The sequence below is a fragment of the Pogoniulus pusillus genome, chromosome 6 (assembly GCF_015220805.1).
Source record: "Pogoniulus pusillus isolate bPogPus1 chromosome 6, bPogPus1.pri, whole genome shotgun sequence".
NCBI lineage: Eukaryota > Metazoa > Chordata > Aves > Piciformes > Lybiidae > Pogoniulus > Pogoniulus pusillus.
Window position 1 is genome coordinate 29,183,675 of NC_087269.1, and position 121,896 is coordinate 29,305,570.

At 52.1% G+C, this 121,896-nt stretch overlaps 2 long non-coding RNA genes across 3 annotated transcripts; both read left to right on the top strand.

Annotated features, from left to right (window-relative positions):
• Positions 1 to 60,689: 60,689 nt before the first annotated feature.
• On the top strand, positions 60,690 to 82,073 carry LOC135176524 (uncharacterized). Of its 2 annotated transcripts, none has more exons than XR_010302694.1 (3): positions 60,690 to 60,756; positions 61,098 to 61,192; positions 81,311 to 82,073. It is a non-coding gene; the product is annotated as an uncharacterized LOC135176524 (long non-coding RNA). The 2 variants fall into 2 exon arrangements; XR_010302695.1 differs by lacking the exon at positions 81,311 to 82,073 and adding an exon at positions 68,629 to 68,774.
• A 6,996-nt stretch (positions 82,074 to 89,069) lies between these two features.
• Positions 89,070 to 112,654, top strand: LOC135176525 (uncharacterized). The gene is made up of 5 exons (XR_010302696.1): positions 89,070 to 89,130; positions 98,176 to 98,241; positions 106,047 to 106,169; positions 110,360 to 110,407; positions 111,199 to 112,654. It is a non-coding gene; the product is annotated as an uncharacterized LOC135176525 (long non-coding RNA).
• Positions 112,655 to 121,896: the final 9,242 nt, after the last annotated feature.

Below are 121,896 nucleotides of genomic sequence, written 5' to 3' on the forward strand. Positions count from 1 at the left end.
GACAACAACTTCCTCCTAACAGCCAGCCTAGACCTCCCCTGGCACAACTTGAGACTGTGTCCCCATCTTGCATTCCCCACCAGAGCTCTGTGTATAGGACACCCTTCCTTTTTGTGAACCCCTTGAAGGCCTTATTCCCTTCCCAGCCCATGCTGGATGGCCCTTAAATAAAACACAAGTCAAAGTTGTTTCTATCTGAACTTCCAAAGGTTTTGGTGTGCTTACTTTATATGCAGACCCAGTCCTGTTCAATATCAAGCTAGGAGCAGGTGTGGAGCTGTTGGAGGGTAGGAGAGCCCTGCAGAGGGACCTGGCCAGGCTGGATGGGTGGGCAGAGGCCAATGGGATGAGACTGAACAAGGCCAAGTGCAGGGTTCTGCACTTTGGCCACAACAACCCCAAGCAGCACTACAGGCTGGGGACAGAGTGGCTGAGAGCAGCCAGGCAGAGAGGGAGCTGGGGGTGCTGGTAGAGAGTAGCTGAAGATGAGGCAGCAGTGTGGCCAGGTGGGCAGGAGAGCCAATGGCATCCTGGGCTGGCTCAGGAAGAGTGTGGCCAGCAGGACAAGGGAGGTTCTTGTGCCCACCCCTGTGCTCAGCACTGCTCAGGCCACAGCTTGAGTGCTGTGTCCAGTTCTGGGCTCCTCAATTCAAGAGAGATGTTGAGGTGCTGGAAGGTGTCCAGAGAAGGGCAAGAAGGTGGTGAGGGGCCTGGAGCACAGCCCTGTGAGGAGAGGCTGAGGGAGCTGGGGGTGTTTGGCCTGTACAAGAGGAGGCTCAGGGCTGACCTCATTGCTGCCTACAACTGCCTGAAGGGAGGCTGTAGCCAGGTGGGGTTGGTCTCTTCTGCCAGGCAAGCAGCAAGAGAAGAAGGGGACAGAGTCTGAAGTTGTGTCAAGGGAGGTCTAGGCTGGAAGTTAGGAGGAAGTTGTTGTCAGAGAGAGTGATTGGCATTGGAATGGGCTGCCCAGGGAGGTGGTGGAGTCGCTGTGCCTGGAAGTGTTGAAGCCAAGCCTGGCTGAGGCACTTAGTGCCATGGTCTGGTTGATTGTCTAGGGCTGGGTGCCAGGTTGGACTGGGTGAGCTTGGAGGTCTCTCCCAACCTGGTTACTTCTGTGATTCTATAATTCACCAGTGTAATTCATATGTTGAGGCAGCTGCTCCTGCCTCACTCCCACTGAAGTTGTTCCTGTCTCTATTGCCATATATCTGAGTTCTGCTACCTTCCAGGCCAGTGACATTTTGGGAGGGAAGCTCTTTGGGAAGCAGTGTCAATAGTCTGGGGAGGTTTTCTGTTCTTGTTATCATTGTTTTTCCCCTTTTTGTCCTTCCAGCAGCTTGCCCTTCATCTGCTGGCAACCTGATGTTGTGCTGACAGACAATCTGACCTGACACCAGAGAGGTCAAAGAAATTGAAACAAAACCAAAACAAACAACAAACCCAAAGCTTGACATTAAAACTTAGCAGAAGGAGATGAGGAGAAAGAGGAGTGGCTTGAGAGGTGAGCATCTGCCAGCAAGCAGAGGGGATGGGGAAATAAAAGCAGCATGGGATGGAGATGGGGCAAAAATCTCATGCAAAGCCAAGGTGAAAAGTACAACACAAAGTATTGTAGGGAAGCAGGAGGACTTTATGAGGGATTGAGGGAAGTTCTCATCCATGTAGACCCATCTTTGGTATGCCACCAGTGCAGTGGTCCCCAAATTCCCCCAGGACTCTGGGGAAGACACCACTTGCACCTGAAAAATGAGTCCTGTTCTACCTGTCTTGTCATTACAAATAGAGGAGAGTCAGGAGTCAAGGGGAACATCAGCTCCCATCCAGGGAAGATGGGCAAAGCATGGAGGAGAACAGCAGCAAAGGTGAGGGGACAACCCATCTCCCTGCCTCCTTAGCTGTAATTAACCCCAGTGCTAATGAAGTGAGACCAGAGAGCTACCTTCACATGATGGAGAGCTCACAAGGAGCCGTGCTGCCTAATGAGGACATTAGAGGCTGATCTCTGCCTTGTCATCCTCCTATTGTTTTAATACTGGGCTAATTTCACTTTAATGTAGATTAATTGGCACCTTTCTGCCTACAAACTCCTTGCTCAGTCAAAAATCTTGTTTTTTATTTAAAGAAAAAAAAATGTGCTTTTCCAACCCCAACAAAATAATTTCCTTGGCTTTCCTATGAGGAGCAGATGAGGGAACTGGGAATTCTTGGTCTGGAAAAGGGGAGGCTGAGGAGAGGACCTCATTGATCATCTAGTTCCAACCCCCCTGCCATGCCCAGGGACACCCTACCCTAGAGCAGGCTGCACACAGCCTCAGCCAGCCTGGCCTGAAACACCTCCAGCCATGGGGCCTCAACCACCTCCCTGGGCAACCCATTCCAGTCTCTCATCACTCTCATAATGAACAACTTCCTTCTCACCTCCATTCTCAATCTCCCCACCTCCAGCTTTGCTCCATTCCCCCTAGTCCTGGCACTCCCTGAGAAACTAAAATGTCCCTCCCCAGCTCTTTTTGGAGGCCTCCTTCAGATCCTGGAAGGCCACAAGAAGGTCACCTGGGAGCCTCCTCTTCTGCAGACTCAACAGCCCCAACTCTTTCAGTCTGTCCTCACAGCAGAGCTGCTCCAGCCCTCTCAGCATCCTCCTGGCCCTGCTCTGGACACACTCCAGCATCTCCACATCCCTCTTGCAATGGGGGCTCCAGAACTGGATGCAGTACTGCAGGTGGGGTCTCAGCAGAGCAGAGTAGAGGGGGAGAATCACCTCCCTGGCCCTGCTGGCCACACTTCTGCTGCCGCAGCCCAGGCTCTGCTTGGCTTTCTGGGCTGCAAGTGCACACTGCTGGCTCCTGTTGAGCTTCTGGTCCAGCAGCACCCCCAAGTCCCTCTCCTCAGGGCTGCTCTGCAGCCACTCCCTGCCCAGCCTGCATTTGTGCTTGGCATTGCCTCCACCCAGATGCAGGACCTTGCCCTTGGTCTTGTTGAAGCTCCTGAGGTTGGCTTGTGCCCACCTCTGCAGCCTGTGCAGGTCCCTCTGGATGGATCCCTGCCCTCCAGCCTGTCTGCTGCACCACACAGCTTGGTGTGGTCAGCAGACGTGCTGAGGCTGCACTCAATGCCTCTGTCCATGTGCACTAATCATCTCCCCAGAACAAAAAAAGGAAGGAAAAAGCAAGATTCTTTTACACCTGACTAATTCTGCTGCTGTTCTTCAGTGCAGCTTTCACACCACTTCCCAAACCTGCCAGCACACCCTTGAACCTGCTTAGAAAAGGTTAGGATGCTAATTAAGAAAAGCTATTTTCCTTCCCCCTGCCCCAAAGCTGAGGGAGAAATGTAGACAGGTCCAGCAGCTGGGCCTGGATCTATTATTACTCCTTTTATTTTGTGTGTGTGTGTTTGTTTGTTTCCCCCTCTTTGTGTGTTATGAAATGCCTGTCCCACTTTTTTCCCCCAGGGGAACGTGCTGCTTCTGCAGGTCCTCCGTGCCAGTGTGACTGTGGGCCAAGAGGTTAATTTGTAGCCCTGTGATGCAGCAGCTTTCCCCTTGCACAAATATTGATCTAAGGCTGTTCAAATATCCATCCCTGGCTGCGGCAGCAGCGCTGTGATATTGCTGCTGGAGATGGGCAAGGACATCGGAGGGGAATGGGGGAAGAGAGGAGAGAGGGGTAGGAGCTGCAGGTTGAACATCCATGTTCTTCCCTTCCCCACCCTCTTACCCTCCACTTCTCAACTGCAATGTCTTTTATTGACATTTCTCTCAGTGGGCAGGGCCATCTCTCAAAGAAGAGGAGAGCAGCAACTCTGTTCCACCCCAGGCGTTCATTAGATGATAGCATTTCACCGCTGGAGTTGTCGGAGCTGCCTAGGTGGTGTTGAGGAGAAGGTTAAATATAGCTCTTGAGTCCTGGGCAAATAAATCTCCCTCTGCCAGTTCAAACCACAGCAAAGGGAGACCATCTGCTCAGAAGAAGGCCAATCAGAAGGCAAAAGGGCTGGCTCCTTCACCAAAGGAGAGCAAGTACAGAATAGACTCATAGAATCAGCCAGGTTGGAAGAGACCTCCAAGCTCAGCCAACCCAACCTAGCACCCAGCCCTGGCCAATCAACCAGACCATGGCACTAAGTGCCTCAGCCAGGCTTTGCTTCAACACCTCCAGGCACGGCGACTCCACCACCTCCCTGGGCAGCCCATTCCAATGCCAATCACTCTCTCTGACAACAACTTCCTCCTAACATCCAGCCTGTACATTCCCCAGCACAACTTGAGACTGTAGGGCTGGCTCCTTCACCTGGGGAGCACGAGTGGGGCTGGTCCCATAGAATCATAGAATTGGTTTGGTTGGAAAAGACTTCCAAGTTCATTGACACCAACCATAGACCTAACACTACCGTGGCCGTTAAACCATGTCCCAAAGTGGTTGGATGAGGCCTTGAGTGACCTGTTCTAGTGGGAGAGGCCCCTGCCCATGGCAGGGGGTTGGAGCTGGGTGAGCTTTGAGGTCCCTTCCAGCCTAAACCATTCTATGAAGTGGCACATCTGTATGTTTTTTGAATGTCTCCAGGGATGATGACTCCACCATCTCCCCTACATCCTACACCTGAGTCACAAAAACACCATGAAGACTTCAGGCTTGGGGCAGGATGACTGGAAACTGCCCAGCAGAGAAGGACCTGGGGATGTTGGATGACAGCTGCCTGAACATGAACCAGGGTGAGAGCCAGCAGCATCGTGGCCTAGATCAGCAGTAATGTGGCCAGCAGGACCAGAGAAGTGATTGTCCTCCTGTACTCAGCACAGGTAAGACTACACCTCAAATACTGGGTTCAGTTTTGGGCTCATCACTACAGGAAGGACATTGATGTGCTGGAGCAGGTCCAGAGATGGGCAAGAATGTTGGTGAGGGTCTGGAGAACAGGGCTGGTGAGGAGCAGCTGAGGGAACTGGGGGTGTTTAGCCTGGATAAGCAGAAGGGAAAGCTTGCTCTCTACAACTCTGAGAAGAGATTGAAGGAAGGTAGGTCTTGGTCTCTTCTCCCTAGCATCAAGTGATAGAATGAGAGGAAATGGCCTCAGGTTGTGCCAGGGAAGGTTTAGGGTGGACATGAGGAAGAATTTCTTTCCTGCAGGAGTGTTCAGGCACTGGAACAGGCTGCCACTTGGCCTCGTTGAACTTCATCCCAGTAGTCCAGCCTGTCCTGATCCCTCTGCAAAGCCGTTCTACCTTCAAGCAGATATCACCACTTCCACCCAGACTGGTGTCATCTGCAACCTGCCTGATGTCCTCATCTGCCTTATCCTTCAGCAGGACAGCCTCAGAGGACAAAGGTGTCAACCCCCCCCTCTAAGTAGTTCTGAAGACACTCAGCTTTAGGCAGCACTCCCTTCTCTCTGCCCGGTGGGCTGCACCTCGCTCCCTGCCAAAGCTCTCCAGGATTCCTTCTCCATGAATAATGAGAAACCTTTCTAAATTAGCTGATTAGTCAGCTCCCCTAATTAGCTAATTACCCTGTTCTGCTTTCACTTGTGCTTTCCCACCCTTCTCCCAACCTCAGGTTGAAGGGATAAGCGCTCACATGGCTGTGCTGAGATCTTATCCTGCTCGGAAGGCTTTTAAACTTGCATGATGTAGCTGTGTCAGGCTGACAGGCAGCTGACCTTACACAACTCCTCTCTTTTGTGTGGAGTGAGGTACCTGCCTCCAGTGCCAGGGACCAGCGAGTCTCCAGTGCCAGCTTATGCAACTGTCCCCTCCTCCATCCCCACTGTCAGCATCTGTACCCGTTAAACTCCAGCCCTGCTCCGCACTCCCCCTGACAGCTCACAAATCCAGCGAGTTTTCCCCAAAGCTGGAGGAGAGAGGATGTGTTGTTTCTCCAGCCATGTCTTGGAACTACTGAGGTGTGAAGGCAGAAGGCTCTGGGTACCACGAGTGTCCCTGCTGACTGCAGGGGGGTTGCACTAGGTGGCTTTTAAAGGTCTGTTCCAACCCAAACCGCTCTGTGACTCTGTGATAACAGTTGTGCTAATCAGAGCAGGCATGCCCCAGGCACCTGAGGGTGCTGGTAGATAGTGGCTGAAGATGAGGCAGCAGTGTGCCCAGGTGGGCAGGAGAGCCAATGGCATCCTGGGCTGGCTCAGGAAGAGTGTGGCCAGTAGGACAAGGGAGGTTCTTCTGCCCCTGTGCTCAGCACTGCTCAGGCCACAGCTTGAGTGCTGTGTCCAGTTCTGGGCTGCTCAATTCAAGAGAGATGTTGAGGTGCTGGAAGGTGTCCAGAGAAGGGCAATGAAGGTGGTGATGGGCCTGGAGCACAGCCCTGTGAGGAGAGGCTGAGGGAGTTGGGGGTGTTTGGCCTGGAGAAGAGGAGGCTCAAGGATTGTAGACAGCTCATTGCTGCCTGAAGGGAGGCAGTAGCCAGGTGAGGGATGATCTCTTCTGCCAGGCAAGCAGCAAGAGAAGAAGGGGACAGAGTCTCGAGTTGTGGCAGGGAGGTCTAGGCTGGATGTTAGGAGGAAGTTGTTGTCAGAGAGAGTGATTGGCATTGGAATGGGCTGCCCAGGGAGGTGATGGAGTCACCATCCCTGGAGGTGTTGAAGCAAAGCCTGTCTGAGGCACTTAGTGCCATGGTCTGGTTGATTGTCTAGGGCTGGGTGCTAGGTTGGACTGAATGAGCTTGGATGCCTCTTCCAACCTGCTTGATTCTGTGATTCTATGACACAAGATTACAGAATTCCAGCTTGATGGTTGTTGGGGGGGACCTCTGGAGATGATCAGTCCCATGTCTCTGATAAAGTTCAGGTTGCCCAGGATCTCATCCAGATGGGCTTGGAATTTCTCCAGAGGAGATTCCACAACCTCTCTGGGCAGCCTGCTGAGGGGTCCAGTACCCTCACAGCAAAGTTTTTCCTCCTGCCCAGATGGAACCTCCTGGGTTCCAGTTTGTGCCTGTTGCTCTTTGTGGTGTCACTGGGCACCACCAAAAAGAATCTGGCCTCATGCTCTTGCCTTCTGCTGAGCATTCATCAGCTCTCCTCTCAGCCTGCTCTTCTCCAGGCTCAACAGCCCCAGGGCTCTCAGCCTTTCCTCCTCACAGAGATGCTCCAGCATCTTTGTAGCATCCATTTGCCTCTCTCCAGCACTTCCCTGCCTCTTGCACTGGGGAGCCTGGAGCTGTATGCTGTGCTCCAGAAGTGGCCTGCCTAGGGTAGATCCTGTGTCTGGTGCAGGCAGCAGCGGGTTGCTGTGTAAGATCAGAGTGAGCAGTAGTGGCAGTGCTCCAGGATGCTTCCCCAGCCTCTGGTGGCTTTCAGAGCAAGGACCTCCTCACCCACAGTTGGTGTGTTTGTACATAACAGCCTCAGCAGACAAGCTCTCAGCAGCAAGAAACAGGGTTTTTGCTGAACTCTTATGAGCTTTTAGCAGCCACAGAGCCTCTCTTGGAGAGTCCCATGGCACAGAGATACACTGGGTATAAAAATAGCTCATTCTGTTTGTTCTGAACTTGAGTTCCCTCTGATGCCCCCAATCCTTGCTCCAGGAAAGGTGGGAACAGCTCCTCTTGTGATTCTCGGATCTCTGTCGTATCCCTTTCAAAGGCTGAGCAGCCCTTACCTAGCTAATGTTCCTCTTCATTCCTTTGATCAGCTGCCTGCCTGCCTGCCTCTGAAGCTGTGACTCTGGGTCGGCAATAATTAGCCCCTAAGCCTCAGATTTGCCATTGGAATGGGCTGCCCAGGGAGGTGGTGGAGTTGCCATCCCAGGAGATGTTGAAGCAAAGCCTGGCTGAGGCACTTAGTGCCATGGTCTGGTTGATTGAGCAGGGCTGGGTGCTAGGTTGGAGTGACTGAGCTTGGAGGTCTCTTCCAACCTGGTTGATTCTATGATTCCAAGGTGCTGTTTCTGGTTTAGTTGCATATGAGACCCTCATTTGATGTTTTAAGGCTACTCAGGCATTATCAGCTGTGGGTGACTTATGGAGGTGAGTTAAACAGTGAAGTTGCTCCTGCTGGAAGGACCTAATGTTGTATTTGAGAGCTGCTTAGGTTGACTTCACTGTTTTGCTGCTGTCACATCATCCTTGCAAAGGGCTCAGCAAGTGACTGAGAGATGATCCCATCAGTACTCAGAGGCAAGAATCCCCCCCCACACCCCTTCCTCCTGCCTTTCCCATTTACAGATAGAAATGAGGTCCGTGGTAGGGACCCTTAAGCTGGTTAGACACTTGAGACTTGGAAGTCCTTAAGCACATTAGCAGCTGGAGGTCCATTATTATTCATTGAATCTCTCCGGGGCCGATTGGAATCCTCCTTTTAATTGTCTCCATTCCACTCTGTCCTTTTATCAGAGGGGGGAGAGAAACAAGAAAGGGTGAGAGACATGGCATTCAGGTTATCTCATTACCCATCCCAGCCCTGGAAGGGGGACGAGGGCTTGAAGCTGCTCTTCCCCTGCAGTCAAAGGAGGGAGGGTCGCCCACTTTACATATTAATGGCATAAAAGGCAGCCCTCCCCTCCTCCCCCTGCCCCTATCTCCCTTAGCAAGCTGCAGTTAATAATTCACATTTCATTAACACGTCTGTGTGGCCTTACCCTGTTTCCCTTCTGTTGATGAAGAGATAGGAGGAAGGCTTAGAGGAGGGGGAATTGGGGCAGAACAAGCCGAAACAGCTGCTGAGATCAGTCGGGCTGAACTCTGAAAATAACAAGCTTTCAGAGTTAGGGGATGTCTCAGCAGCCAGACAGTGGAGAGCAAATGAGATTTAATAAGGCCAAGTGCAGGGTTCTACACTTTGGTCACAACAACCCCAAGCAGCACTACAGGCTGGGGACAGAGTGGCTGAGAGCAGCCAGGCAGAGAGGGAGCTGGGGGTGCTGGTAGAGAGGAGCTGAAGATGAGGCAGCAGTGTGCCCAGGTGGGCAGGAGAGCCAATGGCATCCTGGGCTGGCTCAGGAAGAGTGTGGCCAGCAGGACAAGGGAGGTTCTTCTGCCCACCCCTGTGCTCAGCACTGCTCAGGCCACAGCTTGAGTGCTGTGTCCAGTTCTGGGCTCCTCAATTCAAGAGAGATGTTGAGGTGCTGGAAGGTGTCCAGAGAAGGGCAAGGAAGGTGGTGAGGGGCCTGGAGCACAGCCCTGTGAGGAGAGGCTGAGGGAGCTGGGGGTGTGCAGCCTGCAGAAGAGGAGGCTCAGGGCAGAGCTCATTGCTGTCTCCAAGTCCCTGCAGGGAGGCTGTAGCCAGGTGGGGTTGGTCTCTTCTGCCAGGCAAGCAGCAACAGAACAAGGGGATACAGTCCAAAGTTGTGTCAGGGGAGGTCTAGGCTGGATGTTAGGAGGAAGTTGTTGTCAGAGAGAGTGATTGGCATTGGAATTGGTGGAGTCACCGTGCCTGGAGGTGTTGAAGCAAAGCCTGGCTGAGGCACTTAGTGCCATGGTCTGGTTGATTGTCTAGGGCTGGGTGCAAGGTTGGAGTGGCTGAGCTTGGAGGTCTCTTCCAACCTGCTTGATTCTGTGATTCTACGAAATGGACTGGGCCATAGCTCCTCAGTGGCTTGTGAGGAAGCAGAGAAGATCCTGCAGATGGAACCACAGCAGGTAAAAGCCTGATAAAGTCATCTTGTTGGCCAAGTAGGTTGTCTAAGGTAGGAATCATAGAATGGTCTGGGTTGAAAGAGACCTCCAAAGATCGTCATAGAATCAACCAGGGCAACTAAGCCACCTCCCTGGGCAGCCCATTCCAATGCCAATCACTCTCTCTGACAACAACTTCCTCCTAACAGCCAGCCTAGACCTCCCCTGCCACATCTTCAGACTCTGTCCTCTTGTTCTCTTGCTGCTTGCCTGGCAGAAGAGACCAACCCCACCTGGCTACAGCCTCCCTTCAGGTAGTTGTAGGCATCAATGAGGTCATCCCTGAGCCTCCTCTTCTGCAGGCTGCACACCCCCAGCTCCCTCAGCCTCTCCTCACAGGGCTGTGCTCCAGGACCCTCACCAGCTTCCGTGCCCTTCTCTGCCATCTAATGTAGTCTCCCTCTGCACTGAGCAGGGGCATCCTCAGTTAGATCAGGTCACTTATAGCCCTCTTAGTACTCACTGTGGACCTCAACCACCTCTTTGCCCAACCTGTTGCAGTGTTCCACCATCTCCTAGTGCAGAATTTGTTCCTAACATCCAATCTAAATCTCTTCTCATTTCAAACCATTGCTCCTCCTCCTGTTACTGCAGACCTTTGGAAACAGTCCCTCTAGAGGTCCCCCTCAGGTACTGGATGACCTCAAAGTTGTCTTCCAACCTCACCAATTCTATGATTTGTGGCCCATCCACCCACGAGCAGTTCTCTGCCTGGCTGTATCAATGTGCTGTAGAGGTGAGGGAGCTGGATAGATGGGGACACCAAAACCCATCTGACCAGCTGTTAGGAGCAAAGTCTGCTAGCTCAGCATGCAGCCCCACTGGAGAGCAGGAGTGCTCCACACTTGTAGGTCAAATATTGAAGTGGCACAGTTGTGAGGCACCAAACCATGGCAGGAGCAATTCTGAGGGGGGTTAAGCAAAGCATCTCCTCGGAGGAGTTGGCTGTGTGAGTCCTTCCTGCCAGCTCAAAGCATCTTACATCAGGAACTGTGTCTCTTGGGCTTGGTTTTCCACACACTGAAACATTAATCAACTTTTGAACCATGTACCCTATGAAATATTCATCTTTTCTTCTCATGAAAAAAAACAAACCAGAACCCTCAGCTATCTTCAAAGCTGTCTCGTGGTGTTCCATGCTCTGATCCAGGCCAGGAGCTGGGGGACAGGCTCTGCTCACTTGCTCCCTGGGGTAGGACAAGGAGCAATGGGTGTCAGTTGCAGCACAGGAGCTTCCACCTCAACACAAGAGAGAACTTCTTTACTGTGAGGGTCCCAGAGCACTGGAACAGGCTCCCCAGAGAGGTCGTGGAGTCTTCTTCCCTGGAGGCTTTCAAGGCTTGTCTGGATGTGTTCCTCTGTGATTAGGTTGGAAGGGACCATTAAGATCATCTGATTGAAACTCTCCTGGCAGCAACACCTTCCACTAGACCAGGTCACTCAAAGGCTCATCTAACCTAGCCTTAGACACCTGAAGATTAGGAAGAAGTTCTCTACAGTGAGAGTGGTAAGACCTTGAAAGATGGAGGTCATGGATGCCTCCTGCCTGGAGGTGTTCAAGGCTAGGTTAGATGAGGCTTTGAGTGACTTGACCTAGTGGTAATGGATTGAAGCTTGAGAAGAGCAGATTTAGACTGGAGATTAGGAAGAAGTTCTCTACAGTGAGAGTGGTGAGACACTGGAACAGGTTGCACAGGGAGGTTGTGGATGCCTCCTGCCTCTTGGAGGTAACCTAGTTGATTCTATGATTCTGTGAACATGAAGAAGAACTTCTTGACTGTAAGGGTCACAGAGCAGTGGAACAGGCTGCCCAGAGAGGCTGTGGAGTCTCCTCTGGAGACTTTCAAGCCCTGTTTGGATGCATTCCTGTGTGATCTGCAATAGATTCTATGGTCCTGCTCTGGCAGAGGGGTTGGACTCAATGATCTCTTGGGGTCCCTTCCAACCCCTAACATCCTGTGAGCCTTGAGGAATTGCGTGTCATTTCCACCAAACTTCATCCAGTGATTGCTGGAGAGTGAGTGAGCTCAAATTCATTTGCAGAGTGGCTTCACAAGAGGTGTCTTGGTTGGAGAGGCAAATGGGGTTTGGCTTTGGACCCAACGAATGTTTTGTGCTCCTTTCTTTTCACAGGCTCACAGGATGTTAGGGGTCAGAAGGGAGCCAAGGAGACCATTGAGTCCAATCCCTCTGCCAGAGCAGGACAATACAATCTAACACAGGGCACACAGGAACACATCCAGACAGGCCTGGAAAGTCTCCAGGAAAGGAGACTCCACAACCTCTTTGGGAAGCCTGTTCCAGTGCCCTGTGACTCTTACAGTAAAGATGTGGAGATGGAACCTCCTGTGCTGCAGATTACACTCATTGCTCCTTGTCCTATCCTAGGCAGCAAGAGAGCAGAGCCTGTCCCCCCTCTCCTGGCCAGCCCTCAGGTGTTTATAAGCAGTTATCAAATCCCCTCTCAGTCTTCTCTTTTCCAGACTAAACAGCCCCAGGTCCCTCAGCCTCTCCTCATCAGGCAATGCCCCCCAGTCCCATCATCCTCCCTGTAGCCCTCCACTGGACCCTCTCCAGCAGATCCCTGTCCCTCTTCAACTGGGGAGCCCAAAACTGAACACAGTATTCAAGTTGGGGGTCACAGCAAGGGAGAGTTCCTCCTATATTTCCAAGGATGAGAGAAAAGGCTCTGTGTGTGTGTGTGTGTGGATATTAGTTAATGCTATCTTGGAACCTAATTTCATGGATGTCATTTTGGAAGCTAATTTCATGGGTAGCCAATTCGTGCTGTGCTCCAGTGGCAGGTGATTTCTTTATTAAAATATTTGGAGAGAAAGCAGCTTAGATCAACCATCCATGAAAAGGGGTGGTGGGGTTGTGTGGAGTTCTTCCTGCTGGCCCTTCAAACACTGGTGGAAAAGCCTTCCCCAGTGGGTTGCTTTTCAGGAAAGCCAAGAGCTGTGAAAATGCATAGATGGAGAGAGTGGTTTAGGTTGAAAGAGATCTTAAAGACCATCTAGTTCCAACCTCCTTGTCACGGGCAAGGGACAGCTTCCACTGGGCCAGGTCACTCAAGGTTGCATCCAACCTGGCCCTGAACACTTCTAGGGAGGAAGCATCCACAACCTCCACTGGGCAACCTGTTCCAGTGTCTCATCACCCTCACTGCAGAGAATTTCTTTCTAATCTCCAGTCTAAATCTGCCTTCCTCAGGCTTCAACCTGTTCCCTCTCATCCTACCACTACAAGCCCTTGTTAAAAGTCATAGAATCAAGCAGGTTGGAAGAGACCTCCAAGATCATCCAGTCCAACCTAGCACCCAGCCCTATCCAATCAACCAGACCATGGCACTAAGTGCCTCAGCCAGTCTTTTCTTGAAGACCCCCAGGGACGGTGCCTCCACCACCTCCCTGGGCAGCCCATTCCAATGCCAATCACTCTCTCTGTGAAGAACTTCTTCCTAATATCCAGCCTATACCTACCCTGGCACAACTTGAGACTGTGTCCCCTTGTTCTATTGCTGGTTGCCTGGCAGAAGAGGCCACCCCCCACCTGGCTACAATGCCCCTTCAGGTAGTTGTAGACAGTAATAAGATCACCCCTGAGCCTCCTCTTCTCCAGGCTAAACAGGCCCAGCTCCCTCAACCTCTCCTCATAGGATTTGTGCTCCAGGCCCCTCACCAGCTTTGTTGCCCTTCTCTGGACACCTTCCAGCACCTCAACATCTTTCTTGAATTGAGAGGCCCAGAACTGGACACAGCACTCAAGGTGTGGCCTGAGCAGTGCTGAGTACAGGGGCAGAAGAACCTCCCTTGTCCTACTGGCCACACTCTTCCTGAGCCAGCCCAGGATGCCATTGGCTCTCCTGCCTACCTGGGCACACTGCTGCCTTATCTTCAGCTCCTCTCTACCAGCACCCCCAGGTTGGACTGGGTGATCTTGGAGGTCTCTTCCAACCTGGTTGATTCTACTATTCTGAGTGCTGCCATTCAGGCATTTCCTTCCCCTGTGAGTGGTCCAGCCCTGGCTAGTTGGAGGGATGATCTTTCACAGGGGCAGGTGAGTATCTCCGAAGTGAGGATCCTCCTCTGAAACTTACTACACTGTGAGTGCTTGAGAAAACAAAAAGCCCAAATAAGTAGCTTAAAAAAAAAAAGAGAGAGACAAAAACATAGTAAAAAAAGAGCAGAAATATCAGATACAAATTGTACCTTCCATTAGCAGACCTTAAGGCACTTTCAGGACCATTGAATGAATGAAATCTCTTCCTTGCCCTATCTGGGGTAAACAAATCCATCCTGTCCTTCAGCTTGATCTTGCAGTAATGTCATAATCCCACCTTTATTACATCATTGTTGTCATGGAAATAACTGTGATTTCATAAAGTCTCTGTAATGACTTTACCACAAGATCCATTAGGATGGGAAGATGGATTGGGAAGGCCTGAAAAAATGCTTTCTTTAAGCAAATGCATACTGGGTAATTAGCAAATGCAGCACAGGGAAGGAAGGGAAATCTGATGGGTGTGCTACTTTGAAGCAAGTGGCTGTCAATGGCTCCATGGCCAAGTGGAGGCCAGGGACAAGCAGAGGCCCTCAGGGATCAGTCCTGGCACCTGTCGTGGTCAAAATCTTTGTGGGTGCCATGGACAGAGGCATTGAGTGCAGCCTCAGCAAGTTTGCTGACCACACCAAGCTGTGTGCTGCAGCAGCCAGGCTGGAGGGCAGGGATCCATCCAGAGGGACCTGCAGAGGTGGGCACAAGCCAACCTCATGAGCTTCAACAAGATCAAGGGCAAGGTCCTGCAGCTGGGTGGAGGCAATGCCAAGCACAAATGCAGGCTGGGCAGGGAGTGGCTGGAGAGCAGCCCTGAGGAGAGGGACTTGGAGGTGCTGCTGGACCAGAAGCTGAACAGGAGCCAGCAGTGTGCACTTGCAGCCCAGAAAGCCAAGCAGAGCCTGGGCTGCAGCAGGAGAAGTGTGGCCAGCAGGGCCAGGGAGGTGATTCTCCCCCTCTACTCTGCTCTGCTGAGACCCCACCTGGAGGACTGCATCCAGTTCTGGAGCCCCCATTGCAAGAGGGATGTGGAGATGCTGGAGTGTGTCCAGAGAAGGGCAAGGAGGATGCTCAGAGGGCTGGAGCAGCTCTGCTGTGAGGACAGAGTGAAAGAGTTGGGGCTGTTGAGTGTGGAGAAGAGGAGGCTCCCAGGGGACCTTCTTGTGGCCTTCCAGGATCTGAAGGAGGCCTCCAAAAAGCTGAGGAGAGACTTTTTAGGCTGTGCCAGGACTAGGGGAATGGAGCAAAGCTGGAGGTGGGGAGATTGAGAGTGGCTGTGAGGAGGAAGTTGTTGATCCTGAGAGTGGTGAGAGGCTGGAATGGGTTTCCCAGGGAGGTGGCTGAGGCCCCATGGCTGGAGGTGTTTAAGGCCAGGCTGGCTGAGGCTGTGTGCAGCCTGCTCTAGGGTAGGGTGTCCCTGGGCATGGCAGGGGGGTTGGAACTGGCTGATCCTTGTGGTCCCTTCCAACTCAGACTGGTTCTATGATTCTAACAGTAATGGTGAAATTGTGAGGTCTAGGTGAGTGGTTGGACTTGCCAGAGGTCTCTTCCAGCTATTACAGTTCAATAACTCTATAACTCTATGGGGAGCCTTCAATAGGGAAGCCCTTCTAGCCTAAGGAAGCATTTGATGCCAACATGTTGGGCATCTGGAGGAAGGAAATGATGAAAGTGAACCTTGAGTGAGCAGGAGCTGTCAGGACTCAGGCTGTAAAGTGGCAAAGAAATGGCTTTGGCTTGCCAAGGTGTTGGTCACAGAAGGCTACTTTTGCTCCCTAAAAGTGTTTGGAGATGTGGTGGGACATGGAGCTGCTTGAGAGTCCATTGCAGATCACAAAGATGTGATGAAGGGAATGGATCATCTTTCTTATGAGGAGAGCCTGAGGGAGCTGGGGCTGTGCTGCTTGGAGAGGAGGAGGCTGAGAGGAGATCAATGGTTATAAAGATGTGCAGGGTGAGTGCCAGGAGGCTGGAGCCAGGCTCTGCTGGGTGATGCCTGATGGCAGGACAAGGGGCACTGGGTGGAAGCTGAGCCATAGGAAGTTCCATGCAAGCATGAGGAGGAATTTTTCCCTGTGAGAGTGACAGGGCACTGGAACAGGCTGCCCAGGGGAGGTTGTGGAGTCTCTGGAGATATTCAAGACCTGCCTGGATGCATTCCTGTGTGATCTGGTATAGGAGATCCTGCTCTGGCAGGGGGCTTGGACTGGATGAGCTTTTGAGGTCCCTTCCAGCCCCTGACATTCTGTGACCCTGTGTGCAAATGCAAGCATGTGGCTTCTCCCTTTTCCCTGCAAGAAGGCCCAGGCAGGTGGTTAAAGGCTTGATGTGACAGTGGATTTCTGCTCTGCCCTGTGTGATCCCTCCTCTCTTGTCCCAGTGCCCCTGTGCCACAGCTGGCAACACCACGTGCTGCCAGCTCCCTGGAGAAGCTGACAGCTCAGGCAGCAGGGAGGCCCAGGGCACAGGAGCTCAGAAAGGAGGTGTGGGAACACCACGTATGGGAAATGGGCAGGCACCAGGCAGAAATGCTCTGTTGGCTCAGTGCTGCAACATCTTTGTGAGGGCAGTTTGGGCTGCTGTTCCCTTCAGAGCTTCAGCACCTCTCCAGCTTTGTCTCTGCCAGCTATGGCTGGCCTGGGAGTAGAGATATGTTAAGTACTCCTGAGCTAATTGAAGTGGTCATGTCCTAGCCAGCAGCATTTCCCCACATTAGCCAAATTTGATCTAAAACTAATCTCCTGGTCAAGGCAAATCTCTCCCCTGCAATCTTCTTACTGTATTTACATATTGAAATCCACAGACAGTTCCTGAATTGTGAGACTTGTGGGGATGTTAGCAGAAAGATGTTGGCAGAGAGAGTGATTGGCCTTGGAATGGGCTGCCCAGGGAAGTGGAGGAGTTGCTATGCCTGGAGGTGTTGGGGCAATGCCTGCCTGAGGCACTTAGTGCCATGGTCTAGTTTTAGATTCATAGAATCACAGAAGGAAGAAGGTTGAAAGAGGCATCCAAGCTCATTCTGTCCAACCTAGCACCCAGCCCTGTCCAATCAACCAGACCATGGCACTAAGTGCCTCAGCCAGGCTTTGCTTCAACACCTCCTCCAGGAATTGTGACTCCACCACCTCCCTGGGCAGCCCATTCCAATGCCAATCACTCTCTCTGACAACAATTTCCTCCTAACAGCCAGCCTAGACCTCCCCTGACACAACTTCAGACTCTGTCCCCTTCTTCTCTTGCTGCTTGCCTGGCAGAAGACACCAACCCCACCTGGCTACAGCCTCCCTGCAGGGAGTTGCAGGCAGCAATAAGGTCAGCCCTGAGCCTACTCTTCTCCAGGCCAAACCCCCCCAGCTCCCTCAGCCTCTCCTCACAGGGCTGTGCTCCAGGCCCCTCACCAGCTTCCTTGCCCTTCTTTGGACACCTTCCAGCACCTCAACATCTCTCTTGACTTGAGGAGCCCAGAACTGGACACAGCACTCAAGCTGTGGTCTGAGCAGTGCTGAGTAGAGGAGCAGAAGAATCTCCCTTGTCCTGCTGGCCACACTCTTCCTGAGCCAGCCCAGGATGCCATTGGCTCTCCTGCCCACCTGGGCACACTGCTGCCTCATCTTCAGCTCCTCTCTACCAGCACCCCCAGCTCCCTCTCTGCCTGGCTGCTCTCCAGACACTCTGTCCCCAGCCTGTAGAGCTGCTGATTGGACAGGACTGAGTGATTGGTTGGAATGGGTGGGCTGGGAGGTCTCTTCCAACCTGGTTGATTCTATGATTCTCTGATGGCTTGTGAAGGCTCTGGCAATGCTGGCTGGAAAGGGTACAAGGCACTAATGATGCCTTCATACCTCAAATCCTTGTCCTCTCTCAAGGGTTCCTAAGAGCTGGGTAGCTGAAGCCCAGCTCAGGTACTTAAAGTAGTCTTGAGCTGATGATCTGACAGTTCCAGATCTTCTAGATCTGACAGTTTCAGGCTGCCCAGGGAAGTGAAGGTGGCACTATCCCTGGAGCTATTTAAAAGATGTGAAGTTGAGGCACTTAAGTTTCCAGGCAGTTCAAGCCCAAAATATCAGAGCTAAGATGGTCTGAAGTGTGGGGCAGAGTAGAATACATTGGCCAAGAGCAGAGAGGCAGAGGGAGGTCCCTGAGGCAGAAGCAGCAAGGCAGAGGCAGCTCCCTGAGGCAGAGGCAGGCAGAAGCAGCACAACTGCTTGCAGCTTGGCTCCATTTACTTTACTTGCCCAAAGGCTCCTTTGGCCACAGAGATTCACCAATCAGAATGGCATTTGCCAAACTGAGCCTATGAGGTGACCCCAGGGCTTGCTCACCCTTATTTGGGCAAGACACCAACAAGTACCTAAACACCTGTGGGTACCTGTTTATCACTTTGGGAGGGGACATAATGGCCCAAGCCTTTGTTTTCCTCCCAGCCTTACTTCCCCCATCAGCAGAAGGGTGGGGCAAGCCAGGACATCTAATAGGCCTATTAGCCTCCCAGGACAGGATGCAAAACAAAGGATCAGGCCCAGCCAGCATGGGTTTAGGAAGGGCAGGTCCTGTCTTACCAACCTGAGCTCCTTTTATGATCAGGTTCCCTGCCTGGTGAGTGTGGGGCAGGCTGAGGCTGTAGTTTACCTGGACTTCAGCAAAGCCTTTGACACTGTCTGCCACAAGCAGCTCCTGGCCAAGCTGGCAGCTCATGGCTTGGACAGATTCACTCTGATATGGATCAAGAACTGGCTGGAGAGCTGGGCCCAGAGAGTGGTGGTGAATGGTGTCACATGCAGTTGGCAGCTGTCACTAGTGGTGTGCCCCAGGGATCAGTGCTGGGCACAGTCCTGTTCAATATCTTAACTGATGATCTGGAGCAGGGGATTGAGTCCAGCATCAGTAAGTTTGCAGATGACACCAAGCTAGGAGCAGGTGTGGAGCTGTTGGAGGGTAGGAGAGCCCTGCAGAGGGACCTTGCCAGGCTGGATGGGTGGGCAGAGGCCAATGGGATGAGATTGAACAAGGCCAAGTGCAGGGTTCTGAGCTTTGGCCACAACAACCCCAAGCAGTGCTACAGGCTGGGGCCAGAGTGGCTGAGAGCAGCCAGGCAGAGAGGGAGCTGGGGGTGCTGGTAGAGAGGAGCTGAAGATGAGGCAGCAGTGTGCCCAGGTGGGCAGGAGAGCCAATGGCATCCTGGGCTGGCTCAGGAAGAATGTGGCCAGCAGGACAAGGGAGGTTCTTCTGCCCCTGTGCTCAGCACTGCTCAGGCCACAGCTTGAGTGCTGTGTCCAGTTCTGGGCTGCTCAATTCAAGAGAGATGTTGAGGTGCTGGAAGGTGTCCAGAGAAGGGAAACAAAGCTGGTGAGGGGCCTGGAGCACAAACCCTATAAAGGAGAGCCTGAGGGAGCTGGGGGTGTGCAGCCTGCAGAAGAGGAGGCTCAGGGCTGACCTCATTGCTGTCTACAGCTCCCTGAAGGGAGGCTGTAACCAGGTGGGGTTGGTCTCTTCTGCCAGGCAAGCAGCAAGAGAAGAAGGGGACAGAGTCTGAAGTTGTGTCAGGGGAGGTGTAGGCTGGATGTTAGGAGGAAGTTGTTGTCAGAGAGAGTGATTGGCATTGGAATGGGCTGCCCAGGGAGGTGGTGGAGTCACTGTGCCTGGAGGTGTTGAAGCAAAGCCTGGCTGAGGCACTTAGTGCCATGGTCTGGTTGATTGTCTAGGACTGGGTGCTAGGTTGGAGTGGCTGAGCTTGGAGGTCTCTCCCAACTTGCTTGATTCTATGATTCTCTGATCTACTTTTAGCAGACTGCTGAGGTTAGTTTGGGGCTGTGGAGCTTTAGCACAGGTCATCTGGGTTTCTAAGAACCTTAACCAGCTGCAGAGGTCTAGAGAAGCAGGTTGAGTGGGGTTTGGGTGGGGAAGTTTGGAAACATGGTGCCAGCAAAGGAAGTAACTTGTGTTTGGGTTTCTTCAGCGTGAATAAATTGTTCAGGGCTTTGAAAAAGAAAGTGAAAAATCAACTGTGTGCAGAAGCTGAACTGTTCATTTTTGGGTAAAACTAAGCACTCTCACTCGGCTCAAAATGAATTGGTTGACCTCCAAAGCATTGTTTTTGGGGGGTGTCATTTTTCAGGTGGAGCAGGGAACCAGGAGACCTATTACTCATCCTGCCCTGCTAATGAGGTCCTGTGGTCTGAAGGATAGGTTCTATATGGACACCTCACTCCTTTTTTGCTGCATGGTCCAAGCTCTGTGAATGTCAGTGGAGGGGAAAGAAATGCTTTCACTGAGTTGGACCAAACCTCTCAATGCCATGCTTTGTTGGGGGCCTGGCTGAAGGACATGGAGGATGAGTGCTATGAATAGAGTCCTACTTTGCTAAACAATGACAGCTTTGAACTTCCCTGAAGTATATTCTTAGGCAGATCTTCAATAACACCAATTTATTCAGATAGGAGGGACTCACCATCCCTGGAGGTGTGGAGATAGCACTTTGGAACATGGTTTAGTGGGCATGGTGCTGTTAGGCACTTGATGATTCTATGATCTTAGAGACCATCTTCACATTACTGATTCTATGATTCTTACTCAGGCTGACTACTTTAGTTAATGAATCATAGAATCAAGCAGGTTGGAAGAGACCTCCAAGCTCAGCCAGCCCAACCTAGCACACAGCCCTGGCCAATCAACCAGACCATGGCACTAAGTGCCTCAGCCAGGCTCTGCTTCAACACCTCCAGGCAGAGCAACTCCACCACCTCCCTGGGCAGCCCATTCCAATGCCAATCACTCTCTCTGACAACAACTTCCTCCTAACATCCAGCTTAGACCTTCCCTGGCACAACTTGAGACTCTGTCCCCTTGTTCTGCCAGGCAACCAGCAACAGATGAGTCCAACCCCACCTGGCTACTGCCTCCCTACAGGTACTTGTAGACAGCAATGAGGTCTGCCCTGAGCCTCCTCTTCTGCAGGCCAAACAACCCCAGCTCCCTCAGCCTCTCCTCACAGGGCTGTGCTCCAGGACCCTCACCACCTTCCTTGCACTTCTCTGGACACCTTCCAGCACCTCAACATCTCTCCTGAATTGAGGAGCCCAGAACTGGACACAGCACTCAAGCTGTGGCCTGAGCAGTGCTGAGTCCAGGGGCAGAAGAACCTCCCTTGTCCTGCTGGCCACACTCTTCCTGAGCCAGCCCAGGATGCCATTGGCTCTCCTGCCCACCTGGGCACACTGCTGCCTCATCTTCAGCTCCTCTCTACCAGCACCCCCAGCTCCCTCTCTGCCTGGCTGCTCTCAGCCACTCTGTTCCCAGCCTGTAGTGCTGCTTGGGGTTGTTGTGGCCAAAGTGCAGAACCCTGCACTTGGCCTTGTTCAATCTCATCCCATTGTCTTTGCCCACCCATCCAGCCTGTCCAGGTCCCTCTGCAGGGCTCTCCTAACCTCCAACAGCTCCACACCTGCTCCTAGCTTGCTGTCATCTGCAAACTTACTGATGCTGGACTCAATCCCCTCCTCCAGATCATCAGTTAAGATATTGAACAGGACTGTGCCCTGTGATTCTGTGATGCAGGGCTGTGAATTCTGCCTGTTTATTGCCAGGAAGTTTTCATTTTTGGCTGAGGTCTGCAAGGAATGGTCCTTTTTTTCAGAGGAAGTGCTGTCTCATGTAATAGCTGAGTAGCAGCAGGACAAGTCATAGCTTTTCTTCTTGGGTGCCCAAGAAGAAATCCTTCCACTGTGAGAACCATCCCTGCACCATCAAGTGCTCCTGTTTACAGACTTGCTCATCTTATTAGAAATCAGCCTTTTGGCACATCAAGAGGGGTTGAAATGTAGCTCCCTGCCAGGGCTTGGGGCTTGAAGAATGTTTGAAACTGTCTTATGCTCTTCAACTTACCCCACCCTGCTCACTTCAGAGCAGCTAAGAGATGAATACCCTCTCTGCCACCCGCCGATGAGTTGCAGGCATGTCTCTTACAGACAGGCCAGCTCCAAAGGAGGAGCAGAACATGCCTGTGGTGCTGTGTTTCTGTGAGAGCTTCACAGGGCTGGGGGTGTTCAGTAATGCTTTTGCTGGTGAGAGAGGAAACCAGGTGAAACTTCTTCACAGTTCCCAGGCTGTCATCTGCTTTCTGCCCCTGCTTAAATGGACCTGATCCATGCAACTTGCAAATCAGCCCTTAGAAAGAACTAAATTACTCTCTGTAAAGGGAGAGATAAGAGGTCCAAGAGTTGCTATCTCTTTTCTGTAGGTGCTTGGTCATCGTCATGATGGTACTGGTAGATAGTAGCTGAACATGAGCCAGCAGTGTGCTCAGGTGGCCAAGAGAGCCAATGGCATCCTGGCCAATGGGATGAGATTGAACAAGGCCAAGTGCAGGGATCTACACTTTGGCCACAACAACCCCAAGCAGCACTACAGGCTGGGGACAGAGTGGCTGAGAGCAGCCAGGCAGAGAGGGAGCTGGGGGTGCTGGTAGAGAGGAGCTGAAGATGAGGCAGCAGTGTGCCCAGGTGGGCAGCAGAGCCAATGGCATCCTGGGCTGGCTCAGGAAGAGTGTGGCCAGCAGGACAAGGGAGGTTCTTCTGCCCCTGTACTCAGCACTGCTCAGGCCACAGCTTGAGTGCTGTGTCCAGTTCTGGGCTCCTCAATTCAAGAGAGATGTTGAGGTGCTGGAAGGTGTCCAGAGAAGGGCAAGGAAGGTGGTGAGGGGCCTGGAGCACAAACCCTATAAAGGAGAGGCTGAGGGAGCTGGGGGTGTGCAGCCTGCAGAAGAGGAGCCTCAGGGATGACCTCATTGCTGTCTACAAGTCCCTGAGGGGAGGCTGTAGCCAGGTGGGGTTGGTCTCTTGTGCCAGGCAAGCAGCAAGAGAAGAAGGGGACAGAGTCTGAAGTTGTGTCAGGGGAGGTCTAGGCTGGCTGTTAGGAGAAAGTTGTTGTCAGAGAGAGTGATTGGCATTGGAATGGGCTGCCCAGGGAGGTGGTGGAGTTGCCATGACTGGAGGTGTTGAAGCCAAGCCTGGCTGAGGCACTTAGTGCCATGGTCTGGTTGATTGGCCAGGGCTGGGTGCTAGGTTGGGCTGGCTGAGCTTGGAGGTCTCTTCCAACCTGCTTGATCCTATGTTTCTATGTCCCTGCAGATGTTCAAGCAATGTGTGGGCATGGAATCGTTGAATGGTTTAGTTTGGAAGGGACTTCAAAGATCATCCAGTTCCAATCCCCCCTGCCATAGGCAGGGACACCTCCCACTAGAACAGATCACTCAAGGCCTCATCTAGGCCTTGAACACCTCCAGGGAGGGAGCATCCAGAACCTCCCTGGGCAACCTGTGCCGGTGTCTCACCATCCTCACTGCCAAGAACTTCTTCCTATCACCCAGTTTTAATCTCCCCTCTTCTAGTTTACACCCACTACCTCTCATCCTGTCATTACAAGACCTTGTCAATAGTTCCTCCCCAGCCTTCCTGTAGGACTACTTCTGATACTGCAATGCTACTCTAAGGTCTCCTCAAAGTCTTCTCTTCTCCAGGCTGCAGGGCCCCAGCTCTCATAGCCTGTCCTCATAGCAGAGCTGCTGCAGCCCTCTGAGCATCTTTGTGGTCCTCCTCTGGACTGGCTTCAACAGTTCCATGTCCTTCTTGTGTTGGGGGCTCCAGAACTGCACACAGTGCTCCAGGTGGGGTCTGATGAGAGCAGAGCAAAGAGGGGAATCCCCTCCCTTGCCCTGCTGGCAACTCTTGCTGCATCCCAGGACATGGCAGTTCAGGCTGTGGTTAACAGCCATGGTGGTGCTGCATCAGTGGTTGGACTCTTTGTTCTTAGAGGTCTTTCCCCACCAATTGCATGTCTCTATGTATCAGCCTTTTAGGATGATGGGGCTGATTTGCATGATGCTGTACTTCTGTTTTCCCTATTCCTTGGTTTTCCAAGGAGCCTTTCAGCAGTGTTCTAAGCAGATGCAATCAACCCCTGTCTTGCCCTGTGCAGTGACTGCAAGTGGAAGGAGCAGATTGTGGACGTTTCAAGCGCAGATCCCAGCCTGTGCAGCAAATATGCCAGCCAGCCTCCTGGATCTGAAGAGCTGCTGCTGACCTAAACCTCAGGCCAGGCTGTAGAACCAGCTGAGCCTTGTTCCTACAGCACTGCAGGCTGGAAAATCAAAGCTGATCTCCAGGGGGAATGCAGGCTGCCTCCAGAGAGTCGAGAGGAGCACGGCTAGCCAGTAGACCTGATTAGCCCAGCCTCCCATCCTGCCATCACCAGCAGGCAAGAGCGTGGGTTCCCTGCAGCCTTTTAACCCACCCCACTCCTGCCACTCCAGCCTGGCTCTAATCATGCCCTCAGCACTGGAGCAGCCACTTGAGAAACACCCACTTTGATTTATACCAGCACAAAGGCAAGGGGAAAGTGATGGCCTTGGGTTTAACTCTGCCACTTCTCTGGGTCTGAAAAGCTGGAGAGCTTTCTCCATAGCTGCTCCAGCTGGAATTTAGAGGTGTTTAGAGTGCAATCCTTTCGTTCCTTCTTTGCCCATTTTAATTCCATCAGTGAGTGGTAGCAAGCAGGTCCCTAAATCAGAGAATCACAGTATTGTGGGGGTTCAAAGGGACCTCTAGAAATCATCTAGTTCAACCCTCCTGCTAAAGCAGGGTCACCCACAGCAAGCTGCCAAGGATCACACTATCCAGCTGGGTTTGAAATCTCTCCAGAGAATGAGAGTCCACAACCTCTCTGGGCAGCCTGCTCCAGGGCTCCTCACATCAAACAAGTTTCTCCTCCTGTTCAGATGGAACCTCCTGGGTGCCAGTTTGTGCCTGTTGCCTCTTGTTCTGTTGCTGACCACACTGAAGAGTCTGGCCCCATCCTCTTGTCTTCCAGCCTCTCCCACCTTTAGGTATTGATCAGCACTAATCAGATGCCCTCTCAGGCTGCTCTTCTCCAGGCTAAACAGCCCCAACACCTCAACATCTCTCTTGAATTGAGGAGCCCAGAACTGGACACAGCACTCAAGCTGTGGCCTGAGCAGTGCTGAGCACAGGGGCAGAAGAACCTCCCTTGTCCTGCTGGCCACACTCTTCCTGAGCCAGGCCAGGATGCCATTGGCTCTCCTGCCCACCTGGGCACACTGCTGCCTCATCTTCAGCTACTCTCTACCAGCACCCCCAAGTTGGACTGGATGATCTTGCAGGTCTCTTCCAACCTGTTTGATTCTATGATTTGGCCTTTTTCCTCACAGAGATGCTCCAGGCTCCTCAGCATCTTCAGAGCTCTCTACTGGACTCTCTCCAGTATTTCATTGTCTCTCTTGAACTGGGGAGCCCAGAACTGGACCAAATACTCCAAATGTGGTCTCAGTAGGACATAGTCAAGAGGCAGGAAAATCTCCCTAGACCTACTGGCTACACTCTTCTGAAAGCACAGCAGGAGGCTGTCAGCCTTCTGGGCCATCAGGGCACATTGCTGGCTCATTGCTGTCCAGCAGCACTTCCAGGCTGCCTCCTCAATTGCCCTGGTGCCAATAACTCATTCTTCAGCAGCAGCATTGCTTTGCCACTGCAATGGAAAGGGGAAGGCAGGTTGTATTCCTAGCATAGGTTTTCCCTATGTCTGGCTGCTCCTTGGGGTCTGAGAAGGACTGAACAAAGCAAGTCTGTTGCCACCAGGTCTGGATCCACCCCAGGGAGTTCACAGCCCCGTGGGGAATCCATCAAACTCCCCAAATCAGCAGGCTGGTCCTGGCATCCAGAGCGCTGTGAAATGGATACACAGGCAGTGCTCTGTGTGGAGGAGGAGCAGGAAGGCTTCAGCCTAACTTGCAGGAAGGGAAGGGTAGCTTGGCAGTGCCTTTCTGCCCCTGTACTTAGGAGAGTGAGATAATAATTGGGAGCAAAGCTTAGGTTAATCTCCTCTGAGAAGATGCTGTTCAGCAGCTTTATTAAAAGAAGGGATGGGAGGGCTGCAGCAGCTCAGGTTGGTTCCCAGCTTCATTTTTTGGGGGCTTGCAAAATAATCCTCCCCTTTGCTGGCTGAAGTGCTGTGTGAAGTAGTCTCAGCTGGTGAAGATGGAGAAGTTGGTGCCTTTCAGACCAGCCTCCTAATTGGGCAAGTGGCATTAGACACCTTTGGAAAGAAGCCTCCTAGGTGTGAAAGCACCTTTTTTCCCTCTGTGGGCTGAAAAGGCCAGCGTGGCATTTGCAGAGCCCTGCTGAACATCACCAGTGTGAAATTTCCCTCTGTTCCCTGTCTAAACCCAGCTCCCTGCCAAGCTGTCTCCAAGCATCCTGGCTTTCCTTCCACCTGCAAGCCATGACAGACCCAGCTTCTTCTCTCTCACAGCTGCCTGATTACTGCACCACTGAACCCAGCGGTGGCTTTTCCACTGGCTTGAGCCATATGACCCAACCTCATGTGATGCAGGATGCTTTACTGGGTCACTGTTCACCCCAGAGGGGAAAGAAATGCCAGTGGCTTCCAAGTCAGGTTGGTTTATTGAAACAGAAGTTGAAGGGAATAAATCAGAAGGAGAAGAAAGGCCAGAGTGGGGGGAGGGAGAAATCTCCTTTCCCTAGGTCTGGGAGCTAGATCCTAGAATCATAGAATCAGTCAGGGTTGGAAGGCACCACAAGGATCATCTAGTTGCAACCCCCCTGCCATGGGTAGGGACACCCTACCCTAGATCAGGCTAGCCAGAGTACAGGGTGTCCCTGCCCATGGCAGGGGGGTTGGAACTAGATGATCCTTGTGGTGCCTTCCAACTCTGACTGATTCTAGATCAGGCTGCCCACAGCCTCAGCCAGCCTGGCCTCAAACACCTCCCTGGGCAACCCAGTCCAGCCTCTCACCACTCTCAGGATCAACAACAAAAGGTGGGGGAGGGAGAAGAGGATGGGGCCAGACTCTTTCAAGTGCTTTCCAGGAACAGGACAAGGGGCAGTGAGCACAAACTGGCACAGAGGCCTTTCCACATAAATGTAAGGAGCAATTTCTTTGCTGTGAGCCCTGGAAAAGGATGCCCATAGAGGTTGTGGAGTCTCCTTCTCTGCAGAGATTCCAAACCCACCTGGACATTGTGATTCTGGGTAAGCTGCTGTGGGTGACCCTGCTTTAGCATAGGGTTTGGACTAGATGATCACCAGAGGTCCCTTCCAGCCCCCATCCTTCTGTGATTCTCTGATTCTTAGGCGTTGAGGAATGACTCAGGATGTCCCTGGGACCTCTGGGAGGAATTGTAGGGCCACAACTCCAAGCTGCTGCTGTCTGACCCTCCATATCTACGAGTGCCTGTCAGGGCTTCATGACTAATGTATTTCTATTCCATACTTCATAGTAAGCAAAGAAAGACTCCAGCTGTCTCCAGTGACCTTTTTATCACCTCAGGATGAGTTCATCTAAAAGCACTGCACCTGAGGTGGCCAACACCCAGCCCAGATCTTGGAGACAATTTGTTCCATGTGTTTTATGTGAGCTGCATGGTTTGTTTTATAGGAGCTCACCTCTCACAGGAAGGAAAAAAAAACAGCTCTCCATCTTTTGTGATTGTAAAGCCTGTCTGGAGTGTGACTGCTGCAGCAACAGCTCTCCTGAGTCAGCTCACAGAGAAAGTAGCCATGGTTAGGGAATCATAGAATCAGTCAGGGTTGGAAGGGACCACAAGGATCAGCCAGTTCCAACCCCCTGCCATGGGCAGGGACACCCTACCCTAGAGCAGGCTGCACACAGCCTCAGCCAGCCTGGCCTTAAACACCTCCAGCCATGGGGCCTCAAACACCTCCCTGGGAAACCCATTCCAGCCTCTCACCACTCTCATGATCAACAACTTCCTCCTCACCTCCACTCTCAATCTCCCCACCTCCAGTTTGCTCCATTCCCCCTAGTCCTGGCACTCCCTCACAGCCTAAAAAGTCCCTCCTCAGCTTTTTTGGAGGCCTCCTTCAGATCCTGGAAGGCCACAAGAAGGTCACCTGGGAGCCTCCTCTTCTGCAGACTCAACAGCCCCAACTCTTTCAGTCTGTCCTCACAGCAGAGCTGCTCCAGCCCTCTGAGCATCCTCCTGGCCCTTCTCTGGACACACTCCAGCATCTCCACATCACTCTTGCAATGGGGGCTCCAGAACTGGATGCAGGACTCCAGGTGGGGTCTCAGCAGAGCACAGTAGAGGGGGAGAATCACCTCCCTGGCCCTGCTGGCCACACTTCTGCTGCTGCAGCCCAGGCTCTGCTTGGCTTTCTGGGCTGCAAGTGCACACTGCTGGCTCCTGTTGAGCTTCTGGTCCAGCAGCACCCCCAAGTCCCTCTCCTCAGGGCTGCTCTCCAGCCACTCCCTGCTCAGCCTGCACTTGTGCTTGGCATTGCCTCCACCCAGCTGCAGGACCTTGCCCTTGGTCTTGTTGAAGCTCCTGAGGTTGGCTTGTGCCCACCTCTGCAGCCTGTCCAGGTCCCTCTGGATGGATCCCTGCCCTCCTGCCTGTCTGCTGCACCACACAGCTTGGTGTGGTCAGCAAACTTGCTGAGGCTGCACTCAGTGCCTCTGTCCATGGCACCCACAAAGGTGTTGACCAAGACTGGTGCCAGGACTGATCTCTGAGGGCCTCTGCTTGTCCCTGGCCTCCACTTGGCTATGCAGCCATTGACAGCCACTCTCTGTGTGTGGGTCTCAGTCCTGTCCCTTTTAAGCTCATCTTGATAGGAGGTGAGGCTTGCACTGTGTGAAGGTGCACTCAGTGCCACTGTCCCTATCACCATCATAAATGGTTCATTTAAAGCATCCCAGGTTGGTACTCGGAGACCGTGCGTGAGGGCAGAGCCTGGAGGGAGGCAGGCTGCCTGCATTAACGGTGCTGGGGGATGAGTTTTGTCTTCTGCACAGCTAGAGAGTGGTTTTGGCTGTATCAGTTATGTGTGCTACAGAAGGCACAGAGGAGAGAGGGGTCGGTCCATGCAGGATGAAGGCTTCTGCTTCAGCAGCACTGTTTTCCAGTGTGGATGATGATAATGGCTAAATTTCCTTGCAGGTTTTCAGAGGAGACCCTGTAGGTCTACAAAGCTGAGGCAGACCAAGTTGTGATCCCTTATCAGACACCCAGAAGGCAAAGGCTCAGATCTGCCTCCTTAGAAATGCCCAGGATGAGTCAAAACAAGAGACTGGTGGCAGTTTGCTCCAGATAAGTGGCTTAAGAGCCTCCAACTTTTGTTCTCATTGTTACAGCAGGGAAGTGCAGCTCTACTTCCTGAGCTGCTGGGAGGCATGAAGAACAGGAGTAAAAAGGAGATAAGCAGGAGCATGATGCTCTAGAAGCCAAATAAGCATCTAAACTTCTATCTCTTGTTGACATTTTATGAGCATGCAGAGAGATAAGGGCATGGGAGGTCCTGCAGTGGCCTTGTGCTTTGTTTAAAAGGGACAAAGAAGGAAAGGGAGAAAAAAAAGAAGGAAAAAAAAGGGGGTTGGTGGAATCCCAAATTCACTGAAAGAATCAACTCTGAACGGTTTTGGTGCTTGCTTCCAAAGAGCAATGGGTGTAAGTAGCAGCACAAGAGGTTCCACCTCAACACAAGGGGGAACTTCTTTACTGTAAGGGTCACAGAGCACTGGAACAGGCTGCCCAGAGAGGTTGTGGGATCTTCTTCCATGGAGCCTTTCAAGGCCTGTCTGGATGTGTTCCTGTGTGCTCTGTGCTAGCTTATGTTGTCTTGCTCTGGCAAGGGATTTGGAATTGATGATCTCCTTAGATCCTTTCCAAAACCTAACATCCTGTGATCTTGTGATGTCAGGAGAAAGTTGTTGGCAGAGAGAGTGATTGGCATTGGAATGGGCTGCCCAGGGAGGTGGTGGAGTCACTGTCCCTGGAGGTGTTGAAGCAAAGCCTGGCTGAGGCACTTAGTGCCATGGTCTGGTTGATTGTCCAGGGCTGGGTGCTAGGTTGGACTGGATGAGCTTGGAGGTCTGAGTCTGTCCAAGCCATGAGCTGCCAGCTTTGCCAGGAGCTTGTTCTGGCAGAGAAGCATCAGACAGAGCAGCTTCCTGCTCAGCTGAGAGCCAGGTTGAAATCAGTTTTCCCAGGAAATGTCTCTTGATCTATCTTATGGTTTAATATTTGTCCTCTATGAAGCATCTTCCTTTCATGCTAAATGCTCACCTATTACATGCATGGTTTGTTTTCAGAGTCCTAGAGGAGGCTGGAGGCTTGGTCTGTCTGTAGCAAAGAGGAATTCATCTTTACAAGCAAAGAAGCTCCCAGCTTTAAGTGATTTTCCACCCAAGACCTTGGGAGCTGAGTTTTCCCTGTGCCTGCTGGAGGAGTTGAATAGAGGCTCTGCACACAGGTTTGTCTCAGATGAAGGCTAACAAGTTCAAGGCTAGGAAACTATTTTGTAAGGGCAATGTGTTGCTTTTTTTTTCACTTGCTGGGAAAAGCATTTATCTCTGGATGTACAGAAGTGATCTCTTGCTGTCACAATGAGTATTTGCATCCAGTTCTGGAGTGCTTGTTCCAAGAGGGATGTGGAGATGCTGGTCCAGAGCAGGGCCAGGAGGATGCTCAGAGGGCTGGAGCAGCTCTGCTGTGAGGACAGACTGAAAGAGTGGGGGCTGTTGAGTCTGCAGAAGAGGAGGCTCCCAGGTGACCTCATTGTGGCCTTCCAGCATCTGAAGGGGGCCTCTAAAGAATCTGGGGAGGGACTTTTTAGGCTGTGAGGGAGTGCCAGGACTAGGGGGAATGGAGCAAAGCTGGAGGTGGGGAGATTGAGCCTGGCTGTGAGGAGGAAGTTGTTGAGCATGAGAGTGGTGAGAGGCTGGAATGGGTTGCCCAGGGAGGTGGTTGAGGCCCCATGGCTGGAGGTGTTTAAGGCCAGGCTGGATGAGGCTGTGGGCAGCCTGCTCTAGGGTAGGGTGTCCCTGGGCATGGCAGGGGGGTTGGAACTGGCTGATCCTTGTGGTCCCTTCCAACCCTGACTGATTCTGTGAGTTCATGGTTTGGGAATCTTACTGCCCACTGTCAGTATTTTTCTCCATGTTTGAACAGCTTGACTGCTTTCTACTCTGAAGCTTGGATTGTTACAAGCATTTGTCAATGTTTTTGAGGTCCTGGTAAAAGAAGATACAAGCCTCTCTACCCTAAAACCTACCTGCAGGATCAAAGAATGATAGGGGTTGGAAGTGACCTCTGGAGATCCTCCAGTCCAACCTCAGTGCAAAAGTAGAGGCACCCACAGCAGCTTGCCCGGGGGTACAACATCCAGGTGGGTTTGGAATCTCTCCAGAGAAGGAGACTCCACAACCTCTTTGGACAGCTTGCTTCAGGGTCTTCACATCGTATTGGATAGGGCTGGGTGCCAAGTTGGCACTTAGTGCCATAGTCTAGTTGATTGGATAGGAATTGGGTGCTAGGTTGGCAGTTAGTGCCATAATCTAGTTGATTGGATAGGGTTGGGTGCCAGTTTGGCACTTAGTGCCATAGTCTAGTTGATTGGATAGGGCTGGGTGCCAGGTTGGCACTTAGTGCCATAAACTAGTTGATTGGATAGGGCTGGATGCCAGGTTGACACTTAGTGTCATAGTCTGGTTGATTGGATAGGGCTGGGTGCCAGGTTGGCACTTAGTGTCATAGTCTGGTTGATTGGATAGGGCTGGGTGCCGGGTTGGCACTTAGTGTCATATCCTAGATGATTGGATAGGGATTGGGTGCTAGGTTGGCACTTACTGCCATAATCTAGTTGATTGGATAGAGATTGGGTGCTAGGTTGGCATTTAGTGCCATAGCCTAGTTGATTGGATAAGGATTGAGTGCTAGGTTGGCACGTAGTGCCATAATCTCGTTGATTGGATAGGGAATTGGTGCCAGGTTGGCACTTAGTGCCAGAATCTAGTTGATTGGATAGAGATTTGGTGCCAGTTTGGCCCTTAGTACCATAATCTAATTGATTGGATAGGGCTGGGTGCTAGGTTGGTACTTAGTGGCATAATCTAGTTGATTGGATAGGGCTGGGTGCCAGTTTGGCACTTAGTGCTATAGCCTAGCTGATTGGATAGGGATTGGGTGCTAGGTTGGCACTTAATGTCATAGTCTAGGTTTGGGTGCTAGGATGGACTGGCTGAGCTTGGAGGTCTCCTCCAGCCTGCTTGATTCTATGTGTAAATCCAGCCTGGCTCTGCACATGTCTTGTTCTTTTCAGCTGTTGTGCTGGTTTGAGGCTAACTGGAATATTTTAATGAGAAAGAATTAGATTCTGGGCTGTGGGAAGGCAACAATGGTGATGTCCACTTCACTCACAGGGTTGCTGAGATGGATACACAGACATAGATAAGACAGAGTGTGTGTGAGAGTTTTCATCTATTGGAGTGCTTTTCTTCCTGGGCTTTGGCTGTGTAACCCAACTAATTGAGTCTGGAGAGGAGAAGGTTCCAAGGTGACCTTCTTGTGGCCTTTCAGAATCTTAAGGGGGCTACAAGAAAGCTGGGAAGGGAGTTTTTAGGATGTCAGGTAGTGATAGGACTGGAGGGGATGGAACAAAGCTAGAAATAGGTAGATTCAGGCTGGATGTTAGGAAGAAGTTCTTCACCATGAGGGTGGTGAGAGCCTGCAATGGGTTGCCCAGGCAGGTTGGACTCAATGGTCTCCTTGGGTCCCTTCCACCCCCTAACATCCTGTGATCCTGTGACATCCCTGAACAGAGCCTGCCTCTGTCCTCCTGTCACTGCCCTTCACATCTTTATGAACATGCATGAGGTCATCCCTTCGGCTCCTCCAAGCTAAAGAGCCCCAGCTCCTTCAGCCAATCATAGAATCAAGCAGGTTGGAAGAGACCTCCAAGCTCATCCAGTCCAACCTAGCACCCAGCCCTGTCCAATCAACATAGAATCAACCAGGTTGGAAGACACCTCCAAGATCGTCCAGCCTAGCACCCAGCCCTGTCCAATCAAGCAGACCATGGCACTAAGTGCCTCAGCCAGGCTTTGCTTCAACATCTCCAGGGATGGAGGCTCCACCACTTCTCTCATAAGATGTTCCACTGCCTTCAGCATCTTCGTGCCTCTGCTGACCTCTTTCAAGCAGTTCCCTGAAGTCCTTCTTGACCCGAGAGGCCCAGAACTGTACACAATATTCCAGATGCAGCCTGACCAGGGCAGCACAGAGGAGAAGAAGAACCTCTCTTGACCTGCTAACCACTGAGGTGGGCAGTGCAGAGAGACAAGTGGTCCTGCCTGGACCCTACTGCTTGAGGCAGCAGGCTCAGGAGGGTTTGTAGGAGGGAGAGTTGGTGGCGGTGCCGCCGCAGCGCTGGGTGCGCAGCAGGCAGCAGGCAGGCAGCAGGCAGTGGTTCCTCATTGTGTTCAGGCCTCCTGCCGGGAGCAGTGCCGAGGCTCAAACGCTCAGTGAAGTGAAGCAGGAATGTTGTTGCTCTCAAAAACAACTGGGCCACACTGACTGCTGTTGACGTGCCTCCTGTAACGGCTGATGGAGCCCTCCCCACCCAGGGGTGAAGAGGAGGGGAAGGGGAGAGGTGGAGGAAGTAGGAAAGCAAGTTCGATGTTGGAAGAGGATGAAGAAGAAGGGGGCTTGACTCACAACTTCAGCAGGAGGAGCTGCCTGCTGAGAGGAGCTATTTGAAAACAGCATCTCACACAGAACAAGCTCCATCAGGGAAATGCCTTTTGCTGGCATTGATGCTTTCGTTGCTGAATTGGCTTCTTTGGGTACCAACAGCTGCTGAAAACAGAAGGGAGGAAATGGAGTTAGCTGGAAAACATCAGTCCCTTTTCCCATGCTTCCCAGATTTCTGTTGACAAGAATCTGGCCATGAAGCACTGGGGAAACTGGAAAGCCTGGAGAAAGTTCTTCTTCCCAGAAAGGGTTGTCAAGCCCTGGAATGATAGGCAGCCCTGGGAAGTGGTGGAGTCACCATCCCCGGAGGGACTTCAAAGCTGAGTAGATGTGGTGCTGAGGGACATGTTTTAGTGGTGATCTGGCAGTGCTGGCTGAGTGGTTGGACTCGATGATCATAGAATCAAGCAGGTTGGAAGAGACCTCCAAGCTCATCCAGCCCAACCTAGCACCCAGCCCTGGACAATCAACCAGACCATGGCACTAAGTGCCTCAGCCAGGCTTTGCTTCAACACCTCCAGGCACAGCCACTCCACCACCTCCCTGGGCAGCCCATTCCAATGCCAATCACTCTCTCTGACAACAACTTCCTCCTAACATCCAGCCTAGACCTCCCCTGACAGAACTTGAGACTGTGTGCCCTTCTTCTCTTGCTGGGTGCCTGGCAGAAGAGACCAACCCCACCTGGCTACAGCCTCCCTTCAGGTACTTGTAGACAGCAATGAGGTCAGCCCTGAGCCTTGTCTTCTGCAGGCTGCACACCCCCAGCTCCCTCAGCCTCTCCTCACAGGGCTGTGCTCCAGGCCCCTCACCAGCTTTGTTTCCCTTCTCTGGACACCTTCCAGCACCTCAACATCTCTATTGAATTGAAATGGCCTCAGGTTGCACCCAGGCAAGTTTAGGTTGGGTGTTAGGAAGGATTTGTTTCCTGAAAGAGTGGTCAGGCATTGGAACAGGCTGCCCAGGGAGGTGGTGGAGCCCCCACTCATGGGAGTATTTAAGAGCCATGCAGATGTTGTGCTGAGGGCTATGCTTTAGTCAAGGACATGTCAGTGTTAGACTGATGGTTGGCCTCCATGGTCTTAAAGGTCTTTTCCCATCTAAGCAATTCTGTGCCTCTGTGCAAAGTCCTGAGCAGCTGTACCCTTTCCAAGAAGGAAAAGTCCCACCTCAGCCATCTGCAACCACACATGGGCACGTGTGCCCTTGTGCCCAGGAGGGCCAATGCAGCTATGGGTGTGCTCGTTTGAGCCTAGCTGGTCTCTAAAAACCCAAACAATTCTATGACTCTTAAGTTCCCAGGAGGAAAAGAAACAGGCACAAGATCATGGTAGGAAACTCTTCTCACCCTGAGGGAATCAATTCAGCATCCAAGTGGCCCAAGCACCACCTACCCCTGTGCAAAACAGGCTTGACCATGATGGTCTCACAGGAAAAGGCAGGGCAGGTTGCTTTCCCTCGGCGCTCGTTTGGGGCTTACAAGATAAATGTTGGATTTGAATGACAAGACTGTGGGCAGCCAGTGCAGAAAATCAATTAAACTACCAAGCAGCTTAGAAACAGGAGCTTTAATTACTCCACAGACAGGTCTTTAAAGGGGAGAGGAGCACAAGACCTCCTTTGCTCTTGTGTTTTTCATCCCGCGGATCTCAGGGTGTCATTCCAGCACCCAGAGATGGTGGCCAGATCTCCTTTGAGCTGAGTCAAGTATGGACAGAGGGCTTGCATCCTTGTTTTGTGGTGTGGGAACTTTAGAACATCAGCAGTGCAGGGTCTCCACAGTGTGAGTTGTGGGGGGGGTCTGGTGATGGCCAGGCTTTAACAGCTGGGTTGCAGCATAGGATGGAGGTACATGGCAGGCAGCGTGGCAGGGTGGCTGATGTCTGCTTTCATCTGGAGGACTTTCATCTGGAGCAAAGGTGGCTCTCAGCAGGGCCTGCAGTTCAGCAAGCACTTTATTTAGCACCAGATGTAGTAGAGCTGGACAATGCTTGGACTTGATCATCTTAAAGGGCTTTTCTAACCCAAATGACTCTATGGTTTATCAGTGGTCTGCGAGTCTGGGGGACAAGAGATCATAAAATGATGGAATAGGTTCAGTTGGAAGGGACTTTAAAGATCATGCAGTTCCACCCCCACCCTGCCCTGGGCAGGGACACCTTCCCCTAGACCAGGTTGCTCAAGCCCTCATCTAACCTGCCCTTAAACACTTCCAGGGAGGAGGCATCCACAGTTTCCCTGGGCAACCTGGGTGTCTCACCACCCTCCTCATAGCCACTCCAAATCTCCCTTCTTCCAGCTTAAAGCAATTCCCTGTTGCTCTGTCTCTACAAGCTCTTGTAAAAAGCCTCCCCCCAGCTCTCTTCTAGGCCACTTCAGGTCCTGGAAGATGTCCTTGTGCATGTAGACTTGCTGAGAAAGTGCTGGGCTTTAGAAGGAGGAGTCGGAGGACAGAAGTCATCCTTTCCTCTGCGAACAGGCAGGTTGCTGAGCCTGTTTCTCCTGTCTGCCTGTTTATTTGCTTTCTGCTGACTTAGTGCAACGCAGCCAGCACAGGCCTACAGCAATGGCAGGAACCACAGGGATTCCAGAGGATCCTCAGCAGCAGCCCCTGGCCCGGGGTGCCCCATCTCTCCCCTCTTCAAAGCCGCCCGCCGCTGCGCGCTCTGCTCTTACACAACCCAACCCGGCATGCTAATAACACCCCGAGCGTGGAAAGCCTGGAGAACAAAACAAAGCCTTGATGAAACTCTTGTGGGCTTTCCAGATGCCTGTCCACATCAATGTCCTGCTGGGAGGTACAGAGAGTGAAATAAGGCTCAGTGGGAGCCAGCCAGGGACCGGGATACGCTTCCCTGCTCTTTTCCCAGCCTGGTGGAAGAGCGGTGGGACACAAGGTTGCTCTGCAGGGTGTGCTGCTGGCTGCCAGGAGAATATAAAGGAGCCTGGGTTTATGTTTTATGTAACTTTTGGGAGTGGGGGCTGGGGGGGGGGGGGGGGGGGAGAAGAAAAGACAAACCTTACTTTGTGCCTGGCATCAAGAGTTCGGCTGCACAGACTCAGAGCTCTTCTTTCTGACTGCCTGCAATGAGCAATTCTGAGTCTTCCTAGGGGTTGCTGCTGCTCAACTGTTGTTCCTCGACCCAAAAAAAAGGAGACAGGAGGGTTTGGGATTTAAATTGCTCACCTAGAGGTAAATAACAGTAATCATCAAAAGGGAATCTGCCTGGGAAGAGCAGAGGAGGCTTCTGCCTGCTGGCAGGGAGGAGGAGGCTTTTAAAAGCACTCTCCCTTGACAGAGAAATGAGTTATTGCCATCCCTGAGCAGCCTGGATGAGGAAGAGCTAGAGGTCTGCCCCATGCAAGGGAAGAGTTACTTGGGATGGGGAGGATATGTCTGGCAAAAAAAGGGGCTCACGCTCCTGAAAGCTGCCATGCTCGTGGCCCAGTTTGAGGCAACACTGATGGCAAACAGCTTGCTGTGTGTGCACTCTGGTTAATGATGTCTTAGGCAGTGGGCTCTAGCAGGTGGTGGAGTTGGAAGGGATACATGCTGTTGTCTGCTGTCAGCTCTTGATGTTCTTCAGAGCTCTGCAGCATCTGGTGGTGTTTCCTGCTCTCAGCTGCATGGCCTTGTGATCTTCTCTGCTTTTGCCTTTCCCTTCTGAAGTAAGTTTCCAGGCTTTAGCCTGCCAAAAACATCTTGAAGGCAAAGAGTCAACCTTACCCAGGAACAGGAGGGAAGAGCAGTGAGAATCTATCACTGCAAATGCCTCCTTCCTGGCAAGGAAGGACTGGATGACCCTTCTGGGTCGTTGGTGGGGAACTTGTGCAGCCTTGGGATAAAAGATAGGGGGCAAAGTCCCCTCTTGAGTCTCTTTAGGATTGGGTCAGGGATTTGGGGTGTGTAATAAAATAGGAGGCTCAGGGGAGACCTTGCTCTCTACAGCTACCTGAAAGAAGGTTGTAGGCAGGTTGAGATTGGTCTCTTTTCCCAGGTAACAAATGAGAGGACAAGAGGAAATGGACTAAAGCTGTACCAGGTTTAAGCTGGAGGTGAGGAAGGACGTGGACAATAGGAGAATGTTGTCAAGCCCTGTACCATGCTGCCCCAAGTGGAGTCCTCATCCCTTCAGGATTTCAAAGCTGTGTAGATATGGTGCTGAGGGACCTGGCATGGACTTAATGATCTTGAAGATTTCTTCCACCAAGACAATTCTACCATTCCATGAATGCTCTGAGTGACCTTATGCTCCTGACCAATGTGTCCACCTCTCTTGCAGCTGAGACCTTGGGTGTTCCCTGGGCACTGAGCAACCATGTGTTGTACAGTCTCAAGTTGTGGCAGGAGAGGTCTAGGCTGGATGTTAGGAGGAAGTTGTTGTCAGAGAGAGTGATTGACATTGGAATGGGCTGCCCAGGGAGGTGGTGGAGTCGCTGTGCCTGGAGGTGTTGAAGCAAAGCCTGGATGAGGCATTTAGTGCCGTGGTCTAGTTGATTGTCCAGGGCTGGGTGCTAGGTTGGACTGGCTGAGCTTGGAGGTCTCTTCTAACCTGCTTGATTCTATGTAGAGTCTCACCCAGGGTCAATCTGCTCTGGGCTGCCACAGGGTCTGGTTGTTCGTCACGAGTTCTGCTCTCGGCATCTGATGCTGCCCCATTTCAGCCTGTGTTGCATAAACCTCAGCTAACAAAGCTTGCCCCGTGCTGGAGCCAAGAGATGACATTGCAGAAACAGTCTAGGTCAAAATAAATAGCTTTCTGGCATTCTGAGATTATCTAAACCCTTCCTTTTCCCAGGGTGAAAGGCAACAAAGGCTCTTGGTTGCTCAGGAAAGAGCCTGGAATACCATTTCACTGAGCCATGAGAGCTTATTAGGGGCAAGGGTAAACAAAGAGATTTGGGGTTAATTTACTCAGGAGGGGGAGGAGGGAAGAAGATGATGCTGGAGTTTTAAAGCCTGCCACTTCTTGTGTCAGTAGTAGCAGGCTGCTGGTTTGGGCTGTGGCAGGCAGCTCATCGACTGGCAGCCCTCAGTGGTTTCTCAAGCAGTACACTGATGTTGCATGGACTCTCATCCAGCTCAGCAGCTGCCCACTGGATGGCCACTCCAGTGCTCTGCTGCTTCTGTATTCTTATGCTTGCCCTCCCATCATGTTGTCCTCTGCTCCTGCCGACACAGATGCCTACACACCTTCCAAGTCCACCAGTGGACCCCTCCTCCTGGGTAAAAACGGCTGTTGGCAGCTGGCAGAAGCTGCTGGAAGCTGTTAGTACCTCTGATCAGACAGAATCACACAGCATGGGAGGGATTTGGAAGGGACCTCTAGGGCTTCTTCACTCCAACCCCCTCCCTGCTAAAGCAGGGTCACTCACAGCCAGTTGCCCAGGATCACAATGTACAGATGGGTTTGTCTTCAGAGAAGGAGGCTCCAAAGACTCTCTGGACAGCCTGCTCCAAGGCTTCAGCACCTTCACACTGGAGAAGTTTTCCTCCTGTTCAGATGGAATCTCCTGGGTTTCAGTTTGTGCCTGTTGCCCCTTGTCCTGTCATGGGGCACCACTGAAAAGAGTGACTGCATCCTCTTGCCCTCCTACCCTTTAGCTGTTCATAGAATCAACCAGGTTGGAAGAGACCTCCAAGATCATCTAGCCCAACCTAGCACCCAGCCCTGGACAATCAACCAGACCATGGCACTAAGTGCCTCAGCCAGGCTTTGCTTCAACACCTCCAGGCACAGCAACTCCACCACCTCCCTGGGCAGCCCATTCCAATGCCAATCACTCTCTCTGACAACAACTTCCTCCTAACAGCCAGCCTAGACCTCCCTGCCACAACTTGAGACTCTGTCCCCTTCTTCTCTTGCTGCTTGCCTGGCAGAAGAGACCAACCCCACCTGGCTACAGCCTCCCTTCAGGCAGTTGTAGGCAGCAATGAGGTCAGCCCTGAGCCTCCTCTTCTCCATTGTCCAGGTCCTCTCTCAGGCTGCTCTCCTCCAGACTAAACAGCCCCAGCCCTCCCAGCCTTTCCTCCTCACAGAGGTGTTCCAGGCCCCACAGCATCTTTGTAGGCTCTGCTGGACTCTCCAGCAGTCCCCTGTCTCTTTTGAACAGGGCAGCCCAGAACCAGACCCAGTACTCCAGATGTGGTCTCATTAGGGCAGAGTAGAAGGGGAGGAGAACCTCTCTTGCTCTTTTTGTTGTACTTTGGGAGACCTTTTGCCTTCCTGGCCACAAAAGCACATTGCTGGCTCACAGTTCTCATCATTCATCAGCACTCCCTGGTCCTTCTCCACAGAGCTCCACTGATGTTGGGACTGGTCTTGGCTCCCAGTACTGACCCCATTCTTAGCTCCTCTCCTGATACAGAAGCTGCTTGCTGAGGAACAACACAGAACACACAAAAGAAGCAACTAGCAAGCCTAAATGTGGGCTTAAAATGAAAGGCTATTTGTTTTGCTTAGTAAGTGGGTTCAGTGACCATGTGTTGAAGTCCTTTTGCTATGGGAATGTCTCCTGTGGGTTAGGTTGGCATGGCAGAGAAGTCTCTTCCAGAGCAGCTTGCTGAGCCTTCACAGCTGGGGAGTTCCTTTGTTTCATACCTCTCTCTGCTGGAGACAGGTGACTGTGAAGCTTCCCAGTCCTTGTTCTAGCACAGGTTTGGACATGAGAGGGACAGATGGAGAGAAAATCAATTTTACTTCTTTCTTTTTTGGTTCTATTTTGAATCTTGTGGGTTTGAAAACCTTAATGGGTCTGAAACTGGCCATAGTGGAAGCCTTGTGGCATGTGGTTCCACACGGAGAGCCATGGCATGAAAGCAGAACTCCTTGCTCTGAGCTTCCAAACTGCACTGAATGAAATCCTCCTTTCCCTGTTCATTTTCCTTTTCCCCTTTCTCCTTCTCTCTTTCTCCTTTTTCCTCCTTCCTTTTTCTCCTTTCACTTTCCCCCTTTCCACTTTCCCCCTTTCCCCTTTCCCCCTTTCCCCTTTCCTTTCTCCTTCTCCCTTTCCCCTTTCCTTTCTCCTTCTTTCTTTCTCCTTTCCTTTCTCCTCTCTTTTCTTCTTTATCCTTTCTCCTTTTTCCTCTTTCCTCTTTCCTTTTTCTCTTTTCCCTTTCCGCTTTCCCCCTTTACCTTTCCCCTTTTCCCCCTTTCTCCTTTCCTTTCTCCTCTTTCCTTTTTTTCCTTTCCCTTTCCTTTCTCCTTCTCCCTTTACCCTTTCCTTTCTCCTCTCCTTTCTCATTTCTCCTCTTTTCTTTTTCTCCTTTCCCTTTCCTTTTTCTCCTTTCCCTTTAATTTTTCTCCCTTCCCCCTCTCCTTTCCCCCTCTCCTTTCCCCCTCTCCTTTCCCCCTCTCCTTTCCCCCTCTCCTTTCCCCCTCTCCTTTCCCCCTCTCCTTTCCCCCTCTCCTTTCCCCCTCTCCTTTCCCCCTCTCCTTTCCCCCCTCTCCTTTCCCCCTCTCCTTTCCCCCTCTCCTTTCCCCCTCTCCTTTCCCCCTCTCCTTTCCCCCTCTCCTTTCCCCCTCTCCTTTCCCCCTCTCCTTTCCCCCTCTCCTTTCCCCCTCTCCTTTCCCCCTCTCCTTTCCCCCTTTCCTTTCCCCTTCCCTCTTTCCTTTCTCCTTTTTCATTTCTCCTTTCTCCTCTCTCCTCTTTCCTTTTTCCTCTTCCCTTTTTCTCCTTTCCCTTTCCTGTCCCCCTTTCCTTTTCCCCTCCTCTCCCTCCCTGAACTCACTGTAGTGAGTGCTTTGCTCCTGCTTGGGCAATGAAGGAGACAGGTCTGTAGCTGAAAGATAAATCTTAGGTCTCTTAGCAAAGTCAGCTCCTGCTGGGCTGCTGGCAAGAGCAGCTTGGAGGGTGTTCTTGTTGGCTGGAGCTGGAGCTTTGGCTTCCCTCTGGGAGGAAACCTGCGACTTTGAGAGGAAAAGATGGTTCTTGTCTGATGCAAAGTGGAGAGCACTTTGATTTATCCATGGAGATATCTCCTTTCAGCAAAGACAAATCCAAACCCTTTCATTTTCTTCCTTTACCTCCCCCAATTTGCTCTAACCCCTGTGGCTTCAGTGTTTTCTGGCTGCCTGTAGGACTCCTCAGAAGGAAAGACCATGCTCCCTACCTCGTGGTTCAGCCTCCTGAATACCCATCCACCTTGCTTTAAGAGCAAGCTGCCTCTTCTATGGCAGAGCTGTAAGCCTGCATGGCAGAAGCATCGTGGGCCAAGAGTCTGGGTTGCCTGGGCCCTTGCCAGGTGAGTTGGCAAGGAGCTGCACATCACTCTTTTAAATCCTCCATGGGCTTTGATGGATGTTCACTGCTCAAAACATTTCTGGTTCTGCTTAATTGTCAAGTTTTGATGTACAGCCACTTGGGCAGAAGGTTTCCACCTCCCTCCAGGGAATTCCCAAGGCTGGCAGAAGCTGTAGGAGGTGTTTGGGAACTATCTCTTGAATTTTTTGGGTCCTGAATGTTGTGTTTGGAGCAAGTACTTCTATGTGGGCTGAGTCTCAAAAGAATCAGCACCTGCTTAAGCAGAGCCAATGGCAGCCTGGCCTGGATCAGGAACATTGTGGCCAGTAGGACAAGGGAGTCCAGCAGCAGTGAGTTTGCAGATGACACCCAGCTAGGAGCAGGTGTGGAGCTGTGGAAGGGTAGGAGAGCCCTGCAGAGGGACCTTGCCAGGCTGGATGGGTGGACAGAGGCCAATGGGATGAGACTGAACAAGGCCAAGTGCAGGGTTCTACACTTTGGCCACCACAACCCCAAGCAGCACTACAGGCTGGGGCCAGAGTGGCTGAGAGCAGCCAGGCAGAAAGGGAGCTGGGGGTGCTGGTAGACAGTAGCTGAAGCTGAGGCAGCAGTGTGCCCAGGTGGGCAGGAGAGCCAATGGCATCCTGGGCTGGCTCAGGAAGAGTGTGGCCAGCAGGACAAAGGAGGTTCTTCTGCCCACCCCTGTGCTCAGCACTGGTCAGGCCACAGCTTGAGTGCTGTGTCCAGTTCTGGGCTCCTCAATTCAAGAGAGATGTTGAGGTGCTGGAAGGTGTCCAGAGAAGGGCAAGGAAGCTGGTGAGGGTCCTGGAGCACAGCCCTGTGAGGAGAGGCTGAGGGAGCTGGGGGTGTGCAGCCTGCAGAAGAGGAGGCTCAGGGCTGACCTCATTGCTGTCTGCAACTCCCTGCAGGGAGGCTGTAGCCAGGTGGGGGTTGGTCTCTTCTGCCAGGCAAGCAGCAACAGAAGAAGGGGACAGAGTCTGAAGTTGTGCCAAGGGAGGTCTAGGCTGGATGTTAGGAGGAAGTTGTTGTCAGAGAGAGTGATTGGCATTGGAATGGGCTGCCCAGGGAGGTGCTGGAGTTGCTGTGCCTGGAGGTGTTGAAGCCAAGCCTGGCTGAGGCACTTAGTGCCATGGTCTGGTTGATTGGATAGGGCTGGGTGCTAGGTTGAGCTAGATGATCTTGGAGGTCTCTTCCAATCTGTTTCCTTCAGCATCTTTGTGGCTCTGTGCTGGATTCTTTCAGGCAGTTCCCCAAAGTCCTTCTTGACCTGAAGGGCCCAGAACTATACAGAATATTCCAGATATGGCTTCACCAGGGCAGAGTAGAGGGTGAGGAGCTCCTCTCTTTACCTAGGAACCACTCCTCTTTGCCTGTTAGTGCACTAAATCCTACTCCTGCTGGGGGACTGAAGCTGAAAGTCACCTCTCTGGGTAGATTTGGAGCTTCCAGAGAGAATTCCAGTTCTCATCCAAAACTAATAGAGAGAAAATTTCCCTAGGACATGCCAGCATGGGCCAGAGAGCATTAAAGTGGAACTTCACACCAATTAATGGCCCTGTAATTACAACCTGTCCCCTCCCACTTGCTGCTGACTTCCCTATCTAATTTTCTCTTAATTTCTTCTTAATAGACAGGCAGCAAAGATTAGTTAGATCCATTCCTTGGCCAGCCCCAAGCTACAGCAAACTGATACAGGGGATTGGTGATGCTCCTCAGCTCTGCAAGGGATGGAGAAGCTTAAAGAAAGTGGGGGAAAAAAGAAGTGGAGGCTGGGCAGGAAAGGCAGTGGTGAGTAGAGCTGCTTGCTGGCTTGCAACAGCACCATGGCTTTTCATGTCTCTTCTCAGTCACAGAATGGTGGGGACTGCAGTGGGCTGCTGGTGATCCTCTAGGCCAAGTTCAGGGTCACCCACAGCAGGTTACCCAGGATCTCAGTGTCCAGATGGCATTGCAATCTCTCCAGAGAAGGAGACTTCATGACCTCTCTGGGCAGCCTGCTCCAGGCCTCCAGCACCCTCACACCAAAGATTCTCATGTTCTGAAGGAACCTTCTGGGTGCCAGTTTGTGCCCATTGCCACTGAAAAGAGTCTGGACACATCCTCTTGCCCCCTGCCCTTTAGCTATTGACCAGCATTGATCAGATCCCCTCTCGGGCTGCTCTTCTTCCAGGCTCAACAGCCCCAGGGGTCTCAGCCTTTCCTCCTCACAGAGATGCTGCAGACCCCTCAGCAGCTTTGTAGCCTTTAGAATCATAGAATCAGTCAGGGTTGGAAGGGACCACAGGGATAAGCCAGTTCCAACCTCCTGCCAGGACCAGGGACACCCTACCCTAGAGCAGCCTGGCCTTAAACACCTCCAGCCATGGGGCCTCAACCACCTCCCTGGGCAACCCATTCCAGCCTCTCACCACTCTCATGATCAACAACTTCCTCCTCACCTCCAGCCTCAATCTCCCCACCTCCAGCTTTGCTCCATTCCCCCTAGTCCTGGCACTCCCTCACAGCCTCAAAAGTCCCTCCCCAGCTTTTTGGAGGCCCCTTCAGATGCTGGAAGGCCACAAGAAGGTCACCTGGGAGCCTCCTCTTCTGCAGACTCAGCATCCCCAACTCTTTCAGTCTGTCCTCACAGCAGAGCTGCTCCAGCCCTCTCAGCATCCTCCTGGCCCTTCTCTGGACACACTCCAGCATCTCCACATCCCTCTTGCAATGGGGGCTCCAGAACTGGATGCAGTACTCCAGGTGGGGTCTCAGCAGAGCAGAGTAGAGGGGGAGAATCACCTCCCTGGCCCTGCTGGCCACACTTCTGCTGCTGCAGCCCAGGCTCTGCTTGGCTTTCTGGGCTGCAAGTGCACACTGCTGGCTCCTGTTGAGCTTCTCATCCAGCAGCACCCCCAAGTCCCTCTCCTCAGGGCTGCTCTCCAGCCACTCCCTGCCCAGCCTGCATTTGTGCTTGGCATTGCCTCCACCCAGCTGCAGGACCTTGCCCTTGGTCTTGTTGAAGCTCCTGAGGTTGTCTTGTGCCCACCTCTGCAGCCTGTGCAGGTCCCTCTGGAAGGATCCCTGCCCTCCAGCCTGTCTGCTGCAGCACACAGCTTGGTGTGGTCAGAAAACTTGCTGAGGCTGCACTCAATGCCTCTGTCCATGGCACCCATGAGGATTTTGACCAAGACTGGTGCCAGGACTGATCCCTGAGGGCCTCTGCTCATCCCTGGCCTCCACTTGGCCATGGAGCCATTGACAGCCACTCTTTGGGTGTGACCATGCAAGCCAGTTCTTTATCCATCTTATGATCCACCTATCAAACCCATGTACCACCAGCTTGGAGACCAGGATGTGGTGCAGGACAGTGTCAGAGGCCAGGCCAGGACTCTCTCCACTCTTGTCTTTTTGCAGGGACTGGAACTGCAGAGCCCAGCGTTGGGCCCACTACTCCAGATGTGTTCTCACAAGGGCAGAGTAGAAGGGAAGGAGAACCTCCCTTGTCCTGCTGTCTGCACTCTTCTCAGTGCACCCTGCAGACGATGGCCTCCTCCTCCCTTGCAGAGGGCAGAGCTTTTCTCTGCCAGTCCTGATGCCACTTTCTGCTCCACCAATGTCAAGGAAGGAAAAACAAAAAGAAGCTTCCAGAATTGGAGAGGATTTGGGGAGCATTAAATGAAAGCAGTGCACTGGGTCTGTTTTGTTTCCTGGGTGTGAGGATCCCATCAGCTTTCCTCTCTGCCTGCTGCCTGATAACAGCAGTGGCCACTGGCTAGGCTCAGCTGCTGGTGTGATGTGCGAAAGAGAGGGAAAGCAAGAAAAAGGAGCAGCTTGCTGTAGCTTGCTCCACAGAATTTCAGGTGTCTCTCTTGCTTCCTTGCCTCCCAGGTAATTAATCATGCAGAAGGAAAAGCCTCAGTGTCTGCTGGAGTCATGGTACCTTGAAGTGGCTGGAGGTGGGAGCCGCTTGGGATGCGTTCCCAGCAAGCTTGCCTGGATTTCCCCATGGGTCCTGCACCCAGAGGAGGTGACAGTGCTCAGTTGGAGACCTGGAGCAAGGCTGTGGAGGTGTGTGGATGAGCAAGGGAAGCTGAGAGTTGCCATCCTTGCAGGTGTTTAAAAGAGGTGTGGATGTGGTGCTGGGGGCTATGGTGTAGTGGTGAAGGTTGGACTGGCTGATGCTGGTGGTCCTTTCCAACTGCAGTGGTTCCTAGTGGTGAGATGTTGTGCTGAGGGCTTTGGTTTGGTCAAGCACTTGTCAGTGTGAAACTAATGATTGGGCTGGATGAGCTTGAAGGGCTTTGCTGATCTGAGAGATTGATTCTGTGGTTCTGAGAGCACCTTTTGGGAAGATCCCCTGGGGATGGGTGAGAATAAGGCTTTGTAGCGGTCTCTGTTTGGTTTGTCATGCACTTAGACCCTTGAAGAGGGACCTGGTCAGGCTTGAGAGGCAGGGCCTCTGTCAGCCTTGTCAGGTTCAACAAAGAGAAGTGCAAGGTCCTTCACCTCAGCTGGGGAAATCCTCAGCTGGGGGATGAAGGGCTGGAGAGCAACCCTGAGAAGGACTTTGGGGATGCTGATGGGTGCAAAGCTGGATGTCAGCTGGCACTGTGCACTCCCAGCCCCAGGCCAGCTCTGTCCTGGGCTGAGCCCCAGCAGCGTGGGCAGCAGGGGGAGGGAGAGGATTCTGCCTCTCTGCTCTGCTGTGACACCACCTGCAGTGCCACACCTCTGGCGTGCTCAGCATGGACCTATTGCAGCAGAGCCAGAGGAGGCCACAGCAATGGTGTGAGGGCTGGAAGCCCTCTGCTGGGAGGCCAGGCTGGGAGAGTTGGGGTTGTTCAGTCTTGTGAAGAAGAACACTCCAGGGAGAGCTTCTGGTGGCCTTGCAGTACTTAAAGGAGCCAATCTGAAAGCTGGGGACAGACTTTTGATCAGGATCTGTTCTGACAGGACAAGGGGTGATGGTTTCACCTAAAAGCAGTGCTACAGGCTGGGGACAGAGTGGCTGGAGAGCAGCCAGGCAGAGAGGGACCTGGAGGTGCTAGTAGGTAGTAGCTGAACAGGAGCCAGCAGTGTGCCCAGGTGGGCAGGAGAGCCAATGACATCCTGGGCTGGCTCAGGAAGAGTGTGGCCACCAGGACAAAGGTAGGTTCTTCTGCCCCTGTACTCAGCACTGCTCAGGCCACAGCTTGAGTGCTGTGTCCAGTTCTGGGCTCCTCAATTCAAGAGAGATGTTGAGGTGCTGGAAGGTGTTCAGAGAACGGCACTGAAGCTGGTGAGGGGCCTGGAGCACAGCCCTGTGAGGAGAGGCTGAGGGAGCTGGGGGTGTTTGGCCTGCAGAAGAGGAGGCTCAGGGCTGACCTCATTGCTGTCTGCAACTCCCTGAAGGGAGGCTGTAGCCAGGTGGGGTTGGTCTCTTCTGCCAGGCAAGCAGCAACAGAACAAGGGGACACAGTCTCAAGTTGTGTCAGGGGAGGTCTAGGCTGGATGTTAGGAGGAAGTTGTTGGCAGAGAGAGTGATTGGCATTGGAATGGGCTGCCCAGGGAGGTGGTGGAGTTGCTGTGCCTGGAGGTGTTGAAGCAAATCCTGGCTGAGGCACTTAGTGCCATGGTCTGGTTGATTGGCCAGGGCTGGGTGCTAGGTTGGTCTGGCTGAGCTTGGAGGTCTCTTCCAACATGGTTGATTCGATGATTCTATGAAAAAAGGGAGATTTAGACTAGGTGGAAGGAAGACATTTTTTGCACAGAAGGTGGTGAGACCCTGGCTCAAGTTGCCCAGGTAGGTGGTAGATGCCTCATCCCTGGAACCTGTCCCAGGTGAAGTGGTTTAGGGTTCTGAAAACCCTGCTGTAGTTGCAGCTGTCCCTGCTTGACTGCATGGGGGTTGGACTTCATGATTTCTATAGGTCCCTTCCAAGCCAAACCATTCAGTGATTTTATGACTCTAAGGAGCAGATCCAAATCCCAAAATGAGTTTGGTGCAACCTCTCCTCCTGCCTCCCACCTTGCAGGGTGAACACTCACAGGGTTTGCAAACAAACCATCCCCCCAGAAGCTTCTTCTTGGCCACACCATCCTTTGCAGAGCCTCTCTCTGATGCTCTTATGAGGTAATTAGATAACTGCAGCCAACAAATAGGTGCATTTAATAAGTATGCTAATTGGTATTGACCAGCCTGTGGCAGGCACTTTGTCATGTGCCAATTAGGAGTGCCTAAGGACTGCTTGAGATAGGAGACACCAGGGATTAGACCTCAGGGTGGGGAGCTAAGGAGATACTGGTTGCAAACCTGGCTGTGCTAGCACATTCTGCCTGGGCAGGACACTGCAGGAGGGCAGAGACAGAGGAGAGTGTCCAAGGTTCTCTTTATCAGATTCAGAAGCAAGCAGGGACTTGCTTGTGATAACTTAGGTTGATTGGTATCAGCCACACAGTGTTTTGATTCATATTCCCAGAGGCATAGGTGGTGGGATGAAGTTGTGGCAGGGCAGGTCTAGGCTGGATGTTAGGAGAAAGTTGTTGGCAGAGAGAGTGATTGGCATTGGAATGGGCTGCCCAGGGAGGTGGTGGAGTCACCGTGCCTGGAGGTGTTGAAGCAAAGCCTGGCTGAGGCACTTAGTGCCATGGTCTGGTTGATTGGACAGGGCTGGGTGCTAGGTTAGACTGGCTGAGCTTGCAAGTCTCTTCCAACCTGCTTGCTTCTATGTGCTGGGAAGCTGTAGGGCTGGGTTGGACTGGATGATCTTGGAGGTCTCTTCCAACCCGCTTGATTCTATGATTCTCTGTTAATTGGCCAGGGCTGGTGCTAGGTTGGACTGGATGAGCTTGGAGGTCACTTCCAAACTGGTTGATACTATGTCTATTTCTGTTTCTATGTAAACAGTAGAATTCTTGGGATGAAACAGTTGGAGTGGTTGGGATTCTTGGGATGAAACAGTCTGCTTTTGCCTGGGTGCCTAAGCCAAGGCTAGGATTAACCAAATGGGATCATGTCTGCAGAGGAGAGTTTGAGTCCAGCTCATGTGTGCTGGCAGAGCTTGTACTGCACACAGAAGAGGGGCATAAATGGTTAGGCACAGCTGCTTTTTGGGATGGCACTAAGTGTCTCATCCAGGCTTTGCTTCAACACCTCCAGGCACAGTGACTCCACCACCTCCCTGGGCAGCCCATTCCAATGCCAATCACTCTCTCTGACAACAACTTCCTCCTCACATCCAGCATAGACCTCCCCTGGCACAACTTGAGACTCTGTCCCCTTGTTCTGTTGCTGCTTGCCTGGCAGAAGAGACCAACCCCACCTGGCTACAGTCTCCCTTCAGGTAGCTGCAGACAGCAATGAGGTCATCCCTGAGCCTCCTCTTCTTCAGGCTGCACACTCCCAGCTCCCTCAGCCTCTCCTCACAGGGCTGTGCTCCAGGCCCCTCACCACCTTCCTTGCCCTCCCTTGTCCTACTGGCCACACTCTTCCTGAGCCAGGCCAGGATTCCATTGGCTCTCCTGCCCACCTGGGCACACTGCTGCCTCAGCTTCAGCTACTCTCTACCAGCACCCCCAGCTCCCTCTCTGCCTGGCTGCTCTCCAGCCACTCTGTCCCCAGCCTGTAATGCTGCTTGGGGCTGTTTCACCCAGTCTATTCCCAAAGTGAGTGTTAGGTTTCCCTTCTCCTTCAACAGGGTCATTCCTTCATCAGACACACCAAAAAAAGCTGTGCTCTGCCTATTTTTTTGACCCCATTATGGTCCCAGGTAACCTGCTCTCTCCTCTAGGTATGAATTGCAGAGGGTGGACAACCAGGCAAGGCAGCCAAACCCCCACCTTTCCCACTTGCAGCAACAGGCACCAACTGGATGTTGTGCCTGGGGCTCTCTCTGACCCCTGGGGGCTGGCAGCTAACGTTTCAGACCAAACCAGTAGCGTGGTAGAGCATTCATCCACCCAAAATGAAAGGCCTGTATCTCAGCTGGCTTCCTTCCATGCAAGCTCCTGTGATGCTTGTGGTGATGCTGGTGTTGCCCAAGCCTGCTGCATGGCTGGAGCTGCTTCCTGTGGTGCCTGTCTACATGAGGCTATGAGGTGTTATCACCCCAACATGAGTCCTGCTGCCACACAAGCTGCTTCCCACTGTGGGCCTTGCAGCAGCCTCCTCAGAGTGGCCTCAGATGCTCTCGTTTGCCTGGATTGGTTTACTTCTTGCCACCATGAATGAATGCTGTTTGGGTAGGAAGGACAAGTCCCCTGAGACTGACTGCGTGCTGGAGACCATTACTGCATTGGTGTCTGAAAGCTTCAGCACACAAAAACCCCTCCCTGCTGTCAGCCTGGCACAATTAATTAACTGGCACCATTCAGAAGCTGCACTCCAGTGTGTCTCTATTGTGTGATGAGGGTGGCACTGGCACATCTTCACTTGGCATGAGATGGGCTTGGCTTAGAACCATGGCTACTGCTAGGACCCTCTAGGCTACACCTGCCCTGTGGGGACAGGCTGAGACAGTTGGGGCTGTTCAGCTTGGAGAAAAGGAGGCTCCAGGGAAACCTTAAAGTGTCCTTCCAGTGCTGGAAGCTAGCAAGGGACTTTTTACAAGGGGTTGTAGTGATAGGATGAGAGGGAATGGATTGAAGCTTGAGGAGGACAGATTTAGACTGGAGACTAGGAAAGAATTCTTTACAGTGAGGATGGTGAGACACTGGAAGAGGCTGCCCAGGGAGGTTGTGGATGTCTCCTCTCTGGAGGGGTGGAATGCCAGGTTGGATAAATCATAGAATCAACCAGGCTGGAAGAGACCTCCAAGATCATCCAGTCCAAGCTAGCACCCAGCCCTATCCAGTCAGACAGACCATAAAGCCTTGAGAGACCTGGTCTAGTGGAAGGTGTCCCAGCCCACAGCAGGGGAGGGTTGGAACTACACGATTTTCAAGGTCCCTTGAACCTAATCCATTCTATCAGTCTTGATATGCTTAACTATGCTTGACTAACCTGACAGCATCCTATGATGCCATAACTGAATGGGTAGATTCAGGGAGAGCAGTGGATGTAGTCTACCTTGACCTTAGCAAGGCCTTTGACACTGTCTCCCATGACATCCTAGTGAGCAAGCTCAGGAAGTGTGGGATGGAAGAGCAGGCAGTGAGGTGGATTAGGAACTGGTTACAAGACAGAGTTCAGAGAGTGGTGATCAATGGAGCCAGGTCCAGATGGAGAGCTGTAACCAGTGGAGTTCCCCAGGGATCAGTGCTGGGGTCAGTCCTGTTCAGCATCTTCATCACTGACATTGATGAGGGGACAGAGTCTGCTCAGCAGGTTTGCTGCTGACACCAAGCTGGGAGGCTTGGCTGATACAGCTGCAGGCTGTGAGGCCATCCAGAGAGACCTGGACAGACTGAGAGCTGGGCACAGAGGAACCAGATGGAGTTCAACAAGGACAAGTGCAGAGTCCTGCATCTGGGGAGGAATAATGAACTGCAGCAGTAGAGGCTGGGAGGTGATCTGCTGGAGAGCAGCCCTGTGGAGAGGGACCTGGGGGTCCTGGTGGATAACATCCATGGCACAGCAATGTGCCCTTGTGGCCAAGAAGGCCAATGGGATCCTGGGGTGTATGAGGAAGAGTGTGTCCAGCAGAGCAAGGGAGGTTCTCCTTCCCCTCTACTCTGCCCTGCTGAGACCTCATCTTGAATACTGCCTTCAGTTTTGGACTCCCCAGTTGAAGAGGGGCAGAGATCTGCTGGAGAGGGTCCAGTGGAGAGCTACAAGGATGATGAGGGGACTGGAGGGCACTGCCTGATGAAGAGAGGCTGAGGGACCTGGGGCTGCTTAGTCTGGAGAAGAGAAGACTTAGAGGGGATTTGATAACTGTTTATAAACACCTGAGGGCTGGCCAGGATGGGAGGGACAGGCTCTGCTCACTGCTCCCTGGGATAGGACAAGGAGCAGTGGGTGTCAGTTGCAGCACAGGAGGATCTGCCTCAACACAAGGGGGAATTTCTTTACTGTGAGGGTCCCAGAGCACTGGCACAGGCTCCCCAGAGAGGTTGTGGAGTCTCCTTCTCTGGAGACTTTCCAGGCCTGGCTGGATGAGTTCCTCTGTTCTTCTAAAAACACCAAGGTGGGATCTACTGCTCCTACCTTCTGCTGCCTGATGGCCCCTGGTGCTGTGAGCCTAGCTGAAAAGAAAACAAATCAGAATCGTGTGCTGGTCCCTCTTGACCTGGCCCAAATTGAGCTTCTGCATCCTTTTTATATGAGCAGAAGAGAGCAACCTCTGCTTTTTTGTCAGGCTGTGCTGGTGTCTCATCACAGGTAGCTGTTCCTGGAGCAGAAGAGCAAGGCAGAAGGAGCTGTTTGAGTTTTATTTGCTATCAGGAGCACATTTCTCAGTAATACAGTGACCTAATCTCACTCTTATTGATTGGGAGCTATATATATAGAGAGGCACACACACAGAGAGGGGGAAAGACATGCACTGCTGAAAACACAAAATCCTCAACTCCAGGAAGGGCAAAAAGTGTTTCCTCCAGCTTTGCTTCCAAGCCCAAGGTAAATAAGGAGCACTCATACAGCTTGACCCAGTTTGTGGTGAGTCTACAGAATGGGTCCCCAGTCCCAGCCCTGGCAGTGCTGCAGGAGTGATAAAAATCATAGAATCATTAAGATCATCAGGTCCCAACTCTCAACCCAACAGCACCATGGCCATTAAGCCATGTCCCAGAGTGCCATGTCTACCTCCAGGAATGGTGACTCCACCACCTTCCCTGGGCAGCCTCTTCCAATGCCTGACCACTCTTGCAGGGAAGAAATGGTTCCTGATACTGTGCTAGTTTGAGCCTAGCTGAGATATTTTGGTGGCATGAATTAGATGGTAGGCTGTGAAAAAGTGATGGCTGCTGCACTCATAGGCTTGCTGAGATGGACACAAACATAGAACACAAACACAGATAACAGAGTTTGCTCTCTGGCTTTTGGGCTGTGTGCACTTCACTCCCTAACTGCACAGGCTCACAGGATGTCAGGGGTTGGAAAGGACCCAAGGGGATCATCAAGTCCAACCCCCCTGCCAGAGCAGGACCACACAATCTAGCACAGATCACACAGGAACACATCCAGCCAGGCCTGGAAAGTCTCCAGAGAAGGAGACTCCACAACCTCTCTGGGGAGCCTGTTCCAGTGCTCTGTGACCCTTACAGTAAAGAAGTTCCCCCTTGTGTTGAGGCAGAACCTCCTGTGCTGCAGCTTACACCCATTGCTCCTTGTCCTATCCCAGGGAGCAGTGAGCAGAGCCTGTCCCCCCTCTCCTGGCCAGCCCTCAGGTGTTTATAAACAGTTATCAAATCCCCTCTCAGTCTTCTCTTTTCCAGACTAAGCAGCCCCAGGTCCCTCAGCCTCTCCTCATCAGGCAGTGCCCCCCAGTGTTCTCATCACCCTCGTGGCCCTCCACTGGACCCTCTCCAGCAGATCCCTGTCCCTCTTAAACTGAGGAGTCCAAAACTGAAGGCAGTATTCAAGATGAGGTCTCAGCAGGGCAGAGTAGAGGGGGAGGAGAACCTCCCTTGCTCTGCTGGACACACTCTTCCTAATACGCCCCAGGATGCCATTGGCCTTCTTGGCCACAAGGGCACATTGCTGTGCCATGGATGTTATCCACCAGGACCCCCAGGTCCCTCTCCACAGGGCTGCTCTCCAGCAGATCACCTCCCAGCCTGTACTGCTACCTAAATCACAGTATCACAGTATCACCAAGGTTGGAAGAGACCTCACAGATCATCAAGTCCAACCCTTTACCACAGAGCTCAAGGCTAGACCATGGCACCAAGTGCCACGTCCAACCTTTCCTTGAACAGCCCCAGGGACGGCGACTCCACCACCTCCCCGGGCAGCCCATTCCAGTGTCCAATGACTCTCTCAGTGAAGAACTTTCTCCTCACCTCCAGCCTAAATCTCCCCTGGCGCAGCCTGAGGCTGTGTCCTCTCGTTCTGGTGCTGGCCACCTGAGAGAAGAGAGCAACCTCCTCCTGGCCACAACCACCCCTCAGGTAGTTGTAGACAGCAATAAGGTCACCCCTGAGCCTCCTCTTCTCCAGGCTAACCAACCCCAGCTCCCTCAGCCTCTCCTCGTAGGGCTGTGCTCAAGGCCTCTCCCCAGCCTCGTCGCCCTTCTCTGGACACACTCAAGCATCTCAATGTCCCTCCTAAACTGGGGGGTCCAGAACTGAACACAAATAATCTGTCTGCATCCTAACCTCCCTGGCTGATCCTCAAAAATCACTTTGAATGTAAGCCAAACTCAGGGGGAAGGTAGAGGAGTGGGAAGAAGGTAGAAGCGTGGTTGGGAGCCCCTCCTGGGGCCTGTGAGGGCTGCTGTGTTTCTGTATTGCTTTTTGACTTGTATATTTCTGTCTATAGCTGTATATAGATTGTAAATCATAGAATCCCAGAATCAACCAGATTGGAAGAGACCTCCAAGCTCAGCCAGCCCAACCTAGCACCCAGCCCTGCCCAATCAACCAGACCATGGCACTAAGTGCCTCAGCCAGGCTTGGCTTCAACACCTCCAGGCACAGCCACTCCACCACCTCCCTGGGCAGCCCATTCCAATGCCAATCACTCTCTCTGACAACAACTTCCTTCTAACATCCAGCCTAGACCTCCCCCAGCACAACTTCAGACTCTGTCCCCTTGTTCTGTTGCTGCTTGCCTGGCAGAAGAGACCAACCCCACCTGGCTACAGCCTCCCTGCAGGTACTTGTAGGCAGCAATGAGGTCTGCCCTGAGCCTCCTCTTCTGCAGGCTGCACACCCCCAGCTCCCTCAGCCTCTCCTCACAGGGCTGTGCTCCAGGCCCCTCTCCAACTTCATTGCCCTTCTCTGGACACCTTCCAGTGATACCTGCTTGCATCTTGTTCTAAGCTGTAAATATAAAGCTTCACTCTTTAATTTCCAGCTTGGCTGAGTCCAGTCTGGGTGATTTTCTTAAGTGTGGGGGGTGGGTAACACCCAAACCATCAGAGGTATGTAAGTAGCTGCTTCTTGGAGCTATCCAAGCACCCCAGAGCATCTCTTGCTGTCATTACTGCTTCCCTCCATGGAATACACAAAGCAGGAGGAGAAAAGCCCCAGCAAATTAGGCAGAGCTGCTTATCTGCCAGGTCAGTGCTCTCTCAGATAAAGGGACAAACAGAGTTTGCCTTCTGGTCGAGGTGACACTTTGGCACAAAAGAAGAGCAGGGAGAAGTTAATTAAACTCTGAGGAAGCCATTTATTAGGAAAGTAAGACATGGCTTTTCTTCAATACTGGGGAAAGGTTCATTAGAGAGGGAAACCATTTTTTAGCACTTAATCAGCTATTTTCTATCACCTGGCTTTGAGGGATGGCTAAAGGAGCATCCATGGCTCATTTTAATGTGCAGTTTTGCAAGGTGTCTATGGCCAGACTCAGAATCACGCAGGGGTAGGGGTTAGAAGAGACCTCTGGAGATCATCTGGTCTAGCCCCTTGCTAAGGCAGGGTCACCCAGAGCAGATTTCTCTGGGTCACAGGGTCCAGGTGGGTTTGGAATCTCTCCAGAGAAGTGTCCGGTTCTGGGCACCTCAATTCAAGAGAGATGAGGAGGTGCTGGAAGGTGTCCAGAGAAGGGCAAGGAAGGTGGTGAGGGGCCTGGAGCACAGCCCTGTGAGGAGAGGCTGAGGGAGCTGGGGGTGTGCAGCCTGCAGCAGAGGAGGCTCAGGGCTGACCTCATTGCTGCCTACAACTACCTGAAGGGAGGCTGTAGCCAGGTGGGGTTGGTCTCTTCTGCCAGGCAAGCAGCAAGAGAAGAAGGGGATACAGTCTGAAGTTGTGGCAGGGGAGGTCTAGGCTGGCTGTTAGGAGGAAGTTGTTGTCAGAGAGAGTGATTGGCATTGGAATGGGCTGCCCAGGGAGGTGGTGGAGTCACTGTGCCTGGAGGTGTTGAAGCCAAGCCTGGCTGAGGCACTTAGTGCCACGGTCTGGTTGATTGTAGAGGGCTGGGTGCTAGGTTGGACTGGATAGTCTTAGAGGCCTGGGCGCAGCACTCCAGGTGTGGTCTGAGCAGTGCTGAGCACAGGGGCAGAAGAATCTCCCTTATCCTGCTGGCCACACTCTTCCTGAGCCAGCCCAGGATGCCATTGGCTCTCCTGCCCACCTGGGCACACTGCTGCCTCATCTTCAGCTCCTCTCTACCAGCACCCCCAGCTCCCTCTCTGCCTGGCTGCTCTCCATCACTCTGTCCCCAGCCTGTAGTGCTGCTTGGGGTTGTTGTGGCCAAAGTGTAGAACTGTGAACCTTTCAGCCTCCTTTCTCCAGGCTTAATAATGCCAGTTCCTTCACCCAGTCCTCAAAGTCTCCTCCAAGACTTGTTCTATAAACCTTTCACCAGCTTTTTTGCTCTTCTCTGGACCACGATGTTCTTCTTATAGTGATGGGTCAAAACCTGAACCCAGGATTGAAAGTGTGGCCTCATCAGTGCTGGTTAGAGGGACTTCCATTTGGAGGATGCTGTCATGAGAAGATGTTTTTTGTGTGCTTGATACTGATGGAGCACCAGAATGCATGTGTCTGTGCTTCACTCTGAAATTAGCACTCTGAATGTGGGGAGTCTGAGTGAGTCAAGAGAATCATAGAATCAGTCAGGGTTGGAAGGGATCACAAGGATCAGCCAGTTCCAACCCCCTGCCATGCCCAGGGACACCCTACCCTAGAGCAGGCTGCACACAGCCTCAGCCAGCCTGGCCTTAAACACCTCCAGCCATGGGGCCTCAACCACCTCCCTGGGAAACCCATTCCAGCCTCTCACGCTCAACAACTTCCTCCTCACTGCCAGTCTCAGTCTCCCCACCTCCAGCTTTACTCCATTCCCCCTAGTCCTGGCACTCCCTGACACCCTAAAAAGTCCCTCCCCAGCTTTTTTGTAGGCCTCCTTCAGATCCTGGAAGGCCACAAGAAGGTCACCTGGGAGCCTCCTCTTCTCCACACTGCACAGCCCCAACTCTTTCAGTCTGTTCTCACAGCAGAGCTGCTCCAGCCCTCTGAGCATCCTCCTGGCCCTTCTCTGGACACACTCCAGCATCTCCACATCCCTCTTGCAATGGGGGCTCCAGAACTGGATGCAGTACTCCAGGTGGGGTCTCAGCAGAGCAGAGTAGAGGGGGAGAATCACCTCCCTGGCCCTGCTGGCCACACTTCTGCTGCTGCAGCCCAGGCTCTGCTTGGCCTTCTGGGCTGCAAGTGCACACTGCTGGCTCCTGTTGAGCTTCTCCTCCAGCAGCACCCCCAAGTCCCTCTCCTCAGGGCTGCTCTGCAGCCACTCCCTGCCCAGCCTGCATTTGTGCTTGGCATTGCCCCAACCCAGAGGAAAGCAGAAAAGCCCCCAAAACCAACCAGCCAACCAAAAAAGACATAACTTTTTCTGGCAATGCTGAGTTAACAGCAGAAAAAGATTACAGCAGAGGCAGCCTCCAAGAAGGGGGAGAAGGACCTGGCGCTCCTTAGCGAGCGGATAATAAACCGGCAGATGAAATCCAAGGCTGCTAAATGAAAAACAATGCACAGGGGAGAAATCATTGCAGCATTCTGCATGCAGGGACGGGCTGTGAGCTGGCCATTACTGCTCAGGAAGGAGAGCTGAGAGCTAGGCTCCAAATATCTATCAAAATGACACTTCATGCTCCGTGGTAGTCCAAAACCCAAACATAATGATAGGAATTACACGGCGGTAAGAGAGAGTGACGTGGGGAACGGTAGCGTGCTGCTTAATGAATGTCTGCTCTAACCCACCTTGAATAATTTGTGAGCAGCTCCTGTTTTCTCATCACACAAAATGGATGGGAAGAAGCCTAGAAAATTATCCACTGAAGGCAAGGATTGATAAAGGTAGGGCCAGATATGAAATCATTTGTACCGTAGAGCCGGAGGATTAATCAGCAATGATTGCTCCGGTTGGGGAAACACTTGATAGCAGGAGGGGGGGACATCTAGAGAAGTTCCAAGAGGCAAAGGCAATCCCTTTAGGCAGCACCCAGTTTAAAGCAGCACTCAGGGCTGTGGGAAATTAAGGGGCTGAAAGCACTCAAAGAGTGGGTGAGTGTTTTCACAGGACAAAGAAACACCCCACACACACACCCCCCGATGCTGTGTGCTGAAGTGGTTGTTTCTCCCCATCCTCTTGCAGAGTGGCTGCATGGCTGCAGGAACAAAAGGAGCTTCCACAGCAACCCCATCCCACAGGGACCTGGCCTCTAAGGCCACTTCTGAAGTGCTGGGTCCAGTCTGGGCTCTCCAGTTCAAGAGAGAAAGCCAACCACTGGAGGAGGGTATGAAGGTGCTGAGGGAACTGGAACATCAGGAGACTGAGAGGGGCATCTTCTCGGTGCTGATGAGCCTCTAAAGGGTCAAGAGAATGGGGCCAGATTCTTGGTGTTTAAGGCCAGGCTGGATGAGGCTGTGGGCAGCCTGCTCTAGGGTAGGGTGTCCCTGGGCATGGCAGGGGGGTTGGAACTGGCTGATCCTTGTGGTCCCTTCCAACCCTGACTGATTCTATGATAGGAGAGGGGGACAATGGGTGCAAACTTGAATATAGGAAGCTCCCTCTAAACATGAGGAGACTCTTTCTTTACTTTTAGAGTGGTGGAGCCCTGAAGCAGGCTGCCCAGAGAGGTTATGGAGTCTCCTTCTCTGGAGAGATTCCAAACCCACCTGGACTTTGTGATCCTGAGCAAGCTACTGTGTGTAAAGCTTCTGTTTTGGCAGAGGGGTTGGACTGGATATCTCCAGAGGTCCCTTCCAACCCTTAGCATGCTGAGATTCCATGTGAGTCTCCCCATGGACTACATGGGGTTTGGGTCTCCTTCCCTGGGCAAGGTTTCTCAAGCCCAGTACTCCTTAGTCCTGGGAGGTGCTGCTGCATTCCTCAGCAGGAGTCTAGCTGCTGGAAATCATCTGCCTGATGGTCCACTTTATGGCTGGGCAGACAGGCTGAAATTCACAGCCACCACTTACCAAAGAATAATGAAACATTTCCTGAGACAGCCATAAATATCTCCTGCCCTGACAACTCTTTCCAGTGCCTCTTCGATCCAGGGAAATGGTTTAAAACTCAGCAAAGTGGAAGTTTGTAGCATCTCTTTTCCTTCTCCTTTTTAAGTGCCTCTCTACTTACTGGTTGCAGCTGCCCTGGCTGCTTCTGGTTTAGGGACTCTTGTGATGTAGCTCCCCAGGGAGCCCAAAAGTGGATGCTGGGGGAGGTAAACTGCTTTAGAGGCTGGGCAGGCAGTTGTAGATCATCCTCCTCCTCCCATCTGATGTCTCTGATGATGATTAGAAAAACATAGACCTGACTGAATGGGTCCAGAGGAGGGCCATGAAAATCATAGAATCAGTCAGGGTTGGAAGGGACCACAAGGATCAGCCACTTCCAACCCCTCTGCCAGGACCAGGAACACCCTACCCTAGGAGCAGCCTGGCCACAGCCTCAGCCAGCCTGGCCTTAAACACCTCCAGCCATGGGGCCTCAACCACCTCCCTGGGAAACCCATTCCAGCCTCTCACCACTCTCATGATCAACAACTTCCTCCTCACCTCCAGCCTCAATCTCCCCACCTCTGGCTTTGCTCCATCCCCCCTAGTCCTGGCACTCCCTGACAGCCTGGAAAGTCATTCCCCAGCTTTTTTGTAGGTCCCCTTCAGATCCTGGAAGGCCACAAGAAGGTCACCTGGGAGCCTCCTCTTCTGCACACTCAACAGCCCCAACTCTTTCAGACTGTCCTCACAGCAGAGCTGCTGCAGCCCTCTCAGCATCCTCCTGGCCCTTCTCTGGACACACTCCAGCATCTCCACATCCCTCTTGCAATGGGGACTCCAGAACTGGATGCAGGACTCCAGGTGGGGTCTGAGCAGAGCAGAGTAGAGGGGGAGAATCACCTCCCTGGCCCTGCTGGCCACACTGCTCCTGCTGCAGCCCAGGCTCTGCTTGGCTTTCTGGGCTGCAAGTGCACACTGCTGGCTCCTGTTCAGCTTCTGGTCCAGCAGCACCCCCAGGTCCCTCTCCTCAGGGCTGCTCTCCAGCCACTCCCTGCTCAGCCTGCATTTGTGCTTGGCATTGCCTCCACCCAGCTGCAGGACCTTGCCCTTGGTCTTGTTGAAGCTCCTGAGGTTGGCTTGTGCCCACCTCTGCAGCCTGTGCAGGTCCCTCTGGATAGATCCCTGCTCTCCAGCCTGGCTGCTGCATCAAGGGGATGGAACACCTTGTTATAAGGAAAGGCTGAGGGAGCTGGGGTTGTTCAGGATGGAGAAGAGAAGGCTTCAGGGAGATGGAGTAGCATCCTTCCAGTACCTGAAGGAGGCCTACAGGAAGGCTGCAGAGGGACTGTTTACAAAGGCCTGCAATGACAGGACAAGGGACAATGGTTTGAAACTGGAGGAGATTTATATTGGATGTTAGGAGCAAGTTCTGCACAATGAGGGTGCTGGAATGCTGCAACAGGTTGCCCAGGGAGGTGGTTGAGGCCTCATCCCTGGAGATTTCAAGGTCAGGCTCAACAGTGCTCTGAGCAATGTGATATGGTGGAGGATGTCCCTGCTGACTGCAGAGGGGTTGGACTGGGTGATCTTTGGAGGTCCCTTCCAACCCAGCCTGTTGGATGATTCTAACACGAGTGAGTGGCTGATTGGCTGTAAGGGGGGAAAAGTGATAGACTTTTCAAGCCCAGGCAGTAAATCAGGCTCATGGATGTGGTCACTTGAGAAGAGAGCAGCAGAAATAAAGTGGGTTTCAGTCTGTAGTGGCTTGGGGAAGCCTGAGCAGCACAACGAAGCCAGCAGCATGAAATACATCAGAGGCCTGCCCCATGGCAGGTCTGGCATACAGCAGAGCTGTGTTATGACCATGCATTGATCCTCACCAGAGCAGGCAATCTCCCAGCAAAGCCTGGACCATAATGTTTCAGTCCCCTATGTCTTGCCACCTTCCTCAGAGACCATGACAGCTAAGGGCAGCATCAGCAGGGGAGTAGGAACATGCAGTGGGGAAGAAGGAGACATCAGCTGGCAGCAACCCATGGAGAAGATTGCCTTAATGGGATCAGCCCTCATTTTGTGCTGATCATCAGCACCTTGGGAGTGGGGCTTCTCAAATTAATTCCTCTAAAGCAGGCAGCTGGGGCTTGGGGCCCATCAGTGACTGCTTGCACCGGTGCTTGTTGGTTGGAAGCATGGTGGTGTCTATCCAGCTAGTGTCAGGTACCTCTTAAGCAATTCAGGCCTGTTTTGGAGGAGAGAAAGAGCTTGGAATGTTTGCACAGCTCAGGAGTGAGGACTTTTCCTCCTGTTGTTATGGGGGTTTGAGGGGAGGTTGTTTCTGCCATGTTACTCTGTTCAAGTTGCAGCTGGTGGAAATGGCTGCTTCCAGAAGAGCTCTTCTTAATCCTGCTTTGGGAAAAGAGTGACCTCTTCTACCAGCAGCTTCCAACATTGCTGTGTGTTTTGAATGTGTTCCATGGTGTGATGGAATTTTCTTGCTGGCTACATAAGTGCCCAGCATGCTGAAATGCAGCTGAGCATGGATCTCCACACCATCACAGAACCTCAACCTGGCAGAGACCTCTGGAGATGGAGTCCAACCCCACTGCTGAAGCAGGGTCACCCACAGCAGCTGGCCCAGGATAACAACATCCAGGTGGGTTTGCAGCTTCTTACAGAGTCACAGAATTGTCAGGATGTGAAGGGACCTCAAAAATCATCCAGTTCCAAATCCCCTGCCACAGGCAAGGGCACCTCACACTAGGTCAAGTTGCTCAGAGCTACATCCAGCCTGGCCTTAAAAACTTCCAGGGATGAAGCTTCCACTGCCTCCCTGGGCAACCTGTGCCAGGGTTTCACCACCCTCGTGGTGAATTTCTTCCTAATACCCAGTCTGAATCTGCCCACTTCTAGTTTTGCTGCATTTCCTGCAGTAGTGATCTACCTGACACCCTAAAACATCCCTCCCCAGCTTGCTTATAACCCCTTCCAGATACTGGAAGGCCACAAGAAGGTCTCCTTTGGAGCCTTCTCTTCTCCAGACTGAGCAACCCCAACTCTCTCAGTCTGTCTCCATAGCCTCATGGTCCTTCTCTGGACACATTCCAGCATGTCCATATCTTTCTTGTAACAGGAGTTCCTTCAGAGAAGGAGACTCTACAACAAGCCCAAGCAGCACTACAGGCTGGGGACAGAGTGGCTGAGAGCAGCCAGGCAGAGAGGGAGCTGGGGGTGCTGGTAGAGAGGAGCTGAAGATGAGGCAGCAGTGTGCCCAGGTGGGCAGGAGAGCCAATGGCATCCTGGGCTGGCTCAGGAAGAGTGTGGCCAGCAGGACAAGGGAGGTTCTTCTGCCCCTGTACTCAGCACTGCTCAGGCCACACCTGGAGTGCTGTGTCCAGTTCTGGGCTCCTCAATTCAAGAGAGATGTTGAGGTGCTGGAAGGTGTTTGGAGAAGGGCAAGGAAGGTGGTGAGGGGCCTGGAGCACAGCCCTGTGAGGAGAGGCTGAGGGAGCTGGGGGTGTTTGGCCTGGAGAAGAGGAGGCTCAGGGCTGACCTCATTGCTGCCTACAACTCCCTGAGGGGAGGCTGTAGCCAGGTGGGGTTGGTCTCTTCTGCCAGGCAAGCAGCAAGAGAAGAAGGGGACACAGTCTGAAGTTGTGGCAGGGGAAAGTCTAGGCTGGATGTTAGGAGGAAGTTGTTGTCAGAGAGAGTGATTGGCATTGGAATGGGCTGCCCAGGGAGGTGGTGGAGTTGCCATCCCAGGAGATGTTGAAGCAAAGCCTGGCTGAGGCACTTAGTGCCATGGTCTGGTTGATTGTCTAGGGCTGGGTGCTAGGTTGGAGTGGCTGAGCTTGGAGGTCTCTTCCAACCTGCTTGATTCTATGATTCTTTCTGGGCAACCTGCTCCAGAGCTCCAGCACCCTCACAGCAATGAATTTTCTCCTCCTGTTCAGATGGAACCTCCTGGGTTCCAAGTTTGCTGCCCCTGTCGTGTGGCTGCCAATTCACTGTCTCGGGGAGGAAAGTGTCTCCCCTTGGAGTCCATGCATGGGTCACTGGGGTTTTAATGTGCAATGAGAAAGGGGGAAGGGCTCAATTTATGCTCTTGGTAGCACTCAGCATTTTTTCTGCCTTGGGTAAAGTTATGATTGTTATCAAAGTCTCTGGACCCTGCAAAGCAAGGTGAAAGCTTGCTTTCATGGATTATTTCCAGTCACTTTTCTTCTGGCTCTGCTAAAAATAACACAGAAATGGCTTTCTTTGAACTTTCCTATTCCCTCGTGGCTGGAAAGGAGAAGGTTAGGAGGATGAAAGTGAAGGAGTGAGGGGATGGAGTCACAGCAAGCTTTTCACCTGTAGGGGTTGGGATGAGGCTGCCTGCTGCTTTGTTTGGGGGTTTGAGGTTTGGATCTCAACCTGATCAACTTTATTTTTGTATTGAGGTTGTGAGGTCTCCTTCTCTGGAGCCTTTCAGGGCCTGTCTGGATGTGTTCCTCTGTGCTCTGTGTTAGATAGTATTGTCCTGCTCTGGCAGGGGGGTTGGACTGGATGATCTCCTTGGGACCCTTCCAACCCCTAACATCCTGTGAGCCTTTGATTGCTTTCCTTCACTGATGTCATGATGAAGGCTGGATGTTGTGGAGCACAGAACTTGCCATTTTTAACCCTTTCCTATTGAAAGTTCTTCAGAAACATCCAGTATCCAGAGGGGATCTACAGAAGAAAACCAGGAAGGGACTTTTTACAAGGGTTTGTTGTGATAGGATGAGAAGGAATGGATTGAAGCTCAAGGAAGGTAGATTTAGACTGGAGATCAGGAAGAAAGTCTTTGCAGTACTCAGTCCTGGTCAGGCCACACCTTGAGGGTCCAGGGAGAGCTTCTGGTAGCCTTGCAGTACTTCAAGGAGTCAATCTGAAAGTTAAGGACAAAGTTTTGATCAGGGCCTGTTGTGGTAAGAAAAGGAAAAAGCCTGGCTGAGGCACTTAGTGCCATGGTCTGGTTGATTGGATAGGGCTGGGTGCTAGGTTGGACTGGATGATCTTGGAGGTCTCTTCCAACCTGGTTGATTCTATGATTCTATGATATGATTCTATAAAAGCAGCACTACAGGCTGGGGACAGAGTGGCTGAGTGCAGCCAGGCAGAAAGGGACCTGGAGATGCTGGTAGAGAGTAGCTGAAGCTGAGGCAGCAGTGTGCCCAGGTGGGCAGCAGAGCCAATGGCATCCTGGGCTGCCTCAGGAAGAGTGTGGCCAGCAGGACAAGGGAGGTTATTCTGCCCCTGGACTCAGCACTGCTCAGGCCACAGCTTGAGTGCTGTGTCCAGTTCTGGGCTCCTCAATTCCAGAGAGATGTTGAGGTGCTGGAAGGTGTCCAGAGAAGGGCAAGGAAGGTGGTGAGGGGCCTGGAGCACAGCCCTGTGAGGAGAGGCTGAGGGACCTGGACTCTTTCCTACAGTTTCCTGTCACTTTTGAGCTGGGGAGACCAGAACTGGACTACCACTCCAGGTGCAGCCTCACTAGGGCTGAGGAGAGCAGGAAGAGAACCCCATGACCTTTTCCCATGAGACTTCTGAAGGCTTGGTGTTAGTGTTGGCTGAACCTGAGATCCTACTCATGGTGCAGAAGTGGTCACTGAGCAGTTTGTGCAAGCCAGCATCAGCCCGTGGATCATCTCAAGTGGTCACTCCAGCTGCTTATTATTCCTCATTGCTAGAGTGTGACTGATCACCAAAATTACCCTCTGTTGCTTCTGTGCTCTGATTAGATTCCTGCAGTTTTGGGAGAAGTGGGATAATAAATAACAGCTCCTGAGGAGATGAATAACAAGTGCCTGTGTTTGTGCTGAGGGGTCCTTCTTTGCATGCTCCAACGAGGACTTCTCTGCCGTGGCTCTCCTCTGGCTGCTCTTTTTCATTAGTGCAATCAGCTCAGGGGTGATTTTCCTCCTGAGGTTCAACAAGACCAAGTGCAGTGTCCTGTATCAGGATTGAGGCAATGCCAAGCACAAATGCAGGCTGGGCAAGGAGTAGCTGGAGAGCAGCCCTGAGGAGAGGGACTTGGAGGTGCTGCTGGAGGAGAAGCTCAACAGGAGCCAGCAGTGTGCACTTGCAGCCCAGAAAGCCAAGCAGAGCCTGGGCTGCAGCAGGAGAAGTGTGGCCAGCAGGGCCAGGGAGGTGATTCTCCCCCTCTACTCTGCTCTGCTGAGACCCCACCTGGAGTACTGCATCCAGTTCTGGAGCCCCCATTGCAAGAGGGATGTGGAGATGCTGGAGTGTGTCCAGAGAAGGGCCAGGAGGATGCTGAGAGGGCTGGAGCAGCTCTGCTGTGAGGACAGACTGAAAGAGTTGGGGCTGTTGAGTCTGGAGAAGAGGAGGCTCCCAGGTGACCTTCTTGTGGCCTTCCAGGATCTGAAGGAGGCCTCCAAAAAAGCTGGGGAGGGACTTTTTAGGCTTTTTTATTGCAGCAACTTTCTGACAGCACTTAGAGAAACTAACATGAGGGACCTCATTAAGGGTGTCAGAGCACTGGAACAGGCTGCCCAGAGAGTTTGGGGGGCCTCTGTCTCTGGACACAGTCAAAATCTGATTGGACATGTTTCTGTGTGATCTCCTCTAGGTGAATCTGACTTAATAATTGGGGGGGGGGGGGGGGCTGGATTTGTTGATCTCCAGGGGTCCCTTCCAACTCCTACCAGTAGAACACTGAATTCAAGGTGAAGTTTCTGAAGTTTCTGCTTTCTCTGGATGAATTTTACACCTTGCTGCTGCTGCTGCTGCTGACTTGGGGTTGCCTCTGTCAGCAAAGGCTGGGAATATCCTTATTTATATATTTCATGGAATCATAGAATCAAGCAGGTTGGAAGAGACCTCCAAGCTCAGCCACTCCAACCTAGCACCCAGCCCTGGCCAGTCAACCAGACCACGGCACTAAGCGCCCCAGCCAGGCTTTGCTTCAACACCTCCAGGCACAGCAACTCCACCACCTCCCTGGGCAGCCCATTCCAATGCCAATCACTCTCTCTGACAACAACTTCCTCCTAACATCCAGCCTAGACCTCCTCTGTCACAACTTGAGACTCTGTCCCATTCTTCTCTTGCTGCTTGCCTGGCAGAAGAGACCAACCCCACCTGGCTACAGCCTCCCTGCAGGGAGTTGCAGACAGCAATGAGGTCAGCCCTGAGCCTCCTCCAGGCCAAACACCCCCAGCTCCCTCAGCCTCTCCTCACAGGGCTGTGCTCCAGGCCCCTCACCAGCTTTGGTGCCCTTCTCTGGACACCTTCCAGCACCTCAACATCTCTCTTGAATTGAGGAGCCCAGGTCTATTTATCATTGAGTTATCCCTGCCTGCTGCTGTCAGCTGCAGGGACGGAGTCACCTTTTTGCATCACCTCTGCTTTGGTGCCCTTTGACAGCCAGCAGTGTCACCGCTTCAGAGGCGAGCACAAAGCTAAAGCTCCTCTACAGCTTTGCAGGAAGGTTGTGGGGAATCCTCTTCTGCCAGGCAAGCAGCAAGAGAAGAGGGGGACAGAGTGTCATGTTGTGCCAGGGGAGGTCTAGGCTGGGTATTAGGAGGAAGTTGTTGGCAGAGATAGTGATTGGCATTGGAATGGGCTGCCCAGGGAGGTGGTGGAGTCACTGTCCCTGGAGATGTTCAAGAAAAGCCTGTCTGAGGCACTTAGTGCCATGGTCTGGTTGATTGTCTAGGGCTGGGTGCTAGGTTGGACTGGCTGAGCTTGGAGGTCTCTTCCAACCTGGTTGATTCTATGATTCTATGAAGTGGCCATAAAGTTGACAAGGCTAGGAGATAAATTGCCCTCACCTGCCCATCAGAAACAAAGAAATTCCTTCTCTCTGTGGATGGAAAAGGGATTTTGCCCCCAGTTTTACCTTCTCCACGCTGGCCACCATGTCCAAAGGCAGGTAGCTTCTTCCAGAGAGGTTTCTGAGCCTTGTGTGTGGAGAGGTCACTGTGTCCAAAGGCAGGTAGCTTCTTCCAGAGAGGTCCCTGAGCCTTGTGTGTGGAGAGGTCACTGTGTCCAAAGGCAGGTAGCTTCTTCCAGAGAGGTCCCTGAGCCTTGTGGAGAGTGCTCCTGGTCCCCAGGATGCCAGCAGGAGTTTTGCCATCAAGGCTGGGATGTCACACTGGACTTTTGACATGGTTATAACCAGATGTGCCTTTCTGATGGGGTCCTGCAGTGCTGAGCGTGGCACAGGTGTTAGCAGGGCTGGAGGTACCACGATGCTTGTGCAGGCAGCAATGGGAAAGCCAAAAGCATTTGGGGATATCCTCAGTGCTGATCAATATCTAAAGGGTGGGGAGCAAGAGGATGTGGCTGGACTCTTTTCAGTGATGCCCAGCAAGAGGATAAGGGGCAGTGGACACAAATTTGAACTCAGGAAGTTCCATCTGAACGTGAGGAGAAACTTCTTTGGTGTGAGGGTGCTGGTACCCTGCAGAAAGGTTGTGGAATCTCCTTCTCTGGAAGAGATTCTCGCCCCTGCCACCTGGCCACTGGCCACTGTGATCCTGGGCAATCTGCTGTAGGTGCCCTTGCTGTAGCAAGGAGGTTGGACTAGATGATCTCCAGAGATCCCTTCCAATCCCTACTGTGCTGGAGTTCTGTGCTTCCCACCAGCAGTGAGTTAAAGCTGCTACAATCCCAGGCTCCTGCTCTCAGCTCTGAGCACTGCACTGGTGTGGCACTCTCGCTCTCACTCCTGTTTTACTGCCTTTTTTCCCTCTCCCCTTCTTATTTCCCCTAAGGACTTTGGCTTTTGAAACACTCTGTTGATTTTTTGATCTCCTTGGCTTTTGAAAAGGCCGCCAGGAAGGCTCTTGTCAGCAATTTAATGGGGAGATAAAAGAAGGGAAAGGGGATTGTTAGCAGAGGGCTAGTGCCTGACATCTGGACGGGGATAATGTGCGATAAGACAGGAGGGCTGGAGGCAAATCTGCTGCTCTTGATCTGTCACCCAGGCAGGGCTTGGATTGGGTGGCTTTAAAGCATGTTTGTGGACAGAGCCCCAGCTGCCCAAGGCCTCCTTGGTGCCCGTAGATCAGGTAGGTAGGGGTCTGGGGAATCTGTTGAGATGCTCACTGAAGTTAAAAGTCTTTTGATTTGACTTAGAATCATAGAATCAGCCAGGTTGGAAGAGACCTCCAAGCTCAGCCAGTCCAACCTAGCACCCAGCCCTGCCCAGTCAACCAGACCATGGCACTAAGTGCCTCATCCAGGCTTTGCTTCAACACCTCCAGGCACAGCCACTCCACCACCTCCCTGGGCAGCCCATTCCAATGCCAATCACTCTCTCTGACAACAACTTCAGACTCTGTCCCCTTGTTCTCTTGCTGCTTGCCTGGCAGAAGAGACCAACCCCACCTAGCTACAGCCTCCCTTCAGGCAGTTGTAGACAGCAATGAGGTCAGCCCTGAGCCTCCTCTTCTCCAGGCCAAACACCCCCAGCTCCCTCAGCCTCTCCTCACAGGGCTGTGCTCCAGGCCCATCACCACCTTCCTTGCCCTTCTCTGGACACCTTCCAGCATCTCAACATCTCTCTTGAAGTGAGGAGCCCAGAACTGGACACAGCACTCAAGGTGTGGCCTGAGCAGTGCTGAGTCCAGGGGCAGAAGAACCTCCCTTGTCCTGCTGGCCACACTCTTCCTGAGCCAGCCCAGGATGCCATTGGCTCTCCTGCCCACCTGGGCACACTGCTGCCTCATCTTCAGCTACTCTCTACCAGCACCCCCAGGTCCCTCTCTGCCTGGCTGCTCTCAGCCACTCTGTCCCCAGCCTGTAGCACTGCTTGGGGTTGTTGTGGCCAAAGTGCAGAACCCTGCACTTGGCCTTGTTCAATCTCATCCCATTTATTTGTGTCCCCAGGAGATGGGGGATGCCTGTGGGAGGTGAGGTTAGCAGCCTACTTTTGAGGGTGCTGGTGGCCTTTCAGAAAGCTTTGTGCCATGCGGAGCTGCTGGGCAATGCACCTGAAACTGCATGTGGAGATGGCTGGAGCAGGCACAAGGAAGAACAGTCAATGGCTTGGTAGTTACTGAGCTGGTTAATGATTTGGCTTTTCTTGGTGTTTTTTAGAGTCATAGAATCAGCAAGGTTGGGAAAGACCTCTAAGATCATCAGGTCCAGCTGTCAGCCCAACACCATTGTGCCCACTAAGCCATGTCTCTCTCAGCACCCTATCTACATGGGTTTTAAATCCTTCCAGGGAGGAGAAGGACTTCACTGGTGCAGGACTTGACTCAAGCCTATTCCAGGCCTTTTGAGAAATAAATTGTTGCTAATATCCAATCCAAACCTCCCCTGGCACAGCTTGAGGCTGTTTTCTCTTGTCCTATCACTTGTTACTTGGGAGAAGAGCCCAACCCCCACCTCACTACATCCTCTTCTCAGGGAATCGTGGAGAATGAGCAGCTCTCCCTCTCAGCCTCCTTTTCTCCAGGCTAAACAGCCCCAGTTCCCTCAACCACTTCTCATAAGAACTCTTCCCCAGACCCTTCACAGCTTCGTTGTCCTTCTCTGGATACACCCCAGCGCTTCAATGTCCTTCTTGGAGTGAGGAGCCCAGAACTGAACTGAGTATTGGAGGTATGGCCTCACCAGGGTCCACTGGTACAGTGGCTGGGCACATTGGTTCCATTTCTCCAGTGACTTTGAGCTGGAGTAGCTGGCTGTCAGTAAGAAACAGGCAAAGGAGTAGAGAGGACACATTTAGGTGCTGCCTTTAGAGCCCCCTGGGACTCAAAAGACCCTTTGGCTCTGGTGGGATTGAGAGCTAGTGCTGTAACAGATTGATTTCATAGATTCTATGGCTTGATCACCTCCACCACCTCATTCCCAATGCATGGACCTGAGGGGACAGTTCTGAGCGTGAGCTTTGCTGTTTGGCCCCCAGTTTTGCTTTCTCCTGGTCTCTTCCTGCAGTTTTGCTCTGTGCTGGACTAAAACCTGGCAGCAAAAGCTCAGTGTTTGGGGAAGAGCTTATCCCATGAGTGCAGAGGTCTGTGTGCAAGTAGAGGTTCCAGCAGAGCAATCAATGTTGATTGCACACCCCCTCCCCTTTTTTTGGTCCAACAAAACAAGAGCAGGAGACAGGCTGGGTCTGTTTTTCTCCTTTTTAAGGGCAAAGAAAGCAAGAATGAGCCACAGAAATCGTTTTGGCTGCTGCCTGCATTAGAGATAACTCTCCATAAGAGATGCTGCTGCCTCTGATGCTTCTTTCTCTCCATCCACAGGTGAGAACGACTTCAAAAACTTAAATCCAATACATAAAGGCAGAGAAGGAAATGTTTAATTGTCCTGGCTCTGCTGCAGGCTGATAAGCTCACATTGATTTTCTGTAGAGGAATCTCCAGGGTGTACGTGTTGGTGAGTGCTCATGTCCCTGTGTGAGTGTTTCTCGCTCCTTGGGTATTTCTAATCTCCTGTTGTGTGGCAAGAGCTTGATGCTTCTACCAGAAAATGGTCATTTACAGCACAAAGGTGGTTTTGTTTGGGCTCCCCCCTCCTCCCCACCCTTCTTATCCTTTCTGTTGGCTTCCTAAAAACGTTCCACTGGAGTAGGGAGAGAGGTTTCAGGAAAGATATCCCTTTGCCAACACACAGCCCTCAACCTGAAGGTCAATGACAGGTTCATACTCACCACGTTGTTTAAACCCACCCTGTCCAGGAGCCTAATCTCTGCCATCTGGTGAAGGGGCAGTCCCTGGAGGGGTTCGAGGAAAGACTGGATGGTCCAGTTGATTGCAGAGGGCTGACTGGATGAGGCACTTAGTGCCATGGTCTGGTTGATTGCATAGGGCTGGGTGCTAGGTTGGAGTGGCTGAGCTTGGAAGTCTCTTCCAAAGTGCTTGATTCTACGATACTATGAAAAGCCTGGACGAGGCACTTAGTGCCATGGTCTAGTTGATTGCATAGGGCTGGGTGCTAGGTTGGAGTGGCTGAGCTTGGAGGTGTCTTCCAACCTGCTTGATTCTATGAGGAGTGGTTGAGGGACATGAGGTTGCTTAGTTGAGAGAGATAAAAAGGCTGAGGTGAGACCATCTGACTCTACACCTCTGTGGAAGGAGTTTGGAGCCAAGTGGGTGTTGGTGTCTTCTCCCAAGTAACAAGTGATAGTACAAGAGGAAACATAAGGACTGGATGATCTTGGAAGTCTCTTCCAACCTGGTTGATTCTATGATCACCAGGCTGCACCAGGAGAGGTTTAGATTGGACATGGGAGGTGGTGGAGTTGTTGTCCCTGGAGGTGTTGAAGCAAAGCCTGGCTGAGGCACTTAGTGCCATGGTCTGGTTGATGGGGCAGGGCTGGGTGCTAGGTTGGACTGGCTGAGCTTGGAGGTCTCTTCCAACCTGCTTGATTCTATGATGAGACACTGGAACAAGTTGCCCACAGTGGATGTGGCTGCTCACTCCCTGGAGGTGTTCAAGGCCAGGTTGTATGAGGCCTTGAGCAACCTGGTCTAGAGGGAGATGTCCCTGCCCACAGCAGGAGTGTTGGAACCAGATGATCTTTAAGGTCCCTTCCAACCCAAACCGCTCTTATGAATCAATGAGTAAACCCCAAACTAAACACCAGAGCCACTCAAAGACACCCTCCCAAACCCCATGTCTACTGGCTTTCAGCAAAATGAACCCTAATTTTAGCTGAAGCCTAACCAATGGCTTGTGCTGGTGGTTGCTGGAAGTGTTTCTGGCTGCCTTTCCTCTCCTCAGCATGGCCACAGCTCTGGCTCCATCTCCACCTGCGCCGCGGCCGGCGCGGATGGAGAGATGTTCGCCTAGACGTACGTAGAAGTGATTAAGGGCAGAAGCCTGGGGGATTTGTTTTGGAACAATGTCATAATGAGCCCAAGGATAATCCTCTGCCCAGAGACAGGTCTGCTCCCCGGAGGGCTGGCAGCCACAAATTAGATAGTCACATCCCGTTATTTCCAGCAAGTTAACTCCCAACACCTCACCTCCGTCCTGCCGAGGAGGTTGGAATGGCACAAATGGAACCAGCTCCAGCAGATGGGCCCCCGAAGCCTTTGATTTTTGGGGGGGTGGGAAGGGTCAGGGAGAGGATCTTAATAGCCCAAAGTGGTGAAAATTTATTCCTCTGATAAGGGCCTGGGAGGAGCTGGTTTGAGCTCCAGCCACAGACAGTCCCTAGAGAAATTTCAGCATGTTCAAGCTAATCTTCTTATAAACATGGTTGTGGGGGGGGTTATTTTATCTGACATGTGTCAAGCAGCCCTGCTAAGCCTATTACATCTCCAGGGAGGTTGGGGTTTTCTCTTTCTGCTATCCCCACCCCCCTTCCCATCTGCATGCTGCTTCTTGTCTCCTTTTTTGGCTCCTCTGGACATTTCTCCATCATTATGGAGCAAAGCTGTGTGGAGATGCTGGAGCATGTCCAGAGAAGGGCCAGGAGGATGCTCAGAGGGCTGGAGCAGCTCTGCTGTGAGGACAGACTGAAAGAGTTGGGGCTGTTGAGTTTGCAGAAGAGGAGGCTCCCAGGTGACCTTCTTGTGGCCTTCCAGGATCTGAAGGAGGCCTCCAAAAAAGCTGGGGAGGGACTTTTGAGGCTGTGAGGGAGTGCCAGGACTAGAGGGAATGGAGCAAAGCTGGAGGTGGGGAGATTGAGGCTGGCTGTGAGGAGGAAGTTGTTGATCCTGAGAGTGGTGAGAGGCTGGACTGGGTTTCCCAGGGAGGTGGTTGAGGCCCCATGGCTGGAGGTGTTTAAGGCCAGGCTGGATGAGGCTGTGGGCAGACTGCTCTAGGGTGTCCCTGGGCATGGCAGAGGGGTTGAAACTGGCTGATCTTTGTGGTCCCTTCCAACTCTGACTGATTCTATGATTCTATGACATGTTTTGGGAACTTATGTGGAATCAGAGGACTGGAAGCCCTCTTCTGTGAGTGCAGGCTGTGAGAGTTGGGGTTGTTCAGCCTGGAGATCAGAGTGCTCCAGGGAGACCTACTGGTGGCCTTCCAGTACTTAAAGGAGCTGATAAGAAAGCTGGGGACAAACTTTTTAGCAGGACCTCTCATACCAGGACAAGGGGTGGTAGTTTGAAACTTAGAGAGGGGAGCTTGAGATGATATAGAAGCAGGACTTTTTGTCCACTGAGGGTGGGGAGACCTAGGCCCAGGTTGGCCCATCTGTGGTATCATTCTAGGTCAGGTTGTTTGGGGCTTTGAGCAACCTGCTCTAGTTGCAGATGTCCCTGCTGACTGCAGGGGGCGTGCACTTGATGACCTGGAGCTGTTCAAGGCAAGGTTGGACGTGGCACTTGGTGCCATGGTCTAGCCTTGAGCTCTGTGGTAAAGGGTTGGACTTGATGATCTGTGAGGTCTCTTCCAACCCTGATAATACTGTGATACTGTGATACCTTTACAGGTCCCTTCCTAACCCATCCCATTCTGGGTGGTAGCTCTGGGGGTGCATATGGAGGGGCTGGCAGGGCGGGTGGGGGACCTGCCACATACAGCTGTGAGTCAGGTAGCAGATTTGTGGTGGCATCAGGTGAGCAGCTTCTGCTGTTTGAGCTGTTTGTGATGTATCAAGGTGCACACATCTGGTACCAGAGGAATACAGGAGGAATTTGTCATGTCTGAGCATTCAAGTTCAGGAGGTCTGAAAGGGCTTGTGGTCTGGGGGCAGTTTTTCCTGTGTGGAGTTTTTATTGTGGGGTTGGTTTTGGTTTTGGACCTCTTGAGAGAGTTTTTCAATTTTCAGCCAATTTTCAGTCAATGTTTAGACTGCATTGGAGTCAGTCCAATATTGCTGACTATTTTCAGAGCTCTCTCTGGCCAGCTTCAGCCAGGTTTATTGATTCTGTTGCATCAAAGTTGTGCGGATGCAGTGCTGAGGGACATGGTTTAGTGGTGACTTGGCAGTGCTGGTTGAGAAGTTGGACTTGATGATCTTAGAATCATAGAATCAAACAGATTGGAAGAGACCTCCAAGCTCAGCCAGTCCAACCCAGCACCCAGCCCTGCCCCATCAACCAGACCATGGCACTAAGTGCCTCAGCCAGGCTTTGCTTCAACGCCTCCAGGCACAGCAACTCCACCACCTCCCTGGGCAGCCCATTCCAATGCCAATCACTCTCTCTGACAACAACTTCCTCCTAACATCCAGCCTAGACCTTCCCTGCCACAACTTGAGACTCTGTCCCCTTGTTCTGTTGCTGGCTGCCTGGCAGAAGAGACCAACCCCACCTGGCTACAGCCTCCCTTCAGGCAGTTGCAGACAGCAATGAGGTCAGCCCTGAGCCTCCTCTTCTGCAGGCTGCACACCCCCAGCTCCCTCAGCCTCTCCTCACAGGGCTCTGCTCCAGGCCCCTCACCAGCTTCATTGCCCTTCTCTGGACACCTTCCAGTACTGCAACATCTCTCTTGAATTGAGGAGCCCAGAACTGGACACAGTATCTTAAAGGCCTCTTCTAACTGAAATGATTCTGTGCTCAAAATGCACCTGCCTGTTGTCACAACTTGCAAGCTCTTGGCTAGGACCTGCTTTACAGTAACCCAGGTGGCTGAGAGCAGCCAGGCAGAAAGGGAGCTGGGGGTGCTGGTAGATAGTAGCTGAAGATGAGGCAGCAGTGTGCCCAGGTGGGCAGGAGAGCCAATGGCATCCTGGGCTGGCTCAGGAAGAGTGTGGCCAGTAGGACAAGGGAGGTTCTTCTGCCCCTGTGCTCAGCACTGCTCAGGCCACAGCTTGAGTGCTGTGTCCAGTTCTGGGCTCCTCAATTCAAGAGAGATGTTGAGGTGTTGCAAGGTGTCATACTGGAATGGGCTGCCCGGGGAGGTGGTGGAGTCGCCGTCCCTGGAGCTGTTCAAGGCAGGATTGGACGTGGCACTTGGTGCCATGGTCTGGCCTGGAGCTCTGTGGTAAAGGGTTGGACTTGATGATTTGTGAGGTCTCTTCCAACCCTGATGATACTGTGATACTGTGTCCAGAGAAGGGCAAGGAAGCTGGTGAGGGACCTGGAACACAGCCCTGTGAGGAGAGACTGAAGGAGCTGGGGGTGTGCAGCCTGGAGAAGAGGAGGCTCAGGGCTGACCTCATTGCTGCCTACAACTCCCTGAAGGGAGGCTGTAGCCAGGTGGGGTTGGTCTCTTCTTCCAGGCAAGCAGCAACAGAACAAGGGGACAGAGTGTCAAGTTGTGGCAGGGGAGATCTAGGCTGGATGTTGGGAGGAAGTTGTTGTCAGAGAGAGTGATTGGCATTGGAATGGGCTGCCCAGGGAGGTGGTGGAGTGGCTGTGCCTGGAGGTGTTGAAGCAAAGCCTGGCTGAGGCACTTAGTGCCATGGTCTGGTTGACTGGGCAGGGCTGGGTGCTAGGTTGGACTGGATGAGCTTGGAGGTCTCTTCCATTCTGCTTGATTCTATGAGGGGCTTGCTGCTTTACTGAGAGGCCTGAGGAGCCTGCCTGTGTGGCACAACATGATCAGAAGCTGCCCAGAGGCAGAGGCCAGGGTTTTGAAGCCGTTGGTGTTGTTTCCGACGTGTGAAATGACAGGATGCAGTTTGGAGCAGCTGCTGGGGAAGGACCCTATGCTGACAGCCAGCATTTGCATCTCCAATCCCCTGCTCACTTCGGTAGGGTTTGGCACTCATGCCCACCCCTGGCAGCCTGCTCCTCAGGGATTACAAGAGATTAAGCAGGCGTGAAAACACAGCCACCCTCCCTTGGCACACCCAGGCAGGCGCAAAGCCAGGGCCCCCCACACGTAGACTTTACCCTCCCTCCCATCCCCTTCCCCTGCTCCCCTGGGTATCAGTGGGTGCCCCTTTCCTGCTAAAACTACAGTTCCACGTGGGAAGAGCTGTGCAGAGGGCTCGGGGTGGATCTGCTCTTTGAAACTGCTTTTAGAAGGAGCCTGCTGTGGCAACGTTGCCCTTGCTGCTGCGAACGTCCTCCTGGGGTTTGCGCCGTTCTCTGCCAGAAACTCCCCAAGTGCCAGGACAGCTCCGTCTTTGCCTCCTTTCCATGAGTTATGATCCACCTCCTGTCATCCTCCTTGCTCCACTGCAGTGAGGACATTATTTATTTGGGAGGGGGAGGGACTGTGAAAGGAGATGGATTATGCATTGTGCCTTAAACACATGGAAGAAGGGAAGAAAAAGACTCTCCTTCCTTCTCCCCACCCCTCAGCTTTCTCTCCTGTGGTGGGCTCAGAGCTACATCCTTCCACCCTCTTTTTTTCCATCCCAATGGAATGGTTTATTTTGGTTTCTTTGGGGAAAGAGGGGGAAAAACAAAGGCATTAAAAGTTCCAAGATGGATCACCTGCATGCAGAGCCTCAAGGGCTGGCAGGGGGAAGGCTGCAGGGAATATTGCAACTGAGAAGCTGCTGAAGGAATAAGTCAGTAATGTGTGTGGAAGTGAAAGGTGCTTGGACCATTCATTCCCATTTGGGAGGAGGTGCACCACCATTAATAATCATTGTAAGGAGAGCTGGTCTGAGCTGGCAGGTGTGGGCTACACTTCAGGAGGGGGATTTCAGTTTTAATTATTGGGTTTTATTGTTATTATTTAATAAAGGAAAAAATATGCCCTGCATGCCAATGAAAAGGCACAGCAGGCTCACTGCTCCTGCCTGCTGTTTGCTATCGCTTCAGCTGCCCTGGAGTGGGAGTGTTCCTTTGGCTAGCACAGGTTAGAAGGGCTGTGTGTGCCCTGCTTTCTCCCCTGCACCACTCCCAACCCAGCCTGCTTTCACAGAATCAGAGAATCAAGCAGGTTGGAAGAGACCTCCAAGCTCAGCCACTCCAACCTAGCACCCAGCCCTGGCCAATCAACCAGACCATGGCACTAAGTGCCTCAGCCAGGCTTTGCTTCAACACCTCCAGGGACAGCAACTCCACCACTTCCCTGGGCAGCCCATTCCAATGCCAATCACTCTCTCTGCCAACAACTTCCTCCTAACATCCAGCCTAGACCTTCCCTAGCACAACTTGAGACTGTGTCCCCTTGTGCTGTTGCTGCTTGCCTGGTAGAAGAGCCCAAACCAACCTGGCTACAGCCTCCCTTCAGGTATCTCAACTTGAATTGAGGAGCCCAGAACTGGACGCAGCACTCATGATGTACCAATGTTTGTGTCCACACACACCAAGGCAGGTATGCAAGGGACATGCAACCAGATATGCATGGAGCAGAGCCTGATGATGGGTTGGGCTGGGGCACCTTGAAGTGCCACCAGAATATGTTCACAATGGCAAAGAGGTCGGACAAGGCTAATCTAAGCTGTTCATTTAGACATGAAGGTCATGGCTGAGATACCTCTGTCAGATTGGGCTGGATGGTCTTGGAGGTCTCTTCCAAGCTGTTTGATTCTATGAATGAGGGCAGGCCCCTCACCAGCTTTGTTTCCCTTCTCTGGACACCTTCCAGCATCTCAACATCTCTCTTGAGTTGAAATGAATTGAATTGAAATGGCCTCAGGTTGCACCCAGGCAAGTTTAGGTTGGGTGTTAGGAAGGTTTTGTTTCCTGAAAGAGTGGTCAGGCATTGGAACAGGCTGCCCAGGGAGGTGGTGGAGCCCCCACTCGTGAGAGTATTTAAGAGCCATGCAGATGTTGTGCTGAGGGCTATGCTTTAGTCAAGGACATGTCAGTGTTAGACTGATGGTTGGCCTCCATGGTCTTAAAGGTCTTTTCCCATCTAAGCAATTCTGTGCCTCTGTGCAAAGTCCTGAGCAGCTGTACCCTTTCCAAGAAGGAAAAGTCCCACCTCAGCCATCTGCAACCACACATGGCCACGTGTGCCCTTGTGCCCAGGAGGGCCAATGCCATTATGGGGTGTATTAGAAAGGCTGTAGCTAGTAGGTGGAGAGAGGTTCTCCTGCCCTTCTACTCTGCCCTGGTGAGGCCACATCTGGAGTACTGTGTCCAGTTCTGCCCCCCCCCCCCCCCAGTTCAAGAAGGACATAGAACTGCTTGAGAGAGTCCAGCACAGAGCCACAAGCATGACTAAGGGAATGGAACATCTCTGTTACAAGAAGAGCCTGAGGGAGTTGGGGCTGTGCTGCCTGGAGAAGAGGAAACTGAGAGGTGACCTCATCAGTGTTTATAAAGATGTGCAGGGTGAGTGCCAGGAGGCTGGAGCCAGCCTCTGCTGGGTGATGCCTGATGGCAGGACAAGGGGCACTGGGTGGAAGCTGAGCCATAGGAAATTTCACCTTAACATGAGAAGGACTTTTTTTCCCTAGAATAGGCTGCCATGGGGGGTTGTGAATCTCCCACTCTGAAGATATTCAATACCTGCCTGGATGCATCCCTGTGTGATCTGGTATAGCAGATCCTGCTCTGGCAGGGGAGGTTGCTCTGGATGAGCATTCGAGGTCCCTTCCAGCCCCTGACATTCTGAGATTCTATGTGGTTTCTAAAGGGATGTTTTTACTCCTCAGAGCTGCAAAAGTAAAAGCAAGAGTTTGCCAAAACTTCTGGCCTTGCTTGGGAAGCTCTGGGTTGTCAGGAAGATCAGTGGAGTACAAGCACAGGAGATGAATTGCTGCTGAGGGCTTTGCCCAGAAAACCACTTCTGGTAGAGGAATAAATGAGCAAAACCTTGGGGTCTTTTGTGAAGCAGCCATGGGGAAGAAGGCTTTGAATCTCGGTGATTTAAGAGAAGAGGGGAATTAGCTGTTAACTGGGCACTCCTTCTCGACTTCATTTTTTTTTTTTGGGGGGGGGGCAGGAAGCAGCAAGGCAAAGAGCTGAACTTGAGACAGGAGTCAGCCTGGAGCTAAATGGATCCCACCACTGTAATCCTTGTTCCAGTTGTGTTGCTCAAGGCTGTGGAGATGCAGGCAGGAGATATTCTGACTCTTCCTTGTGCCCAAAGCATCCATGCACCTCTGGCATAGAATCAAGCAGGTTGGAAGAGACCTCCAAGCTCAGCCAGTCCAACCTAGCACCCAGCCCTGTCCAGTCAACCAGACCATGGCACTAAGTGCCTCAGCCAGGCTTTGATTCAACACCTCCAGGCACAGCCACTCCACCACCTCCCTGGGCAGCCCATTCCAATGCCAATCACTCTTTCTGGCAACAACTTCCTCCTAACATCCAGCCTAGACCTCCGTGGCACAGCTTGAGACTGTGTCCCCTTCTTCTCTTGCTGCTTGCCTGGCAGAAGAGACCAACCCACCTGGCTACAGCCTCCCTTCAGGTACTTGTAGACAGCAATGAGGTCAGCCCTGAGCCTCCTCTTCTGCAGGCTGCACACCCCCAGCTCCCTCAGCCTCTCCTCACAGGGCTGTGCTCCAGGCCCCTCACCAGCTTCATTGCCCTTCTCTGGACACCTTCCAGTACCTCAACATCTCTCTTGCATTGATGAGCTCAGAACTGGGCTCATGATGAGAACAGCACACATGATGTACCAATGTTTGTGTCTACACAGACTAAGGCAGGTATGCAAGGAATATGCAACCAGATATGCATGAAGCAGGTCCTGATGGTGGGGTTGGGCTTGAGCAGCTTGAAGTGCCACCAGAATATGTTCACCAGGGCAGAGAGTTTGAACAAAGCTAATCTAAGCTGTTCATTTAGACATGAAGGTTGTGGCTGAGATACCTCTGTCAGGTTGGACTGGATGATCTTGGAGATCTCTTCCAACATGTTTGATTCTATGAATGAGGAGAGGACAGGCAGACTCTACAGAAGCATCAGCCTGAAGAAGGGAAGGCTTCAGGGAGGCCTTAGAGCTGCATTTCAATATCTGAAGTGGACCTACAGGAGAGGTGGGGAGGGACTGTTGAGAGGGGCTTGTAGAGATAGGATGAGAGGCAATGGTTTGAAATAGAAGCAGGATAGATTCAGGTTGGACATTAGGAGGAGGTTCTGCACAACAATGGTGGTGAAATACTGGAGCAGGTTGTCCAGAGATGTGGTTGAGACCCCACTCTTGGAGACCTTCAAGGCCAAACTTGATGAGGCTCTGAGCAACCTGATCTAGTTGAAAATATTGGAGTGAGTCCAGAAGAGGGCCATGAAGATGCTCAGAGGGCTGGAGCAGCTCTGCTATGAGAGTTGGGGCTCTTCAGTCTGGAGAAGAGAAGGATTCAAGGAGACCTTCTTGTGGCCTTCCAGTATCTGAAGGGGACCTACAGGAAGGCTGGGGAGGGACTATTGACAAGGTCTTGTAGTGACAGGACAAGGGGCAATGGGTTTAAGCTGGCAGAGGGGCGATTTAGACTAGATGTTAGGAGGAATTTCTTTACAGTGAGGGTGGTGAGACACTGGCACAGGTTGCCCAGGGAGGCTGTGGCTGCTTCCTCCCTGGAAGTGTTTAAGGCCAGGTTGGATGAGGCCTTGACCAACCTGCTCTAGTGGGAGGTGTCCCTGGCCGTGGCAGAGGGTTGGAACTGGATGATCCTTGAGGTCCCTTCCAACCTAAACCATTCTATGATTCTATGTCCCTGCTGACTGCAGTGGGGTTGGTCAAGATGACCTTTGAGGGTGCCTTCCAACCTGATGCATTCTGTGATTCTCTGGAATTCTCATGTCATGATGGGATCAGAGTGGTCCTGGTCTTCTGGATACCTGCTATGGTATCCTGCAGATGGGAGATGCTCAACAGGCAGGCTCTTCTCCATAGACACATCTCTCACTACATTAAGATAGTTGGATTTGAGCACCTCTGAGACATCTGCAGGTTATCTCAGTTTGGTTTATTTTTTTTGTCCTGGTAGTATGATTCCAAAGTGAACTTAGCCAATTTGTCCTCAGGAAAGTGTTGGGGTTTAATTAATGCAGGGAAGGAAAAAAAAGCCAGAGTGAGAACACAATATCAGCTGAGCTTCGGCTGTGTCTGACACCTTCATCTCCCCCTCCCGATGCTGCTTGGCCAGACTGTCTGGTCAACATACTTGATTCCTTCTCTAGATGGGCTGAGGTAATTGATGCTCACCTTCTGCCAAGGGCAGGGTGCTACAGAGTCACAGAATGTTAGGGGTTGGAAGGGACCTCCAGAAATTGAAGTCCAAACCCCACCCCTGCCAAAGCAGGATCACCTAGGACAGGCCCCCAAGAGGTGGGTTACTACCCCTGGGAAGGCACTCCTGGAGTATCCTGGGGCTAGTGAGAACTGATGTCCCAGCAGAAAACTTCTTGTTTTGGGGATCATAGAATTGTTTTGGATGGAAGTGACCTCCAGAAATCAAGTCCAACCCCCCCCCCTGCCAAAGCAGGATCACCTAGGGCAGGCCACACAGGAATGCATCCAGGTGGGTTACTATCCCTGGGAAGACTCACTCCTGGTGTATCCTGAGGCTAGTGAGAGCTGATGTCCCACCAGAAAACTTCTTGTTTGGGGATCATAGAAGTATTTTGGATGGAAAAGACCTCTAAGATCATTGAGTCCAACTACTGACCCAAGACCACTACAGCTATTAAACCATGTGCCAAAGTGCCATGTCCACACATTTCTTGAACACCTCTGGGGATGCTGACTCCACCAGCTCCCTGGGAAGCCTGTTCCAATGCCTGCCCAGTCTTGCAGGGAAGAAATTGTTCTTAATATCCAACCTGAATCTCCTGTGGTGCAATTTGAGGCCATTTCTTCTTGTGCTATCAGTTGATACTAAGGAGAAGAGTCCAGTCCTCATCTCACTACAGCCTCTTTCAGGGTTGTCGTAGAGAGCAATGAAGTCTCCCCTCAGGCTTCTCTTTGGCTGGATAAACAATCCCAGCTCCCACAGCTGCTCCTCATTAGACCTGCTCTCTAGATCCTTCACCAACTTCTATGCAGTGTACATTTCTTTCCCCAGCTCATTTCCCTGCCCTGGACCTGGTTATTGAAGGTGGAGCTTCTGGAGGTGGCTCAGCCCTGCAAGGACAGCATGTCTGGCTGAAGAGATGAAGGTCTGGCTAGTGCCAAGCAGCTGTTCTTTGGAAATGAAGGTGATCCCTGAGTGCTGAGGGACAGGGACATCTTCCTTTCATTAGTCTCTGTTACAGTCCTGCTCCCCAGATCTCAGAGAGGCCAGGAGAGGTGGAGGATTTGCTATTTTCACAGTGTCACAGCAGTAGATGCCATGGGCTCAGTATCTGATGAGAAGTGGAGAGTAAAGGAGCTATCTCCCCGGGGGGACTGAGGAGGTGAGGGAGATACCTCCTCCTCCTCCTCATTTCACTGAGCTCTCCTGCCTTTAACTGTGCCACTTCAACCCTCTTTCCCCCAAACTCCCTCTCCCATGCTAAGTCCTTTGTTTTGCCCTTAGTAGGGGGGCACTCCCAGGACCCCTTTTGCAGCGCTCGCCCCAAATCTGTGGGGATTTGCTGCTTCTCGAGCGCTGCCCTTCTGCCAGATCTGCTTTGAAGGCAAACAGAATCCAAAGCTAATAGCAGGCACTGAGGTGTGGAGATGGAGTGGGACCTCAGAGGTCTTTTCTCCACAGAAAATGAGATAAAACACCCTTTAAATCACCAAGATTTCCATTTCCCCCCTGGTGACCTACAGCTCTCCCATCTCCATACACATCTTGTCCCATACTCCTGTCTTCTACCTGCTCTTTCCACCTCAGAGATTTTGGAGAAGGGGATCCATCTGGCTGGGTTTTTTTCTGATGGGAAGATTAAGTATCACAGGCAAGGCAGGCAGGGCCCTGGCAGAGCACTGATTAATGCTAATCCCTTAATCCAGGGGTGATGCCAGAGCCCACGCTGCCCACTTTGTCTTCTCTTCAGCACAGCGAGGTGTCAGACCCAGAAACCTGCCTGTCCAGCACTCAATCAGGCACCAGGGATTGGTTTTCTTGCTTTAATTGTCTGTATTTTAATAATTAGGTGTAATTTCTTCCCCCTCGCTTTGTTATCATCACAGGCTCACAGGATGTTAGGGGTTGGAAGGGACCCAAGGGGATCATCAAGTCCAACCCCCCTGCCAGAGCAGGACCACACAATCTAGCACAGAGCACAGAGGAACACATCCAGACAGGCCTTGAAAGGCTCCAGAGAATGAGACTCCACAACCTCTCTGGGGAGCCTGTGCCAGTGCTCTGTGACCCTTACAGCAAAGAAGTTCCCCCTTGTGTTGAGGCAGAACCTCTTTTGCTGCAGCTTACACCCACTGCTCCTTGTCCTATCCCAGGGAGCAGTGAGCAGAGCCTGTCCCCCCTCTCCTGGCCAGCCCTCAGGTGTTTATAAACAGTTATCAAATCTCCTCTCAGTCTTCTCTTTTCCAGACTAAGCAGCCCCAGGTCCCTCAGCCTCTCCTCATCAGGCAATGCCCTCCAGTCCCCTCATCACCCTCGTAGCCCTCTGCTGGACTCTCTCCAGCAGATCCCTGTCCCTCTTCAACTGGGGAGCCCAAAACTGAACACAGTATCCAAGATGAGGTCTCAGCAGGGCAAAGTAGAGGGGGAGGAGAATGTCCCTTGAGGTCATACTCTGGTGAAACCATTTTTTTGCCACCAAAATGAAGATAAAAATCATGTCTTGGGCAGTTTTGAGGGGAATTAGGGGTGAGGCTTGCTGGGACAGGTTTTCTTTCTTTCTGCCCTTCCTCCTCTCTTTTCTGCCCTCCCTTCTTTCCTTTTTACCCTTCCTTCTGGCATCAGTATTTTTTTTTTCCTTCAAGAAAGGAGTCCTGAGTGCCAAAAAAAAGCCCTTATTGCTCTTTGGACAACTTATCATATTTGATCTGAAATTTTCCTGAGTGCTTTCATCCAGCTGATCAAAACAGTTCGGCTCTCAGCTAGCCAACATCAAAAATATCTTTCCTTTTCTGCTTTTTATATGTTGTGGGGGGTTTGTGGTGCATGTCTGCTCTTCAACAGCAACAGGAAGGAACAGGAGAAAACATCAAGATCATGTAATTCCCACTGAAAATTGCATTTGGATGAAAAAGGCTTTTATTGCACACACCCACACCCACCCCACGATGCTGGTTTCAATAAAAGCATAGAATCAGTCAGGGTTGGAAGGGACCACAAGGATCTGCCAGTTCCAACTCCCCTGCCATGCCCAGGGACACCCTACCCTAGAGCAGCCTGCACACAGCCTCAGCCAGCCTGGCCTTAAACACCTCCAGCCATGGGGCCTCAACCACCTCCCTGGGCAACCCATTCCAGCCTCTCACCACTCTCAGGCTCAACAACTTCCTCCTCATGACCACGCTCGATCTCCCCACCTCCAGCTTTGCTCCATTCCCCCTAGTCCTGGCACTCCCTCACAGCCCATAAAGTCCCTCCCCAGCCCCCTTCAGATCCTGGAAGGCCACAAGAAGGTCACCTGGGAGCCTCCTCTTCTGCAGACTGCACAGCCCCAACTCTTTCAGTCTGTCCTCACAGCAGAGCTGCTGCAGCCCTCTCAGCATCCTCCTGGCCCTTCTCTGGACACACTCCAGCATCTCCACATCCCTCTTGTAATGGGGGCCCCAGAACTGGATGCAGTACCCAGGTGGGGTCTCAGCAGAGCACAGCGGAGGGGGAGAATCACCTCCCTGGCCCTGCTGGCCACACTTCTGCTGCTGCAGCCCAGGCTCTGCTTGGCTTTCTGGGCTGCAAGTGCACACTGCTGGATCAAATTAAATACCTTGACTTGGAAGAGACCTTCAAAGGTCATCTAGTCTGACCCCACTGCAGTCAGCAGGGATGTCCTCTGATAGACCAGGCTGAAGATCAGAGCCTGACTGAGAACAGTGTTCTGCAAACATTTCTTATCTTACAAAGTGAAGCCCCTTGGAAGAGTCTTGCATTCTCTCCAAGGATGTTCAGTGCTTCCTCTTAGACCATCTTCACCACGGTGGTCAGAGTCCTCCTCACAGCATCTCCTGCCCTCTGCCTAGGGAAGGAGAGGTTTTACCCTGGGGTTACACCGGGGTTTAAGGTATAGGAATTATAGAATCAAGCAGGTTAGAAGAGACCTCCAAGTTCATCCAGTCCAACCTAGCACCCAGCCCTGGACAATCAACCAGACCATGGCACTAAGTGCCTCAGCCAGGATTTGCTTCAACACCTCCAGGGATGGTGACTCCACCACCTCCCTGGGCAGCCCATTCCAATGCCAATCACTCTCTCTGACAACAACTTCCTCCTAACATCCAGCCTAGACCTCCCCTGCCACAACTTGAGACTGTGTCCCCTTGTTCTGTTGCTGCTTGCCTGGCAGAAGAGACCAACCCCACCTGCCTACAGCCTCCCTGCTGGTAGTTGTAGACAGCAATGAGGTCAGCCCTGAGCCTCCTCTGCTGCAGGCTGCACACCCCCAGCTCCCTCAGCCTCTCCTCACAGGGCTGTGCTCCAGGCCCCTCACCACCTTCCTTGCCCTTCTCTGGACACCTTCCAGCACCTCAACATCTCTCTAGAATTGAGGAGCAATAATAACAGTTATAATAGTGACTGGTTCTGCTTTTGATGGTGTCTGAGTTTCCTTCTCGGAGAAGAAAGCTCCAGGTCACAGCATAAGCCAGGAAACACCTTTTGGGCTGTGAGTATTGAGGCCATGGTGACACAACCTACATCTTTACCTCTCCTACTTCCCACTGGCAGGCTTTGAGCTTTCAAAGTCACCAACCCAGTAGGAAACAGCAGGGTGGTGTTTTGATGGCCTAAATTTCCTCTGAGTCACTGTAGCTGTGCCTTTCTTCTCTTTAATTTGCTGCAGCTTTGTTGCATTGGCTGCTTCTGTGCTCCCCATTGGAACTCAGCCCTGGGTCAGGACCAGCGTTCAAGCACGTTTGAGCCTCCAAAGGAGCTTGTTGATATCTTGTGTTGGGTCTGGCACAGTGGTGAGCTTTAGCCCTGGATTGTGCTGACCTGAGATTTAAAAGGCCAAGGGATGACTGTTACAGCTGCAGTGTGATGCAGCTCAGCCCAGGGTGGATGCTCCAGTTCTGGGCTGGGATAAGGTCAAGGTGAGCAAACCAGAGCATGAAAATGAGGACAGTCGTAGAATGGTGGGGGTTGGAAGGGACCTCTGGAGGTCATCTGCTCCAACCCTTCTGATAACACAGGGAACCTGGTCTAGGTTGCACAGGAAAGTATCCAATTGAGTCTTGAATCTCTACAGAGGAGGAAACTCCACAGTCTCTCTGGCAGCCTGGTCCAGTGCTCCAGCACCTACACAGCAAAGAAGCCTGTCCTTGAGTTGAAGTGTTATCTCCTGTGCTCCAGTTTCTGACCATTGCTCCTTGTCCTGTCACTGGCAATGCTGAGCCCAGACCCACCCTCACAACCTCCACCTTTTATACATTTACATGCATTTGTAACAGCTCTCAGACAGCTCTTCTCCAGCCCAGGTCCCTCAGGCTTTCCTCCTCACACAGATGCTTCAGGCACCTCAGCATCTTCATGACCCTTGGTTGGACTCTAGCCAGTTGTTCCCCATCCCTCTTGAACTGGGGAGTCCAGAACTGGACACGATACTCTATTCTGTGACATGTGGCCACACCAGGGCAGAGCAGAGGGAAAGGAGAACTACCTTTGACCCCACTTTTCTTAATGCACCCCAGGATGCCACTGGCCTTCTTGCCCACAAGGACACATGCTTGGTGCACGAGGAACTTCTTGTCCCCCAGCACTGCCAGGTCCTTCTCTGCAGAGCTGCTTTCCAGCAGGTCATCCCTCAGCTGTACTGGTGCAGAAGGTTGTTCCTTCGAGGTGCAGGACTCAGTACTTGCCTGTGTTGAACTTCCTGAGGTGCCCCTCTGCCCCACTCTCCAGCTTGTCCAGGTCTCCCTGGATGTCAGCACAGGCTGGGAGGGTGTCAGCCACTGCTCCCAGAGTGCTGTCATCAGCAAAGTGGCTGAGAGCAGTGTTCTGCAAACATTTCTTATCTTACAGAGTGAAGCCCCTTGGAAGAGTCTTGCATTTGCTCCAAGGATGTTCAATGATTCCTCTTAGACCATCTTCACCACAGTGGTCAGAGTCCTCCTCACAGCATCTCCTGCCCTCTGCCTAGGGAAGGAGAGGTTTTGCCCTGGAGTTACACCCGAGTTTAAGGTGTAGAAATCATAGAATCAAGCAGGTTAGAAGAGACCTCCAAGCTCAGCCACTCCAACCTAGCACCCAGCCCTAGACAATCAACCAGACCATGGCACTAAGTGCCCCATTCAGGCTTTGCTTCAACACCTCCAGGCACAGCAACTCCACCACCTCCCTGGGCAGCCCATTCCAATGCCAATCACTCTCTCTGCCAACAACTTCCTCCTAACATCCAGCCTAGACCTCCCCTGCCACAACTTGACACTGTGTCCCCTTGTTCTGTTGCTGCTTGTCTGGCAGAAGAGACCAACCCCACCTGGCTACAGCCTCCCTTCAGGTAGCTGCAGACAGGAATGAGGTCAGCCCTGAGCCTCCTCTTCTGTAGGCTGCACACCCCCAGCTCCCTCAGCCTCTCCTCACAGGGCTCTGCTCCAGGACCCTCACCACCTTCCTTGCCCTTCTCTGGACATCTTCCAGCACCTCAACATCTCTCTTAAATTGAGGAGCCCAGAACTGGACACAGCACTTAAGGTGTGGCCTGAGCAGTGCTGAGTCCAGGGGCAGAAGAACCTCCCTTGTCCTGCTGGCCACACTCTTCCTGAGCCAGCCCAGGATGCCATTGGCTCTCCTGCCCACCTGGGCACTCTGCTGCCTCATCTTCAGCTACTGTCTACCAGCACCCCCAGCTCCCTCTCTGCCTGGCTGCTCTCAGCCACTCTATCCCCAGCCTGTAGTGCTGCTTGGGGTTGTTGTGGCCAAAGTGCAGAACCCTGCACTTGGCCTTGTTCAATCTCATCCCATTGGCCTCTGCCTACCCATCCAGCCTGGCAAGGTCCCTCTGCAGGGCTCTCCTATCCTTCCACAGATCCACACCTCCTCCTAGCATGATGTCATAACACCAAGTCTAAACACTCCAGCTTGAAGTGTTTATAAGTGCTTTCATTTTTCTCAGCATCAGCAGAGAAGCCCCAAACCTGGGTTTCACATTTAAAATAAAGACTGATATGACTTCTGGATGTGCTATTAAAAAACCCTGCTGGTTAAATGGTTTCCACATTTCCACACCCCCTGGAGGGCTGTTCTAGGTCCGATGAAACCTCTTCATAGCTCCCTTTCATAAATTCATCTCTGCTGTAAACACCAGACAGCTCTGAGGGTCTCTAAGCCATTGCTGAGAGGTCAGTCCTGTCTCCTACCCTCCTTGCTGCTCAGCTAAATGGAGACCAGTCAGGATGTATTAACAGGACAAGTGATTACAAGCACAAACATGAGTATGGGAAGTTCAACCTAACCATCAGGGGGAACCTCTTTACATTTAGGGTGATAAAGCCCTTGAACAAGCTACCCAGAGATGCTGTGGAATCTTCTTCTCTGGAGAGATTCCAAACCCACCTGGACATTGTGGTCCTGAGTGACCCTGCTTTAACAGCAGGGCTCAGAGTAGATGTTCTCCAGAGACCTCCTCCAAGCCCCCCCATTCTGTGATGGATTCTGTTAACAGGTTGTTCTGGGAGGCTAATAGGCCTATTAGATGTCCTGGCTTGCCCCACTCTTCTGCTGATGGGGGAAGCAAGGCTGGGAGGAAAACAAAGGCTTGGGCCATTATGTCCCCTCCCAAAGTGATAAACAGGTACCCACAGGTGTTTAGGTACTTGTTGGTGTCTTGCCCAAATAAGGGTGAGCAAGTCCTGGGGTCACCTCATAGGCTCAGTTTGGCAAATGCCATTCTGATTGGTGAATCTCTGTGGCCAAAGGAGCCTTTGCACTTGGGCAAGTAATGTAGATGGAGCCAAGCTGCAAGCAGTTGTGCTGCTTCTGCCTGCCTGCCTCTGCCTCAGAGAGCTCCCTCTGCCTTGCTGCTTCTGCCTCAGGGAGCTCCCTCTGCCTCTCTGCTCTTGGCCAATGTGTTCTACTCTGCCCCATGCTTCAGACCATCTTAGCCCTGATATTTTGGGCTTGAACTGCCTGGAAACTTAAGTGCCTCAAGTTTCAAAGGAGAAGGCATTTAAGTGCCTCACTGGGTGGCAAGAAGTGCCACAGACATGGTGCTCTCTGCACATCTGCAAGAGATGCTGCCTGCACCTCTGCAAACCTCCATGCCAAGAGGAACCAGGATCAGGTCAGAGATCCTCTGGCTCTTTCCCAGCACCCTGGGAAGATCTGGAAGCCTCCCAATGGCCAGGCTGTTCCAATACTGCCACATAGGATCCAGGAACTACCTTGAAATGCCTGCACCACCACAGTGAGTAGCACAGACTTGCCCTAGAGCTCCAGGCTGCCTATTTGTAAGTGAGGCAAAGCCATTTTGTAGCCAAACCTTTTCCAAAGGTTCTGATTCTCCTAACTGAATGAATTGCCCATAAGCATCCTTGGGAAGATTTTCCTGACCAAATTAGACCCCAAGTTTAACTAATTAGTATATAGTTGTGGGCAGGGCCTTCCAGAAATAAAATTAACTACATATTTTATCATTCCTGCCTCAATAATTGCCCCCAACTAAGCCACAGGTGAAGAGTGTTCCCTGTTTGAGTAATTGCACTGAGCAGACCCAGCTGTTGAGGGTTAAAAAGGGAAGAGCTGAGTAGCCCTGGGGCTGTTGGGATGGCAGAAGTTCCTCTTTGCTGGGTCTCTGCAGAAAGAGCTTCAAGTCTGCTGTGTTTAAGGTTGGTAGAATCATAGAATCAAGCAGGTAGACCTCCCCTGCCACAACCTGAGACTGTGTCCCCTTGTTCTGTTGCTGCTTGCCTGGCAGAAGAGACCAACCCCACCTGGCTACAAGTTCTCTTCAGGCAACATCCCAATGTATTTATTAGCATCCCAAAGGTTTTATTTCTAGAGCTAAAAGTCTGGGGGGTTTTATGTGCTCTTTACTTTCCATGTATTTGTTTTCACAGCATAGAAGATTTTTGGAGAGGTAGAGCTTGTCTTTGGGCTGTTAATATCATAGAATCAACCATGTTGGAAGAGACCTCCTCCTTCTACTCTGCCCTGCTGAGACCTCATCTTGACCACTGTGTTCAGTTTTGGGCTCCCCAGTTAAAGAGGGACAGGGATCTGCTAGAGAGACTTGAGTAGAGAGCTATGAGGCTGATTAGGGGGCTGGAGGGCACTGCCTGATGAGGAGAGGCTGAGGGACCTCGGGCTGGTTAATCTGGAGGAGAGAAGACTTTGAGGGAATTTAATAACTACTTATAAACACCTGAGGGCTGTCCAGGAGCTGGGGCACAGGCTCTGCTCACTGCTCCCTGAGATAGGACAAGGAGCAATGGGTGTAAGCTGCAGCACAGGAGGTTCCATCTCAGCATAAGGGCTGAGCACTGGCACAGGCTCCCCAGAGAGGTTGTGGAGTCTCCTCTGGAGACTCAAGATGTTTCTAGATGCATTCCTCTCTGATCTATTCTAGATTGTGTGGTCCTGCTCTGGCAGGGGGGTTGGACTCGATGATCCTCTTGGGTCCCTTCCAACCCCTAATATCCTGTGATCCTGATCCTGTGATCATCCAGTCCAACCTATCACCCAGCCCTATCCAATCAACTAGACCATGGCACTGAGTGCCTCATCCAGGCTTTTTTTCAAGGACACCAGCTTCTCCTTCTTTTTGGTCCTTGGAGCAGCCTTCTGGCTCTGGAAAGTCACACCTGGGAATGCCTGGGAAGACAGGAAAGATGCCTGCTGGGAGGAGATTGGTCTGTGAGTGATCACAGCAGTAACCTTTCAACTGGAAAGGGAAATCCTTCAGCTGGGAACATCTGCACTGTGAGGTGTGTTGATGCCACATGTGATGGCCATGGTGTGGGTAGGAGCCCAGCTGTATTGAGCCTTATTTTCCTGTTGCTTTGGGTGCAGAAAAGGAAAGAAAGGCAAGAAGGAGCCATGCATGCATAAGAACTAGAGATGGAGAGGACCTAGGTCATCTGCTCAATAATTTTCCTGCCACCAGATGATTGTTCCTGGGCTGAAACCTCAGCTCGGAGTTGTGGCTGGGAATACATTAACCTTTAAAGCAATAGCCTTAGAAAGTTACATATTTTCTTTAACCCACATACAGAAAGTCCTGTAAATGTGAAGTGTCTGAGCAAGAGGTCCCCTGAGAAATGGGGTTTTGGGGACTTGCTTTCTGAAGGAGCTGTAGTTGCTTTGAAGGTGGCGGTGACCCTGACCTGGAGAACTGTGCTGTGTCCTGACAGAGCTTTGTAAGCATCTAAGTCAAAGCCATTGTGGTCTTTGCAGCCGTGCTCCTGTGGTTACACTTCTCCTACCATACCCAGAGCTGCCTGTTCATAGGAGTCCTGGCTGGAGCTGTAGGACCAAGCCATCAGAGTACAAGGGGAGGAGAAAGCATCATCTGTAAGCATGCAGTTGTGGTTTTATCCTCTCCTGTAGAGTAATCAAATCATGTTATGGAGTTATGCCAGTGATGAGCAGAGTCCCTCAGAGATCAGTCCTGGCACCAGTCTTGTTCAACATCTTTGTGGGTGCCATGGACAGAGGCAGTGAGTGCAGACTCAGCAAGTTTGCTGACCACACCAAGCTGTGTGGTGCAGCAGACAGGCTGGAGGGCAGGGATCCATCCAGAGGGACCTGCACAGGCTGCAGAGGTGGGCACAAGACAACCTCAGCAGCTTCAACAAGACCAAGGGCAAGGTCCTGCATCTGGGTGGAGGCAATGCCAGGCACAAATGCAGGCTGGGCAGGGAGTGGCTGGAGAGCAGCCCTGAAGAGAGGGACTTGGGGGTGCTGCTGGAGGAGAAGCTCAACAGGAGCCAGCAGTGTGCACTTGCTGCCCAGAAAGCCAAGCAGAGCCTGGGCTGCATCAGCAGAAGTGTGGCCAGCAGGGCCAGGGAGGTGATTCTCCCCCTCTACTGTGCTCTGCTGAGACCCCACCTGGAGTCCTGCATCCAGTTCTGGAGCCCCCATTGCAAGAGGGATGTGGAGATGCTGGAGTGTGTCCCGAGCAGGGCCAGGAGGATGCTGAGAGTGCTGCAGCAGCTCTGCTGTGAGGACAGACTGAAAGAGTTTGGGCTGTGCAGCCTGGATAAGAGGAGGCTCCCAGGTGACCTTCTTGTGGCCTTCCAGGATCTGAAGGAGACCTCCAAAAAAGCTGGGGAGGGACTTTTGAGGCCGTGAGGGAGTGCCAGGACTAGGGGGAATGGAGCAAAGCTGGAGGTGGGGAGATTGAGAGTGGCTGTGATGAGGGAGTTGTTGATCCTGAGAGTGGTGAGAGGCTGGAATGGGTTTCCCAGGGAGGTGGCTGTGGCCCCATGGCTGGAGGTGTTCCTCTGTGCTCTGTATTAGATAGTATTGTCCTGCTCTGGCAGGGATGTTGGAGTCAATCTCCTTGATCCCTTCCAACCTCTAACATCCTGTGAGTCTGTTTTTAAGGCCAGGCTGGATGAGGCTGTGTGCAGCCTGCTCTAGGGTAGGGTGTCCCTGCCCATAGCAGGGGGGTTGGAACTGGCAGATCCTTGTGGTCCCTTCCAACCCTGACTGATTCTATGAACTGTAGGGCTCTTGAGTAAATTCAGCTCCTGCTTCTGTGGCTGTTTCCAGGAGGTGTGTGGTAAGGAAACCTTCCTTCATCTTTGCTCATTTCAAAGCAGGAGAGAAAACATCAGTGGATTGCCTCTCCCTGAGTTTTATTAGCACCCAGTAGCAAGGATTTGCTTCTGGCCTCCAAAGTGGTGCTCTTAGACTTCTGCCAGTGGTTTTGCCTTTATTTCACAGGGAAAAGGACTGGGACACCAAACTTGAGGGATGTTGATGCCTTTTCTGCTGAACATTTTCTGAGTCTCTGCTGTTTTCTATAGGCTGGGATGGTGCCTCAGGTTTAAGTGGCTGGAGAGTTGGGCAGAAGGGGAAGCTCCTGAAGTTCATCAAGGGGAAGTCCTACCTGGGGTGAAGGAATAACTCCCTGCACCAGAGCAGGTTAAGGGTTTGACCTGGGGATGCTGGTAGGAAAGAAGCTCCCTGGGAGTCACCAATGTGCTCATATGGTCAACAGTGGACTCCTGGAGAGCAGCCAGCAGATATTAGGAGGTTCTTCTTGCCTCCTCTACTCTGTCCTAGGGAGGCCACACCTGGAGTGTTGTGTTCACTTCTGGGCTCCCCAGTTCAAGAGAAACAGAAAAAGTATTGGAGAGAGAGCAGCAGAGGCTATGAAGATGCTGCAGGCACTGCAACACCTCCCTTGTAAGGACAGGCTGAGAGACCTGAGTCTGTTTAGCCTGGAGAAGAGCAGCATGAGAGGAGGATCTGATCAATGTTCAGCAAGAGCTGAAGGTTGGGGGGGCAAGAGTTTGAGGCTGGACTCTATTTGGTGGTGCCCAGTGACAGGACAAGGGGCAACAGGTAAAAGCTGGAACTCAGGAGGTTCCATCATAGAATCAAGCAGGTTGGAAGAGACCTCCAAGCTCAGCTAGTCCAACCTAGCACCCAGCCCTGGCCAATCAACCAGACCATGGCACTAAGTGCCTCAGCCAGGCTTTGCTTCAACACCTCCTAATAGGAGGAGGAAATTCTTTGGTGTGAGGGTGTTGGAGCCTTGGAGCAGGCTGCCCAGAGAGGTTGTGGAGTCTCCTTCTCTGGAGAGACTCCAAACTCACCTGTGATTCTGGGCAACCTGCTATGCATGACCTGGCTTCAGCAGAAAGGTTGAATCATAGAATCAGTTAGAGTTGGAAGGGACCACAAGGATCATCCAGTTCCAACCCCCCTGGCATGGGCAGGGACACCCTACCCAGGCTTGAAATGCAGCATCTCTGCTGGATTACTTCAGGTACACTTCTTGATGGGAAGAGTTACAATGTGGGGTGGGTTTGTTTTGGAGTTGTTATGTTTTTTTTTTCCCTTCCAGGAAAGAAAAGGTAAATTAACTTGAAAGTTTATTAAATATCCCCAGGCTGATTTGGAGGTTTGTTTTAAGGAGGTTGGTAAATAAGTTTTAGTTTTTGCAGAAGGCTTTAGAAGCATAGAATCAGTCAGGGTTGGAAGGGACCACAAGGATCAGCCAGGTCCAAGCCCCCTGCCATGGGCAGGGACACCCTACCCTAGAGCAGCCTGGCCACAGCCTCATCCAGCCTGGCCTTGAACACCTCCAGCCATGGGGCCTCAACCACCTCCCTGGGCAACCCATTCCAGCCTCTCACCACTCTCATGCTCAACAACTTCCTCCTCACTAGGAGGATAGAGGAACTAGAGAATATCCAAGAGGTCCATTCCAACCTTTACCATGCTGGGATTTTCCTTCATTTTGACAAGATAGTGGAGCAGGTCTAGCCTGGAAATCCATTTCTACTCCCCCTCTCCTAGCTTGGGCTTCTCTTTGGACTCTTTGCTGCTTTTATGAGTGGTTGGGCAAGCTGCCACCCAAAGACACAAAGAGAGATGTGCTGTTATTATTGGTGGTTGTTGTTCCTAACTCTTTATTGATTTTTATGAAGGAAATAATAACCATGTGCATGAGGTATCCAGCTAACAAAAGAAGTCCTGCAGTACTCATCTCGAATTGAATCTATAGAAGCAGGATCCAACTGGGATATTGACAGGCAAATACAAAGCTGTGTGATTCAGCACGGAGCTGGAGTGAAAACAGGGCTTTGCCTTGCTGCAGCCCACCTTGGTGAGGAAAGAGACAGCATTGTTCTTCTCTGCAGCTCATGGAGAAATGTGTCCAAAACATCTTCACCTGAGGCCAGAAATGAGCATGTTGCCAGTGGGAAGGAGCTGTTGCTTGAGGCTTGATGTTGGGCTGATAGGTGGGGGCTGGATGCCTCCATGGTAGCAAGAGTTGGGTTCTTGCCAGAGAGAGTGATTGGCATTGGAATGGGCTGCCCAGGGAGGTGGTGGAGTCGCTGTGCCTGGAGGTGTTGAAGCAAAACCTGGCTGAGGCACTTAGTGCCATGGTCTGGTTGATGAGGCAGGGCTGGGTGCTAGGTTGGACTGGCTGAGCTTGGAGGTCTCTTCCAACCTGCTTGATTCTATGAATCCACCCCCTTCTAATGCAAGAAGATGGCTTAATCCAACTGCTGTGCATGAACCCTCCCTGGGTGAGCAGATCTGCTTCTGCAGAGGGTTCCTGACAGCTGGGTAGTGTTTGCTGGGGTTCCTGGTGCACACCAGCTCAGGGCATCCTGCCTTCCAGCACTACAAAGGCCATGAGGAGAGAAAGCAAAGAAAACCTCTGAATTTAATTCCTCAGGGTTGGTCTTTTCTTTTCCTCCTGGTTTAAAGACTGAATGAGGCACTTAGTGCCATGGTCTGGTTGATTGGCCAGGGCTGGGTGCTAGGTTGGAGTGGCTGAGCTTGGAGGTCTCTTCCAACCTGGTTGATTCTATGATTCTAATGTGTCAGCAGGTAGCTGATGCATCCATCCTGACTAGGATGTAAGGAACCAGCTCTGATGTTCGCTGAGCCCACTCTGGGTGAGCAGATCTGCTTCTGCAGAAGGTTCTTGACAGCTGGGTAGTGTTAGCTGGAGTTCCTGGTGCACACCAGCTCAGGGCATCCTGCCTTCCAGCAGTACAAAGAGGGAAAGCAAAGAGAACCTCTGAGTTTAATTCCTCAGGCTTGGTCTCTAGTTTTTCCTACTGGTTTAAGGTGTCAACTCTTAGCTGATGGTCAACACATCCTGACTAGGACGGGAGGAACCACCTCTGATGTTCACTGAGCCCTAAACTCCGTCCACTTCAAGCTGACTCCAGAGAGGGGTTGGCAGAGTTCACTTTCCTCTTTTCCTTTTCTCCCCTCATTTTTGGATGTCCTTGTGCAGGTCAGGATGTAACCCTCAGGAAAGATTATTGTCACTGCAGCTCCACCCGGGAGCAGAAGCTACCAGCCACAGCTTAAGAAGGCACCAGGTTCTTTAGTAGGTTTGTTGCCTGATTCTTACTCCAGAAAGTCTCTGAGAGATTGAAAGGAGGCTCAGGGTAATCCCCTAACATCCAAATTTGTCTCTCCCTTCGCTTTACAAGGGATTCCTGAGCGCGCTATTGAATCTCAACCACCTCTCTCGCTCTTAAGTCATTACCTCTAGCAAAACACCACCTCACAGAGGAAGTCCTTTTGGCAAAGACAAAAATGAAAGCGTTGATGGGTTTGAAAAGATCCCTCTGTGTGCCAGAATCAGTGAGAGAGTGAATGGAAGTGTTAGCGCCTCCGGCAATGCCTTCGCGGAGCTGTTTGTCATCCCAGCACAAGAAGAGGAGCTGAGCACACACAAACATTAAGCTAATATTTTTGTTGGTGCTTGGTGCATTTTGATCAGTGGTTCATGGTGCCCCAGGCAGCAAGTGGGAATGAGATGCAGTGTCCTTAAGCTTTGTCTTCATGGCTGAACTGGTGCTGCTGTTGCATTTGTGTAGAATCACAGAGTGCGCTGGGTTGGAAGGGACCTCTAAAGGTGATCTAATCCAACCCCTCTGCAAGCAAGCAGGGACACTCCCAGCTAGGTCAGGTTGTTCAGCCTGATTGAATCTGGTGTGAGAGGGAGGTTGTAAAGGGTTAACTCTCCTGGGGCAGTGGTCTTGACCCCTGTTGTGTGAGAGGGAGGTTGTAAAGGGTTAACCCTCCTGGGGCAGTGGTCTTGACCCTGGCTCCAGGTCCTCCTGGCTTTTCCCCAGCAGTAGGTGTGCACCTTACTACAGGTGTAGTGGCTAGCCCAGTCCCACTTCATGTTTAGCCCCTATGAAAAGAGAGGAACTTCCTGGAGTACTGCATCCAGTTCTGGAGCCCCCATTGCAAGAGGGATGTGGAGATGCTGGAGTGTGTCCAGAGAAGGGCCAGGAGGATGCTGAGAGGGCTGCAGCAGCTCTGCTGTGAGGACAGACTGAAAGAATTGGGACTGTTGAGTCTGCAGAAGAGAAGGCTGTGAGGTGACCTTCTTGTGGCCTTCCAGGATCTGAAGGAGGCCTCCAAAAAAGCTGGGAAAAGACTTTTGAGGCTGTGAGGGAGTGCCAGGACTAGGGGGAATGGAGCAAAGCTGGAGGTGGGGAGATTCATCCTGGCTGTGAGGAGGAAGTTGTTGATCATGAGAGTGGTGAGAGGCTGGAATGGGTTTCCCAGGGAGGTGGTTGAGGCCCCATGGCTGGAGGTGTTTAAGGCCAGGCTGGCTGAGGCTGTGTGCAGGCTGCTCTAGGGTAGGGTGTCCCTGGGCATGGCAGGGGGGTTGGAACTGGCTGATCCTTGTGGTCCCTTCCAACCCTGACTGATTCTGTGATTCCTGTTTCATTCTCTCTTGCTCTACCTCCCTGCCTACCAGCACCATCCTCCTGTCCCTGCTGCTCTTTGTTTTGCCACGTGGCCATCAGTTCACGAGGTGGACAAACTCATTGCCATCAATCTGGTTGTGTATCTACGTATTTTGTAGCTTGTTTTCCCTTGCCTATACCTCTTTGTAACTCCCCTGCCTCAAATACCTTTTATTTACTGTTAAAGTTCTCTCTTGTAACTTCCAAATGGAAGTGAGATTATTTATTTGGGTGTGTTTTACCTTTGCCTCTCTACATCTAATTCCTTTTCTTTGAAGAAAACACAAGTGGGAAAGGGAAAGGCATCTTAGGAATTGTTCTTGGTTCTATTAACTACATTTGAGTCTCTGGGAGATTTTAACTAGAACCACGGCAGAGTTGTTTAGCAATAATCAGCAGCAGGACCCCTTGAAGACTGCCAAGTCAGGAGACAAAACAGCAAAACAGAGGTTTGGTCCTTAAGGTGCTGCCTAAATGGATGGTGTGGCTATTTTCTGCTCAGATGTGAACAGCAAGGTGCTGCATTGAGGGTTGGACTGGATGATCTTTGAGGTCTCTTCCAGACAGATGTATCCTATGAGGATGTGTGGGATTAGTGGAAGAGACTCCAGAGTCCCAAATCTCTGCAAGCTGGTGTTAAAATCATAGAATCAGAGTGGTTTGGGTTGAAAAGGATCTTAAAGATCATCTAATTCCAACACTCCTGCTATGGAGAGAGACACTTTCCACTAGCCTGCATTGGAGGCCTGGAGCACAGCCCTGTGAGGAGAGGCTGAGGGAGCTGGGGGTGTTTATCCTACAGAAGAGGAGGCTCAGGGCTGACCTCATTGCTGTCTACAACTCCCTGAAGGGAGGCTGTAGCCAGGTGGGGTTGGTCTCTTCTGCCAGGCAAGCAGCAAGAGGACAAGCGGGCAGAGTCTGAAGTTGTGGCAGGGGAGGTCTAGGCTGGCTGTTAGGAGGAAGTTGTTGTCAGAGAGAGTGATTGGCATTGGAATGGGCTGCCCAGGGAGGTGGTGGAGTCGCTGTCCCTGGAGGTGTTGAAGCAAAGCCTGGCTGAGGCACTTAGTGCCATGGTCTGGTTGATTGGCCAGGGCTGGGTGCTAGGTTGGACTGGCTGAGCTTGGAGGTCTCTTCCAACCTGCTTGATTCTATGAAGGAGCTGATCCAGCAGTGAGTTTGTTCAGCATCTTCCTATGGGGAGATGGAAGAAAATGTCCACAATGTGCTCCTTATTTGAGCCTGGGACAAAAATAAGCTGAATGACAAAGAGGAAGGACAAAAGGCTCTCTCTGTTTCCTATCTCAGCCATCTTTGAGGGTGATTCATCCTCTCCAAATCCCTGGCAATTTCTCTTGGTGACCAGCAGCTCTGTCTTGCCTCGCTGACTCATAACTGCTGGAAGCATTTTTGGCTGAATTCAGAGGAAGGAAAATTTATATGCATTGGCTTTGATCTTGTCTGAAGTTGTTTTACAGAGAGCAAGGGGCAACCCAACAGAGGGGAGGAACAGAAAATGCAGAGAGAAAGGAGGTAAGGATGAAGGAAAAGTAGGTTTTAAATTAAAAATCAAGAAGGGATGCATGAGAGGTGGCTTTGGGTGTTTTGGGATTTGTTTTCTAGCAATGAGGAGACAACCTCCTGCTAACCAGATGCTGGGCTGCATCAGGAGAAGTGTGGCCAGCAGGGCCAGGGAGGTGATTCTACTGCTCTCTGCTGAGACCCCATCTGGAGTACTGCATCCAGTTCTGGAGCTCCTGTGACAAGAGGGATGTGGAGTTGCTGGAGCTTGTCCAGAGAAGGGCCAGGAGGATGCTCAGAGGGCTGGAGCAGCTCTGCTGTGAGGACAGACTGAAAGAGTTGGGGCTGTGCAGTGTGGAGAAGAGGAGGCTGCGAGATGACCTTCTTGTGGCCTTCCAGGATCTGAAGGAGGCCTCCAAAAAAGCTGGGGAGGGACTTTATGGACTGTGAGGGAGTGCCAGGACTAGGGGGAATGGAGCAAAGCTGGAGGTGGGGAGATTGGGACTGGAGGTGAGGAGGAAGTTGTTGATCCTGAGAGTGGTGAGAGGCTGGAATGGATTGCCCAGGGAGGTGGTTGAGGCCCCATGGCTGGAGGTGTTTAAGGCCAGGCTGGCTGAGGCTGTGTGCAGCCTGCTCTAGGGTAGGGTGTCCCTGGGCATGGCAGGGGGGTTGGAGCTGGGTGATCCTTGTGGTCCCTTCCAACCCTGCCTGCTTCTATGATCCCTGGCCAGAGCAGTGAGCAGTGTGATGAACGGTGAGTACCGGCACGCTGCAGTTGATTCCTTATTGCAGGCAGTGATATTAGTAATAAAATCAATACCAGGAGCTAGCCAGGGCTAATAATTACACAGATCAGCTCGCAGTGGAGTAGATTGATATTCCTTTCCCTTAATAACCCACTCTTGCTGCTGCTGCTGCTGCTGCACACAAAGTAGGAGCAGGTATCGCGGCTTTTAATTAACACAGGCGCTTGGGTACTTTGAGGCAGTTGTAGTCATAACTGGAAGTGGCCAGTCCATAGCCCAGCAATTAAATCTGTCCTGAAGGCTCTTCTAAATGAAAACAAATGGGCAGTCCACTGAGGAACCTCTGCCTGACAGCCTGCCACTGTCAGCATGTGCGATGACTCGGTGTAGAAGCTTGGAAAATCAAAGCTTTTGGGGCCAAGCTTTCCTCTCAGGTTTGGACCCCTCAACCCCTGCCCCTCAAATACGCATTTTCTTGCAGCAATTCCTGAGGTTCTGCCATCAGGTTTCACAGCTGCATTTCGTGCTGGGCCACAAACACAGCCCTTCAGATCCTCCAGCTGGGGATGGCCCTTTCTATGTCAAAGCAGTTGGAATAGGTGAGCTTAAAAGGCCCCTTCTGATACAAACAATTCTATGGCACTCTGGGTTCTCAAAGAGCTATAGAATGGTTTGGGGTGGAAAGCACCTTAGAGATGACCCAATTCCACCAGTCCTGCAATGGGTAGGGAGTGGTGGTGAATGGTGCCGCATCCAGCTGGCAGCTGTCACTAGTGGTGTGCCCCAGGGATCAGTGCTGGGCACAGTCCTTTTCAGTACCTTAACTGATGATCTGGAGCAGGGGATTGAGTCCAGCATCAGTAAGTTTGCAGATGACACCAAGCTAGGAGCAGGTGTGGAGCTGCTGGAGGGTAGGAGAGCCCTGCAGAGGGACCTGGCCAGGCTGGATGGGTGGGCATAGGCCAAAGGGATGAGATAGAACAAGGCCAAGTGCAGGGTTCTGCACTTTGGCTGCAACAACCCCAAGCAGCACTACAGGCTGGGGGTGCTGGTAGAGAGGAGCTGAAGATGAGGCAGCAGTGTGCCCAGGTGGGCAGGAGAGCCAATGGCATCCTGGGCTGGCTCAGGAAGAGTGTGGCCAGCAGGACAAGGGAGGTTCTTCTGCCTCTGTACTCAGCACTGCTCAGGCCACATCTTGAGTGCTGTGTCCAGTTCTGGGCTCCTCAATTCAAGAGAGATGTTGAGGTACTGGAAGGTGTCCAGAGAAGGGCAAGGAAGCTGGTGAGGGGTCTGGAGCACAGCCCTGTGAGGAGAGGCTGAGGGAGCTGGGGGTGTTTGGCCTGGAGAAGAGGAGGCTCAGGGCTGACCTCATTGCTGTCTAGAACTACCTGAAGGGAGTCTGTAGCCAGGTGGGGTTGGTCTCTTCTGCCAGGCAAGCAGCAAGAGAAGAAGGGGACAGAGTCTGAAGTTGTGCCAAGGGAGGTCTAGGCTGGATGTTAGGAGGAAGTTGTTGTCAGAGAGAGTGATTGGCATTGGAATGGGCTGCCCAGGGAGGTGGTGGAGTTGCTGTGCCTGGAGGTGTTGAAGCAAAGCCTGGGTGAGGCACTTAGTGCCATGGTCTGGTTGATTGTCCAGGGCTGGGTGCTAGGCTGGACTGGATGGTCTTGGAGGTCTCTTCCAACCTGCTTGATTCTGTGATCTTTCACTAGAGCAGGTTGCTGAAGACCCTGTGCAACCTGCCCTTGAACTTTCTGAGGGAGAGGGCGTCCACATCTTCCAAGGGCAACCTGTTCCAGTGTCTCACCACCCTCACTCTAAAGATTTTTTTTCCTAGTCTCCAGTCTAAATCTGTCTTCTTCCAGCTCAAAGCTGTTACCCCTCATTCTATCACTGCAAGCCTTTGTAAAAACTCCTTTCCCTGCTCCCTTGTAGACCTTCTTCAGGTGCTGGAAGGAGACTGTGTTGAAATGTCTACCTTCAGATGGGACAAGTCAGGGCTGTGGGTCACCACAATTTGTCTTGAGGTCACCAGTGTGCCCAGCATCTCACTTTGGAAACTCTCTCTTTGTGAACTCCTGGACCTAGTCAGTGCTCATCCCCTCCCCTCCTCCCCACCCCCCCCCCCACAAGGCAGCTTGGAGAACGCAGCCTATTTAAAAGCAAAAGGCACAGTAGCTTTCACTGCATTTGTTCCAAATGGTTCTGTGTTCAATCACCCAGAAACTGCCTCCCTGCAGGCAGCAGCATCTTTTACTAACCAGTGTTTGCTCTAGGAAATAACCCATCTGGGTCCTCACAGCATTTTTGCTCTGACACTGCACCTGCCCTGCACTACCTCCTAACATCCAGCCTAGACCTCCCCTGCCACAACTTCAGACTCTGTCCCCTTCTTCTCTTGCTGCTTGCCTGGCAGAAGAGACCAACCCCACCTGGCTGCAGCCTCCCTTCAGTTAGCTGTAGACAGCAATGAGGTCAGCCCTGAGCCTCCTCTTCTGCAGGCCAAACACCCCCAGCTCCCTCATCCTCTCCTCACAGGGCTGTGCTCCAGGCCCCTCACCAGCTTCCTTGCCCTTCTCTGGACACCTTCCAGCACCTCAACATCTCTCTTGAATTGAGCAGCCCAGAACTGGACACAGCACTCAAGATGTGGCCTGAGCAGTGCTGAGTCCAGGGGCAGAAGAACCTCCCTTGTCCTGCTGGCCACACTCTTCCTGAGGCAGCCCAGGATGCCATTGGCTCTCTTGACCACTTGGTAGACCTCTTTCCTCCTTGATTTGTATTTTGGAGCTTCTTCATGTCAATGGAAGAGGGAAGGCAGGAGATAAACAAGACATGAGGTCACTTTAGGGTCTAAAATGCAGTGAGCAAGGTGGTATGTTCATCTCATAGCATGGCCCTTGGAGATAGAGAAAACCACATTAGGTTGTTCTCTTGATCTCCAAGTAGAGCAGGACCTAGAGAGCGTCTCTGGTGAGTTACAGCTTTGGTGCAGCCTCATGTGCAGCATGGTAAGGATGTGTTGGCCTCCACGGAGGGCAGGCAGGTATTGGCCACACCAAACTGACCAGCACACTTCTTTGGCTTGGCTAGACCTGATGCTCTGCTCTGCTCTGCCCCCACCAGCTGTAGTCATGTATCTCTGTGGTGCAGCTGGGAAAAGACTCTCTGGGGAAATGGTGTAAAGGAGAGCAGCCCTGTGAAGGAGGACTTGGGGGTGCTGGCAGTTGAAAAGCTGGGCATGGGCTGGCACCCTGTGCTCCCAGTGCCAGCTGTGCCCTTGGCTGATCCCAGCTCTGTGGGCAGCAGGAGGAGGGAGGGGATTCTGCCTCTCTGCTCTGCTGAGATCCCACCTGTAGTGCTGGGGCCAGCTCTGGAGTCCTCAGCACAACAGAGATGTGGACCTCTGGCAGCAGGTCTAGAGGAGGTCACAGCAATGATGTGAGGGCTGGAAGCCCTCTGCTGTGAGGCCAGGCTGAGAGAGTTGGGCTTGCTCAGCCTGGAGAAGAGAAGGCTCCAGGGAGACCTACTATCAGTACTTAAATTGCTGATAAAAAAGATGGGGACAGACCTTTTAGCAGGGCCTGTTGTGACAGGACAAGGGGTGATGGTTTGAAACTAAAAGAGGAAGACTGAGATTGGAGAGAAGGAAAAAATGATTGACACTGAGGGTGGTGAGACCTTGACCCAGGTTCTCTGGTAGAAGCCCCATCCCTGAAACCATTCCAGGTTGGGTTATCCCTGAAACCATTCCAGGTTGGGTTATTTGAAGCTGTGAGCAACCTGCTCTTGTTGCAGATGTCCCTGGTGGCTTCAGGGGAGTTGGACTAGACAATGTTTAAAGATCCCTTGCAGCACAAAACCAGCCTATGGCTGTGGAGGAGCAGGTTGACCTGCACCATGGCATTGCAGACCCCATGTCTGCCTTCGACTCTCTTCCACTGCTTACCTCTTTGGCTTGGCTTTTACTTATCTTTCCTTTTCTTTCAAAAGCAACTCAAACACTTCTTGGGGGTGCTGTTTGCTCTCTCCCTTCCCCCTCTATCACTCTTCTCTCCACTTATGACCACTATCTCTAGTGTCATGCCCAGGGGTCTGCTGCATATCTCATTGGAGCAGGGACTTAACTCCAGCCTTGGGGCAACTTTGCCAAAGCCAGGTTAAGAACATGACTAATCAGTTTGGTCAGCTAAGGGGGAGTTAAGTGAGATGTTAAGTAAGCCTTGCATGGCTCAGTTGCCAGCCAGGGAGAGCTGGAGGAGCAGGCTGCTTCTTTCCTTGCTTCTGCAAACCTCTGCTTCTTGAAACAGCAGGAGCTTTGGGGTTGGTGTTTCTTGCAGAGCTGGAAGAAGATAAAACTCTTCCAGCAGCCCAGGAAGGGAAGAGAGAGAGACTTTGAATTTCTTCCCTTAAATCATAAGTCACTCTAATTGTTTTCTTCCTGCTTTTTCTGCTTTTCCTTGTTCTCACTGCATCCCATGAATCAAGGATTTATCTTCACTGGCACACATGCAGGGCATCGCAGACAGTCTTGTCTAGCCACCTGCAGAATGAGCAGCTGCTGCTGGTGCTGCTGAGCTGCTCTCCACACCCCCAGAGTGCTTTGTCCCCACCCACACCCTGTGTCCAGCAGCATCTCCCATCGGCTGAGGTGCAAGAGTTTGGTAGCAAAAATGCTCAGATGAGGGGAAAGAATGGGGAGAGAAGTGCTCAGATGAGGGGAAAGAATGGGGGGAGAAGTGCTCAGGTGAGGGGAAAGAAGGGAAGGGAAAGGATGGGGGGAGAAGTGCTCAGATGAGGGGAAAGGATGGGGGGAGAAGTGCTCAGATGAGGGGAAAGAAGGGAAGGGAAAGGATGGGGGGAGAAGTGCTCAGATGAGGGGAAAGGATGGGGGGAGAAGTGCTCAGGTGAGGGGAAAGAAGGAAAGGGAAAGGATGGGGGGAGAAGTGCTCAGGTGAGGGGAAAGGATGGGGGGAGAAGTGCTCGGGTAAGGGGAAAGGATGGGGGGAGAAGTGCTCGGGTGAGGGGAAAGAAGGGAAGGGAAAGGATGGGGGGAGGAGTGCTCAGATGAGGGGAAAGAAGGGAAGGGAAAGGATGGGGGGAGAAGTGCTCGGGTGAGGGGAAAGAAGGGAAGGGAAAGGATGGGGGGGAGGAGAAGTGCTCAGATGAGGGAAAAGAAGGGAAGGGAAAGGATGGGGGGAGGATGGAAGGGAAAGGATGGGGACCTCTAAGATCATCAAGTCCAACCATCAACCCCACACCACTGTGCCCACCAAACTGTGTTCCCAAGTGCTGTGCCTACACAATTTCTGACCACCTCCAGGAGTGGTGACTCCAGCACCATCCTGGGCAGCCTGTTTCAGGGCTTGACCACTCTTTCAGTAATAGAGTCACTTAGTTTGGAAGAGATTTTTAAGCTCAAATCTGACTGTTAACCTAGCATTGCCAGGTCCAGCCACTGAACCATGTGCCTCAGCACTGCATCTACAGGGCTTTTAAGTGCCTCCAGGGATAATCAAACAACACAGATCATGCTCCTTGGTCAGCTAGCAGCCAGGGCTGAGTTTAGAATCATAGAAGCAGTCAGAGTTGGAAGGGACCATAAGGATCATCCAGTTCAAACCCCCTGCCATGGGCAGGGACACCCTACCCTAGAGCAGGCTGCCCATCTGCTCTGGCTTTACCATTAAATATCCCAAAACTTGGTGTCCTGCCAAACCTGGGTGTAAGTTTGTCCGTGCTACAGGCTGGGGAGAGAGTGGGTGAGAGCAGCCAGGCAGAAGGGGACCTGGGGGTGCTGGTAGAGAGTAGCTGAAGATGAGGCAGCAGTGTGCCCAGGTGGGCAGGAGAGCCAATGGCATCCTGGGCTGGCTCAGGAAGAGTGTGGCCAGCAGGACAAGGGAGGTTCTTCTGCCCCTATGCTCAGCACTGCTCAGGCCACACCTTGAGTGCTGTGTCCAGTTCTGGGCTCCTCAATGCAAGAGAGATGTTGAGGTGCTGGAAGGTGTCCAGAGAAGGGCAGGTGGTGAGTGGTCTGGAGCACAGCCCTGTGAGGAGAGGCTGAGGGAGCTGGGGGTGTTTGGCCTGGAGAAGAGGAGGCTCAGGGCTGACCTCATTGCTGTCTACAAGTCCCTGAAGGGAGGCTGTAGCCAGGTGGGGTTGGTCTCTTGTGCCAGGCAGCTAGCAAGAGAAGGAGGGGGGACAGTCTCAAGTTGTGCTGGAGGAGGATGTTAGGAGGATGTGCTGGGGGGCTGAATGTTAGGAGGAAGTTGTTGTCAGAGAGAGTGATTGGCATTGGAGTTGGCTGCCCAGGGAGGTGGTGGAGTCACCATCCCTGGAGGTGTTGAAGCAAAGCCTGGCTGAGGCACTTAGTGCCATGGTCTGGTTGATTGGACAGGACTGGGTGCTAGGTTGGAGTGGCTGAGCTTGGAGGTCTCTTCCAACCTGCTTGATTCTATGATTCTATGTGACAGGGAGGACAATGAAAACAAGAAGGAAGAAAGCAAGGAAAAAGAAAGCACATCCTTGAACAAGTTCTATCAATCATCCAACTTGTGCAAGGTCCCTCTGTGGTGCCCAGGAAATCTAACCATGTTCTGCAGCACTGGAGCTGCAGATTCCCCTAGGGTGCAAAGGGGTAGTTTCTGTTGTCCCATCCCCCACCACCACTTCTTAGTCTACCCCATTCTTTCCATTCCTCAGTGAGCAGGGCAGGATGGAGTTGCCTATCCCTGCCCCAGGGCCAAGCCAGTCTCTCTTTCAGGCAGCATCAAACTGTGTGGTGTGCTCGGCTGGTCTTTGATCAGCCCTGGTCTGTGCCCACATGCAGAGCTGCTGGTGAGCACACGCAGAGAAGGGAATTTCCTCTTGTCAGGAACCAAGACTGAAATACACAGGAACTCTAGATCCACCAGAAATGTTGTCTGGGCTGCTTTTGCCACCCTCTGCACCCCATGTGTATCCAATTTTCTTATGTTTCCATTGCTCTGGAGTCTTTAAATATCATTTTCCCTCCCAGGCAGGTCCTATTTGTAGAGCTGTGGTTTGGCTTATGGTTATTCCTTTGTTTTTAAGTGTGTCTGCCCCCACTGACTGGAGGAGCTGATGCTCTTTGGCTGCACTGGATGAAAGGGAAGCCCAACACCAGCACTCCCAGCAGCACTGCCAGCCCTGTGCCTTCCTGTCACCCCAGCCCTGGTGAGTGATCATGATGGATCCTGGGTGTCAGAAGTGATGAATTAGTTGGGGAAGCAGAAAGAAGTTCAGGTTGACATTTCCAAAGTCCACTGATATTTCTGGGCACTGCCAGCAAGGTGTTGGAGGCTAGGATGAACCCATGGGGTCATCCATAGGGTCACTCAAGGAGAAGGAAGTGATGGCTTCTGGTAGGCAAGTAGGCAAGTCTTTGGGTTGCCACGAGATGGGTCCAAGCAGGCAGAGGGAGTTGAGTCTGTTCAGCCTTGAGAAGAGAAGGCTTCAGGGAGACCTTATTGTGACCTTTCAGTACCTGAAGGGGGCTGGGGAGGGACTTTTTACAAGGGTTTGTGGGGATAGGACAGGGGGAGAATGAATTGAAGATAGAGCAGGGAGGATTTAGATTGACCATCAGGAAGAATTTCTTTACTGTGAGGGTGGTGAGACACGGGAAGGGGCTGTTTGGAGAACTTCATTCCTGGAAGTGTTTAAGACCAGGCTGGATGAGGTTTTGAGCAACATGGTCTAATGTGAGGTATCTCTGCCCATGGCAGTGGGGTTGGAACCAGATGATCTTTAAAGTCGCTTCCAAACCAAGCTGTTGTATGATATTCACTCTAGCTGCTCCCACACTGCTCCACAAGCCAGAAATGCAGCCTGGCCATGGTCACTTTGCCACCCACCAGCCTCCCACCCTTCAAGCTGGGGACAGAGTGGCTGAGAGCAGCCAGGCAGAGAGGGAGCTGGGGGTGCTGGTAGAGAGTAGCTGAAGATGAGGCAGCAGTGTGCCCAGGTGGGCAGCAGAGCCAATGGCATCCTGGGCTGGCTCAGGAAGAGTGTGGCCAGCAGGACAAGGGAGGTTCTTCTGCCCCTGTACTCAGCACTGCTCAGGCCACAGCTTGAGTGCTGTGTCCAGTTCTGGGCTCCTCAATTCAAGAGAGATGTTGAGGTGCTGGAAGGTGTCCAGAGAAGGGCACCGAAGCTGGTGAGGGTCCTGGAGCACAACCCTGTGAGGAGAGGCTGAGGGAGCTGGGGGTGTTTGGCCTGGAGAAGAGGAGGCTCAGGGCTGACCTCATTGCTGTCTACAACTACCTGAAGGGAGGCTGTAGCCAGGTGGGGTTGGTCTCTTCTGCCAGGCAAGCAGCAAGAGAAGAAGGGGACAGAGCCTGAAGTTGTGGCAGGGGAGGTCTAGGCTGGCTGTTAGGAGGAAGTTGTTGTCAGAGAGAGTGATTGGCATTGGAATGGGCTGCCCAGGGAGGTGCTGGAGTGGCTGTGCCTGGAGGTGTTGAAGCCAAGCCTGGCTGAGGCACTTAGTGCCATGGTCTGGTTGATTGGGCAGGGCTGGGTGCTAGGTTGGAGTGGATGATCTTGGAGGTCTCTTCCAACCTGCTGGTTTCCATGATTCTAAGCTGCCTCCAGCACCAGGCAGGCTTGATAAACCACACAGGATTCAATGGCTGGGAGACTGGAGAAGCACTACAGCTTGCTGGAGACAGCATGACAGATGGAGAGGCACAAGCACACCCCAAGCCTATAGAGCTCCTGCTCCCCCTGCACGCTGCCTCTCTTTAAAATGCCAGTGATGTCCTGTCATTATCAGCTAATGCCCTCTAATGGGTCCATTAAACAGCTCTGTCTTTGCCTTGGCTTCTGACTCCACCTCCCCTCCTCATAACCAGGCTGCGTTCCCTGCCTCAGCAGATCCCATTACACCGCTTCATTCTTCCTAAAGGACAGCCCCGAGCCGGCAGCACACAGCCCTTCACCCTTACGTGGCCAAGCCAGACCCCTGCATGCTGCACCAAGAGTGGGGGCAGTGGCAGGGCAGACTCTGCTCTTGCATCCAGTTTTCTCCTTCCCTGCTGTAGCAGCCTGGTGGGAATGTTCCTGCCACACCTTGAGTGCTGTGTCCAGTTCTGGGCTCCTCAATGCAAGAGAGATGTTGAGGTGCTGGAAGGTGTCCAGGGAAGGGCAAGGAAGGTGGTGAGGGGCCTGGAGCACAGCCCTGTGAGGAGAGGCTGAGGGAGCTGGGGGTGTTTGGCCTGCAGAAGAGGAGGCTCAGGGCTGACCTCATTGCTGTCTGCAACTCCCTGAAGGGAGGCTGTAGCCAGGTGGGGTTGGTCTCTTCTGCCAGGCAAGCAGCAACAGAACAAGGGGACAGAGTCTCAAGTTGTGCTGGGGGAGGTCTAGGCTGGATGTTAGGAGGAAGTTGTTGTCAGAGAGAGTGATTGGCATTGGAATGGGCTGCCCAGGGAGGTGGTGGAGTCACCGTGCCTGGTCCCTTCCAAACCCTGCCATCCTGTGATCACTGGCTACCCTGTGCCTCTTCAGGTAATCATCTCTTAAAAGGCTAGAAGAGTTTGGGGCTGAAGAGACTGCACATCCACTGCTTTTTGCTCTCTGGAGTTGGGGGAAATCTTTAATAGCACAGACTATTGATAATATGTCATGGGGAATTTGTTTGGCACTTCACAGCACACAGTGCTAAAAATACAATCTCCTGCTCCCCAAAGTGCCTGGAAATGCCAAGGAAAGGCAAACTGGGAGAAGTGGTATGGTCATGGAGAGGTGTGGGAGTCCCATGGGTACAGCCAGCTGAGAAAGGTTGTTGCAAATGAGACTGAGAGGCTTCTGGTGGACCCAGAAGAGTGGGGTGATTGGAAGCTGAATGTCTGCACTTGAAGGGTTGGTGGAGGATTGCAACTTCAGGAGCCACAGAATAGCAGGGGTTGGAAGCAACCTCTAGGGATCATTTAGTCCAGCCCCACCCTGCTAAAGCAGGGTCACCCACCCTGCATGGAGGAGGCAAAAGCTTCCTACCATGACTTTCCACCCAGATGATGCCATTCAGAAGGCATCACCCATGCCATTAACACGTCCTCTTGCTCTGTGTCTCTGGATTGAGCACATGAAGCAGGCTGCCAAGGATTGTGATCAGGTGAGTTTGGGATCTCTCCAGAGAAGCAGGCTTCACAACCCTTCTGGGCAGCCTGGGCCAGTGCTCCACCACTGTCAAACCACAGAAATTCCTCCTCATATTTACATGGAACCTCTGGGCTCCAGTTTGTGCCCATTACCTCTCATCCTGTTGCTGGGCACCACTGCCAAAAGCTTGGTCTCATCCCCCTGACACTCACCCTTGAGTGTCCCTATAAGCATTGATAAGATTTCCCCCTCAGTCTTCTCCAGGCTAAAAAAGCCTCAAGTCATAGAACCATAGAATCAGCCAGGTTGGAAGAGATGAGACCTCCAAGCTCATCCAGTCCAACCTAGCACCCAGCCCTGTCCAATCAACAGAGAATCAACCAGGTTAGAAGAGAGCTCCAAGCTCATCCAGTCCAACCTATCACCCAGCCCTGTCCAGTCAACCAGACCACGGCACTAAAGTTCTGTTCCCTAATCATCTTTATAGCCACCTCCATCAGACCTTGGGTCAGGTCAGTTGCTGTTCTTCATCCTCCTGTGCCTGAGGAGGGAGAAAACAGGGTCTTTGAGATCCATAGGTAGAAACCACAGCGGTCTTTACTTTGGTTATTCAGTGGAAGGCACAGAGCAGAGGAGCCACAGACCTGAGAGAGATGCCAAAATGTGTGCACAGCTTCCCTGCCCTATAGCAGAAGGTCACTTCTAGCATAATGCTCTTTGAGATCCATAGGTAGAACCCACAGCAGTCCTTACTTAGAATCATAGAATCAACCAGGTTGGAAGAGACCTCCAAGCTCAGCCACTCCAACCTAGCACCCAGCCCTGGCCAATCAACCAGACCATGGCACTAAGTGCCTCAGCCAGGCTTATCTTGAACAACTCAAGGAACAGTGACTCCACCACCTCCCTGGGCAGCCCATTCCAATGCCAATCACTCTCTCTGCCAACAGCTTCCTCCTAACATCCAGCCTAGATCTCCCCTGCCACAACTTGAGACTCTGTCCCCTTCTCCTATTGCTGGTTGTCTGGCAGAGGAGACCAACCCCCACCTGGCTAAAGGAAGACACAGAGCAGAGGAGTCACAGACCTGAGAGAGATGCCAAAATGTGTGCGCAGCTTCCCTGCCCTGCAGCAGAAGGTCACTTCTAGCGTAAGGCAATGACAGAAATAGCCTTTTAGACAACACAGCCCTTGCTGCTAGCTAACTGTGTCTTTTACTCTCTCTTTTATGTGTCACTTTTATTCCTAATGACCTCTGATTATGGCAGGTGAGCCTTCATCTTCTCCTTTTCATGCTGGGCTGTCCACTCCTGAAGGTTTGTTGTGGGTTTGGGGGTGAATTTGTTCTTTTTTTTTTGGGGGGGGGGGGGGGGGTTTGTTTTGGTATTTTTTCTCTCCTCTCTTTTCCACATTGCTCTGTTAGAACCTCATGCTGAGCTGCTAAACCCAGCTGCAGCTCTGACAGATGAAGTACCAGTTCTCTCTGCTGTGGCTTTGACATTTTCATGAGTGCTAAGCACACATGCTTACAGATTTTAGGAGGCTAAAGAACCTCTCCACACCACCCCCACCCCCCTCTCTTCACTGATGTTTGGGTTTCTGGTTTGGGGGTGTGTGTGTTTGGTTGGTTGGGTTGTTTTTATTGGGGGGGGGGGCATTCATTTTGAAGTTGATGAAAGATACCAGATGAATGGCCCTGAAACTGAAACCCTCTACTTAGTCACTGAGCAGCTAAGTGAGGGAAGCCACCACGCAGTGCTGCTTCTCCACCAAATAGTGCCCTGGTGGCAGTGTCACACAATCACAGAATGGTGGGGGATGGAAAGGACCTCTGAGGATCAGCTAAACCCACTAACCCAGACACACCTGCAGAAAGTTGCCCAGCATCACTATGTTAAGGTGGGTTTGGAATCTCTCCACAGAAGAAGACTCCACAACCTCTCTGCACAGCCTGTGACAGGGCTGCAGCCCTGTCACAGCAGAGAAGTTCTTCCTCGTGTACAGATAGAACCTGATTTGTTTCCAGTTTGTGCTCACTGCCCCTTATCCTCTTGCTGGGCATCACTGAAAAGAGTCCAGCCACATCCTCTTGCTCCCCACCCTTTAGATATTGATCAGCACTGAGGAGATCCCCAAATGCTTTTGGCTTTCCCATTGCTGCCTGCACAAGCATCGTGGTACCTCCAGCCCTGCTAACACCTGTGCCACGCTCAGCACTGCAGGACCCCATCAGAAAGGCACATCTGGTTATAACCATGTCAAAAGTCCAGTGTGACATCCCAGCCTTGATGGCAAAACTCCTGCTGGCATCCTGGGGACCAGGAGCACTCTCCACAAGGCTCAGGGACCTCTCTGGAAGAAGCTACCTGCCTTTGGACACAGTGACCTCTCCACACACAAGGCTCAGGGACCTCTCTGGAAGAAGCTACCTGCCTTTGGACACAGTGACCTCTCCACACACAAGGCTCAGGGACCTCTCTGGAAGAAGCTACCTGCCTTTGGACACAGTGACCTCTCCACACACAAGGCTCAGGGACCTCTCTGGAAGAAGCTACCTGCCTTTGGATGCAGTGACCTCTCCACACACGAGGCTCAGGGACCTCTCTGGAAGAAGCTACCTGCCTTTGGACGCAGTGACCTGTCCACAAGGCTCAGGGACCTCTTTGTAAGAGGCTACCTACTTTTGGACACAGTTTCCAAGGAAAGGCAAACTGGGAGAAGTGGTATGGTCATGGAGAAGTGTGGGAGTCCCATGGGTACAGCCAGCTGAGAAAGGTTGTTGCAAATGAGCCTGAGAGGCTTCTGGTGGACCCTGAGGAGAAGAAGGGAGAGACATGTGGGGTGATTGGAAGCTGAATGTCTGCATTGGAAGGGTTGGTGGAGAATTGCAGCTTCAGGACCCGCAGAATAGCAGGGGTTGGAAGGAACCTCTAGGGATCATTTAGTCCTGCCTCCACCCTGCATGGAGGAGGCAAACGCTTCCTACCACGACTTTCCACCCAGATAATGCCATTCAGAAGGCATCATCCATGCCATTGACATGTCTTCTTGCTCTGTGTCTCTGGATTTAGCACATGAAGCTCTAAATATTTCAGGACCACACTGCTACACACAGCAGCTCTGTCCTTCTTTGCAGCCAAGGCAGCATTGTGCAACCAGTTGGAGAGAGATGGTGCTTGGGATGCTGGAAGGGAGCATTACCTTCAGAAGGGAGCCTGTTCATGTAGCTTGGTGTCCTGGTGGAGAAAGGACAGGGGAAGAAGATGAAAGAGATTTAAAAGCATCAGCAGTTGCTGCCGTCCTGGGAGCTTTCCTGCTGCAGCAGCAGAAGCCAAGGGGAAATCTTTCTTGTTCCACACTGATGGAAGTGGGATCAGGCTATTTATCTTTGATGAATTGCCAAGAAATGGTTGATTGTGTTTAGAAGCAGCAGGAAGGTATAATAAATGGTGCTTCCTCCTCTGAGACAGGGTGAGAAGCAGAGAGTGAGCAGAGCAGACCTGCTAACTGCCTGGGCGCATCCCTTCTCGCGTGGTGACCGATGTGGTTCCGGCTTCCACCGTGCATCTCTGGCTGGAGGAGGCGTTGAGGTCTGTGGCCATTTCTGCCATCTGAAGAACTGGTGAGCCTTAGAGTCATAGAATCAACCAGGTTGTGGTTGCTTGTGTTGGCATATTGCAAAATGAGAGGGTACTCTGGCAGAGCATGGTCACAGAATGTTAGGGGGTCACAAAGGACCTCCAGAGATTGACTCCAACCCCTCTGCTAAAGCAGGATTGCCTAGAACAGGTCACATAGGGACACAGATCATGGAATCACCCAGGTTGGAAGATACCTCCAAGGTCATCCAGTCCAACCTAGTCACCCAGGTTTGCTGATTCCTTTGAAATAGCAGCTGAGCAGAAGACAGCCTTAAGGTGTTTTAAATGAAAAGCCTGGATGAGGCACTTAGTGCCATGGTCTGGTTGATTGGATAGGGCTGGGTGCTAGGCTGGGCTAGCTGAGCTTGGAGGTCTCTTCCAACCTGCTTGATTCTATGATTCTGTAAGTCCATACTCAGCATCTTCCCAGTGGAAAGCTGGGAGACCTGGGGTGGTTTAGTCTGGGAAAGAGAAGACTGAGGACATCTTATTAATGTTTGCAAATATCTGAAGGGTGAGTGTCAAGAAGAAGAGGACAGGCTCTTTTCATAGCATCAGTCAGGGTTGGAAGGGACCACGAGGATCAGCCAGTTCCAACCTCCCTGACATGGGCAGGGACACCCTACCCTAAATCAGCCTGGCCTTAAACACCTCCAGCCATGGGGCCTCAACCACCACCCTGGACAGCCCATTCCAGCCTCTCACCACTCTCATACTGAACAACTTCCTCCTCACCTCCAGTCTCCATCTCTCCACCTCCAGTTTTGCTTTATTCCCCCAAGTCCTGGCACTCCTTGCAGCCTCAAAAGTCCCTCCCCAGCTTTTTTTGTAGGCCCTTTTCAGATACTGGAAGGCCACAAGAAGATCATAGAATTACAATAAGACTCATAGAGTATCAGGGGCTGGAAGGGACCACAAAAGATCATCTGGTCCAGCCCCCCTGCCAGAGTAGGATCACCTAGAGCAGATCACACTTGAATGCATCCAGACAGTTCTTGACTGTATCCAGAGAGAGAGACTCCACAGCCTCCCTGGGCAGGCTGCTCTAGTGCTCTGTCACCCTCACAGTGGAAATATTCTTCTTCATGTTCACATGGAGCCTGCTATGCCTCAGCTTTCACCCATTGCCCCTTGTCCTGTTTCAGTGGTGTAACAAGAGGCAATGGGAACATAAGAAGTTCCACCTCAACCGAAAGAGACCTGGAGCCCTGCAGCAGGTTGCCCAGAGAGTCTGTGGAGTCTCCTTCTCTGGAGAGACTCCAACCCCCCCCTGCATGTGTTCCTGTGTGCCCTGCCCTAGGTGGTCTTGCTTTGGCAGGGGGTTTGGACTCCAGAGGTACCTTCCAATCCCTAACATTGAATGTATGTGTCTAATGAAGTGCTGATCCTATTACTGGTGAGGCTGAAGCACTGTGATATTTAAGAGGCTGGAGTAGATGACCATAAAGTTGCCCACATGAAGGCCAACTCGAGTCCTCTGCACCCGGTTGCATGCTGTTGGGGATGCAGGTGTTGTGGAGGAGGGGGCAGCATTTTGGTTCTCTACTGGCAGCTGACAGAAGTTTGGTTCTTCAGAAACAGCAAACAACATATCCTGGAAGCTTTCCTGGGCTTTGAGTTGAGGCTGTGAGTTCCTTGGGCTGAGTCTGCCTCTTACACACAAAGCAAGGCTGTAAACAGGCAGCAAAACGAAAAGCCTTGCAGAGAGAAGTGCTCACCAGGCAGCAGTGTGCCCAGGTGGGCAAGAGAGCCAATGGCATCCTGGGCTGGCTCAGAAAGAGTGTGGCCAGTAGGACAAGGGAGGTACTTCTGCCCCTGTACTCAGCACTGCTCAGGCCACACCTTGAGTGCTGTGTCCAGTTCTGGGCTCCTCAATTCAAGAGAGATGTTGAGGTACTGGGAGGTGTCCAGAGAAGGGCAAGGAAGGTGGTGAGGGGCCTGGAGCACAGCCCTGTGAGGAGAGGCTGAGGGAGCTGGGGGTGTTTGGCCTGGAGAAGAGGAGGCTCAGAGCTGACCTCATTGCTGTCTGCAACTCCCTGAAGGGACTTGATGATCTGTGAGGTCTCTTCCAATCCTGATGATACTGTGATACTGTGAGGCTGTAGCCAGGTGGGGTTGGTCTCTTCTGCCAGGCAAGCAGCAATAGAACAAGGGGGCACAGCCTAAAGTTGTGGCAGGGGAGGTTTAGGCTGGATGTTAGGAGGAAGTTGTTGTCAGAGAGAGTGATTGGCATTGGAATGGGCTGCCCAGGGAGGTGGTGGAGGCACTGTCCCTGGAAGTGTTCAGGAAAAGCCTGGCTGAGGCACTTAGTGCCATGGTCTGGTTGATTGGCCAGGGCTGGGTGCTAGGTTGGACTGGATGAGCTTGGAGGTCTCTTCCAACCTGCTTGATTCTATGATTCTATGTGCTGGTGCTGCTTTGGGCACTTGTGGAATGGAAAAGGCTTCACACTGTGGGCTCTGCCAGCTGCCATGCAGATGGTGACCTGCTTGCTGCCACCTCGAGTTAGGTGTTCCCTTGCTAATGGTTTGCACTGAATTTTGGAAGTGCTGGGGAAATCTTTAATGCCATTATTTTGGGGGACTTATAATAGAACCAGAGGAGCTGCAGCAAATGGGAGCAGCACAGCCTGACCACTGAAGATGGCTTTGCCTATGGTGGTGACCCACTTCTTGCATAGAAAACATCCATCCATGGCCTGGCAGTGGATGAAGGGAAAGAGGAAAGAAGACAGACATGAGAAAGGCAGGCACAGATAATAATCTCACAGAAATAAAGTCACAGAAATTAATGTCACAGAAATAAAGCCACAGAAATTAATGCTGAGGCTCAAAAAGGGGGGGGGGGGGGGGGGGGAAATCACCAGGGGATTTGGTCTTCCCCAGGCATGGCATTCATGTCCACTTCTTCATCAGCAGCTGGGCATCAATCAATGCTATGTCCCTTGCCCCACTTGGGCTACTGACAAGAGTTTGTCCCCATCCTCTTGCACCCCACCATGTGGCACACTTACTGATCAGATCCTCTCTCAGGCTGCTCTTCTCCAGGCTAAGCAGCAACAGGTCTCTCAGACTTTCTGCCTCACAGAGATGCTCCAGGCCCTTCAGCACTTCTTTACTGTAAGGGTCACAGAGCACTGGCACAGGCTCCCCAGAGAAGTTGTGGGGTCTCCTTCTCTGGAGCCTTTCAAGGCCTGTCTGGATGTGCTCCTCTGTGCTCTGTGTTAGATAGTATTGTCCTGCTCTGGCAGGGGAGTTGGACTTGATTGATCTCCTTGGATCCCTTCCAACCCCTAACATCCTGTGAGCCTGTGATCTTTGCAGCCTTCACTGGATTCCCTCCAGAAGCAGGTTCTTGTCTGTCTTAGAATCATAGAATCCAGCAGTTTGGAAGAGACCTCCAAGCTCAGCCAGTCCAACCTAGCACCCAGCCCTGGCCAATCAACCAGACCATGGCACTAAGTGCCTCAGCCAGGCTTTGCTTCAACACCTCCAGGAATGGAGACTCCACCACCTCAATCATGCTGAGGAGAGCATCAGAGGGACCAGCTCCATATCAAGCCACAAGCAAAGAGCAGAGGTAGGTAACAGCTACCCTGAGAATGCCTCTCTTGGGTTGGTTGTTTAGTTTGTTTGTGGGTTATTTCTTACTGCTCTTGATCTGGGGGAAATTCATTTGTCTGGGAGCTGTGAACAGAAGTGGCAACAGATGCACTGTGTAATAAAAGCACGAAAGCCACTATTATGCTTTCAGGAAGAGAACAGAGAGGAGAGAAACTGCAGGTGTCAGAGATTAAGCACAGGCAGAATTATGGAAAGGCAATATCCAGTAGTTCACCATTCACCTTCTCGTTTCCAAGGAACTTTACTCTTAGAACTGAGTTAACTATAGAATCAGAATCATAGAATCAAGCAGGTTGGAAGAGACCTCCAAGCTCAGCCAGTCCAAGCTAGCACCCAGCCCTGCCCAATCAACCAGACCATGGCCCTAACTGCCTCACCCAGGCTTTGCTTCAACACCTCCAGGCACAGCCACTCCACCACCTCCCTGGGCAGCCCATTCCAATGCCAATCACTCTCTCTGCCAACAACTTCCTCCTAACATCCAGCTTAGACCTCCCCCACCACAACTTGAGACTGTCCTCTTGTTCTGTTGCTGCTTGCCTGGCAGAAGAGACCAACCCCACCTGGCTACAGCCTCCCTTCAGGCAGTTGCAGACAGCAATGAGGTCAGCCCTGAGCCTCCTCTTCTCCAGGCCAAACACCCCCAGCTCCCTCAGCCTCTCCTCACAGGGCTCTGCTCCAGGCCCCTCACCAGCTTCATTGCCCTTCTCTGGACACCTTCCAACACCTCAACATCTCTCTTGAATTGAGGAGCCCAGAACTGGACACAGCACTCAAGGTGTGGCCTGAGCAGTGCTGAGCACAAGGGCAGAAGAACCTCCCTTGTCCTGCTGGCCACACTCTTCCTGAGCCAGCCCAGGATGCCATTGGCTCTCCTGCCCACCTGGGCACACTGCTGCCTCATCTTCAGCTACTCCCTACCAGCACCCCCAGGTCCTTTTCTGCCAGGCAAACCACTCTCTCTGGCAAAAACTTCCTCCTAACATCCAGCCTAGACCTCCCCTGGCACAACTTGAGACTGTGTGCCCTTGTTCTGTTGCTGCTTGCCTGGCAGAAGAGACCAACATCACCTGACTACAGCCTCCCTTCAGGCACTACAGAATCTGCTTTTATTTTTTATTTTATTATCCTTTTTATTCTTCTCTTGAAAAAGCACAAAGCCCAGCACTCAGCACCACCAACCTCCACAGTGCTGGCTCCTGACCTTCTTTTAGGAGAGCTCTCCTGTTTTCTCACACCTGCACCGGTGCATCCCCCACTTTCAGGCAGCATGGGGCAGTTTTGGTTTGGCATCACCTGGCAGCCTCCTTCCTAACATCTCTTCTCAGGGGTGGGTCATGGTTTGCAGGGGAGGGGGATGCTGTGTGCCCAGCAGGGGAATTTGGGTTTATTGGGTTTTTTTCTTTACATAAGCTGTGTTTTACCATTCACACCTGAATATTTTCAGCAGCATAGTCCCAAACCTAGAGTAATCTTAAACTGGTTTGGGTTGGAATGGGCTTGTACTGGCTGATGCTGGTGGTCCTTTCCAAGCATAGCGATTCACAGTGAGATGTTGTGCTGAGGGATTTGGTTTGGTCAGGGACTTGTCAGTGTCAAACTAATGATTGGACTCAATGACCTTGAAGGTGTTTTCCAGTCTAAGAAATGTGGTTCTGTGACTTCCAAACCCCCTGCAGTCAGCAGGGACATCCTCCACTAGATCAGGTTGCTCACAGTCTTGTTGAGCCTGACTTTGAATATCTCCAGGGATGAGGTCTCAACTACCTCCCTGGGCAACCTGTTGCAATGTTCCACCACCCTCATGGTGCAGAACTTGTTCCTAACATCCAATTTCAAACTATTTCTCCCTTGTCCTGTCACTGCAGACCTTTTTAAACAGTCCCTCTGCAGCCTTCTTGTAACTGGAAGGGAGCTCTAAGGTCACTCCAGATCCTTCTCTTCTCCAGGCTGAACATCTGCAACTCCCTCAGATGGTCCTCATAGGAGAGGTGCTCCAACACCTTGGCTATTTTCATGGCCACTCAAAGGAGAGTGGGAAGAGGCAAAAGGGGAAAAGTGGAAGCTTCTTCAAATAGAACCATAGAAGCATTTTCTTTGGAAGAGACTTTTAAGATAATTAAATCCAATCATAGGATGATAGAGTTTGGAAGGGACCTGTGGAGGTCATTTAGCCCAACCCCTTGCTAATGTAGGTACACTTAGATTAGCTTGTGCAGAAATGCATTTGGGTGGGTTTGGAATCTTTCCAGAGAAGGAGACTCCATAACCTCTTTGAGCAGCCTCCTCCAGGGCTCCAACACCTTCACAGCAAAGAGGTTTTTCCACATTCAAGCAAAAGCTCCTGGGTTCTATTTTGTGATGCCACTGAGAAGAGCCCAGTCCCAAACTCATGACCTCTGGTCTTTAGCTCTTGTTGAGCATTGATCAGATCCCTTCTCAGTCTGCTGTTCACCAGACTGGGCAGTGCCAGGTCTCTCAGCCTTTCCTCATCAGGTAGCTGTCCTGGTCCCTTAGCCAACCTCCTGGTCCTCTGTTAGACTCTCTCCAGTATTTCCTTGTGGGACTTGGATTGGGGAGCCCAGAACTGCATACCACACCCCAGGGGTGACCTCTCTAGGACAGAGCAGAGGGGGAGAAGAACCTCCATCAGCCTTGCTAATGCACCCCAGGATAGTCTTGGCCACAAGAGCACATTAATTCAGCACTCAATGTCCCTACTAAACCATGTCCCTCAGCACCATATCTCTATGGCACCCTAGGATGCTCTTGGCCTTCTTGGCCACAAGAACACAATAAGTCAGCACTCAACATCCCTACTAAACCATATCCCTCAGCATCATATCTCTATGGCTTTTTAATCCCTTTAGGAATGAGGACTCCATCTCTTCCCTGGGCAGCCAGCCTGGCCTAGGCATTGTCAACCCTTTCAGGGAAGAAATTGTTCCTAATAGCCACCTCAGGGATATTCTTGCACCAATTTTGCCTCTAGAGGATGTAACAGGGTGAAATCAAGGCCACCTAGCCAAGGCTCTTTTCTTCTAGCATTGCTCTAGGCATATTTTGGGGGATAAAAGAAAGCCAAGCAAGCTAATGTGGTTGGTTCTAATCTCCTCATCTTCATGTGCCCATGCTGTCACTTGTTATCTCCTTCAAGAGTGGAAGTTATTCCCCTGGGTATGAGGCAAAGGTGAGAGCATCTCAGCTACCAGCAAAGCTGCTGTTGATGTGCTAAGGCTGCTCTGGTCAGCTGGACTGTGGGTCTCATTGAGCAGGTCTAGGAAAGTGGTTGTCCTCTCTCTGCTTGGCACTGGTGAGGCCACATCTCGAGTACTGGGGCAAATTTTGGGCCCTTCACCACAACAAGGACGTTGAATTGCTGGAGGATGTCCAGAGAAGGACAACTAAGCTGGTGAAGGGGCTTGAACACAAGTCTTGTGTGAGGAGTGGCTATGGGAGCTGAGGAGGTTTAGCCTGGATGAGGCTGACGGGGGGGAGACTGTAGTCAGGTGGGGTTGGTGGTTGGTCTCTTCTGCCAGGCAACCAGCAACAGAAGGGGGGGACACAGTCTCAAGTTATGCCAGGGGAGGTCTAGGCTGGATGTTAGAAGGAAGTTATTGGCAGAGAGAGTGATTGGCATTGGAATGGGCTGCCCAGGGAGGTGGTGGAGTTGCCTTCTCTGGAGATGTTGAAGCAAAACCTGTCTGAGGCTCTTAGTGCCATGGTCAGGTTGATTGGCCAGGGCTGAGTGCTAGGTTGGACTGGCTGAGCTTGGAGGTCTCTTCCAACCTGCTTGATTCTATGATTCTGTGACTTCTTTGCCCTCTACAACTGTCTCAAAGAAGATTGAAGCAAGGTGAGGGTTGGTCTCCCATGCAACAAATGACAGGACAAGAGGGAAGGAGCTTAAGTTGTGCTGAAAGAGGTTCAGGTTGGATGTCAGGAAAAAATACTTTCTCCAAAAGGTCTCTCAAGCCCTGGACCAGGCTGCCCAGGGAAACGTTGGGAAGGGAAGTTGCAAAGATGGGTGGATGTGGTGCTGAGGGACATGGTTTCATGGTAGTGTCCTGGCAGTATAGAATCATAGAATCAAGCAGGTTGGAAGAGACCTCCAAGCTCAGCCAGTCTAACCTAGCACCCAGCCCTGTCCAATCAACCAGACCATGGCACTAAGTGCCTCAGCCAGGCTTTGCTTCAACACCTCCAGGCATGGTGACTCCACCACCTCCCTGGGCAGCCCATTCCAATGGCAGTGGTGCTGGGATTCTGAACTCTAGCTCAGCAATTGAACTTGATGTACTCAAAGGTCTATTCCAACCTCAGCAGCTGCCTGATTCTATGATTCATTCCTGGCTGTGGCTATCTGAGGTTCTGCCTCAACACAAGGGGGAATATCTTTGCTGTAAGGATCACAGAGCACTGGAATAAGCTTCCCAGAGAGGTTGTGGAGTGTCCTTCTCTGGAGACTTTCAAGGCCTGTCTGGATGTGTTCCTTTGTGATCCTCTTACTGCACTCTGCTGAGACCCCACCTGGAGTACTGCATCCAGTTCTGGAGCCTCCATTGCAAGAGGGATGTGGAGATGCTGGAGTGTGTCCAGAGCAGGGCCAGGAGGATGCTCAGAGGGCTGGAGCAGCTCTGCTGTGAGGACAGACTGAAAGAGTTGGGGCTGCTCAGTCTGCAGAAGAGGAGGCTCCCAGGTGACCTTCTTGTGGCCTTCCAGGATCTGAAAGGAGCCTCCAAAAAAGCTGGGGAGGGATTTTTGAGGCTGTGAGGGAGTGCCAGGACTAGGGGGAATGGAGCAAAGCTGGAGGTGGGGAGATTGAGGCTGGAGGTGAGGAGGAATTTGTTGAGCATGAGAGTGGTGAGAGGCTGGAATGGGTTGCCCAGGGAGGTGGTTGAGGCCCCATGGCTGGAGGTGTTTAAGGCCAGGCTGGCTGAGGCTGTGTGCAGCCTGCTCTAGGGTAGGGTGTCCCTGCCCATGGCAGGGGGGTTGGAACTGGCTGATCCTTGTGGTCCCTTCCAACCCTGACTGGTTTTAGGATTCTAAGATAGTGTTGTCCTGCTGTGTCAGAGAGGTTGGACTCAATGATCTCCTTGGGTCCCTTCCAGCCCCTAGCATCCTGTGATCCTGTGATTTGGTGACTCTTTCTTTTTACCTGTCCATAGTGGAACCCTCTTGTTCTGCACTAATATCTCCCCCAGCACAATAGGGCCTGTGAGTAGCTCTTTTAGACACTGGATTAAGAGCAGAAATCAAAGCAGAATCACCATCTCTCAATGGAAGAGCTCTTTCAAGGGGGGGTATTACCTTTAATCATCTGAATTTCCTGTAAGGTAACGTGGAATTACCTACCAAGGACTCTCTATCAAGCCAGATTGCATTGCAGTTAATACCTCTGCTTTTAGCCCCTTTCTTGCCTTATTTTCTTGTCCTTAGATAGATTTTTCATTTTTAACTCTCTCCAAGTGTCTGTGCTGGCTCAGAAGTGACTCAGTGCTTGATCGATACTTCTGGTGGTTGTTGGTACAGTCACTGATG